At 34.3% G+C, this 142,343-nt stretch overlaps 13 protein-coding genes across 19 annotated transcripts in view; 5 read left to right on the top strand and 8 right to left on the bottom strand.

Annotated features, from left to right (window-relative positions):
- Nucleotides 1-5,289: 5,289 nt before the first annotated feature.
- On the top strand, nucleotides 5,290-10,780 carry LOC130644631 (maspardin-like). Its single transcript, XM_057450313.1, has 8 exons — nucleotides 5,290-6,058; nucleotides 6,204-6,371; nucleotides 6,607-6,687; nucleotides 7,794-7,939; nucleotides 8,502-8,610; nucleotides 8,868-8,975; nucleotides 9,811-9,951; nucleotides 10,143-10,780. Exons 1-8 carry the CDS (start codon nucleotides 5,978-5,980, stop codon nucleotides 10,332-10,334), a joined length of 1,026 nt encoding a protein of 341 aa, XP_057306296.1. The 5' UTR covers nucleotides 5,290-5,977; the 3' UTR covers nucleotides 10,335-10,780.
- Nucleotides 10,781-14,936: 4,156 nt separating this feature from the next.
- Nucleotides 14,937-16,804, bottom strand: LOC130644655 (F-box only protein 36-like). The gene is made up of 2 exons (XM_057450345.1): nucleotides 15,897-16,804; nucleotides 14,937-15,271 (listed from the first exon to the last, which is right to left on the bottom strand). Exons 1-2 carry the CDS (start codon nucleotides 16,326-16,328, stop codon nucleotides 15,095-15,097), a joined length of 609 nt encoding a protein of 202 aa, XP_057306328.1. The 5' UTR covers nucleotides 16,329-16,804; the 3' UTR covers nucleotides 14,937-15,094.
- Nucleotides 16,805-16,954: 150 nt separating this feature from the next.
- On the bottom strand, nucleotides 16,955-22,531 carry LOC130644640 (probable UDP-sugar transporter protein SLC35A4). 2 transcript variants are annotated; one of them, XM_057450325.1, is made up of 10 exons: nucleotides 22,384-22,531; nucleotides 22,121-22,226; nucleotides 21,201-21,368; nucleotides 20,748-20,806; nucleotides 20,077-20,139; nucleotides 19,684-19,805; nucleotides 19,397-19,422; nucleotides 18,952-19,042; nucleotides 18,645-18,694; nucleotides 16,955-18,298 (listed from the first exon to the last, which is right to left on the bottom strand). In XM_057450325.1, exons 1-10 carry the CDS (start codon nucleotides 22,437-22,439, stop codon nucleotides 18,077-18,079), a joined length of 963 nt encoding a protein of 320 aa, XP_057306308.1. In that variant the 5' UTR covers nucleotides 22,440-22,531; the 3' UTR covers nucleotides 16,955-18,076. The 2 variants fall into 2 exon arrangements, with proteins under 2 accessions (XP_057306308.1, XP_057306316.1); XM_057450333.1 differs by having other exon boundaries at nucleotides 22,174-22,226; nucleotides 22,384-22,440.
- A 992-nt stretch (nucleotides 22,532-23,523) lies between these two features.
- On the bottom strand, nucleotides 23,524-24,318 carry LOC130658000 (TIMELESS-interacting protein-like). The gene has a single exon (XM_057461057.1). The coding sequence runs from the start codon at nucleotides 24,316-24,318 to the stop codon at nucleotides 23,524-23,526; it is 795 nt and encodes a 264-aa protein (XP_057317040.1).
- A 2,140-nt stretch (nucleotides 24,319-26,458) lies between these two features.
- Nucleotides 26,459-29,948, bottom strand: LOC130644673 (putative aldolase class 2 protein PA3430). Its single transcript, XM_057450376.1, has 7 exons — nucleotides 29,792-29,948; nucleotides 28,703-29,064; nucleotides 28,285-28,415; nucleotides 28,023-28,177; nucleotides 27,474-27,575; nucleotides 26,924-27,093; nucleotides 26,459-26,794 (listed from the first exon to the last, which is right to left on the bottom strand). The coding sequence occupies exons 2-7, from the start codon at nucleotides 28,879-28,881 to the stop codon at nucleotides 26,662-26,664; spliced, it is 870 nt and encodes a 289-aa protein (XP_057306359.1). The 5' UTR covers nucleotides 28,882-29,064; nucleotides 29,792-29,948; the 3' UTR covers nucleotides 26,459-26,661.
- A 946-nt stretch (nucleotides 29,949-30,894) lies between these two features.
- On the bottom strand, nucleotides 30,895-37,021 carry LOC130644664 (cellular tumor antigen p53-like). 2 transcript variants are annotated; one of them, XM_057450358.1, is made up of 14 exons: nucleotides 36,860-37,021; nucleotides 36,482-36,513; nucleotides 35,902-35,957; nucleotides 35,687-35,752; nucleotides 35,506-35,556; nucleotides 34,875-35,005; nucleotides 34,294-34,538; nucleotides 33,780-33,996; nucleotides 33,310-33,397; nucleotides 32,980-33,067; nucleotides 32,156-32,220; nucleotides 31,379-31,479; nucleotides 31,159-31,186; nucleotides 30,895-31,078 (listed from the first exon to the last, which is right to left on the bottom strand). In XM_057450358.1, exons 1-14 carry the CDS (start codon nucleotides 36,913-36,915, stop codon nucleotides 30,914-30,916), a joined length of 1,389 nt encoding a protein of 462 aa, XP_057306341.1. In that variant the 5' UTR covers nucleotides 36,916-37,021; the 3' UTR covers nucleotides 30,895-30,913. The 2 variants fall into 2 exon arrangements, with proteins under 2 accessions (XP_057306341.1, XP_057306349.1); XM_057450366.1 differs by having other exon boundaries at nucleotides 35,889-35,957; nucleotides 36,860-36,921.
- Nucleotides 37,022-37,533: 512 nt separating this feature from the next.
- LOC130644681 (cellular tumor antigen p53-like) lies at nucleotides 37,534-56,791 on the bottom strand. The gene is made up of 16 exons (XM_057450387.1): nucleotides 56,675-56,791; nucleotides 53,032-53,120; nucleotides 51,193-51,230; nucleotides 50,142-50,194; nucleotides 49,752-49,826; nucleotides 48,864-48,926; nucleotides 48,716-48,772; nucleotides 47,203-47,318; nucleotides 46,588-46,832; nucleotides 46,192-46,408; nucleotides 46,024-46,105; nucleotides 45,771-45,915; nucleotides 45,436-45,506; nucleotides 44,861-44,961; nucleotides 40,122-40,149; nucleotides 37,534-38,608 (listed from the first exon to the last, which is right to left on the bottom strand). The coding sequence occupies exons 2-16, from the start codon at nucleotides 53,118-53,120 to the stop codon at nucleotides 38,459-38,461; spliced, it is 1,530 nt and encodes a 509-aa protein (XP_057306370.1). The 5' UTR covers nucleotides 56,675-56,791; the 3' UTR covers nucleotides 37,534-38,458.
- A 4,291-nt stretch (nucleotides 56,792-61,082) lies between these two features.
- Nucleotides 61,083-76,777, top strand: LOC130644691 (protein mono-ADP-ribosyltransferase PARP16-like). 5 transcript variants are annotated; one of them, XM_057450421.1, is made up of 5 exons: nucleotides 61,083-61,881; nucleotides 66,886-67,023; nucleotides 69,506-69,709; nucleotides 70,178-70,482; nucleotides 72,819-76,002. In XM_057450421.1, exons 2-5 carry the CDS (start codon nucleotides 66,892-66,894, stop codon nucleotides 73,024-73,026), a joined length of 849 nt encoding a protein of 282 aa, XP_057306404.1. In that variant the 5' UTR covers nucleotides 61,083-61,881; nucleotides 66,886-66,891; the 3' UTR covers nucleotides 73,027-76,002. The 5 variants fall into 5 exon arrangements, with proteins under 5 accessions (XP_057306404.1, XP_057306382.1, XP_057306412.1 ...); XM_057450399.1 differs by lacking the exon at nucleotides 61,083-61,881 and adding an exon at nucleotides 63,536-65,853; XM_057450429.1 differs by lacking the exons at nucleotides 61,083-61,881; nucleotides 72,819-76,002 and adding exons at nucleotides 65,588-65,853; nucleotides 76,117-76,218.
- A 590-nt stretch (nucleotides 76,778-77,367) lies between these two features.
- LOC130644727 (N-acetyl-beta-glucosaminyl-glycoprotein 4-beta-N-acetylgalactosaminyltransferase 1-like) lies at nucleotides 77,368-83,856 on the top strand. Its single transcript, XM_057450449.1, has 7 exons — nucleotides 77,368-78,150; nucleotides 79,010-79,685; nucleotides 81,153-81,367; nucleotides 81,599-81,759; nucleotides 81,846-81,986; nucleotides 82,464-82,608; nucleotides 82,755-83,856. The coding sequence occupies exons 1-7, from the start codon at nucleotides 77,562-77,564 to the stop codon at nucleotides 82,910-82,912; spliced, it is 2,085 nt and encodes a 694-aa protein (XP_057306432.1). The 5' UTR covers nucleotides 77,368-77,561; the 3' UTR covers nucleotides 82,913-83,856.
- A 9,010-nt stretch (nucleotides 83,857-92,866) lies between these two features.
- Nucleotides 92,867-98,071, top strand: LOC130644735 (cyclin-dependent kinases regulatory subunit-like). The gene is made up of 3 exons (XM_057450459.1): nucleotides 92,867-93,175; nucleotides 96,928-97,055; nucleotides 97,322-98,071. The coding sequence occupies exons 1-3, from the start codon at nucleotides 93,114-93,116 to the stop codon at nucleotides 97,378-97,380; spliced, it is 249 nt and encodes an 82-aa protein (XP_057306442.1). The 5' UTR covers nucleotides 92,867-93,113; the 3' UTR covers nucleotides 97,381-98,071.
- A 5,455-nt stretch (nucleotides 98,072-103,526) lies between these two features.
- Nucleotides 103,527-110,046, top strand: LOC130644745 (lectin L6-like). Its single transcript, XM_057450472.1, has 8 exons — nucleotides 103,527-103,628; nucleotides 104,446-104,502; nucleotides 105,190-105,372; nucleotides 105,773-105,853; nucleotides 106,019-106,174; nucleotides 107,992-108,117; nucleotides 108,638-108,739; nucleotides 109,814-110,046. Exons 2-8 carry the CDS (start codon nucleotides 104,457-104,459, stop codon nucleotides 109,957-109,959), a joined length of 840 nt encoding a protein of 279 aa, XP_057306455.1. The 5' UTR covers nucleotides 103,527-103,628; nucleotides 104,446-104,456; the 3' UTR covers nucleotides 109,960-110,046.
- A 15,606-nt stretch (nucleotides 110,047-125,652) lies between these two features.
- LOC130644755 (uncharacterized) lies at nucleotides 125,653-129,036 on the bottom strand. Its single transcript, XM_057450483.1, has 2 exons — nucleotides 128,557-129,036; nucleotides 125,653-128,220 (listed from the first exon to the last, which is right to left on the bottom strand). Exons 1-2 carry the CDS (start codon nucleotides 128,623-128,625, stop codon nucleotides 126,172-126,174), a joined length of 2,118 nt encoding a protein of 705 aa, XP_057306466.1. The 5' UTR covers nucleotides 128,626-129,036; the 3' UTR covers nucleotides 125,653-126,171.
- An 8,438-nt stretch (nucleotides 129,037-137,474) lies between these two features.
- Nucleotides 137,475-142,343, bottom strand: part of LOC130644764 (4-aminobutyrate aminotransferase, mitochondrial-like) — a 5,593-nt gene continuing 724 nt past the window's right edge. Inside the window, exons 4-15 of the mRNA XM_057450494.1 lie at nucleotides 142,065-142,182; nucleotides 141,927-141,976; nucleotides 141,087-141,167; nucleotides 140,367-140,456; nucleotides 140,089-140,218; nucleotides 139,857-140,005; nucleotides 139,644-139,781; nucleotides 139,342-139,403; nucleotides 139,126-139,231; nucleotides 138,786-138,932; nucleotides 138,351-138,462; nucleotides 137,475-138,003 (exon numbers count right to left, since the gene is read on the bottom strand). Of these exons, the coding sequence (XP_057306477.1) occupies nucleotides 137,861-138,003; nucleotides 138,351-138,462; nucleotides 138,786-138,932; nucleotides 139,126-139,231; nucleotides 139,342-139,403; nucleotides 139,644-139,781; nucleotides 139,857-140,005; nucleotides 140,089-140,218; nucleotides 140,367-140,456; nucleotides 141,087-141,167; nucleotides 141,927-141,976; nucleotides 142,065-142,182 (1,326 nt within the window). The 3' untranslated portion in view covers nucleotides 137,475-137,860. The remainder of the gene's footprint in view (nucleotides 138,004-138,350; nucleotides 138,463-138,785; nucleotides 138,933-139,125; nucleotides 139,232-139,341; nucleotides 139,404-139,643; nucleotides 139,782-139,856; nucleotides 140,006-140,088; nucleotides 140,219-140,366; nucleotides 140,457-141,086; nucleotides 141,168-141,926; nucleotides 141,977-142,064; nucleotides 142,183-142,343) is intronic.

Here is a 142,343-nt window from a genome sequence, read left to right on the forward strand (position 1 = left end):
AGATTATTTTTTTAAATATTCAGTCCAGGTTTTTCTTCACGAAAGTTTAAAAGTATCGTTTCAAACTCGGGACTGGACTTTACAGATAAACACACTGTAGGTGTGATGGAGGGTGTTTCCTCAATGATTGCTTTTTTATCTTCGAGTTCTACCCGTTTGTGTAAAATTGGAAGTGATCTTTTTCGGTAGTCGTACCTTAGTTTTCGAGAGTTTTCAGGTACCGCAAAACTGTTTCGCCACATCCTTTCTTTCAAGCTGTTTGATCCAGAATAATTATTTTCGAGATTTATATTATTTGGAGTAACGTAATATTTGTCTAGCGAGAGTTTTCGTGTCGACTTCACTGAGTTAGGATAAATATTTCCTTTCACCGCGGCTGTAGATTTATCTTCCTTTACTTTGTCAATGTTTTCGATCGATAAACTATTTTTACGAAAAGCAGCGTCCTTTTTTGGTTGTCCATGGCGGAATTCTAAGGAATTAACGTTTCTGCTGTATCGCGAGTACGAGAGATGATTCGTGCTGTCTTTCGCCAAACTTGGTAACTTCGTTCGCAATTTACTTGAAATGTAACTATTTGTAACCTCGTTACTTGTTGTGAAAAACTGTGAGGCCGGTAACGAAACTTTACGACTTCTATTCTCACGTTCTACTTGAATTTCTGTAAACGTTTTTGAGCGTTGCGATTCCATTATATGATTAAGGATCTTTTAAAAACTGCGATCAATTTTCACTAACCCAGAATGTCGTACGTAATAATTTGTTTTGAACAATTTATAACCCCAATGGGACAAGAAAAAATTTTGTTCTTAATAACTTGGCGAGTGCGTCATAGGCCCCCTGCGTTGAATGCTATTTTCTGTTTATTTAAAAATTTTTGAAACCGCGAGTCAAATATAACACACTTTAGCGTAGACGTATGTTATACCAAGAACCCACTGTAGTCTTTATTTCGTGAATTTCCGTCGTATTAAGAAGGAAGTGCAACAGTATCATTCATGACCCATCCCAATTAAAATAAAAAACTTTTTTAAGAACAGGCAGTGTAATTAGTCAATAAAATGTTATTTTTATTTCTCGTATGGCAACCTCGTCCCCAAGAGTCATTTTTTCCTTTTAATAATCTCGTCAGAAAGAGAAAAAGAGCCCTGGTGAGGAGGTTGTGTTGTATGGGACTTGCACCACCACCTACCATTTCGAAATTTAATCAGTGTAAAATTCTCTGTGATAAAAGTTAAAAATTATAGGGCTTTATAGAAATACGGATCGTGAGATAGTTTACTGTTTTTTAGCTAAAGCTGAAATAATAACTAGAATTGCCTCGTTTTCCTCCTTCTACAATGCAAAACTAAACAAAATGTTAAGACCTAGCAATGTGATGCACGGCGAAAAAAGAGCTTACTTGACGCGCTAGCAGCTTTAACATCAGGCTAAATATCTGGGGGCGAGGATGTAAAAATAAGTTCCTTGTAAGAGATATATAATAACTTAGTTTAAACCATATTTTTAGAAAATAAACTTAAAGGCTAATCTACACTACTAGGCAGAATATTTGATTTGAATGCGGTAGTAAAGCTGTTTTCCACTTCAGGAAAAAAGATTTTCCACAGAGAGGAACGGAACGAAAAGGAAACAGAAAAGCTTGCGTACTTAAAATATTTACACCACGTAAATGGAATTTTTTTTTACCGTTCTTTTCAAGAAAAAGTATAATTGAGTTCAATTTTTTCTTCGCGTTTTGCGTTTTGCGCGGACGACAGGTAGAAAATTAGTTAGCCAATCAGATTATTTTATTTTCTATGAATTGATGTGATGATGGCCGAAAAGAGAGCCACCGCATAGAAAGTCTGGAGTTTTGATTTTAAAATCAATTTTTTCATGAAAATGAATTATTTTGGCACTAGGTTGTTCCGAAAAACGACAGTCGATGCTGACAAAAAAAAAAAAAATAGACATAAATCTTGTCTTTTTTATAACACGGCGCAATATCGATGTTGACCTGATTCTGCATTTTTGATTTCAGGGCCGATCACCTGAATTTTTAAAAATGGCAGGTAAGTCGCAGGGAAATAAAAGGAGCAAGCGTTTAATAGAAACGAAACGAAAGTATGTCGTGCGCGTGTCCTTCCCCTTTTGAACCCCTCCTGTAACCAACATTTGACTTAATCTCTCCTGTAAGTTTCCCTTCAGAAGTTTCATCAATGGGCGTAACTAGCTATGCTTCCTATTTCCTATCTTCATTAATTTCTGTCAGGTTTTAGTGTTTAGATAGAGCTCCTAGTTAGTTGCCAGGTTGGAGATAGATTTTTAAACACAGCCTCGTGTGAGGATCTAACCCACGACCTCTTGGACAAATAAGTGAAAAGCGCTAGTGAATACTTTGAGAGCTCTATAGACCACCAGCATGACATAGTTGTTTTGATTTCATTTTAAGAATAATAATGGTCCATGCGGCATCCGCAGGCACTTTTGTGTATAGGTAAAAAAACTGGACTGACACAGGGTAAAATGGCTGCTGATGAAGATTAAAGATTTTTGGGGGGAGTAACTTTAGAATATTACCTACTGTGATAAAACTAACACAATAATGGTGCGTAAACACGACCTACAAATATGACATATGCCATAGATTATTTATCCAACGCAGCCTACAGACTCTAAGCGACCCACAAAGATGACGTCATATGCTATATATATAGATAACAACCCTAACCTAATCCCAACCCTAACCGTAACCGTAGGTTGCGTAGGCTGCATAGGCCGAGAAGATATATATTTCAATAATGAACAGGTGGTATTTTAAAGTTTAGCCTAATATGCTTAATAAAGAATCACAATAAATTAAGAACAAAAAACAAAAAAGTAAAATTGACAACCTACAGTACAACCATTTTTATATTTTTAAGCTCCACACAATCCTATGTTGTCTTAAATCAATACAGGGAAATATTGTTAACTTTTGAGTTATGATTATTTTTTTTTTGTTTGAAAAAGAAAACGCGACACTTATTTGGTAGGTTGAGTAAAACACTTTTGATAATACTTTAATATTCTCTATGATATAGAAAAAGTTTTTTGAGTAACCTTTAAGCGTCACAATAATGCCAACTTCCATTAGTTAGGGTCACTAACAATTTTAAGAAATATTGTAAAAAAATTGTCATCAAAAATATTTTATGGTTTCGGCCTAAAGTCCTTGCAAAGAATGAGCCAGTCGGTCCAGTGGGATGTGTCCCCAGGATTTTCTGATAGGCGAAAGTAAATTTGTTTCTAAGGCAACTCCAATTTAATTAGTTGTTCTACGGGCCCGACTGACCCTAATTTTAATGAAAACAAAAAAATAATATCAAGCAAAAAAGTTTTAAAGAAAAAAACATGAAAAAAAACAAACATTTTCTCATGAAAATATAATGAACATAGAAGATATCAATGATGTTATTTTTTGTTAGTTGAATGTCTATCTACAACTATACTAAACAAGGTGAATCAATAACGTTATACTTTATAATCACCATTGCTAAGGCCGCTGGAAGTTGATTCTTTGTTCATGGTAATTTGTTGCGATAAAACTAAAATTTTGTAATCACAAAAATAGTTACGTGGTTAAACAGAAGTTTAAATTTTTATGTGATTTATAACAAAAATTAGCTACGTTCAGTAAAATAGTTATAATACAAGTGAAAAACAAGACAGATTATTGTCACAACACTGTCCATTGTTATTATGATTATTATATTGTGTTTAAAATTACGCTAGCTAAACTGTAATACAGCAAGAGTTTGGTCGATACCCTTTAGGAAAAATAATTAAAACAAGATAGAATATGCTTGTCGTAACACCCTCCTCCATTATGAATTTAAAAAAAAATGATTTTAACGCTAAATATTCTCAACTAAACAACCATAGTCTGAAAAAGAATTTGCACTTAAATTTAGATTTTCCTATAAAACTGCGCAAAAAACATTAAAAAACACTAAAATTGTTTGTTTTATTATTTTTATTATTTTAAGTAGGAGAAGAATAACTTGCTGTATAAGTTTCCAAACAGCGCAAGTATAACCTGCTGTATTGGAGGAAATAAAGGGCATGGACATGTTCAAAAAATATAGGCAGGATTTTGGCCAATTGTAAACATTGGTAACCATGTGACATATCTGTAGCTGATCTGGTATTTCCAATAAAAATCTTGAATACATATTTAAAAAATAGAATAACAAAATTTTGTAACAGTGAAGTTCCCATCCTTGTAGTTTGTGTAAACTATGACATTAGCTTTACAAACTCAAACAAGAGAAATGATAAGAAAATAACAATTGTAGCTTTTAAAAATGATAAAAAGCTCTATAAATGTTTGAAACTTGGAAACTTGGTTCAGGCAAGCTGGGAAAATGATAAATCTGTAACAGAAAACATATTAAAGAGTTTTTATCTGAAGATTGCGATTGTTTTTTTTTTCATTTAGAACATAAATCAATAAAAAAAAAAAGTTTCAACATTTTGCTACAACATGAAATAAGTATATATGTAACTAAAATAAAGTTATTGTTCTATACCCTGCATTAAATATATGTTACTTTATTGATCAATAATTTAATGAAGAAATGGTTCTAGCAAATCATCCTTTTAAGAAATTAACTGGGTAAGCTTTAAAAAGGGTTTGTAAGAATAAATATTGGTGATAAACCTGTAACATTATGTGTACTTGATAAAAATGTAACCTTGATTGCATTCTCAGTTACTTATTATTACTGTATATTGATATAGAAGAAATTTAGGAAAAATCTTCTTTCTTACTACGTTGCTGAACCTAAACGACAATCTTGGGTGTTAATGGCCTTTATCATTTCCAAACTTGTGTGATAAAAAAGTAACATGACTAAGTCTACTTGCTTGTCAATTTTGTCTGTTGATGTTGACCACATTATAAGTTAGTTGGGATTTATTTTTTCAATTTAAAAAAATTTGGTAGCCCAAGGAAAAGAATTAAAATATGTTTTTACCTTTAATGACAAAAATTAATTTGTTAAAAATCCTAACAAATTTTACCATGCATATTATATTTTTATCCCTAATTTGAATGAAATTCACCTAAAATAATTATTACAATGTAGTTTTCCCATAAATTTCTAATCAAATTATGACTAATTATTAGATTATAACTACAAATTTTAGGTCCAAAAAGTAATACACTCATAATATTGCCCTTGTTACTTTGTTATCACATATCTTTCTGGGAATAGTGTTACTTTTCTTGTCTGATGTTATTTTTAGCTTCAAATAGGATAAAAAAAGCAGTGACTGCTGTTATGTATCTACCAATAATTTCAAAACAACAAAAGAGATATTTAAGTAACAAATTCACTTTTTTGTCAATTTCCTTGCGTTGCTTAGGTTTTGGAAAAAAAATATTTCATCAGATTTTTTACATGATTATCCTTTTTTATACAAAGTTTCATGGAAATCAAGGAAATAATTTTTAAGTTATAGCTGAAAGATCAAATTTGGCATTTTTTGAATGTTCACATCCCTGCCTATGTTTTTTGAACATGTCTACTTAACATATTTTATAGCGACTTAGCTACACAATGTTTAAATTAAAAATATAAAGTGAGTTTGTAGAAATTTGTTGACTATAGCAAAGAACCTCTCTGTATATAGCTTTTGTCTAGGCGCACTATAGACTACTTAGCATTGATCCCGTGTTAATAGTTATTTTAATTGCAACAGCCACTATGAAACAGGTGTTACAAAATATTGATGAAAATTTGGACTTTTTGAGGAATAACAGATTTTTTAGAAATATATAAAAAAGGAGTTCTCAACACATAGTTACTGGTAACACACATATCTGACCAGTCAAATAATTTGAAGGTTGCATTTAAAGTATTTTCAATAATGAGCATTAAAACTCTAGGCTATCTAAACACATTTGCATGCATACTGCAACCTTATGTTGTGACCATCTACGAATGAAATCATGTTTGCTCCAGATGTTGGCTCTGTAATTAGCCGGTCACAAGAGTATCAAAGCTTTCGCAGTACGGTACCACAGCAAAAGGTATTTTCCTGTGTTGTTTTTCTTGTTTTTGTTGTGCTCAAGCTATATGTCAGGAACATAGAATTTTGTCAAAAATATATACTTTACGTAAGCAGTGTTACATTTATTACAAGCCAATAATGTAAAGCCCTGTCTTTGTTAACAGGTTGTTGTTGATTGTGATGGGGAAGAAGATAAAGTATGGGTGGTATATGATGCAGGTCCAAAGACTGTTCGATGTCCTATAGTGTTTCTTCCACCAGCCAGTGGAACCGCAGATGTGTTTTTCAAGCAAATTTTAACTTTGTCAAGTATAGGATACCGTGTCATGTCTGTAAGTTATTTGTCCAATTTCTTTTTTTAAACTAAACTCACATCAGGCTACATAGGGAAGAAAAGGAAATACCTGCAGTTTATTTTGTGTACATACAAGTGAAACAAATTTTTTTATAATTAGGTCAGCCATCTTATTCAGAAGAAAAGAAAAGTTTAACTTCAACAGCACAATCAGCAAATCGTGTTTAAAATTTCAATTTTTGATGTTTTTTCCTTATTTTATACATATATAGATAGAATATCCAGTGTATTGGACATATCAAGAATGGGTCGAAGGATTTCGTCGTTTATTGGATCACTTTCGTCTGGACAAAGTAAGACTTTTAATGGTGTGATGTCTTGTTGTACTTATTTTAAACATATTTCTTGACCATCCAGTTAAAATATCTTTTTTCGACTCATCATAGCTATTGGTTTAGAAATATTCATACTATGTTTTTGTTAATTTAACATATATAAACCTGTATATGCATCATCATCATCTTTTTAGGCTTAATGTCCATTTTTCATGCTAGTATAATAATAACCCTCTTCTAATCAGATCTAGACTGTGTTAGATTTAAACTCAATTTCCTTTCCATCAAGTCTGCTTATTATCTCCTACCAAGTCTTTCTCGCTCTACCTCTGAGCTTTGCCCTTGAAACTATTAAGTCTCTACACTTTCTTACCCAAATATCCTCTTCCATTCTTTTTAGGTGTCCCAATTAACTCAGTCTTCTTATCTGGATAACATAGTTAATGCTACAGATACCCAGCCTGCTTCTTCGCTCATCTAAACATTTTCTGTCTCTCCAAATAGCGTTACACATCCACCTAACCAATCTTATATCATTCCTTTCTAAACGCGTCGCTTTGGGTAGCTAAGCTTGTTTCACATCATGCTTGTAGCAGTAGGAAAAGGTCTAACCAAAAAGTATTCCTACTTTCTGCTAATCTAACCAAGTAACAGGTGAGAAATTGTAAACAAACCTTTTTCTTAGGCGAATTTTTTTAATCGAATTAACTAAAATCAAATAAAAAAAAATCGTATTTGCCATCAGTATTGTTAAAACCAGCCGCCAATATTGATTCAAGTTCGTTCAATCCATCCAGGACTTTTCACGATTAAAGTTTTTTCACAACAAGAGAAGTTTAAAATCAAAATCTTTTTGCTGACTCGTAATATATATATCAAAAGATTTTGTAGAAGACACTAATAAGCACATCGGACGAAAAGACTAATGAGTAGCTAAAAAGATTGCTTCAAAAAAACGACCGTTTTCTGCATTTTGCGCTTCCTTGAGATTCGGCATAAATAATTTTTTTTTTATTGGTTTGTCACTAAAAAATATCCATGTTCTTGCATTGAGGAGATTATACCACATCAATGTATTTCTTTGTTTTAGCGTATCCACAGTTCATGTTTTTGTTTATTTTTAGGTTCATATTTTCGGTGCTTCGTTGGGCGGTTTCTTAGCTCAGAAATTTGCTGAACATACAGTAAAAAGTCCACGTATACACTCATTAGTATTATGCAACTCGTTCACCGACACTACTGTCTTTCAACAAACTAATGCTGTTGGATTGTAAGTGCTTTCTAGGCTTTTTTATAAGTACAATCGGGCTTGAAAAGGTTGGAAAATAAATATAAAATGAGAACAATGGCAAAGATAAAATTTAGCTGATATTCTTACAATAAAATGCGTAGTCAGAAACCGACTGTTGCGGATTTGTGAAACGTGCACTACTTAAATAAGTTGCATCGCAAATATTTGTCATGTATATACTGTAAAAGCGCTGTTTTAAAGTCGACTCTCCACGAAGATTTATAAATTATAGTAAATTATGTATTGGAAAATAAGCGCTTGTGAAAAGGGCAAGCAAGACAATACAGCGACGACGAGGAGGCAACTTATAAAACGTGTTTGCCATTTGGATAATTTATGCAATCAAAAACTATGCCAACATAGTGGAAATTCATTGAATAAACAAAATTTTGTTATTAAAGTGGATGTATAGATAAATGGAAAAAATGATACCTTCAGGAGGTTTCTGCATTTTCAAACTTGCAACCCTGAGTGGACCGAAAGTTTTAATGTGTAATATGAATTTAGAAAGAAATTAGTCCTGTGTCCACTTTACTTTCAGTTACTGGCTCCTACCAGGATTCTTGTTAAAAAAAATGATTATGGATAACCTTCAAATCAACGAAGTCGACCCTGACGTTGCGGATGCGATTGACTTTATGGTGGAAAGGGTACTTTATTCATTCATTCAGATTGTTTTAAATGATAGTTCATTCATTCAGTTCCCTCACTTATTTTTAATAAATTTTGATATGATGAAGAAGTAATCGTCTTCAGGCTTGAGCTAGCAGGATGTTCATCAATACTAATCCAGATTTTGCGATATGAATATTAACTATCAAGAGTTGTGATGCTCATTTTCATTCATTAAGCATGATTTTTAAGTTAAGTTAGATAATAATTGCTTGTTTTATTTTTCATGTTTTAGCTTGACGGTCTTGGCCGTGCAGAGATCGCTTCACGTTTGACGTTGAACTGTCGAGATTCGTACATCGAGCCTCAAAAATTGCATGGCATACCCATTACTATCCTCGATGTAAGTGTTGTTCTCGATGATGTTCTTTGTTGTGATGTACTTTGAGCATTCCATTGATGTTTAAAATAGGTTCTGTGTGTACCTTAACGAAACTAATTTTTGTGAGATTTTTCGCGAATTTACATTAATTTAAAGCTGCAAATTTCATGGCACTTAGTTCGCAAAGATAAACTTCCACGATTTATTTTTAGTCATAAATTTATGGATTTTGAGGATAATTCTCTGTGGCGCGTTTGAAAGAAAGTAGCCATTTACACTAAAAAATAAATATTATCTTTTACAAGCCCTCGACTTTCGCGGTTTCATCACAAAATTAATTTCTGATCAATCCGCGATTAAATTAATTCCCGCAAAGTCTTCCTTTTTACTACCGAAAATTATTTCCCACGGAAATTAAGGTACAGATGGATGCTTTCTTGTTTTCAACAGTTATAAACCGCTGCTGTATTTTCGTCTTCCCGCATGTGTTGGCTGACCACAACATCAAATTACACTCTTTTGTTAATGTATATACTTTTTCAGCCTCGTTATGCTTATAAAACTTGTTTCAGAGCACAATATTGACCTTTCCTGCTTGTGTTTGCACCCTTAAACTCTTACGAAAAGTTTTCGAACATTTAGTATGTGCATGTGTATGTGGAATATGTAAATATAGAATTCTATTCCCTTCTGTCTTTTAAGATACACTTTAGGTTTGATTGCTTTATGCTTTTTAAAATTTGGATTTTACTTCACTTGTGCCTGATTTTTACAAAGTACCCAGCTTCAGTGTGCTTATAAAAGCCATGCTTGTAAAAAAAGAGTGTATTCCTTAATGATCGGATTGTTACTTCAGGTGTTTGACGCATGTGCAATATCCGATCAAGTGAAAGAAGAAGTGTACAAATGCTACCCAAATGCAAAACGCGCCCATCTGAAAACGGGCGGGAATTTTCCGTACTTATGTCGCAGTGCTGAAGTCAATTTACATTTACAAGTAAGTAGTCAAACCCACAAAAAACAAAAATTTTTCTTCACCTTTTTACTCTTTTTGTCTTCAATACTTATGTTATACAATTTAAAAAGCGCGATGTACACAATTTCTTTGTATCGAAGACTTCAATCATAACCTAGCGCTGTAGAGAGATTTCAACTGTATAAATTCTGACGTTTTGTTTCATTTCTTAGCTTCACTTGCGTCAGTTCAATCACACGCGTTTCAGTGCGGTCGACCCGCGTTTCCTTCCGGACGAAAAGGAGGAATTAAAAGCAGCAAGTGAGTTACCTGAGCAACCACGTGACAACGAGATAATTGGGCAAGAAGAAGAGACTCATCTTGACACACAACAACTCGAGACCCCCGGAGAAAGCGAAAGTTGAATTTCCACACCAATTTTTTTTTGTACTAAATAATATTTTAAAAATCTTTAAGAGTTAAATGTCGCAGTAATGGGCGATATTATGTGACGTTGAATTTTAGCCAACGCTGATCCTTTTTGATAGTAACACGAGATAGTGTTTTACTCGTTTTTGTAATCATTTTGTCATCACACCTGTTGAATGATTTTAAAAAAAGAACATATTTTTTGAAAAACGCAAGTTTAAAACAATGTTGCTGAAAGAGGGAGTGATGAGAGCTTGTTAAACCCTGAAAGTAAAGGCGTTTTATGTAACGCATGCGCAACAGAATCCCCCTTCCATTATAATGTAAATATGCGAAACAATTTATAAAGTATTTCCGTTTTGTGACGTAATTTTTTGTTTTCTTTTTCGTACTTGTTTTGTAAACTGTTTTTGGCGGGAAAAAATTTGATTCGTCTTGTTTAGATTTTTGTTTGTTTTTGTTTTGAAAAATCTCTTTTCCATTCGAATCGAGACAAAAAACCTCTCATATTGCCAAATTGCGCATGCGCTAACTGCGTTTGATGGAAAAGGATGAATTATGTGATTTAAATTATTTTATTTCGACAAAATATAAATCGTAATTTTGTCTTAATCTAAAAATAGATGCTGAGCGTCAATCTGGATTTTGATTTCTTACATAATATGTATCATTAATTCGTGGAATCTCAAGAACGTGCGCTCCATTAACGTGTAGACGACAAATCAGTTCAAAATACCTTCTCTAATCAAATTAGTGTTTTTGCGGTATGAAAAATTCAAATTTTAACGGATTTATTTACACCGTCCCCCTCACTACCCAACAACACATTTTACGAAATTTAATTTATAGAACTAATAGATATATATTCCTAATAGATATAGCAAATATAAGCTTAATGTTCATTGGAAAGGATTCCAATGAACATTAAGCTTGCATTGAGGTATGATATTTCGTCAAAAATAAAATGGGTGTATGGAAAATCCAGGACTACGAGACGAGACGTAGTTAAGTCGATGCTCTCAAAACATTTCGGGTCAAGCTTTCGGGGAAGCTGCTGCATTCGAAGTAGCCTTGGCAGTGTTCAAAAAATGCAACATGTATCTAACATCTTGTTAAAACAATATAGACATGATACTGTGTTCCAAAAATTTGTAAAAGCGACTAAACTTGCTTTTTATCGAATTTTATTAAAAGATACATCTGGTTATTTCAGGTCCGGTTTTTTATTCTGTCACCAGTATTAATCCAGAAATAATTACGGTATACTCGACGATGAAAGAGATTCTGTTTCACTTTCCTATCCGTCGTCTATCTTCGTAAACAACAGCTGTCAATGTTGCCAATTTGTTATTGTTCGAACCAAGTGTGTCCTTCAAAAAGTAAACTAGGTTATCTAATTTATGTTCAGTACTTGCAATCATTAAAGAACCATTTTCACCAAAGGCATGAGAGTCTGTGTATATAACATTTCCGTCATCGTATATTAAGAAGGACGACGTACGACGTTTATGTATAAACAACACTACTTGTTTACGTTTCAAAAACACGAGTTGACGAAGTTGGTACAATATTGTCGCCGTCTTAACATCTGATTCAAAAGACACAGCTAACGACGGCATAACCGTAAGGATGTTTAACTTAGTACCCAGTCGTTCATTAACTTCTTCGATGCTCAGATCCAGAACGCCCAATTCTTCTACAATACTATCATACAGAATGTTCCCTTCTTTGATCGAAGCGTAGAATAAATTCATCCATGTATCCTCTAAATATCCCCGATTTTGAAACGGAATATCCGATCGGGAGAAGAACCTTCCGATTATTAGGGAGATAATGGTACAAGCATTACTACCATTCCTCCCATTAAAATAAGTTTGACTAATATTTCTTGGAAACAACCAAAATGAGATTTTTATACTTGAAATGTAAAAACACTGAACGAGTAAATATTCAAAAGATTTCTCCGTTTGCTCCAATCCATGTAAATTTGATCCTTTTTTAAGTAAATCCAAGGCTTCCTCGCGAGTCACTTCAACGTGAATAAATTCTTCCGTTGTCTCATCTAACTTTGATTTCGACACATTCTCGTTTTCTTTTAATTTTGATTGAGTAAGGCAATCTCGGATAATACGAATCGTAAGTAAACATCCGTACAACAATGGTAAAAAACTGCTGACGATGCATAACATAATAAAACGGTTTCTATTGTACCCTTCAAAATAAATTACAGAAGTACGCATTGACTTGTCTGTTAAAGAAACCGGTTTTAAAACGGTGTACACAGGTTCATAATAGTTTGTTACTGACATAATCACGTGGCACGACGCTCCAGCCATCGTCCAATGGAAGGAAGAGTAAATATGCAATGACTCTGCGGTGGAGTTAGCGTTGCTGATTAAACTACGTATATACGAAGGTGTGTCTCCTTTGAAACATAGAAAACATAATGGCGGGAACAAAATTGCCATGGAAATAAGAGAACGAAAGCTTATTGCGCTTTCTAAAATTGATCCAGTAAATATGGTCCCATACATATTACAAAATTCATTTTCCGGATCCGACAGAGCTAACCATGTTACGTATGTTACTATGGTAAACATTGAAGCAAATATGATATGTGACGAGGAATGTCGCTCTTGTAGTGTTGGAAAATACGATAAACAAAAGCAAATAAGACATAAACATATATTAATGCCAGCAAATAATAGGGTGTTGATGCAGTTTTGAATGTTATTAAAAAACACAAACGTCAAAAGCACATCCAGTGAGATAGCAAATAAAAATGATGTCAGTAAATGTAATATAAACAACCACGTACATAAATAACAAGTTGGTGTTTCCATGCTTTCCCGCGCTTTTCTCAGCCAAAATAGTTTGAACGCATGCGCGGAATCAACACCCAGTACAAACATGGCCACCATAAAGAATCCAGTGTAATATAAAAATATTTCGTACAGCTTTTCCAGTAGGAATCTTGAAAACGGGATTGAGAATGCGACCAAGTTGGTTAACACAAACAAAACAACCTTAAAAAACCAAAAACTGTGATGCACCCGTGAGGCTATCTTGGAATTGCAATTTATTGTTGTAACTGCCAGAAAGAGATAAAACATTACAATGGATGTTGTGAACCGATAGGCTCCTTCTATCCCCAAAAATCTATCGCACACATTGAAATTGAATTTCCAGACACATTTCGAATAAAAATAGTGTTTGACGTCCGGTAGTAGTACGATAAACGTGGATAGGGACCATACCGTCGAGCCAAGAAAATAAATTAAATTCGCTAACTTTGAACTCATTATTTCTCCACCTTCCTTAGCCCGCCTTATAAAACGTTAGATGTGCCATACTGCAATATATCAAAAGTGTGCATTCCGCATAAATTATCCTCATCATCGGCATTTATGCACGGTTGAGTTACTCTGTATTGAAACGCATTTTGCCCGCGTGAAAACATAATTTAAATTCTAGAATCAAACGATAGTTGATAGGCAAAACCGATGAACATCCTCGTCCCCAAGGTTCCTTGTTACCGAAATTAATCGAAGAAAAAAATGCATTGGGAACGAGGTTAATGGTTGAACTGCATATTTTGTTCACAAGAACGTCTAAACTTCAGCTGAAGCTGGATATTATGATTTACGTTTTTTTAATCTTGGCTGTTCTTATTTCAGTTCTTTTAAATATAAGGAAATATATGGTCAGATTTACAAATGGTGGTGAAGATTTTATAGAATTGAAAAAGATTGTTTTTAAATTCTTCTTGTATAAGGATTTAGTAAAAGAAAACTATCCGGTTTCTTAGAAATAATTCAATCTATGAAATTAAGACTGATTATGTTCTTAAAATGTTCCTAATTTTAGCCTTAACATTCTTAAAAAGTATGTTTTTCATAAAAAAAGGATTGTATGGCTTTTATCAACCTTGCCTCAGGGAAATTATAGGTTTTTTAAACACGGCGGCGTAACGTATAGATTCTTAGGGGTCTGTTGGTTGTAAATAACTTAGGGTGCGCCCCGAGAACAAGATTGTTTGATGCAAAATGATTCAACAACTATGCGGTACTTAGATAAATCACCTGCATCTGTAATTAACTTTATCTCTTTAATAATAGCCGTATTCCGTCTGTCTGTCTCTACCCGGAACCACCGCTGAGTTAGAAAATGTTACGGAAACACGAATATCGAATGCGATATATTTTTATCCACTTTGTTGCGAGGGGTAAATATAAAGGACGGGCGACCCCGTGGATTTTTCCACGGGCTACCGGCTAGTCTGTATTATAATACCCGTATACTTCTGTCTGTCTGTCACGCAAAATGGTAGCTTAGCTGCGCAATAGCGAGAAGCACGCAATGCGGTATAAAAAGGACGGGCGAACCCGTGGATTTTCCACGGGCTAACGACTAGTAATATATAATTGTCATCAAGAAGTGTTTCTTTTCCTGTTATTTCAAGTAGACAGCAAAAAACAAGCAATCTGGATTTATTCAGGGTCAGTAAAGCTATAAATGACTTACTTCACCTTACAGGGAACACAGGAAGAAAAGGTTGCAAGAGGAATTTTTAAATAAAATAAAAGAACGTATTTAAATCAGAGACCCTATGTTTTTGAAATTCCTTGTGCAAAAAAAACTGTCTGTTAAATAACAACATAAACAACCTCGTTCCCAGGGCATTTTGCCTTGTTGAAGTTGATAGCGGCGAAAAGGCTCAGGGGACCTGGGGACGAGGTTACAACACAAGCCAACGTCAAACATTATCCCAATCAATTTCATTCTCCTTCCTCCTTTTTAATTCTTGGATGTAATACTTTTTCACGCTTTTTTTTCGATCAGCAATTAAATCGGCGTCTATACCAAATTCGTCATGCAAATGAAATTTCCATATTTCATCTTTTCGATACCGCTTGCTGGCTACAGTCGACACCTAAGTTAAAAAAATTAAAATACAACAGTGAAAAAGTCTTTTTCTGTACAGCTTTAAAAAAACCTGAACAGTCCGTCAGCTCTCTCTAAAAGCAATAGCTCATGGCTTGACGAATTGATATTGAATGCAAAGCAGCCAATATAGTAACTAAGAAAGCCTAGCTGTTGTTGCGGGTGTCTTAATATTTTTTAAATTTGAGACTGCCAGATCAGCTATAACGCTATTCAAATTCTAAAGTTTTACAGTGTTGTTAGTTGGGGGAAAGGTTTAAGGTTGTTATACCGAAAAAATAGTGTTTTTGACGTCATCTCTGCGGAAAAAAAGGTACCTCCCCTCCAGATCTCCCCCTCATCACAAGTTTCACCGGTCCTGTAGCCGAGCCTTGCGTGAATTGTTTTGGCTGACTGAATTTTAATGAACACAAATTGTTTTCATTTTAAGAAACGATTGCATTCTCGTTTCAGAGTTCCTAGCCTCCAGCCGATAGGAATTAAGTGTTCTAGAAAGCGTGTAGTACGAAAAAAACATTTATCGTCTTAAAATAACCTCGTCATCATGCGTCTGATATGTTGAGTCATAGTACAGGCAAAAAAAGGTCTGGGATTGAGGTTGTAATGAAACTTACCTGCTGAAGGTTGCATATATCTTTCGGTTTCAAATGAGAAGTTATGTTAGCTAGTATATGAAGCGGTAACATAGCCAGCCATGACCCCGTCAAATAACCTAATGCCAAATGAATAACGTCATCACCAAGGTAACGTTCGACATCGCCCTGTACGACGTCGCTATCCAGAAATTTTTCTATCGTGTATTTTTCTTCAGATGGAATCACTTTTCCGTTTTTTGTATATCGTATACGCCATTTTCGCCAAACAACGCCATCATTGTAAACAACTATTTCAAAAAAATCTTTACTTGGTGCAGGAGCTTGTCCTGATGCGGAATAAAGTTTAATTCTCTGCTGGCTCACATGTTTTTTCGCGCTTTTTTTCTTCGATGTTCTATCAAGCGATGATGCATAGATCCCCTTTCGTGATATATTATTGTTGTAATTCATACTTTGTAGAGCTTTGTCGATAACTTAAGAAAATAAATCTTAACAGGTTATTTGAGATGACAAAAAAAAAGTTGTTCGAGTTAACCCTGGTTTCCACAAACTTAAAAACTCTTTTTAACAACAAGTTGCATGTATGCGTTCTTCTAAAAGAAACCAGGTGAGAGGTCTAATTCTAAAGTTACTTAATACGAGATTGGTTAAATATATAGTTTTTACAGATAGCATTATAAGAAACAAGTTTCTTGTAAAACGTGTTTATATTGAGAAGACGATTTGTGCGAACCAGCCTGGAGTTCTAAATGTTTAATGCATCATCTTACGAAAAAGGATTATAAAGGTAATCTTGATAATTTTGTTCAATAACGGCATGCTACACAAATTTCGACATGTTTTTACCACCCATTTCAAATTATCAACCCACCTATCCCCCCCTTTCATTAGAACCCCAGCAGTCAAAATTTTTTGTTGCAAAATTTCTTAATATGGTTCATTCGCAAACAATTATGTTCATAAAATGCAAAAATTTTCGCGAATTTTTCCAATAGCGAAGGTAAAGTCAGAAATAGTTTAAGGCGTTATGTTCGTTCGACAACGCAATTTGAACAAAAAGAAGAAAAAAAAATTACTCTCTATGTATTGCTGCGTCTTTTATTTTAGGCCCCAAAATAAAAATTCACCAACTTCAATTCATTAACACTATCACCAACTATCAATTTAAACGAAATCACCGACCCTTCTCTTCCTTAATAAGTTCCCCGTATAAAATCTGAGAATCTCTGAAACGTGCTTCCTTCGAGTTTATGTTCTTATAACTTTTCTAAAGAAAAAAATATTAACCCTCTTCTTGCCAGAAAGAGAAAAACAACCTTGAAGACACGATTTTGTTCTGGTTTTTGTCTGTTCCCATTATGTTGTGACCCCACAATCACATACACCCGCCATCTCCAACATCTCCGATCTTGAACAAATATTTTTCTTTCGCGAATTTTCCAGTGAGAGCAAGTTTGTCACCATACACACACGGGGTATTACGAAAAAAATAACCGTAATCTGCATCAGTTAAGGTTACAATACATAAGTGATGATTACCATATATCCATACATTCGCCATTATTAACAAACTCGCCTTCATGCTCCTTCACACTTACATACTTACAGTATAGACAATTGTAAGCTTAGCAAAACGTGTAAACTATATTTATCATAATTTTAAACTTTCACTTCGCAGCTAGTGTTTGCTTTTACAATGTATTTAAACATTAATTCCCTGTTGTAACAACCCATTAAGACTATATTGTCTGTAAGTGTTCTATGGAATACACGCAAGCTTTTACTGTTCAGCAAATTGTTTTGCTATCTGCTTGAATTAGATTCACTCTTTATTGCATTGGCGCTTATTATTTTCCCACCAGTTCGACATTTGATGTAACAAAAACATAAAGTTGAAGTGCGTACGTTATTATAAATACTTGATTAACGAATACAAAAACTCAATAAAAAGAAGATAAATTAAATTATATATTTAAAATCTTATTCTGATAGAACGTTCTTTCCTTGAAACGAATTCTCTTTAAAATACACACCGTTACAAATGAAGGTTCTGCCAATATAACTTCGACAAGAGCTTCAAAAGTTTCATTTTTTAAAACAAACAATATAAAAAAAATTTTAAACAAAAACATCTGCTCTCAAAAGTTTATCGCGTTGAACGTTCCCTCGACAATTTTAACAAATAATAATAAACTAAACTAAATATTCAATTTTCGTGTTACATCTACACGAAGTTCATGATAAAAATATAGCGCAATAATTACAATTAAAAATGAAATGAAAAAATAAATATGAATACTATAACCGAATATAAAGTACGCAAAGACGGACGTGAGGACCATAGATGCACCAATCATAAACAAGCGTGTGATGTTGCTGGAATGTTTTAACACGAGTGAAATTATTATACCATTCAATGCCTGCAGAAAAATAAAAACAAACTTCAGTTTTGACTGGCGTTGTTAGCATAAACGGTCAGCAAACTTGATTTATATTATAATACCTGCATACGTCTGTCTGTCACACACAATGGTAACCGCAGTAGCAAGACACGAAAGGAGTAAATAAAAAACGAGTGAACCCGTGGATTTATCCACGGGCTCGACTAGTTTTACTAAGATTGTTTGGTGTTCTGGTACGCTTTTAAGACAGAAATGCTAAATACACAGACGACGGAAGCTATCTTTAACAAAAGCGAATAATGTGAAAATACACACTGTATTAGCCTACGAATTTTCAACGCGGTTACTGTGAGAACAAACATACCTGCGTAACAACAATCGACCATGTCCAAATAGAGAATCCGTCAAGAAATCCTGCATGGAAAACACAACGCATATTATCCTGAAATACACACCCTTTAACAACTTCTTACTTTTACTGTACACGAATTCTTTATAGAAAGCCTGGGAGGCGTCCAGTGGTTTTCCTTGTCAATTTAATTATTTTTTTATCTTGCCAATTTAATTTGTCTATTCATCTCGAAAAAGAGTACGAGCATTTGAAAATTGTACGTGTCAATTCTATAAAAAAGATATTAAACGAGACCAAATGAACGAAACGAAATTCTTACCAGATGATGGCGTCGATGAGAAGAAGAAGGTTGCAGCATTTAATAAGATACCGAAAGCATATAAGATAATATTTTGAAGATGAATGGATGTCTAAAAAAATGGGATTTCTTTTATACATCATCATCACAGGTTTAACAATCATAAAAAAACTCGGATTGTTTTATGTGTTAAAAAGTTGATCTCGTCGGACGCAAATTTGCACCACCCTCGATACTTATCCATCGCGAAAACGTTCTTTCAATGCTCAAAACGATTGGAGGCATAACATTTGAAATTACCTTTTACTACATTAACATACATTTCCTATAAAAGCCTTTTTGGGGGATAGAAAAAATTTATATTGGTTTAAAAAAGTCAGCCTTTCCAAGCAATATGAAGTTATGGTTCGAAAATATGTTCGGTGGAAAAGGTCTATTAAATAAACTTGCAGTAAAATGAAATTACCGTTTTGTATCTTTTCAAAACAGCTTCTAAAAATAAATAGACAGAAACACAGCCGTTAAATTGTTCATAAAAAAGAATTTTTATTCTTGCGATTCTCATTTTCACAATTTTCTAAACACTTTTTTGTTCGTGACATTTAATTTCGCAAAAATGGTCAAAAATGGCTCAAATTCGTTACTATAAGATTATGTTCCATATTTTTAAATTTGTACTGTGCTGGTTCTAGATTAAATTTTTAATCCGGATTTGGGCAACTGTTTTAGATTCCAGCATATGACAAGCAGTACCTGTATAAACTCCAGCCAGTCCAGATATCCCACAGTAAATGATAACAAGATACAGTCCAGTGAAGGTTATGTACAGGGTGCTTTTTGTTTTAGTGTCATCATCAGAACGTAATCCACCAATACTAAAAATAATTAAAATTTAACAAAGATAGCTGACCTAATACATTCTTTAAAAATTAAAACACATGGTGGGATCTCCATGTTATACAACACGTACAAAATACACATTCTAATACATAAAATTTAACTGCCCTTATATTATCTTGTGCTACTTTCCCCATAATTGTTGTAAAATTAAATGTGTTCACATGCTTTACAGTTTATATTGTACTTTAGACAAACTCAAGTCACTGTCTGTGCGTTTTCTTCGATTTATACACTTAGTTCGCTTACCTGTTCACTACACCAGAGACAAACAGAAGAAAAACAGCAAACCACTTTCTTCTGGATATATGTCTGGAAAGATAAAGTATCTTACATGCTAGAAGACAAAATAACAAACCCGTTCTCATGTTGAACACATGTTTGTTAAGGGGGAAATAAAGAGGAAAACAGATACTATACTTTTTTTATACTTTCTTTTTCTAAGTTTCAAAATTGCAATACTAGTGGTCTTAAAAATATCTTTGTAGACAGCAGCTAGCATGAGAGAGAAGATGTTCATATTTTACATGGCTAGCCTCACAAATTTCGAGGGATATAGCCTGTCCATTATTTCCAGGAGGGGCCATGGCTTAGATGGGGAGTCCTCGAGTACAATTAGGGTCTGGCTCTACCAGAAAACTCCCTGCAACATCCAAAAGGCCCACACAATGTGCCGTCTCCCCAATTTCCCTCACTGGTCTTAAAATAAAATTAAAAAATATCTTTGTAGACAGCAGCTAGCATGAGAGATCACATGGCTTGGGCCAGAGTTACGTTCTCCTGTACAAAGTGCGAGAGTTATAACCATTAAGCTACGGTGCCATGATTCAGCTACGGCTGAGAAAGTAAATAAATGGCTAAGCAGAATACAAGGCATAAAAATATAAAGATATAAAGAGAAAATTGTTAAGTATATATACCTGTTTATTATGAAAAAGTAGCAGATTGCAGTGGCTGCTATTTTTAAATTATTCAGTAGCTAAAAAAAGGTATGCAGCAAAATACTAGTTTAGATGAATATAACAAGATTGACATTTCTAAATGTATACTCACCAGGCCTATCAATAAGGGGAGAGCGATCGCTCTTGTTCACGCAAAGACTCGACTAATTCTGAGATATGAGGAACTAGCGGAGCTATTAATAGCTCTCCCAATTCCACAAAAATTTTGTCTGGCTGAGCAATATCAATTCATCTAACATGGAAATCAATGTTATCTTTCTTATTATTTGCAGTGAAAGATCATGGAATAAAATATGCCTTTATAAACTTACTTTATTTATTCATGTTGCTCGCCCAGTCTAAATTATTGCACCCTTAGGTCAGCGATTTATTACTCGGGTGTTATTTTTTTTATTGATAGGCTTGACTCACCTGAAATGAAGATGGATCCATATATAATTGAATATGTGTGATGAGGTTGTTATTTACAGTATACAAGATAGCGGGCACAGAGTACAGCATGATGATACGTGGCGATGGAATGGTGAATTTTTCATATGTAAAAATGTCTTTCAGGACAAAACCAGCAGATATGAGAAGCTAAATGTGAAACAATAAGCAAATACTTTGTGTTTAGCTCAAACACACATACTTAAATAAAAACACCACCAAAACTATATAAATTTTTTTTAACGTATCAGCAGACACAAAGGATAATTTCGTAATGCAATGGAGTACTGTAAGAGAAGAAATAAATATTGTGAAAAAATTATAAAATTAATGTGCTGGAATTTGTCTACAGTCATGCTTTCATCTCTTATTTCGATTTTCACCATACTTCCTTTGCAATATCCCAGTAAGTTCAGTATAAAATTCACTTTGGAAAATAGCATTACATACATACAATAAACTTGCAATTATTGTCACAATTTAATTTGCTTAATGAGAATCCTTTAGTCCAGAATTGACACAACTTCTGAGGACCTATTCACAAATTTCATTCAAGTTTTTGCGAAAACTTCCCTCAAGGTGGAGATTCATATAAATTGTGGTGTGATTTAATTTGATATAAAAAAATAATTTAAATTTAGCTTGCAGTTTCTTTGATGTAAAACATAAAAACACATTGATGTGAACTTATTTTAGCGATTTTAGACTAAATCACTAATTTTGCCAAATAAATGCTGCACCAAAGTTTAATTATTTAAGGTATGTAATCTGGTACAACAGTATGGTCTAAAAACAATGTGTTAAAAATGTATCCCAATGTATTCTGTCCTTAAAACTTATTTGCAGATGTCACAGGTGTCAGAGAAAAGTATTAAATTCCTAGAAATAATGTATAATAATACCTTAAAGAATTCTACAAGAAGAGCCACAGAAGCAGAACTGAAAGGTATTTTACCATTTTGTTTGCCAAGATTTATAAAAACTGGATGCAGGCTTGAAATTATTACACTAAAAAATATATCAATGATGCACAGTGACACATAGCACTTAAATAAAAAAAAGAAATAAAAAAGTTAAATTATTTCAGGGTTCAATAATATTGTTATTATTCAGTTAAAATACAGGTTAAACATTAGAAAAAATGTACAGACAAAAGCAGTCTTACCCAACCGCCAGTAGTAACAGCCACAGCAGGTAAGGAAATGTTCCTAACGATGCCATGATTCTACCAAATCAACATATTTAAATGTTACTATATTTAAAACACTAAAAATTAATAATAAACAGTTAGGTCACTTTATCTAAAGTGACCTAACTGTTAGTACTCAACGCTGATGTGAATGCCAAAGTATCAGAGAGAAAGACAGGTAAAGGGAAACTGAACTGGAAAGGCAGTTATATGTCTTGGTGTATGTATAACAGGTTTTAAACTTTTTGTGAAAACTTGTTTTATTAAAACATCTGAATCCGTAAAATGTTTTGTATATATAATTATATAAATATAATTATATAAATATAATTACATAAATATAATTATATAAATATAATTATATAAATATAATTATATAAATAACTTATTTCTTAAAAAATTTTGCTGGGGGAGTTATCAAAATGTAGATTTAATGGGTGCATTTTTCATTTCGCATTGTTTTCTCCTTCTTTGAATTTCTTTTATATACTAAATGAAATACGCCAACCTTAAGATACTTTTTTTAAAAGTTCTCTTAATTTGGAGATATTTTAGATATATACTGAGTGTGTGTCAAAAGGGGGTTACCGTTTCCTTAAAAACTTTCAAGTTTAGGGTCCATCTGACAAAAGAGATGCAATTGGTACAAATTATAAGACTTTTTAAAAATCAAAACAATAATGTTGATAAACAAAAGGATATAAACTTTACTCTACCCTGTAAATGACCAAATTTCACTGACTCAATGCAAAAGTGCTTAATTATTATATATAAACAATAAAAGGTACATTACATATATTAAACACATGTTTTTTAAAAGTTACCGATTTTAGCAAAAATATGACATTGATGGTTTACCTTGAATATGCACCTAAGTTTCATAGGCATAATTTAGTAACTACACTCCATTCCATTATTGAATTTAGGTATGCATTTTATTCTAACAAATAAACCCCTTAGTAACAGGTCCATTAAAAAAGCAAAAACAGATTGTAGATATATATAGTTAATAACATTTTATTTAGTTCTGTATGTAGCTATATATATATAGTAGCTAGATATAAAAAAAGTTATTTCCTTGATGAATTATCATGGTGATGTTTAGGCTTAAGCATCTTAAGTTGTGGTGGTTTCCTCACTTTCATTGGTATTATGTGTTTCATCAGTCATTGATTCCTCCAACTTACGTTTACGCTTTGCAATAGCTTCCTCTCTTTTTCTTCTTATCATTTCCCTCATTTCCTCCGAAATTTTGGGACTCACTTGCTGCTCTGGAGGTTGTGCATGCAGAACATTTTGTGCAGTCACACCTGCATCAACTTCTTCATTGTTTTCTTTCAAAATATTGTTACCTGTGCTGTTACTATCACCAGCGAAAGGGTCAATGTTGTCATTTTCCATGTTGTTGGTACTGTCTTCATCATCGCCCCTGTTGTTGTTGTTGTTTTCCGTCAAATTATTACGAATTTCTTGTAAAGCATGCTTTATTTTTCTCTTACCACTTAGAAGCTCTACTTTATGAACAAAATCTGAAAAACACAACTTTGGATAACATTGGTGTGCCCAGTATTCATACCTTTGTAATATTATTTTTAAATTTTCCTGCTCTCTGCCTTTTCCTTTTTTGTATTTGAGACTTTCAAAATAATTGTTCACTTTATAAATTCCTTCCATTCTTGGGTTGGTCAGCCATTCGTCATTTAAGTTTGGTAAGCGGTTAATTTGTCTTCGTTTTTTCTGAGGCTCTGTTTTTTCGTTGTTTTCGTTATCATTATTTCCTTCAGAAGCAGCTCCTTCTAAGTCGTTAAGGGGAGAGAGAGGCGGCAGTAGCGGTTGATCAGCTTCTCCAAAAAGATCTTCAGCGTTCACAGGTTCATCTGCTAAAACTTCGTGGTCACTATTTCCCAGCATATTTCGTAGAAAATTAATCTATAGCTGGCTACTGTTGATTGTATTGTTGCAAATCCTTCACTTTTCCCCAACTTTTCGCTTTTGATTTCCCGCGTATTCCGCGTCTCGATAACCCAGTATCAACAACGTTTTCTTTTTCTAGAGCAATTTTTACAGACGGATGCTCTCCTTCAATGCTCTCCTTTGTTCACAAATAGAATTTTCACCGTTAAACCTTCACAGAAGAAATCTTAATTAAACAAAACTTACAAGCAAACACGCATTAAAATGTAACTAAATGGCACAGATTAAAATGTATCTGAAACATATTAAAGATTTGAAGATAGGAAAAAAAAGTCTTTATGAAGGCTTGACCACAAAAATGGCATGCTTACGACCATTTCACTTAATGTGAATACTGGCCCGTGATTGGTTTAACCAGTATCAACTTTTTGGCTGCAAGTTAATCAAGGAAACAGGAATACCATTCTCATCGGAGCAAAGATTTTGGGCCTAAAACCACAATGAAAATTTCTCTTGGTAATATTGTACCTGCCCTTTATATTGCCTAGACTCCGCTTCATTATGTTTTTTCAGTCCTTTATTAAAAACTGGTAAATTTCCAGATAAATGTAAAATTGCGCAAGTCACTTCTATTTTCAAAGCTGATGTGAATGCCAAATTATAAACTATAGGCTCATATTTGTACTTTGTAAAAAGTATCCCATCTACAAAACAATTTAAAATTGCATTAAGAAATCAGCAACCTCGTCCCCAGGGCATTTTGTATACGAACATGTTCGTATCGCCGTCCCGGGGTCAGCTGTTACGAAGTAATAAAGAACGAGTTTTCTTCAGAAGGAACGCTACGTGTGATAATTAAACGATTTTTTCAAACCTCCTTGATTTAACATAACATTCAATATTTTTATTATAAATTTTTAATTGTCAGATTTTATTTGGCCAGCTCTTTTAATGACGGCTACGTGAGGTGTAAGATGAGGTAAGACTGTATAGTCTTCTATGTTTACTCCTTCTGCCATTTTACTGCTACAATATATATCTGTATATCCAACTGTAAAAACTTATGTTTAGACTTAGGTGTATGTAGAACTTTTATTTGTATTTTTTAACGAAAAAACAAAACAAAAAACAACAACAACATGAAATTCTTGTTACACAACTCGAGTACTGTGACGTAAGAAATTAGCCTTATATTGAGCATAAATACACAAGGTACTCCAAAGATAATTTTGTTACCCAACTCAAAGATTAAGTGGCTATTCCATAAAAACTAGAATTTTAGACCATGAATTTGAAATGAAGGTTGTGAAGAACTTCATCCTTAAAACCTGTCTTACTCCAAGTTGAATCCGACAATGATTTAATTTATTTTTATTAAACCTTGTCTCAGTTTGATTTTATATTTTTACGTTTTTAACAAAATACACTGTTAATAGCTCAACTATTAGCGGGGCTTAATAATAAGACGAATTGCGTCTTCTACTTGCTCCGGCGAAATATATGCTACTTTAACAGCGAAATATATTTTCTATCTATGAACTGATTACAAACCAACAACAACAACCTTTACAGCCACTCCTGTTCCCAGGGATTTTTGGCTTTTTTAAATAAGAGAGAAGACGGTGAGAAATGTTTTCTCCTGGGGACAAGGGGGCTTTTGCAACCATAAGAATTGACAATTTGTTGGTGGCTAAAATTAATGCAGTTGCAACCTTTTTATAATTCTTTTAACCCAACAACATACAAATGGGTAAAGTCTAATCAATATGGAAACAAATCACGAGTCTGTGTGTGGTTCAGTCTAGTGTATGTCGTGTTAAAAACGTTCGGTGAAATAAAAAATGATCATTGCTGCCATCGACGGGCTACTTATTAGCTAAGAAGATAATTAGAAGATCGAAATCCACCAATCAGATCACAGCAATTACAGCAACTAACTTTGCAATATCACACACGTTTTTTATGGCTGGACGTGCTTAAATTGTTCTTAGTTCGTGGTTTTTCAAAAAATAGGAAAATATACTTTCAGATGGTCACGGTCGATGATAATGATTAATTCAACGATTGGATGATGTTAGAGTTATCTCATTGTAAAAACATAGCTGTATATAACACTAGTAAAAAGAATGAAAAACCATTCGGAAATAGACTTTTTTATAAAAGAACATCTGTGAATAAGAATATAAGAATAATGATTCTGTAGAACAACTCTCGACAAGAATGTGATGAGTTTTATCTCGTGTCACCATAACTGTTTATTCTTGGGATTTAGGGATAAGAAATATAGCTACACAATGTTTTCGCTGTTTCCTCTTTGTTTTATCAAACGCATTTCCCAATTTATTTTTTAATAAAATTTGGATCTTCTTTCATTAGCGTTTTCGTCATTCCTTCTAAATGTCCCTGAGCATAAAACAAACAGTTGTCTTCTATCACTTTTAGCACGGATTCCACTGCTTTTGGGGATAAAAGCCTAAAAATAAATTATGTGTTAATTATGAGTTATGGCTAGGACGATAAAATATGAAGTTACAGTAAAGAAATATTTATGGCCAAACTGGACAGCATACAAGTGAGAAAACATTCTCTATACAGACAGTACCTTATTGGTTTTTGTGTCATATATGCCAGCATTTGCACCTCTGCCGCTTTCTCGAAATAATAGTGAAGATCAAAGGCTTGTGCAACTGTTTTGCCTGCAGTTGCAAACCCATGGTTGCCCATCAGTAAGACATCTTTGTCGCCAATAGCTTGACCAAGACGCTCTGATTCCTGAAAGAAAAGCAAACTGATAATCAGAAAGTTGACGGATTTAAACTTTCGCTAAGACCTTGGAGAAATGAAAATAACTTTTAGCCTAATGTCTTCTGGTCAATCATATCTTTGTGTCACATATTAAGTAAAGAGGTCAGGCTAATAAAAATGCGAGAAACAAATAGAAGTATTTTGCTTATGAAAAAAAAAATTTATTCTGCTAATTTTTAGTTCACCTAATGTAAAGATGTACGATAAAGCATACGATGCTATGCTATACAAACAAATTTTTGTGTTGTAGCTTTACCTAAACATACTGCCCTAGTTAATTATAACTCTGAAAAAACCTTCGTTAAAACATAGAAGAAATAGAAATAAAAAAAAATCAAGGGACTAACGTCATTAGCGCCATCAAACGCTATACCATCATATTCAACATCGTATGCGACGTTCTTGACAAACCTTGCACTGTTCTGATGCACCATTTTGATTTCAGGATCCTAAAACATGTAAACTTTGTTTCTGAAATTTAGCAGCAAAAGAGATTGGAAAGGAACTGTTGAAACTAATGAAAAAATGGTGAAGCATTCATTAAATTTTAAGTGGTTTTTTCAACTGTTGGGGCTAGAAAACTGCGGTTTCTATTATGAGAGGAGTAATAAAGAATCCACTGAAAAAAACAAAACAAAAAAATTTGAGAAATTAAGGTGTACGTAAAGCGTCTATGTACCAACAAATAGATGAAAACAAATTTCTCTGTTTTATAAAAAACAACCACTGAATTATTTGGACAGTAAACCATTAAGCTTTATTAAAGGCGATTTTGATTTTCTTGCCAAGGAAAACATATTGTTGAATTCAATTTAAAGAAAAAATACGTGCCCTTGATTTTTTTTGTTTGTTGATAGAAAAAATAAGCAAGCTATGCAGAGCAATTTAGTACGTACCTGAAGTGTGGAAAGGGCGGTGGCGTATCTAGCATGAGTGTGCATCACGCTGTTTACATCTGGGCGGTGACGATAAATCCCTCTGTGTATACTATGTGCTGTGATATCAGGTAATTCGACTCCTTCTACCAACTCAGATGTGTCTATATTTATACCTATGTCATAAAAATAAACAACTGAAGCTCAAACTTTTTCCCGGTCATATAAAGTTTTTTTGGTTTTGAATAGATAAGTCATAGTGATAATAACATCTTATACTTACCTACTAAACATTCAGGCGTTACATCCGCCCAATACAAACCATAAGGAATAATTAATATAATCGGATCACTCTGGTGGAGAGAGGGAGCTTTGGCGGTCAGATGATTGCACACTCCTTCGTGCATGTTATATCTAATAACATAAGGACACCATTTGCGTTAAACAAAATGGTTGCTTCCACATCTTACAATTTATCTGTTTTAATCAGAACTGGTAAAATCTAGCTACTTAGAATGTTTTTTGAGTATTTTCTCGTCAAATTCTATAGTGCAGTTTTCACAGGGAAGTGAGTTCATACTTTCTAAAAATTGTAAAGAAATTATACCGCTTTTCGGAGCTTCTTTTAGTACTGGATAGGAGCAGAGCAAAAATAGAGGTTTTAAAAGAAATTTTTTGTACGTAGAAAAAAACCCACATACTTTTCAAATGCACGATAAGCCGTTGCTAATTCTACTCGCCGTTTCCAATTCTCTTTCACAATATCCTCTTCTTCTTGTGGACTTCGTTTGGCGTGTGTTGCAAACGTTCGACATAATTTAATGCCATGTTTTTGAGTTTTTAAACCACGAGACGTAACACGAAATGCAGAGAGCAGCATTACTGATCGTCTATTCTTCTTTCGTTCATAAATATAAGAACGTAGCTTCACAGAGAAAACGCACCAGTGTATTTAATCTATTGACAATATAATTGAAGAAAGCGAGCGTAATATGATTCTTGACGACCTTGTCGAAGCTCAAATTACACTCGAATGGTCTTGTTTTTTTTATCAACAAAAATTCTAAAATAAACAGATTTTTATTATTGCGAAAATTATTGAAATATAGACTAGAAGATGGCCTTATGTGGGATCGAACCACTATCTATTGGGCTTCTGCGAACGCTTTACTGACTGAGCTACCTATCTACAAATCATACAACATAAACGACCAATTAAGATCGTTTTTTAGATAGGACTTTACCAAATTATATAACAAGACTTAAATAAGCCCCCACTCTGAAATAAACATCCATGTTGTCGGCGGTAAAAAACATACTTTTCGTTCAAGTTAAAGTCTTTCAAGTTAAAGTATGGTAGGTTTTTAGACTGGCTTAATGAAATGGATCCAAAAACACAATTTGAGTTCCTAAATGCAGGCGATTTCATAGATGCCGATAAGTCATTATTGACAGCATGTCAATTTTGACAAAGGTACATGTGCAGAAAACATTAAAAGCAATTTCATGCTTGAAATAAGTCAATGGGTCTAATTAAAACTTGTTATACATTTAGGGCGGAATGATTTATCCTGTTCAGAGACATTAATTATACCAGTAAAAATGGGTTAAATATACCGCTAGGGACTTATTCAGTCATTTACAGTAACCGAACGAACTCGCTATGAACCTTAAAATACCACACAAATAACACACTCATAGTTTTAGATTTCGTAGCTAATTATAAAAAAAAAAAAAAAATTCATACTGAAAAAACTTTTATGAATGATCGTTTTGCAAGACAAACTTACTGGAGACGAGATTGATGTTGATCCTCTGTGAAACATTGAACACAGGGAATAGTTATGAATCTGTGCTTGGTCAAACAACTTCGTTTTCACTTATTCGTTTTCTTTCCTTCCCTCCATCAACCGACTCGAAACTTGAATAATCTTCGATTAAAAGCATGCATAATTAATGCATTAAATATTTTATTTTAACATTGAATTATAGCTTCCATCCCATATTTTAATTTTTAACATAATAATATATTCTAAACGTTCTAAAAGAAGTTTATGTGAAAATAAATACAGATTGTTTTTCGCGCCAAACTACCCACCTATCAACCTCATTCCCAGGGTTTGTCAAACATCGGCGCTGCCCTTATTGATATGCAACTTTTTACTTGTAAATGAAAACATTTCAAGTAATTTCATGGTTTATCTTTAATAGAAATGTATAAGCTAATATAAAAATATATTCAACATAAATCTCACTTGCTTTTAACGCCATGATAAAATATAGACAGTAGGGACAAAAATTCCTTTTGCCTCACAATTTTGTTCAAATTCAACTTTTAACAAATGCCGCTAAATCACAGGTCCACCCAAGGCACCCAAGTAAGTTTGAAATTATTCGCGAATACATAAAATTGATAAAATATCTCTCTGTGCGTATGTAACTAAAAACACAACTAAAAAAAACACCAGCCAACAACAAAATAAAAGTACAAATGAAATTTTAAACTGTGTTAAAAAAGAATATAAATATCTTCCTAAACTGATTATATACACGTTACTTTATGTAACGAACACTAGAAATTTCTCTTTCAACAGCCGCTACTAATAATCAGGAGTTATTACTACTTTAAAAAATGAAACAAAACAAAGAGATACGTAAACATTGATGCTGCTTCTGTTCCGCCAAAACTTATTACAGGAGGGTGGCAGTTATGAGAGGGCGGTTATGAGAGAGCGGCGTTAAAAATGAAAAACTTTTTCCTCAAAAATATCTTATTTATAAATGCAAAGATTTCTGAAAACAGTTTCTTTTTTAAAATACGCTTCTACACTACACTTTTTTTATATATATAATTATTTACAACAGTTACAAGTAAAAACGGGAAAAAAATGTTTCTTAGTGTGTGCACAGCATTAACTGCATGATTCTTCTTCTTCAACGTAATCCGATACTACAGCTAAGTTAAGTTTCTTGTAACGTTTACCCGATGGTAAAGAATAAGGTTCCGTGACACGTCTTTTTAAGTCGGTTGAATGCACGCCAGATTTTAGCTTTAGCTTTTCAAATTTCTCAACATGCTGAAATAAAATAATCAATCTAATTAAAACGAACACATGAAGCCATTTTGTTTTTCATGACGTTTGACATAACAACCTACCCTTGTCGCATTTTCCTTCGTATCATCACTAAGAGAAAAAAAAATTCGAAATATATTTGTGGGTATCTAGGCATATATAGTATAATTCCTTACTGACGTTTCTGAATAAAAGAACACAGACTAAAAAACGCGCAATAAAATGCTAGAAAAAAATACACAAACTCTTTATGAAAGGACTCACCAGAACCACTATAAAAGATTTAACTCAAACCACACTTACTTGGGAGGGAATACTTCCATTTTCACATGGTTGTACTGTTCTGCATTCATGGTATGTTTAACAAAATGGAGAAAGCATTTAGCGTTTCGAATGCCTCTTATCTGCAATAAAGATGAAAAATTTGGAATCCATGGATGAGGTTACACAGCCACGTAGTGGGCAGTATTATACAGATTCAAAACAATTTCAGAGGCGCCTTAAATGCATGCCTGTATCACCCCCTTTCTTCTCACCCTTAAAAAAAAAAAAAAGAAGCTTATACAGCACATAATTTTTAAAAAATACAACCCAAACGACAAACACGATTCACACAAGTTACTGAAAAAAAGTCCTGATTTTTCCTGACCAAGTGAGACGGAAATAATATCTTATTCTCTGACGAGCAGGCTTTATAATATATCATTTTCCCTGATTTCATGAAACTAGAATTTGGTATCTATATGCTGGCATCAATTTAATATCCGAACTAAACATGAATATCCCTTTTTCATCATTAGATAACTTTATATAACTTTATGACAAATTTATCGCTCGTCAATAACTTTAAAAAAAATATAAATCCATTCTCTAAATTTTCTCTGAACATTAAATACCAAAAAATGAAATTCCCTGACTACTTGGTCAAGGATATTTTACACTCACTATGAACCTTAAAAAACCACACAAATAGCACACATGCACAAATTCTCCTCCTCTTAGTAGTGTAAAGATATTTCGACAACCGCACAAGTGTCAAATAAAAATAAAAAAAACGTATAACATTCAATAGATGCTTACCAGTGGAAGCTCCACTAGATAGTATCTTTCATCTTCTGAAGAATCGGAAAACTGTATTCGTTTGACTAAAAATAATAATGCCAAGAAAATAAAACAGGAAAGAAATCATAATAAAAAGTTGGCATAAAAAATACGCATCTCCATTGCGCTACAATTAGCGCGGGTTAAAAAAACTTCGCGCACCAAAGGTGAACGCGCTTGTAGATTGGAAAGGTAAAATTGTTAAGAAAAATTAAAACAAATAAAAACCAAAAAAAAAACGTAGGGCGTAAACAAACATGGCTTCGAGGAAAATTAACGCCCTGGGGTGTAGTGTTTGTAGCAAGAGGAGTAAAGTATTTGAACTAGTTAATACGTAAAAAAAAACTGCAATGAAGAAAATCACTAATATCTCAAGAAATTAGAAAAATACGAGATAGAAGTTTCAAAAATAGACGTAGCATGCCACCAGTCGTGCGTCAAAATTTGATGGAAATTTGCCAATCAGATTTGAAATAGTAATTGCAAGTACTTTGACAATAAAACCATGGATATGATAATTCGACGTGAAAAAACTTTACAATGAAAATTCCTCAAAAGTGAAGTGTAAGTTGTGGAGAAATTTAGAAAGAGGATACAAACATTCTAGCGAGATAACTCATCTTCTCACTTCTACAACTTAGTTGATATAACCTCATCATGTACATGATCAAAATATATTCTTGGGAAGCGAGCGTGTGACGGAAAATGGCCAAACTAATCCGATTAAAATATTAAAAATGGACTGACTAAATTCATTTAGTTAAAACACAATACGTAAAAACTAAAATACTGATCAAACTTACCCAATTTTCTCTCCTTGGAAGAATCATCGCTTTCCGATTTGACGTTGTTTTCATCTGTGTGCAACACGACGGGCGGACATTTCTGCGTCTAAAAGCAAACATACTTTATCATGCGCAAAAAAGAAATCTTCTGGGACAATAACAGCGCTGTGGTATATGCAGTTTGACATCCTCTGTGACAAAAACAGCGCTGTGGTATATACAGTTTGACATCAGCGTTGTCTAACTTTTACATCTATAGTGTATCTCGTCGGACAGATTGTTGTGAATGTAAATTATTAATGAAAACAATAAATAACAATAACAATTCTGAATATGTTTTCATCATACTTCGGTACGCTTCTCTTCCTTTTTTCGGTCTCTCCCTGGACACGTGGAGATGTGCAGATGAAGCGGGATATACCCTTCGATGTTTCCACTAAATTAAAATAAATATATATATATATATATATAAAACACATAAATTCTTTTTTATACATTTCGCAACAAGACTAATAAAATTCATAGCAAACATGCATACGTGGTTAAGTACTAACATTTTCTTAGCAATTCCACAGTTTTAGTACCATGTTGTAACCACACAACTACTATACTTTTCTGATAAAAAATTAACATAGAAATCCACAGAATTTCTTTACATCTTGTCTGGTGAAATGCAATGTATATGACAGCCTACATTATTTAGGTTAGTCGCACAGGAGCTTAAATGAGCCTTGCAGAGACAGCATGCGAAATAAGTGGTTTATCATGAAAAGACAACTTATAACAAAAAAAATATATATATCGAAACAAAAGCTTACTTGATGTATAACACAAAGTTTGCAACTACGCTCCGCCGGTTGATGCCCCCTTTGCATGATGTGCGACAAACGAATTTTATAACTTCTTTGAATTCTTTAACGCGTGGCTGACGAGAGTTGGGTACGAACGAGAAATAATGTCGCCCTGACACTTGACACGTTTTGTAATTCGCGCCGCGACGGATAATTTGCATCACATGTTCAGAATGTTTTGAAGCTAAAAAGAGAATCAAAAAGTTAACGTTAAGCTGTTTATCAGGGAAAAATTTAGAACACAAAGATTGGTGTCCTTTTGCGGCCCTCTCGCCAATGAAATCAAATTTTTCTATTTTCAAAAAGGACTTATTACATAACATGAGCATCAATCGAGCAATAGTATTTTAAGGTCTCTTCTAATTCAGACCCTCCATAAAGGACAGATCGTTTATAGTATTAACTCACTTACTAGCTAAACTTTCTCTAAAAATTGACAAGCATTTTAGGTAGTAATTTTAAAAAATAAAACTACACGTACTTGAATCTTCTTGCAAGTGGTTAGGACATCTGTCAACGACTTCCGTTTTATGACGCTCCTCTTTAAATGTCAGAAAGGCACGGATTTCTGCTGATTTCACAGGTATGTCAGCAGAAGTGCGGAAGTTTAATGTGATCAGATCGTCAACATGTACAAACAATCGAGTCAACTGTGGTGAATACGTCATTTTGCACGATTTCGTGGGTGGCTTGTGTTCTGGCGGAAAAACCAATTCAAAATTATACCTAAAATAGCAATAGCTGACAGAACTTTGAGACACACAACACAGTCAAAACATTATATCTAGGGTCTAAAAATAGATCTACAATTGTAATTATAAATTGCGAGACAAAATCAGAATTTCAAGTCATGACAATGTTGTGACTTCAAAACATCTGTAAAGGCAAGTCTAGTCTTGCCCAATATTGAAAATCAAGGTGAGTTTTCAAGAAAAATATTTTGATTAGAAATGTCTCCATATTACGTTCAAGATTGTGACTCTGGGTGTGTCTAGGTATAAACAAGCATTTTCTTATCCACAATGTAATTTCTTACAGGACTTTTACAAAATGATTGCATACTTTCCTGCTCTTGGCAGATCGTTGAGGTTTTCAGGTAAGTCGGCCTTCGGTTTGCATGGAGGTTCAGCGTAGACTTGTGGTGGTTTGAGCTCCACAGGAGACAAGTTTTGCATGTTGGTTGTCGGGTAAGGCTATTTTTAAAACAAGAAGCAAAAAAATAATATAAACCGTTGTTGAAAACCAAGAAGGTAACATCAGAGCATTCGGTAATGATTTTCCGAAAATACGACACAGTCACAAACACACACAGAAATTTAGGAGGAGAAAGACGTGGCATTTATGCTGCGAAGAACACACATAATGCAAATATACGAGCAAAAGGTAGGTATTGTCTTCGTGCAATTAACTCGCATATCTAGAGTCTTTCATTTGAAAGAAAAAAAATTCAGTGTATTGTCAAGGTGATTTTACAGAGCTTTCTGAGTAGTCCGCAAAACGGGTCTAGTTAGTAAAACAAACATGGATGCTTTTCATCCTTGCAACAACTATAGCATGAAAAAAGTTAAAATTGCTGAAGATATAGAAAGCTGGTAGTTGAATTCGCTATGACATTTTACTAGATTTTTTTTAAAGGGAACTCACTATTTTGCAAAAAAGGAGTAAGAAGAAATGTTTTTTATTCATTACTTACCGCCTTCGGACGCACGACCAATTCCTGCCATGTATTTTCAACCTTATCAAACTATAACAAATTGACTGATATGTAAACAAGTACGAAATATTAAATAAACTTTGTGTGACTATTCAAGCATCCTGGCTATTTTTTACCACATTTTTTACCACAGAGGTCTATTTAAGCATTCGTCCCTTACCGGCAGAGCAAATTGGTTAACTTGCGAATATTCCATTTCATAGGGACTCCCAAACACCAGAGGTTCCTGTAACGAAAATGATGTTTTTTATAAAGATACTTTTAAAACTGAGATATGAGGTCAATATCATACTGTAAAATATATGATTGGTAATTCCATTCTCTGTACAATAAAAAAAGAATCATTCACGCAATGTTCCTACCTAAAGTACCTACCGACGTGTTTACATTCTCCACCATCCATTCCTTCATGACACAAGACGCTCTGTTTTCTGTCAGTAGAAAAAACAAATTAAGAATTTTAAAGAATACATACATCTACTGCTTAAAATTAACGATAGAAAATATATATGGCCCTTACCCCTCCCCCCCCCAAAAAAAAAAAAAAATGGTAAAATGTGGTCACACAGATGTCAAAATGTGGTCACACAGATGTCAAAATGTGGTCACACAGATGTTGACCACACAAATGTCAAAAGGTGGTCACACAAATGTCAAAATGTGGCCACATAAATGTAAAAATGTGGTCACACAGATGTTGATCACACAAATGTCAAAATGTGGTCACACAAATGTCAAAATGTGGCCACATAAATGTCAAAATGTGGCCACATAAATGTCAAAATGTGGCCACACAGATGTTGATCACACAAATGTCAAAATGTGGCCACACAGAGTCAAAATATAGTCACAGTGGTTATACAGATGCCAAATGCTCTACTATATGGGACGATAAAATATGCTGGATAGTATGTCAACAATAACAAAATCATAATAAAATAAATTAAGTAGTTACCCCCATTTCTAAGTTCTTGAAATTGCAAGTGACTAAAGAAAAAACAAAACAAAAATCTTACAGAAAATAAAAATGGTGAAACTATCTTTAAAAAAATTACAACAATTTCGATCATTTGCCTTCCAGGAAAGTGGATAACTTAATTGGCAGAGTACAGACTAGGTGCAAGGAAGAATCAAGCTATTAGTCGTTGGCCTGTAAAAGAATTCACAAGAATTCTCCTGTCAGTACTCACAGCTGCCTCACAGGCGAGCAATATAATATAGAAGCAAGTTATAAGAATCTTGATGTCTATACGAGCATTCATCTTGTAATGCGAACTACAGCATTAACAAATAACCTTATGGTTATCAACTTTAATGAAATATATTTACCTACCGTGGAGTAGAATAAAATTTGTTAGTCAAGAGATTGTTGAGATGTGTAAAATCCATCTTTACTTTTTAATATATCTAGTAGAGGTAGAGAGCGATATAGAAGATAATATTAGTATGAGCAGGTGGGTGTGTGGAGAATAATCTAGGAATCTTTCTTAATTAGTGATTTGCCATTTGATCGCATAAAAAAATTGCCAAAAATTGCTCGAAAATCCGTTTTTTTCTGATTTTTGGGTAAAATCTGACAAAATAGGGAAATCAATTTGATCAAATGTCCAAATTATGCAAAATGATTCTTCTTAATAAAATAAAGTTGTGTTGCAAGTTTGAGGTTCTAAAGATAATCCCAACAGGAGTTATTAAATTTTAACCATTATAAAGATTTCATAGAGATTTTTAGGGGTAGCTTGGAGTAATGGCTAATATCAAAGCCTCTGAAAGGTATCGGACCTAAATATTTGGCATGCAGAGGCCCCTCACCCCCCCCCCCCCCCCCGATCGAATAGGGTTAAACATGTACAATTTACTTATCAAATTTTTTAAAAGATATTCTTTCCCCTTTGTTTAGCACACAAAAACTACTGGCATAAAACAAGCATGCAAAGTATCGTCACACTTGTAATACAAAACCTAAACTGTGTTCCAAAGAACGGATTTTTTGGAAACAATACATACTTGGACAACACAAAGAAATTGTTTCCAAAAAATATTACAATATTGCATAAAAACAACGTTGAAAATATATACATTGACATGTGACAAGACATCCACAGTTTAAATAGCAGCTATAACAGGTTAATATCTAGTCAATTTTTAACCTATTCAAATACGTAATAAAATTATAAATCACACAGAAACTGCGAAACTTACTAAACTTAATTTTTTTTACCTAGACCTAAGGGAACTTAAACCAGTTTAAGTCACTTGGGTCCATGATGTATGTTTTAGGCTAATTTACATGAGAATCTTTATCACTTTTTGAAATGTGGTTGGCGTTTGGATAAATTAATGGAAGTAAACTTCGAGCTAGGAGTGAAATATGTTTTTTTTTCAGTGAGCATGGTGTAAAGTCATAAATACAGGTCACCCCAGAAATGAAACATTATGTAAAAAGTGGCATTCTTTATTGTTGTGTAAAATTTACTTTGCCTTAAATACACTCCAGTCTCATGTAAACATGTTGTATCTGCTACAAAATATGAAGATCTGCTAAAAGGTAACTGCATCACCGGTTACCATCATAAATACAAGTGTTAATTTTTTTTAAGCATATTTGAGCATATTTTCTTACTTTAATTTTAATTATAAATGAAAACTATGATTATGTTCTAAAAGAAATGCTAACGTCTTGATCAATAAACGTTTTCTAGTTAAATATATCTATATTTATATGTTACTATAAAACTATAATGTCACCCTACAAAGGTGAAAAATTTTTCAGATATGCAAATACTCATAATTATAAACAGATATTAAGACGTAAGAAAAGTTGAGATACAAACTTTTATAAAATACAAACACTAAATAAGGTATCACATAAAAATACTCTAAAATAAAAAAAAATCCAAATAATAAAACGAAAAAAATTAACTATTTAGTATCATATTTTATTCTGGAAATCTATGTTTGCCTCCACCGTAACTTCTTTATATTGTCTACCATAATGTAAAGGATCACTAAGACTTCTCTTAATTTGGTTTGTTATTACTGAAGATGTGCTGCGAAGTTCTTCAGTCTTTATAGTTGCAAACTGAAATAAACAGATCAAACAATGCAATATTTCACCATTTTATATCAAAACACTTCGTACCTGTGAGATCCTATTAAATAATACAGTAAGTTATGACAGGCATAGTTGATGTTTCCATTTCCCTACAAAGTCACAGAAATATGAATATCTCAAATGTTAATCGACAGATTAAATGTCACGTCAAAAATATTAATTTAAATGTCAATCCCTTAAATTAAATTTCCATGCACTTATGAAAGCCAAATAATTTTGAAACGAATGAATGGACCGTCCGTGGCGGCCAGGCCAATTTATCCAATTCTGAACAGACAGGTTAATGAAGTCGTTAAGAGCTAATAAACCTTACAATCTCTACAACCGCGCGTCAAAAGCACATATACATTCTCTTGATCAGCGTTTCAAGCTTTACATAATAGAGGTAACAGCTAACCAAATTTCTGGAAATTTTTTTTGTGTGTATCAACAGGTCGTTTATTCATCATCAAAATTCATAAGTATAATAACAACACATCGTCCATACGATGTGTTGTTATTATAAATAAAGATCTATAAAAGTGTAATTTTATTTTTAAATCAGCAAGAACATAACATTAGAAGTAATTCAACTAGAAGAAAATGTCTTTAAATGTGTTTAAATCATTACATTGTAAAGACGAAAAAAATAAGGAATTAAAAAAAAAATTCTTACTTTTGGACCTAATCACCCTTTTTTATAAGCATAGGGCTGATTTTAGCTTAGCCTCAATATAATTAGAATACTGTAAAGTTGAGCCTGAAATTATGCTGATTGGTATGCTAATATATTTTTGTCTTTTTTGATTTTGTATTGTAAAATAGTTGTATTGTAAAAAATTTCTTTTGGTCCAGGATTTCGTTGTTAACAGTGAAACTCATTTTGATAGTATTTGAAATTTAATGTATAGTCAATGTGCAACCATCTAACCTGTTCCTATAATTTGTTACTATTTCTCAATAATGAAGTTAATTTGCAAGTATTCATAAAACTTGTTCATGTGTATAATGTTAGGGTTTATTTTGTTGTTTATAAATAATAACACTGTTCTAGCATCTGATATTCTGATCTGATCTTATGTTGTTCCCTTTTGTAAAAATTACTTTTGGCATAAACATTGAGTAACCAGATAAGTTTTCCAGCTTCAAGGTAATGCTTGCTTGAGCTTGCATATGCCCTTTAATGTTATGCCTATAAAAAATAGTGTATACAGAAAACTAATTTGAAAAAAATGAAGGGAAAAAACTGTTTAGGTAACTTAAATATTTAGACATTATTCAGCCATTTTTCTTTTATGCACATGGTCTGATCTTCAAACTCAACGAACTGCATGTGTACCAGCAAAGAAAAATCCAAGATGGTCAGGAAAACTTAGGCCAACAAGGATGACATATTAGTGTGTGTCAATCATTTTGAACATTGTGTCAACAATTAATATAATTAATAAAAACTTCTGACAAGCACAAGAAAAAGAATAAACAAGAACACTAAAAAACGTACTTTTTCTTCTTTCTGACGTGAAGAAGAGCTATAAATATAAATCAGGTATTAATTAGTTATCACAATTTTTAATTGAAGAGGTACAAAACAAATTCAAAAATACTTGTATAGCAAAAAGCATGCAAAACACTTGGTGGAAAAATAAGAACAATTTTTCGTAAAGCTGTATTTGAGTGGCAAAGAATAAACATCATTGTCACATTTATGATCACGTTATACATGCTTTCTTTTGTCCACCATTGTTTTTGGTTTAATTTTTTGCATTAATTTTGACCAAAGTGTCAAACAGAAACTTTGATTACCCTGTCATAGAATGCTTTGTTTACTAAGTCAAGTTTTGTCATAGTAGTTTAATGTTGGGCCAAATTTGATCCCGTCATAGATTTTCAGGTGACAAAAAAGAACATCTAATCATAGTCGTTATTTCTCCACTATGTCAAATTTATCACAAAGAAAGCAAAATTCTTGAACTAATTTTAGTTTAAAAAAATAAGTAAACATAAATCAAACATTCTGAGCCACTGTCATGTTCAACATACTTTCTTGTTTACTATGCTAAATTTTGTTAAAAACAGTCACTTAGACCAAGAAACCACTCATGTAACAAGGAAACTGTGCCTAAACAAGGCTCACAAGAGACAACGAAATGTTCTTATCATGACCCAAAGAGTCTATTTCAATAAATCGCTCAATTTCATGACTTATTTATGAAGGAAGTTAATATGGCGATGTTTATTATGCGAGAAGAAAATGGCGATATTTATTATGCGAGAAGAGAATAAAGACGTTTGAAATAAAACTAGGCCTCTAAAGGTTTATATGGAAAGAATTTAAAAGTTTTTTTTTGGATTTACGTATGCCATATAAGAGATTTTAGGGGGGTCGTGCTCTATTTGTGGCTATCGACGAAGGTTGCGACTCTTGTACATTCCGAAGTAATTTTATTGCTTATGCAGAGATTATTTTGGATTGGTTGGTTTATATGCAGAAAATTTGAACGTTTTTGGGTATTACACGTCCCGGCAAATTGCAACAATTTGCAAAACTTCTTATCAACACTCTATATCACCATGGTAACCACAATGTCTTATGCCGTAATATTAATAACATCACTAATTACTTTATGTATTGATTTTAACGATAGCATTGAGACCATTGAAATAAATGGAACGATTGTAAAAGGTGACAGAAGCTATAGTTACGTTATTAAAAGAGGTAAAGCAAGAGTCTCCTATTATAACAATACGTGTGCTACATTTAATATTATTTTGCAAAGTGGCGACGTGGAAACCAACCCAGGGCCCAAACCCCAAGCAACTAAGTGCATTAAATGTAGAGCAACTATCAGACGAAATCAAAAGCAGCTCGCCTGTGAAATGTGTTTTAATCGAACTCATGCAAAATGTGCCGATACCAACTTGACACATTCCATAATGAATTGTATTCCGGTAAAGTGGACATGTACTGACTGTACACACTTATTAATGCCGTTTGCGCGAGAGAATGATTTGAATTCAACTATTTCATCAACTATTTCAGGTGCAACATACAGCAGTCATCAACACGCATTGCATGAACATTATCAAAAATTGAGAGTACTGCACATAAACACACAATCGATGACATCTAATTTTAACGATTTACTGGTATTATTGGATGACCACCCATTTGACATTGTTTGCTTATCCGAAACATGGCTAAAAAATAATGCTAATTTATTGGAATACGTCCGTATACCTGGTTACTCAATGGAATATGTGAATAGAGACCAAATTCGAGGAGGGGGTGTTGGAATTTATGTGAACAGTTTGATCAAATATCGCATTCGAAAGGATATTAATGATATGTACGAAAATTTAGAGCATATATGGATCGAGGTAGATGGCCGAAACAAGCATAGTAAACTACTTCTTGGGGTCATATACCGCTCGGAAAGAATCATCTCCTTTTCTGACTGGTTAACTAAATTTGAAGATTTGATAACTTATATCCAAACAACATGGGATGGCCTGCTACTTATAACAGGGGACATAAACATAAATCTTCTCAAACCAGAATGTTGCCAAGTAAGACAGTACAACAATATTTTATTTGCATTCAACCTTAAACAGATAGTATCAAAGCCAACCAGGACGACTCCTTTAAGCGCAACATTGATCGATCATATGATAATTAACAATAATACCAAAATTGCACATACTGATGTATTACCATGCGAAACTATTAGTGACCATGATGGACCTTACGCTATCATCAACATTAAATACGATAAGTTTAAACCTCGATATAAAATGATAAGAGATGAAAGGCAGTTTGATAGGGAATCTTTTGTGTCGGATTTCTCGAACCTACCGACATCAGTTATATACGCTATAGATGATCCAGAAGAAAAAGTGGAGATACTTCACAAGTTCATGCAAGATTGCATTGATAGACATGCCCCGTTAAGAAGAACAAAAATAACAAGACCACCATCTCCATGGATTCATAATTTAAACATAAAAAGTGACCAAACGAAGCGAAATAAACTTCGAAAACTTGCTCATGAAACTAACGATCAAATGATATGGAACGAATTTCGACAACTTAAAAACTCTGTTAAGAAAAAGATCAAGAAAGCTAAAGTTTCCTTTTATAGAAAAGCACTTAGTTCTAAAAACTCGAAAGAAGTGTGGAACACTATCAATCGAATTTTACATCCTCCTTCGAAGCCTCTTCATTTTGACGCTGATAGTGTAAACACTTTTTTTGCCGGAACAGCTGAGCGAGTTACTGGATCAATTCCAAAATCTGAAATTGATTTAAAGGAAGTACTCCAAACATTACCACCATCGACTTCCAAAATGTTTCAACTCAGACATGTTAAGTATGAGGAGGTACTTAAAGAACTTAAAGGACTACGTAACGATATATCAACTGGGTTTGATGATATACCAGTGAAATATGTTAAATTACTAGCAAATGAAATTTCTTCTGTTCTAACACATATTATAAATACGTGCATTGAGAAAAAATGCTTCCCGTGTCAATGGAAAGTGGCAAGAGTCGCACCTATTCCAAAAGTGAATGTTCCTACATCAATAAAAGAACTACGACCGATCTCCATCCTTCCTATTTTATCCAAAGTATTTGAACGTCTTATCCTTACACAAATGATAATCTTTATCGATGAGAAATCTTTATATTCCGAAACGATGTCCGGGTACCGAAAAGGACACTCCTCGACTACTTTGTTGATGAAACTTAGAACGGATATCAAAGAAGCAATGAGTAAAAACGAAATCAGTCTTGTAGTATTAGCTGACTTTTCGAAAGCCTTTGATACTGTTCAATATGAAACTACAATGAGGAAACTCAACCAAATCGGTTTTTCCAAAGAGTTTGTTGAACTAATTTTGAGTTACTTGTGTGGCAGAAAACAAATTGTGCGAATTAATGATAAGACCTCTGAATTTTGTAACATCACATCTGGTGTGCCGCAAGGGTCAATATTAGGCCCTGTTATTTTCAATTTATACGTCACTGACCTGGAAATGCATTTGACAACGAGTACGTTACAGTATGCTGACGACACCACTTTGTTTACGTCCACAAAATTAAATAATCTTGCGAAGGCAAAGGAACAAATAAACGGAGATATAATTCAACTTCAAAGATGGTCTACAAATAACAATCTTGTTCTGAACAAGGAAAAAACAAAGTTAATGGTGTTTTCAACATCACAAATGTCAAAACGACACAATCTCAACGACCTCGATTGTACTGATATCAAACTGGATGACTTCCAGATTGAAAGAGTTCCAACATGGTCTGTATTGGGTGTTAAATTAGATGAACACCTAAGTTGGAATGATCATGTACAGAGTGTAGTATCGTGTTGTCATGGCATCTTATCTATATTACGTAAACTAAAACGCATGGCACCATTTAAGTTACGAAAACAATTAGCTGAAATGCTAGTCTTGTCAAAATTAGACTTTAACGACACTGTTTATATTCCATTAACAGCCATCCAAATTCGAAAGCTGCATAAAGTGATGATATGTGCAGCCAGCTTTGTATGGAATAAGTACAGCCATACTAAAGATATAACACGTTTAGGTTGGTTACCTATTAAACAAAGACGAGAATGGCATTTGATGATCACAGCCTTTAAAAGTGTACATCAGAATAATTGGCCAAAGTATTTGAAAAATGAAATTGTTGTTCACAAAAGAACTCTTCGAAATGCTGACGAAATTCGATTAAAGACATCACTTCGCAAAAACACTTTCGAAGATGTAACAACTACGTCTTTCAATCGACTTCCTAAAGACATTCGCTCGATTAAAAAGCTGATAACATTTAAAAGAGAGACAAAATTATTTTTACTGAAAGAAATTTAAGTAAATTTTTGTGGATCATTCTGTTGTTATGCGTTAATTGACTTTTCCTTACTCAAATCGCGCACTTTCTCTTCTGTGTTTTTGTTTTTGTTTTTGTTTTCTCGTCCGTTTCTTTTAACAATATTATCATTAGTATTTTTTTTAATATATATTAGTAATTTCTTTTAGTGTAAGCATAATGTATATATATACATATATTTTAAATTTTATTAATCTCCTTGTTTAAAATTTTCTGGATGAAGAGCTATGTATATTTGTATATGGATATGCCAGAATATAGTCTTTTAATAATAATAATAATTAATAATTTCAGGAATGATTTCATAAAATACAGTTCACACCCAAATAACTTACCCTTGTTCGGCATAAGGTCCCTTAGCTATGCTAATTTCACCTGAGGTTGCCATTAATGATGCCATGTGTAACAGACACTGTGCATTTGCTAAACCTTTAACCTAAAAACAAAAACAGTGATATTAATTGTAACACTCTAACATGTATATTTCTGTTTGTTAAGGCTAGACCTAAATATATTGTTAACTAACAAGATACTTCTTATGTCGGTTTTACATTAGTGTTCACAGGAAGCAAGTAAAGAATGCCAAAAAGGACAAGGTTTTTTCCAACAAAAGTAAAATGGAAACATTCTAACTGAAAACAACAAAAACATTAATGGATCTACCTAGATATAAACGTCAGAAAAGTTTAAAAATCTGTATTTTTGAACCGTTTCCACTTATTTTGCCCACAAATCCACTATTATAGGGCTGGAAGAAAATTCTTTAAAAAACAGACTTCGTAACATTTAAGGCTTGATTGTTCTCATCTTTGTGCAAAAAATAAGAAAAAAACTAATGATCTAATTGTAAGAAAAGCTGGTCATTTATGAACTGCACCTGTACATGTAGTAGCTCCTACAAAAGCCTTACCAAAGGTAGTTTGATACGATAATAGTTTTCATCATCTTCTCCAACATCATCAAAAATTGTTAATAGTTTTCCTAGAGTAAAAGCGAAAAAAAATGTTTAGATAGTGAGTGTATCACTAAGAAAATCTTCATCTACAGTAAAATATAGTTGAAATAAAGCTGTGAAAAAAGACAGATATAATTTTACTAAGGTCATACTACTTCTGAGTTGAAATATCACTATATCAATAAATGGACTGTATGATACAGGGTATTCAATTGGTCTGCATGTAATTGTTTAGCAGTAAAATGTTTTGTTCCCAAATGATAAAAAAAAGACAATTTTCAAATGTATACCTTTGGGTTTATGTTTAGCATGCAGGCTACTAGAGCTAGGTTTTTCTATCATTTCTTTGTTTGTTTTACTTTGTTGATCCCTTTGTTGAGGTGGAGCTAAATTAGCATCATTGCACATTGATTCAGCAGAAGTCGAAGCTTGCATCTATACAAAAAAAAGCTTATTAAATTTCTCTGAAAGAAACATAAAAGTCGCCATAATATTAACACCTGATATCCCATTGACAATTGCTTTCGACAATCCTATACGTACTTTAGATTCAGCAGTTTTTCTGTCTCTGCCAGGGCTTGAGCTGATCCGTATATCTACTGAATCATGACCCTGCACTTGATCTCTAAACAAAGTGTTGAGTTTACCAATTTATGAGTAGATAATAATCAAATTCAACTCACGCTAGACACAACTGCTTTTAATTCTTACTTGACATAAAGCAGGAAGTATAACACAACTGATCTTCGGTTAATTCCACCTTTACATGAGGTGGAACAGGTCAGTTTAAAATTTTCCCAAAATTTATTGCAACGCAATTTTCCACTATCTGGGCGAAACGAGACAACATAGTGTCCTGTGAGATCACACTTTTCATAAGAGGTGTCACCTTGAACTACTTGCAAAAGATGTTCAGAGTGCGTATTGCCTGCAAAAGAAGATTTTAGATATATCATAACACAAATATTATAAAAGTAATTCAAACAACATCCCAATACCTTCTTATTACAGAAGCATACGGATGTAAGAACAAAATCAACACAATCCACTAAAAACCTCTTTTTGCAAGCATTAAAATACCATGTTTCCAAAAACAAATTTAATTACCTTCATCTTGCATTAAATGCCACGGACATTTTTGTACAACATCATGCTTAAGACTTTCCTCTTTGTATTTTAGAAATGCTCGTATTTTAGTATCTTTTACAGGAAGGTCAATCTTTGTGTGAAAATGAATAGGAACAGGACAACCATGACGAACGAATAACTTTTTTAATAATTTGGAGTAAGTGAAAGCACAGCTTTTGGTTGGTGGTTTTAAAGTGTCCTCAAACTCAATACCAAAGTTGTACCTACAATGTGTAATAAAAATATACGAAGTCTTCTATCTTTTTATTAAACCTAAGAAATAAACACTACAAAAATGATTTTACCAATTGAAATAGTACACAATGAACATAAAGAATTAGTAAATACCAAAACTTAATGCTTTTCCTTAGCTTACATTTTCTTGCAGTATCTAACCCGTATACGTCTGTCTCACAAAATGATACTAATAGCCAGATGCACATAATGCGGTATAAAAAAGACAGGTGACCCTGTTGGTTACCAAGGTTAATGACTAATCTTGGAATAAACAGAAGTATAGTAAGTATGAATTTATAAAAAAAAGAGATCATGTGGATAAAAAGAAATCATATAGGAAAAGACAATTTGTCATACTTTCCAGTTTTTGGTATAGTTCCTAAATCCGGCACTTTGGGATGAGCTGCCACATAAGAATCATAGACCACAGACATTGGTGTTTGAAGCGTACGATTAGTGTAACTTGCCATTACCTATACAAGAAAAAATTTCTTTAGCCAATAAAACTACATGTTAACCTGCCTCACATCAAATAGTTTTTTTCTACAATCTATCTCACCTTGATCTAGAAAAAAAGGTGCTACAAATTAAACCAATGCCCCTTGGCAGGAGTGATTCAAATTTTAAATTTGTTTGAAAATAGTATTGTCACATGGATGATGACGATGATGATGATCATGATGAGGAGGAAACAAATACATATGCTAACAAATGAGGTAAATTTGTAAGACACAGTGGATATACAATTTGCAGTGGGTAATATTGTGCATACCAGCAAATTTTACAGTGCTTATTTTAGGATGTAAAGCAAGAAATAGATCAAAAGAATGTCTAAAAAAGTAAAGCTCTAGACAAAAAGTGTTACAAGTTGGAAATAAGTGAACTACATCCTTTGATGTCATGCAGAACACTCAATTTACATACTCCTATGTACAAAAATTTGGCTGTCCAATACACAATACAACTTTTGTGTTCTTGGGGTATTTTAGCAGGCTCACTGTATATAAATCTTTCTCTTAAAAAGTTGTTTAATATTTTCAGAGATTGTTTATTTTTTTACTTACTTTCCACCAGGAGACCCTAATTTTTCCTACCACGGTGAAATCGAAATAGCTGAGGTGTAAAAATTATGCTGGGTCGCTAAAATACTGACCCTGCTTTTTTATTGGTTACTTCTATTATTCTTTACTCACATGATCATTTTTGGGAAATCCTTTGTTTTGAATGCAAATGGCCTCACACACTTACACAAATATAGTTAACAGGGTAAGACATGACCACGCTGGCTTTGTGCTCATTTTTTATTTTAATTTGGGATTTGCTCTGAGAAATTATTTTGTGTTAATTGGTGGATTTGAATTTTAGAGATTTGATCTGATATATTCGTTTGCGTCTAAGCTTTTGCTGACATGTAATCGAGGCTGCCATCTATATTTTTTTGTGGCAGGTAATATATCTACCAAATCACAAAGATAGTGATTCAAAAGACGTTTTTTACCATTTTAATAAGAAGCTTATTCCTCGTCAATGCTCAAAAAATTTTTACTGACACTCAAAATTATCCAGAATACTTGATAAAATGCAAAAAGAAAGCTTAACAACAGTTTTAAGTTTGAAGAAGTAAGCACATCAAGATAGTTAAAAACTATGAGAGCAGATGTTAAATTTACAAATCTAAATTTGCATGACACACTAACCTGAAGATCAACTTCTTTGACCTGAGTCAGATTTGGAAAAAGCATAAATGATATGAAAATTTTTAGAGTTTACATCACTGTAATTTTTCTCGATGACATGTCTAATATAATAATTACATTTAAAGCAAAACAACTAACAATTTTTTTATCAAAAACAGTGAAGGTATACATACTAATTGGTTGTAGGTATTGCTACTGTTGGCAGGACGTACTTGTGTATAATTCTGCTCCTAAAATTTTAAAATTTAGTGCATTAAGCAACATAACTTATGATCAATAGGTTAAAAAATTTTTCATAGCAAGTAAGTTTTAAAAATATACCTGATTTGAAGTGAATTTTTGTTTTTTTCTCTGAGGTTCGCTTGTAACATCTTCATTGGACACCTAATCAAACATTCATACATACGATTAAACAGGAAATACAAAGTCATTAGAATTCCTTAGTAAACAACACATATAGTTGTGATACTAGAGATAACGTTCCAAATGTTGTTTACACAGTATATATTAAATTTAAGTTTGCCAATACTTTATTTTTTCTATGACAAAATGAATAGGTGGTAAGGATGTCTGCAGTAAGAAATATTGTTTTAGTTCCCCAAGTTATAACATCATTATCATCATCAACATTTAGGCTTCTAATAATAAAAAGGTGAATATGTGAGGAAATAAAGCCTGCCTTGCATAAATAAATGATTACAAGTTGAATTAAAATGAAATAGCGATATACAATATCTTTTGTAAAAATTCTATAAGTTTTTCATATTTATGTCACCTCTGGTAATTGTCTGCTAATTAAGCATTTAATTAATTCCTCTTTATAGCCCCTGGAGGGCTTATTAAATTCTAGAGGTTTTAGACAGAGGGCTAAATAAAAGGAGGGGTTCTAAATAACTTTTTGAGTCGCTGAGGGTGGGGGCTTATTAGAAGGGAGGGCTGAATAAAAGGAGGGGCTAAAAAAGGGGAATTACGTTGTTTTGCACAAGAAAGTATAAAATATGTGTTATGCTTTTGCTGTGAAATATTTGTTGTTTCAATAAATACTTGTACATTGCTCTGTCATAAAAAGAAACATTTATCATAAAAAACAGTTAGCAGGAAATTATTTTTTATAGCCTAAAGTTGACAATTTTTTTTTATGGTCAGTGTTCACAGCTCATACAGACGTTGGTAGAAATGTGAAAGGCAATGGTTCAGCATATTAAATACCTCTGTATATGAAGTTATAGCTGAATTCTGCTGTGTAGTGGAATAACTAAGTCCAGGCATTATCATAACTGGACTCTAAAAAAAAATTCACGGGTAATTAATTTAGCATGTGTCTATTGTCTACTGTTATATGAAAAACATATTGGTTTTATTTATTCCCGCTTTAATTGAATTAACAACAAAACGTTTTGACGAAAAGAACAAAGAATTTTATGGGTAATTTTGCTCACTATTTCGCTGTTTTTTATTCGGTATCTATAGTGAATTTTTCCACAGGACCAAATACTAGTTTTGGAATATTAAGAAAACATCCAAACACGTAAAAAGGTATAGTAATAAAAATGTATTAGTACTAAGAAGTTAATAAAAAGTAACTAAGATTTAACATACTTTAACTTCTTGTTTCACCAAGAATTCCTGATTTCGCACATTGGCAAACACATCTGTTAAAAAAAAATTTTATTATTACAATGAAAAACAAAGAAAAACACACAATTAGAAAAATAATAAATCCTGATGAAGGAGTTGTTTAATTTCCGCTGATGAAGATTTTCTCACTTTAAAGTCATGATTCCCATTGTGAATAAAATAAAATATATTGATGTAATTTTTCATGTCCTAGCAATGATTGTTAAGAAATTATTTCTTTTCAATTTGAATGCTATTCTAATCAATTTATATATATCATTTTAATCACATGCTGCACACTGCTTGTTTGTTTTAAGGAGTGGTCTAGTGGGTTTTTAAATCTAAAATTTGGATTCAGTGACATTAAATTAGCTAAAATAGTTTGTTCTTTTATTTTAATTTACTTAGTTGCTTCAAATATTAGAAGATCCAATGAGAAAAATCTGGTATTTTTAAAGTATTTTGATGTCATGACCATTAGAAATTTAATGTGATGTAACTACAGAAACACAATGATTCTTGGTGTATGTGTATGTAGAAAATTTTGTTGTCAGAAATATAGAAGAGGGATTTGTTATTGCTTAAAAGTTATAGTTTACTGTTTAGATGGTCAATTAGTTTTTTTTAAGTTTTTGACAGTGTTGTTTATCGTTGAGGTGATTTACTCTACTGCAATGAAGAAAAGCGTAATATCTTATTCCCTTGGTTTTTTTATATGCGTAAAATTTTCAGTAGCTACGTGATAAACAATGTTGTGTTTATGGAAATAAATAAAAAGCTTACAAATTTTTAGTTATTGTCCATTCACTACAAGATTTTAAATATTTCATTAGAAATGCTTTGTTTGCCTACTGCTGCACAATAAATATTACAAGTATATGTCACAATTTTTTTTCTCTTCATATCGTTGGCCATTTACACTTTGAAAAAAAGCATCTACCTTGGTACATATATTTTTGATTTGTGTATTGTCAAAATCTTTGATCTCTTAACACTATTTTTTCAAGTAATAATTTTAAATTAAATGACTTACCACCATCAGGAACATCATCCTCCAACAAGTATTTGAATCTAAAGGTAAGTAAAAAACATCAGATAAATCAAGCTTGGAAGAACTTATAAGTGATTACTCTATTAACGGAAATCAATGATTAGTAATTGGCAAGAACAAAAATAAGATTAATGCATTTTCAATTGGACTATAAATTATACACGACTACTGCAGGTTAAGTTTGAGAAAAATTAAAAAGTTTATCAACTTTATTCAAACACCTGCTTCTGGTTTTCCACTGGTTAAAAAGTTTCATTGAGAGGCATACCGATTAAGCGCCCAGCATTTTTTAAGCACCTCCCTTTAATAAGCGTCCAGGTAATTCCCTCAAAGTTTAATAAGCGTCCAGCACTTATTAAGCGCCCTCTTGAATAAGCGCCACCTGATAAAAGGGGGTGCTTAATCAAAAACTACCTTGAGAAACTGGGCGCTTATTTGAAAATATTAATTTCTTATATTGAGAATGAAAAAACACAAATTTGTTATACAATTTCCTATACAATTTTTCTAAAAAACCCTAAAAAAACCAAACTTCATTTTGTTACATTTTTTCTTCAGTTTTATTGTTCAAAAAAAAAAAAAAAAAAAAAAATTGAAAATTACTATAAGGAAAAAGCGCCCATGATTAAGAGCCCATGCAAAATATCCAAAAATTTTATAACCGCCCAGGGCGCTTGTTCGGATCATTACGGTATATATATTTTCATTATAACAAATATAATATAAAAGCTTTAATAGTTTTAAAGTTCTGATTGCGCTTTCATGGTTTTAGGACAAAATAAAACATTAATTAAGCACACATGTACGCATTTCAATTGTTTAAGAACACCATACAGTGTTTTTTAAGCTGGGAGATGTTCAACAAGTACAGTACCGCTTGAATGTAACTTTATAAGTACGCGAGTTTTACGACCTCATGTAATGATCTCATGCCTACATAAAGAACCTTCACATATCTTCTGTATATTTTGTGTGTGAAATATAACATTTAGCTTTGTGTGAAATAAAATAAAATTGCACGCACGCATTCGTAAAACATGAGCATCAGCGAAAAGCATTAATAAACGAATGGTTTGACATTGCTGCCCGTGAGTAAAAACAATAAATACTTAAATCCTTGTTAAATTATATTTTCTTCCGTTGATCTCTTGACGACTATATTATAATACCTGTATACGTCTGTCCATCTGTTTGTCACACAAAATGGTAGCTTAGCCGCGGAAAATGCGAGGCGCACGTAATGCAGTATAAAAAGGATGGGCAAACCCGTGGATTTTTACACGGGCTAAAAACAAACGCAGTTCACATGAGCTAATTAAATTTCGCAAACAAGACATGAACTCTATTGTTTTCATTTTAGCATTCTCACCTTATATTGAATGAAATGCTGAGTGCCGATGCAAATTACAAAGGCTGGCATATTTAGAAAGTAAAGCTAATTAAAATAAAGCGCAACAACATGCTTTTAATTCACAATTTACGTTGTTATCTTTACTTTAAGTAGTTAAAATGCTACATATAAATGGAAATATGAAGAAAGTCTAAATAGAGGAACTTTTGTAACTGCCTGCATTAACATGAGCGTGCGTTCATCATTGTTTCCCAAGAATAGGGTGTTGTTTTTCAGGTCCCTCCAGTATATCCCCATTTTTCTTTCAAAATGACAGGCTTGCACTCAATACATGAACACCACCCCATAGGAAGGGCTATTAAAATTCTTATTAAATATTATAACAGACATTCATACAGCACAAGTATATATTCTTCAATGTAAATTTTTAGAATCTTGTCTAAATGTATGAAAAGCATAACAACACTTACTCTTGGCTCATGCCAGGTTGTAATTCCCTAATGAGCTCATGCTCACCCTGGCTGAGGGGCATTTCTGTCTCAGTATCTTCATCATCCATCTAAATAAAAACATATTACTTTAGGCCAAAACGGTTTTACAAAGTTAGATAGAGAATTCACTATTTTTTAAAAGAAAGATTTTATAAGAACAAAAGATTCATACTTTGCAATAAAATGATAACAAAATTAGATCACTAGAAAAAAAAAACAGTCTAATTTTTTGCATAATATAAATGGAGCTAAATGAATATTTAGTCAATAAATACATGACACATGGGTCAGTCCAATTTTAGCCATAAAGAACTGAGGTTGTTAGACCTCCACAAGAACTTCTCCCACATGTTTCAATTGTGGTCAGCAAGGACATTTTGCTACAAATTGCCCCTGGTCTTCCAGTGCAGGTGGGTTAGGCCCCGCGTTTCGGAATGCTTCCCAGCATCTTACCGCAAGCAACTTCCACCAGGTCAGATTTCCATTAACTCCCAGGGTGTTCTGGCAGTTCAATAGAGGCATGTCATGTTCCAATACATGTCCCTTTCCAAGTGCCCCCATTGCTCTGAAAACCACCCAGGGCATCGTTGCTCATTTAGGCTCTCTCAGCCAAGTACCCAATAACTTTTTTCCGATTAAGTCCTTTGTTTACACCCCTGTAAATGTCTTATTATTGGACAAATTATTAGTTTCACATCCCAATCAGGTCTTAGTCAACTTTATCCTTTCTGGCTTTAGCCATGAGTTTAAACTTGGGTACCAACATGGACAACTTTTTCCATCAACGTCTAACAACAAATCCTCTATGGAACATGCAAGCAAAGTCAATGAGGCTATTTTAAAAGAGTTAAATAGAGGGCATACAGTTTGCCCTTTTGATCGCCCTCCTCTTCCTAGTTTTCATTGCTCCCCATTGGGTGCAGCGCCTAAAAAAGATGGTTCCATCCGGGTAATTTTAGACCTCTCATCACCACAAGGATTCTCGGTTAACGATGGCATTTCTAAGGACACTTATACTGTTACATAATTCTCATTTGACGATGCCATTGATATGGTACGTGAACTTGGCTGAGACTGCTTTCTGGATTCTTCAGTACCTTGCTGCCATTCGGCAGCTACTTCATTATTTAGATGACTTTATTACAGGTAATTCCTCAAAAGCTGCCGCCAAAATATCATCAATTTAATTCAACAGGTCTTTAACTGCCTTGGAGTTCCTTTAGCCCCGAAAAAAATTGTTGGTCCATCCCGTGTCCTGACCTATTTAGGCATTGAAATTGATACCACTGAATTCGTTATACGTTTACCTGAAGACAAATTTGATGCTATTTTGTCCTTGCTAAGAGTGTGGAAAGGGAAGAAAAAATGCACAAAAAAGGAGCTACTATCACTCATAGGATTGTTGTCCTTTGCATGCAAAGTTGTCAAATGTGGTCGCATTTTTTTGCGCAGGTTCATTGACCTTTCTACTACTGTAAGTAGCCTTTACTATCACATCTCCGTTACATCGGAATCCCGCAAGGACATTTAGTGGTGGCTGAATTTTTTACCCAGTTGGAACGGAATGGCGGTCATCCAAACAACATTCTTCAAATCAAAAAGTTTAAACATGTTTATGGATGCTTCCATGAGTGGTTTAGGCGGTTTTTACAATGGGAAATGGTTTCCCATCCCTTTTCACAACACCAACAATTACAGCATTACCTTTCTTGAATTGCTTGCGGTTGTTATAGCAGTGCATTCGTGGGGCGAGAAGTGGTCTGATACCCAGGTTATCATTTTTATAGACAAGAGGCCATTGTCCGCATATGGAGTACTGGTTCGTGCAAATGTGAGCAAATCATGAAACTAGTTCGCTTGTTGTTTTATTTTACAGCAAATCACAACATAAATGTGCTAATGCGCCATATTTGTGGCACTTCTAATATTTATACCTACGACCTACTCTTGCGTTTACAGGTCGAAAAGTTCAAGGAGCAGTGCCCATACGCCGAAGAGCTTCCTACTCCTATCCCCTCGTCAATCCCCGTATGCTTAGTGTGACAATGAATTACCTCTTCGATGCTGCTCTATCGCCAAACAGGCGACTTACCTACCGTTCTGGACATCCTACAGAATGTTTTGCCACTACGCCTCTATCCGGATTTTCCGCTGATTGAATCCAACCTTCAGCTCTATGTCACTTTTATGTCAACGCGAGTCAAATATGCAACTATTAAGGTGTACTTGTGAGGGATACAGTACCAAAGTCTAATCTGTGGATTTTCCAAAAGGATATCTGACATGGGAAAATTGTACTATGTAATAAGGGGTATTCGGCAAACTGAGAATGTCATAAGCCGCCAGAGACTGCCAATCACGCCCTCTCACCTACACAACATGCTTAGATTTATCAACAATTCATGTTTTTTATTTTGTGACAAAGTTTAACTTTTCACCTTGCAACAATACTCTTTACATGACTATCAAAAGTTCTAAAACAGATCCCTTTAGGAAAACATTTTAAATTAGGTTTGGGAGGATTAATGGTGATTTGTGTCTTGTCAAAGCTTTCTCGCAATTTCTTGCGTACCGAGGTACTCCTCAGGGTCCTTGGTTTGTTCTCTCCAACGGCGAATTTGTTACTAGGAAGTTAGTTTCTGCCTTTGTAAAAATTAGTGTAAATGGGCCTGATCTCAATACGCATAGCTTTAGGATTGGTGGGGCCTCTGCCGCAGCATCTTGCGGTATTCCAGACTCTGCCATTAAGATCTTAGGCAGGTGGTCCAACGACTGTTATCGCCGATATATCCATCTTCCCAATAAAGTGTTAACACAGTGGTGTTCTAAAATGGCCAACCTCAATGACGTGCCTAAGTTGTGGGACATTTAATCCATTTAAATTTACAGAGTGATCTTTGTTATTTATTGTAATTATAATTGCTAGACTAGGTCCTGTGGTTACGTACACAATTCATGTCGTAATATGGACTTTATATATGTCATGTATTATGACTTTGTGTTATTTTGGCTATAGACTGTTATTTGCTTTCTATAGCTATTGTAAAGTTTTACTGTATCTAGCCTCCTTTGTATGTATGTCGTTGACGCATATAAGCCGGTACTCTTAATGACTGACTTTTTCCTACAAATACCCACACTAATTTGGGGAAAATTGGGATGTCGGGCTTCCTACATCAGCCATATAACATTTGGACAGATGCATGTGTGAGGCTTGTGTATCTTATTATTACTTGATGTTATTAACACTTATTATCATTACAGTGAGGCACACCCTTTTATGAATCCTGATATTATTATTATGTGGTAACACACGCTGGGCCAATACTGGACCAGCTTGTGCATTCCACCTTTAGCTCATGATTATTGATAACACACGTTTATTGGGTGCAGAAGACACCATATGTGATTATCGATTTATAGTGAAGTGCAGTGTACCTTCATGATTAAAGTGGAAGAGAAACAAATATCCTTCATGCATAAGAATAAATTATTAAATAAGTATATAATTAATAAACTAAATAATTAAATTTTGCCCTGGGCAAGCATTTTGGTGTGATTACCTTGTTATGATTACTAGCAGCATACGTTATCTGTCCCGCCTTACTAATTATTTTCTTACCCGGCATCCCGATCCATTCCCCAAATTTACAAATTGTGTTCCATGCGTATGATGTTGTATACCAAAAATGTGCCATAATACAATATTCTCGATAGACTTTACTATTAACAACAAAATAAGGACAAATTATCAGTTTGGGGCCTCATACTTGGAAACGGGTAAAAATAACTGATGTCATCTCCTGCGCGGTAATTGATTTACTTATACTTTGGTTCTCAAAATTATTGAAAATATAATCGTCAGGACAACAAGATATTCAAATGTCCATATGGCTAACGCAAAGCTATGTCTCTTTACACAGTGAATCAGTTATTAAATTGGGTAATAAACTGAAACTATATACTAAAAGCATATTACAAAAGCATATTACACCTTCTTAAGAAGGGAGAACCAGCGCAATGAGGTATTCAAGATAGCAAAGCAAATGAAGAAGACTAATCAAGATATTGTAGGTGAGAAGTGTATACGTAATGATGAAGGTGTTTTGGCTATCACAGATGAGGAGAAAAGGGTAGGTTGGAAGAATCATTATCAGAGGTTGCTTAACACTGAGTTTGATTGGGACGAGGATAATTTGTCTGATGATGATGTCGTAGAAGGGCCAGCTATGCAGATCAAGACAGAATGGGTAGTGGAGGCTATTAGGAAATTGAAGATTGGCAAGGCTGCAGGAGTATCAGGTATTGTTGCAGAGATGGTAAAAGCATCTGGATATATTGGAGTTGAGCTTATTACAAGTCCTGCTAACCAGATAATAAAGGATGGTGCTATTCCGAGTGAGTGGCAGTCGAGTGTAATAGTGAATTGTTTCAAGGGCAAGGGTGATGCATTAGAAAGGGGTAACTATAGAGGTTTGAAGTTGGTTGATCAAGTAATGAAAGTTATTGAAAGAGTGATTGATAAGTTACTTAGAGAAAGAATTAGATAGATAGATAGATGTGCATATTTTACATGGCTAGCCTCACAAATATCGAGGGATATACCCTGTCTATTATTTCCAGGAGGGGCCATGGCGTAGATGGAGAGTCCTAGAGTATTTAATGCTCATTTTGAGCTACGCAGACCCAATTAGAGCCCGCGCTCTACTAGACAACTCCCGGCAACATCCAACGGCCCACACAGTGTGCCATCTTCCCAATTTCCCTCACATGGCTTGGGTTAACCCGGGGCTATGGTAACATTCACTCGCCCATGTTGAATCGCCGTCAAGAGGAATCGAACCCCGGTCTCCCGCACAGAGTACGAGAGCTATAACCACTAATCTACGGCGCCATAATTGGCGTAGAATTGATATAGATAAGATGCAATTTGGTTTTGTTCCAGGGCGTGGCACTACAGATGCAATATTTTTACTCAGACAGCTTCAGGAAAAGTATTTAGGAAAGGGAAAGAATCTCTATTTTGCCTTTGTAGATTTAGAGAAAGCTTTTGATAGAGTGCCACGTAAAGTTATTTGGTGGGCTATGAGAAAATTAGGTGTGGATGAGTGGCTAGTTACGATGGTTCAGTCTATGTACAGCAATGCTAGAAGTCGTGTCAGGATTAACGATTCACTTAGTGATGAATTTAGTGTAAATGTTGGTGTACATCAGGGTTCTGTACTTAGTCCTTTGTTGTTTATTCTAGTCTTAGAAGCGCTGTCGATGGAGTTCAGAACAGGTTGTCCATGGGAGTTATTGTATGCAGATGATTTGGTTCTCATAGCAGAGTCGATGGAAGAATTAGTTGAAAAGTTTGAGAAGTGGAAGAAAGGACTAGAAGAGAAAGGGCTGAAGGTAAACACAGCAAAGTCTAAAGTCATGAGAAGTAGCATTGCAGCCAAGTGTGACCTTGTAGTTGGAAAGTGGCCTTGTGGAGTTTGCAGGAAAGGGGTTGGTAGTAACTCAATTTTTTGTCAGACTTGCAAGCATTGGGTACATAAGAAGTGCAGTAGTATTAGTGGAAGGTTAAGAGCTGGCATACAGTTTGTATGCAAGCGTTGCAAAGGTGAGATTATAGAGAATGAAGTATTTCCAGCTTTAATGATGTACAACAGTGGCTCGTTAGAGATAGTTAAGAACTTCTGTTACTTAGGTGATATGTTGGGTAGTGAAGGGGTGTTGGAAGAAGTGTTACTTGCAGGATAGGTTCTGCTTGGAAAAAGTTTAGAGAGTTGCTTCCTTTATTGACTAGCAGAGTCCTGTCAATTGAGGTAAAAGGTAGGTTGTATGAGGCCTGTGTAAGAAGTGTTATGTTGTACGGTAGTGAGACATGGGCAGTGAAGCAGGAAGATCTTGACCGTTTAAAAAGGAATGATATGAGAATGGTTAGGTGGATGTGTAATGCCAGTCTGAGAGACAGAAAGAGTTCAGATGAGCTAAGAAGCAGGCTAAGTCTCCGTAGAATTAAAGATGTTATCCAGATAAGAAGATTGAATTAGCTGGGGCACTTGGAAAGAATGGAGGAGGATAATTGGGTAAGAAAGTGTAAAGACTTAATAGTTCCTGGGGCAAAGCCCAGAGGCAGACCGAGAAAGACTTGGCAGGAGGTTATAAGGACAGACTTGATAGAGAGGAAGTTGAGTTTCTAACACAGTCTAGATCAGATTGGAAGAGGGTCGTTAATATACCCCGTCCAACCCATGCTAGCATGGAAAACGGACGTTAAGCCGGGAATGATGATGATGATGATGACACCGCAGAGTACAATTATTCACTTGCGAATATAGGAGACATGTCCCTGCTCAGCAACCCCTATTGATGGCAAGTTATGCAAAACATTTCTTAGCCTTAATATGATGCTTTATTTACCCACATTGGGTAATAAGCTAGACCAATGGGCTATCTTTCTTTCTTGTCTGGAATATAAATTTAGGGTTTCATATGAAAATTAAAAATAAAATTTTCCCACCCTGAATTTTCAATATTGCCGTTTTTAACACTGCCTACTTCTAATTTTTTGTCACACACTAAATTTGGAGGGCAAAACTTGGTGTCGTACAAAATCATAGAGAAAGCCCAATCGTTTTACTATACTTTGGTTCTGAGGTTATTTAGAATATAATCGATTCTCACTCTCTCCAGACACTCCAACGTCCTTATGGCTAACGCAAAACAATAGCTATGTTTCTTTACACCGTAACTCGGTTATTTACTGGGGAATATACTAAAGCTATATGCTAAAGCATAATAGCTAGGCTAGCTAGCTACTTACAATAAAAAGGACAGTACAGCCACGCGCTCTTCTGAGAAGTTGAAATTAGGCCTGCCTAGGCCTGGCATGCACAAGTGAAAGGGGTCACGTGATTATAATTCAGGTTCGTATGCCCACACAGGGTATAACTTTGCATGGCGCTGTGTCTACTCCGAGTAGGCGGATATAATAAAAAACGCGCAGGTTAAATCCACCTTTATATTCACTTTTCTTGTTAGTGAAAGAGGAGGAAGTTGTTATTCATATCCACGAGTGATCCTTCCCTTCTTGAAGTCTTATAAAACTGTAAATGATGGAATAACCGCCCATGGTGCTTACTACTTATTTTGGCCATCCAATACACACAGGGGACGCTTGACATCTTCTAATTACGGGGGCATTCACTACATTTTTCTCTCTAAGCAAGTAATATACTAAGTTTTGGTTGAGGGAAGATGTAGCGACGATCGGAGGGTGCGAATGATGTCCTAAAAATTTAAAAAAATATAAAACAAAATAGTCTCAAATTAATCCTTCCAAAGAGGGAAAAATAATATGAAACTTTCAGGGGCGGATCCAGACTTTTTCAAGACTTAGTCAAGACTGAGTCTTGAATTTAGCAGCTGGGGGCTAAATTTTAAGCTTTGCGGGTACAAAAATCGCCGAAAAATTGTCTTCCGATTTATCTAGTTATTAATAAAATTGACCAAAAGAAACGCTAAGCTATAACAAAATCTGCTAAGAACATCTTCGCTTGGCTAACATTTTTCGTCAAATTTACACTTAGTCACGCGACTTATCTGACTAACCCTGGATCCGCACCTGACTTTTGGGGGAACTAGAATTACTGTGCGACAAAATAAGCGCCTTCTCTTATGCTCAAGAGGGTGCGTTTATTCGGCAGGAAAGTAATATACTTTCGCGAAAATGGCCAATAAAAGCAAAAAACGCGTTTCTGCCCCCTCAAAATTATTGTTGAATTATGCGTATTTTTTATAGACTTTCCATGCTTTATAAAAAAACTGCCTATTTATTTTTATATATTGCAATATGCTCGGCATACTCCGTATAACTAAACCAAACGCTGTATGGCACGACTCTGTACATTACAGAAGCTTTGATCGAAACGGTACGTTCCAAGATAAAAAGTTCCGTGTCTTTTTTACATAAAAACAAAACAGTGAAATTCGAACCTGTATACAGCAGGATCAGCGCTACAGTTTTTAGTCTATTACCAGTGACGAGCATCATAAACATTGCTAGCCAAGTTCTACAATCTCAGTTCTTCTCTTTTTTTCCCTTTACAACTTTACAATTTACTTTCAAGTTTTTAACAATAATTTGACCTTTTTTTATTGGCAGTTAATTTTTTAGATTTTTTTGATAATATATATGTGCCAGAATCCTGTCAAAACAAAAAATATTTTAAAGTATATATAAAAAAAGAAAAATTAAACGTTTTGTAGAAGAATACTACTAAGACATTCACAGCATTTGTGACTGGTTTTTAATATGAAGTCAAAAAAACAAGTATTCCTTATATACAATGTTTTCTATTTTTTATTTGTCAGGTGTACAAAAACCTTCTTGTTTCAGAAATATTTTTAAAAAAGGTTACAGTTCATTGTTTTTAAATACTTACACAGATTAAAACAATACAATTCTGTATATATATCATAATTTTTTTAAAAATACACCCTTTTTACACAAGAAATAAAAATTTATACAATATATAAAAAACCTTTTATACAATAAAAAACAACAAAAATTACTGACCATAGAAAAATAACTAATAGGCCAAAGATATGTAAAAAATAGTAAAAAATAAATAAATCAGTAACACACTTTAAAAATACCTCTAATGCAATGCGTAACTATAAGCTATTGCCCAGACACTAAACAAAGCGATATACATGGTACAAAGTAACAGTTTAGTCATGCACTTTACCTGAAGTACACAAAATTGCTTGGAAAGAAACTACTAAAAGAAATCAAGGAGGAGTCATGCTGGTACACTCCTTTCATTAAGTCCAACTGTAAGGAACGTTTTAGGTTTGTTCTGCCAAAAGGACTGTCTCAGTTGACATACCTATCAATGATTTCGAAACTCCAATCTGACATGCCGTTATGGCCATCCTGTACAAAGTGTGAAAACAAACCTGCCCAAGGAACAACTTTTTCTTTATTAAATGTAAAGTGTACCAGCAGCACATCTTTCACAGAAAGATCTAAAGTTCTTATTACTGTTAAAGCTGTCTTTGTACTACCTACATATTGCATGTTACATGTTTTGCAAACAAACCAAATTCAAGTCACAATTAAAATTACCTTAAAGAAATTTTCACTCTTAAGTGAAATACCGCAGACTTGGCACCTAGGCTTATTGTAGCTTTGGTAAAAACCCATTTCTCCCTCACTTAGGTAACTTAGACTTTACTAAAAATATCTTTAAAAGTCTTAGCCTGACAACACCTCCTTACCTAAACTCCCATCTGTCCCTGAACTTGCCAGTAAAATCTTATTTCACTCCAATGTAAATGCTCTACTAACTTGGGAATCTACAAGTTTTTTCTCATATCCTACAGTAAAGCCATTTGAAACTCAATTTTTAAAAAACTCATTAAAAAAATTTGGCTTAACCTAAGAGCCTGACTAAAAGGTATTCCTTTTTAGGATGAAATAGATGACAGCTAGAAAAATGCAAAAACTGGTGCGTATCAGTTACCTTAACAAAAAGAAAGAGGTTTTGTTCCTCTGCAATAACTAAAACATCTAAAAATTCTATTAAGTTCCTATCCTATCGGTGAACTTAATTGTAGGTTAAAGCTATTGAAATATTAAATAAACTCCTCCATTTGTTCTTTGCCATGTTCCCAAATAAAAGATTTCACCAATGTAGTGCCACTAAACTCACAGCTTAAAATGGTAATTTTTTTAAGCCTTTTCTTCTAAATCCTCCATAAAAAGATCAGTGTATGGAGGAGCATATTTAGTCCCAGTAGCTGTACCTTGTTTTTTGTCTAAAAGTATTATTATATTATTGTGCTCAAAAATATTGTTTTGTAAAAACAATATCAGCTAGATTGACTAGAGTCAGCACTGACAGATTTGTCATCTCTGACATGTAATGCCTTCCTCGTGACCTTCAAACCATTCTCATAAGAAGTACTGGTGTTCTAGTGTTCTCTTCCATACCCCGAGCGTCAGGTGTATGTGAGATGCCCTGAGTGTCAGGGGCTTCAACATGCCCTGAGCGTAAGGCGCATGTTTCCTATTCACATAATGACTACACTAGAGATGCCCTGAGCTGGAAGAGAACACCATAATTAGCATGTGCCTAATGCTCAGAACATGTCAATGCATCTGACGCTCAGTGCATCTCATCTCTGTCATGCACCTGACGCTCAGGGCATGAAAACGCCTATACCGCATATCCTGACGTGCAGGTTATGCATTATATATTTGTGCATATGACGAAGCATGAAGGAGGCACCTTCATTCCTACCCATTCCCCAAAAATTTCCATAAATAGTCTACGCATACTGAATGTGTTGTATCTAGTCATTCCAACAGAAATACATTGTTTCTATCAATTTGTGTTATTATTCTAAGACCCAAAGCAATTAACGCTTGCATACAAACTGAATGTCAGCTCTTGACCTTCCACCAATACTACTGCACTTCTTATACCCAATGCTTGCAAGTCTGACAAAAAATTGAGTTACTACCAACTCCTTTCCTGCAAACTCCACAAGGCCACTTTCCAACTACAAGGTCACACTTGGCTGCAATGCTACTAATCATGACTTTAGACTTTGCTGTGTTCACCCTTAGCCCTTTCTCTTCTAGTCCTTTCTTCCACTTATCAAACTTTTCAACTAATTCTTCCATCGACTCTGCTATGAGAATCAAATCATCTGTATACAATAACTCCCATGAACAACCTGTCCATAGACAGCGCTTCTAAGGCTAGAACAAACAAGAAAGGATGAAGTACAGAACCCTGATGTACACCAACATTTACACTAAATTCATCACTAAGTGAATCGTTAATCCTGACACGACTTTTAGCATTGCTGTACATTGACTGTACCATCGTAACTAGCCACTCATCCACACTTAAATTTTCTCATAGCCCACCAAATAACTTTACGTGGCACTCTATAAAAAGCTTTCTCTAAATCTACAAAGGCAAAATAGAGATTCTTTCTCTTTCCTAAATACTTTTCCTGAAGCTGTCTGAGTGAAAATATTGCATCTGTAGTGCCACGCCCTGGAACAAAACCAAATTGCATCTTATCTATATCAATTCTTTCTCTAAGTATATATTGATAAGTATTAATCACTCTTTCAATAACTTTCATTACTTGATCAACCAACTTCAAACCTCTATAGTTACCTGTTATCAGCCAGTTATGTTATCAGCCTACTCAGTCTCTTACTGAATGATGTGTTGCAAACCACCATGTCCGTTGCCATTCCAAACTCAAGCAATCTCTCCCCTTCCTTATTTCTGCTTCCAAATCCATAGCCTCCATGCGCACCTCTATAACCTTCAGATGACTTCAAACATGACCATTAAAGTTGCCGTCCACCATGACAAGTTTAGTGTCTCCAAACTTTGATGTGACTGCTATTAACTCATCATAGAACTTATCTTTATCTTCCTCACTGAGTCCACACTGTAGAGCATAAACTGACAGAAAAGTGACAATCCTATTACCTATCAAAAACTTTATCACTATAATACGACTATTAACATGCGTAACATCTATTACTTTTTCTACCCACTTCTCTGCAACGAATATGCCAACTCCTCCATATCAATCACTATTACCAGTCCAAAAAAGCTTATACCTTGCCCTCCTACCTTCCACAAATCTCACTGAAGCTCCTCTCCACCTGACTTCCTGAACACAACACATATCAACAGATCTACGTTGTAACATTTCAACTACTTCACCTGCTCTACCTCTCAGAGTACCAACATTTACACTACCCATCCTCAACTTAGTGTTATCTACCTTGTGATGTGATATCTGGGTAATGGTCTGACGATGCTCACACCTGACATCTGACCTACCGTGCGCGACACCTTCACTCCTTAGAGTTCCAGCCCCGTTTACGCGATTTGTCTGATCAACTGTCTCTTACGGCCATTAATAAAGAGTTTTGGCATTGTTTTACAGCTGGATGCCCTTCCTAACGCCAACTGTTCACAGACCGGACTTGGTGTTTTTTTAAAGTGACACCATCACTGTGTGGCATTTCATGGGACTTCCACAATCATCCCTTTAAACTAAGGTATGGTGGAGGAAGTTCAACTCTTCTCTTGTCTCTTAAAGAGACCCTTCACCCTTGTCCACTGATTAATTATACTTCAATCACTCTGGAGTTTAGGGGTGTCCATAAAACCGTTAATCTTTTTTAGTATATATATGTTTAATTTATCTGCAAAGCCTTTTCCTCAAAAGTAGATGTAGTATGTGCTGAGACATTTTGACCAAAACATATATAGGAACTTCAATTTTTTAAGATGAGGGTTATATAAATTAAGTTGGAAGAGAAGAAATCGATATCCTTTACCATAAGGATATCTTAGATTAAAAGGAAATTTGCAAAAGAGGCTGCAAAAAGTGTGTGTGACTTCACATTTTGTTGTTGTGTAAGGCAAACAAAATGTGTGTATTAAATGCCCAATGTACCCACTCCACAAATCACTTGAAGGGTCCCCCTAAATTTTTTTAAAAAATAAATGTTTTTTAAGGACATTGCAAACAAAGATATGCAATTAAAAAAGGAATTTGTAGATGTAAACAGAGATGAGCAATAGCTATTGTGAAGCTGTTTTAAAAGCCATCGAAGAAGATGCCTTGGGATCAGAGTTCCAAATTGCACTTTTTTCAGCAGCTCTTTTAAGCTACCGAAAAGATTCCTGCTTGAGACCATTTCCAGAATTTTTGCAAGAAGGAAGTGCTTCTAATTCCGTGAAGAACATGGAAAAACTGGTAAGCAAAGGAGGAAAGTTTTGTCGGTAGAATTTATAAAGATTATTCTTGTAATATATAAAAGTTTAAGAAAGAACTATGTATAACTTTAATTTTAAAACTATAGTTGCTATTTGGAAACAAAGCCAACCAACAAAAATCATTTTACTATCATCATGTGCCTATTTTTTTATTCGGGTATATATACTTAGTTTGTTTAACACTAGTTGATAAGCTCAAGAAAAAATCCACTTAGGCAGAAGAACATAAAAAAGATCCAGTCATTTATGTTGATGACGTGAGAAATGACCGGTCAATACACAAAAATAAATTTTATTAGAAATTTATTTACCTGTTGCCTATTGTGTAGAGCTTGAAACGCTGTATAAAAGATCATGTACTTTTGATGAACGATTGAAGAGATATTGGGATTTAAAGGTATTTTGATCATGTCATCAACCTGACTGCTCTTATTTCCTCTTGTTTTTAAGTTATTTAGCCTCAAACTTACTGTGTAATTACATATACGTTATGTTTAGATAGCCTTATAAACACATATGTTTATTTTTTAAATTTAGGCATTTTTTGGAGGACAAAACGTCTATTTTAAAAAGTTGATTTTTGCCTGGTTTGGTATTTTCAGTATAACGTATATATATGTATATATATACAAATTACCTATTACAGACGCTATGGCATTTAATTTTGATTTTCTTCGTTTGTAAAATATAGAATATATTTTGCAAATATCTTGAAAAAATTGGGGAAAACAGATTCAAAAGTTAGTTAAAACATGTGAAATTGAATTAAGAATGTTAACTCCCTGCAAAACATTTTACGCTCATACGATACTTACATCAAAATTTATGCAGCATTTATTCATTTTAGTGGCTTTTCTAGTCATAATTTGTGACCTCTTCAACAGGTAAAGACAAAATTTTCAAAAAAGATGCAAGTCATAAAATGTTATTGAGATGAAAATTTTTGTAATAATTGAGTTATTTCACAATAATATCAAAGTTTAAGGATTAAGTTTGTTTTTTTTGTTTTTAGGAATCAATGATAAATTCCATTCCACCTTTAAACGAACTAAAGAAGGGAAACATTGTGCTTAGTGAAGAAATATGGCAGCTACTTCATTGGATCCTGAAGAATCGGTTATTTTCAGCAAAAACCTGTGATAGGGAAGTGGTAAGGTAAAATATTTTTTAAGAGAAAATTTTCTATTTAAGTAGCCGACATTGATTGGTAAATAGGAAATTACTTTTTTCTTTATGAAATAGAAATAGAAAAGCTGTGTACATAGTATCAAATACTTTTAAAATAAAATGTCTTTGTGCCACCATGACATTTGTCATGCATTTTGTCAAGTATTGATCAGTTTTTATTTTTAAGAATTTTCGAAAAATTGTATTATGCATCAAATAATTAAAATGGTGCATACTTTTTTATCTAATGTTTTGTTTTTTTTCAAAAACGGAGCAGGTATATTTATTTATGGTAAAATTGAGCAATTTATCTGTGGTACCAGAAACAGAGCAATGTGAAGTCTCATGATAAAAAAACTTTACAGGAAAACAGGCATTATAAAATGATATTCTATATATTTTAAAAAAGCTTTTCATATACACATATACAGTGAATCGTCCGTTCTTAAATGCCATTCTAAAAAACTAAAACCATATATTTATGCTATAAAGTAATAAAGTTTTAAAAGGTTTGAAAGAAACTAAATATATTGCTTATGTAATGCTATGTTTGAAGAGAACTAAAAATTTGATATCAAGTATATCATTCAAACTTGGTATAAATTTGCGTATATAAAATGCATTTTTATTTTTAATTTCTTGAGTATTCTAAACATTTTCCAAATGATATCATACCTAGGATTGTTTATCAAGCTGTTGTTAACTTGATTTTCCTTTATGCAATGTTATGTTCATTCCAGCGTTATTAGCGTTTAGTGTACACCAACGAAACGAAGCCCTTTATTACATATTTATTTGTAGTACAAGAAACATTAATGAGAAGTTTAAAACATCAGATCTATCCCCATCTATTTTAAGAGGCAGTCACTGACATTGAACTGACTTGCTTAAACATTTTTGGAAGAGGACTACAAAAGAGAAAAACTAGCTGGGATTGGTTAGTTGATTTAAAATTTGGCCTTATTTGGGGGTGGACTGGAAATTTCAAAAAATAAGGAAGAGAAATTAAACACAATTACGTCTGGTGTATATCACACGAGGATCTCGGTATAGGTAACTGGAAATAGCATGACAAAATTTGTTTGTTTAATGGAGTCATTCGTGAAGAGTGAGCCTTTGACACAAATTTTTTAGAATTAATGAACAGGGTACTTTGCTTGGATTCATATGCACAAAGATTGCATACATAAAATTTATAAAGAAATACTGTACTTTATGCAGAAATCAGTGAACGTTTACATAAAGAGGACAACCTTGGTGTGTTCCTAAACAGGGAGCTTAACAAGCTTATCCTCCTAAATTCTCCTAATATCTCCTAAAATTCTACGTCTTTAAATCTGTGTTCACCTTGTTTTAGAATAATCATTTATAATTATTTATTATCCGCAGGAATTATAATAAAAAATCTCCCAATTAAAATCTATAATCGTTAAGAATTCACTTTTAATCTTAAAATCAAATTATGGATGTGATTAATTATCTTATAATTGATCGCATTACTGAAAGTAAATCTGTTTATATCTTTGGGATAATTTGCCTACTCGATTGTCCTGCTTGACTCTTTTTAATTGCCACCATACACAGATAAAACCTAATTTTGTAGGAGAAAACATAATCTTCTTTTATGGTGGTTACTCATTGCATTTTGGAACACTTATCTATAAAATGCGAAAGTCTAAGAACTTCAAGGCTTTCCTTAAATTCAGTGTTTACTTGCCCTTTTTGGATAACTATTTACACTGCCTTTTAATTTAAAATAAGGGTGCATTATTTCTAAGAATCAAGAAAAAGACGTATTTTGAATATTTCAGATTTAGTCAGCCAAAGGTCACTCATAATCACTCTGTCATAATCAACACAAATGTTGACATTAGGAGTCGCATCAGGATTATTTGCTTTGAGAGTTTGGGCGTGTGCACCCATCTACTGATATTGCTGATAACATCTTTGATAGTTGAATGTCAGTTAGGTTAAGCTATCCGACGATGAGAAAATTGCTCATAGACACTCTTCCCTTTTATTTTTTTTTCCTTTTGACATCGTAAAAAGTTTTTGTCAAAGAGAATACAATTTAGTCATTGCGAGAAAACACTGTTTTTATATGTTTGTTTGTTTCTATTTTGTTCGTTTGTTCGTCTGTCTCCTAACACACTTTTACAAGAAATTTATTATAAGCAACATGCTTCTCAAATCTTTCAAGAAGAAAAAACTTGTAACTAACAGCCACGAAATAAATAAAAGGAGAAGAAAAGGTAATAAAAACAGAGCAAGAAAAGTCATGTGAGTTTCATACGATGACAACCATGAATAAACCTAAAGTTTGATTTAGATTGACACGCAAGCAAACACGTGAATTTAGATTCTTCAAGAAGATATCAACAAGCAACAGTACAGCCTGTAGCATATAGAAACATCGAGGTTCAAAAAGTAATTGTTTAGGTGTTTATTTTTTTCTCTGTTTCTAGCTAAAAGATTTGCAGGAAAAAACAGGGCAGTCGAGCTTTTCACTGCAACCTGATTACATCTTCGAAGTATGTTATACGACCAATGCATCTCAAACGTTCGAGCAACAGTCACGCCATTATGGTGTCAAATACGGTTACCATGGCAGTCGAATGGATAATTTTTACTCGATCACATCAAACGGATTACAAGTACATATGATGAAGGTGTGATTCTGTCTTATGTCTTGTTTATTTTCTTGATTAACGTTACGTTGCGTTACGTTACGTTGCGTTGCGTTACGTTACGTTACGTTGCGTTATAAGTTGTTACTGAGTGTTGATGCTTTTATTTACTTTTTTTTATTTGGACACAAAATTTTAAACACCAATACAATCAATACAATCAAATCAATGCATGTGCTCTTCTACCAATCCAATCCATGCATGTACTCTTTTACCAATCAAATCAATGCTTGTACTCTTCTACCAATCAAATCAAAGCATGTACTCTTCTACCAATTAAATCAATGCATGTACTTTTTTTATTTTGAAATGTATTATCAAGACCTCCTGCTTGGAAACAACTGAAAATCAACATTTTTTAGTACTGTCTGTGTGTGATGAACCAGGTGTTGCCTGACCCTATAAACCTAAAAATAAGCTTTTTAAAACCTTTTTTTTTCTGTTTATTAGAATGGCTTGTTCGGTGACGGTGTCTATCTTTGTGAAGACTTAGCCGTAACAATGCCTTACGTCAGCCGTGGCACATTGTGGAAGCATTCCAAGCTGGGGCAACAAGCCTCTTGTGTGGCCGTTTGCGAAATTCTCGATCATCCAGGGGTAAAATATCAGGAAAAGACAGCAAAAAATAGAAAGCGGTGTGCGGCGAAGAACACGGAATTGGGTGAAGTACCTGAGAAATATTTCGTAGTGACAAGCAGTGATCTAGTGCGAATAAAATATTTGCTACTCTTCATGGATAAACCGACGAAAACTAGGTACCGAATTTTTATTTTATCTTTTGTTTAAAACCAACTACAGCAACACGAAGTTTACCGGGGTTTTTTTTTCTTGAAGGTACCCTTGTCGTAATCTCTCAAGTCTCTCAACATCTCCTGTACACTCCTTTCGTATCAGAACCAGTAAAATCCGACCTAGCTGTTCTTATTTTTTGAGACTTTTAAGCCTAATTTGTTCTTATTTTGTTCTTAAATAATAAAAACACAACTTCGGTATTTAGCGGCATTTCTTCCCATTTACATTTTTTTTCTCAAATATCTCTCACATTAATGCGTTTATGGGGGGAAATGGGTGTTTTTGTTATTAATGGACTTCTTTACTTGTGTTCATGATCAATCGAGCCGAGATGAGTACCTTTACGCAGTTACTGTGGAAAAAAAACCATCATTATTAGCTTGAGAGAGAATTGGAAGGGAATTTACAAAATTTATACCCAGGCTTTTTGTAATTTCTTAAAAACAATGATTTAAGCCTAAAGCTGGTTCTATTTTGTTCTTATTATTTTCTTATCATGTTCGTATTGTTATGAAATTGTTCTTATAAAGAAAAACGCGTGTATTCTTGCTTAAATAATAATAATTTCGATTTTACTGTGATCATATCAGCTTGGGCAAACTTTCATATTAACATAAACTCCTTCTTGTATGAACTTTGAAAATGAGTTAAGAACAGGATGATAAAGTGATCAATTTTCTATTGAGAACTTATAATAGGATATGTGAAGAAAATTTTTCGCTGCTATGGAATTTAATGTACGCCAGTGGAAACAGCCAGGAAAAAGAAGAAATTCGATAACGCGAAAGGCATTATTCAACTTATTTTGATTCACACTTTTTTATAAGCACAAGGAAATTTGTCTTCAACCTGAGGTGTTCTTATTTTTTTTTATATGTTCAGCCTGAAACTGTTCTTAATTTTGCACGATTTATCGTAGTGCATTACAGTCGCCAAATAACAAATATTTGCGATGCAGAATCTAAGTATCAGTTGCACAATTGATTTTGCAAGCTTGATAAATGTATTCCCTCACATTTTTTGTGTTTTTTTTTCAGGTAAAATAAATATAATTAGTGAAATTTCAGCTTTGCCATTTTTCTTATTTTTTTCTTAGTTTTCAGCCATTCTTAGCCACACGGAAACACACTGAAAGGCTTTTATCTTTCGCCTATCTTGTCTTAGATTGTGAAATGGAAGAAATCTTACCTAAAATTAGTCATATGTAGATATAGCGTGTGGTCAATTAATTTAGAAGATGTAATTAGTGATTTGGATGTTAATACGTATTGTTACTTGAAAAAAACTTCGCAACTCTTAAATTGGTCTTACAGTATGACAATACCACACGCATGCTTTGAATTACGAAACACGAACATTTCGGCACGAATTACGGTATTTTATTCGCCACAGAAAAGTAAATCTGGTTTGTAGTATTAAAGTGTTGATTTAGGATAGGCGACGTAATCAAAAATGGTGTAAATAGATATTTTTGTTATTGTTGTTGTTATAATGAATAATACAAGAGTCTTATTATATTTTATCTGCCATAACCATCAAGACAACAAAAACAATTTGATAAGGTAAATCTTAGCCGCCTTTTTAATCAATATAGAATAATTTTCTTAGGATGCTTAACTCCTTTAACATCAACCTGTTAACTCGAATATCGTACTGTCGTCAGCTTGAACAATTTCCTGTTTTCTATTTAAATTTGTGTTAAGTCGTGGCTTTCGTATATTGGCGAATAATTTTCTTTTAAAAGCATAAAAATTGTGTATTTAAGCCGAATCTCCACTGGACGATATTCGCGACGATTTTGTGACAAAAAGTAGAAACAAATTCAACTTTTCGTCGTGACGAGAATCGCGACCAATCAAATTCGAGTATTGATGACGATCGTCGTAAAAATCGTCTCTTGGAGATTTGCCTTTACACTGTGGGCGCCTAACCTTAATCTTGGTATTCGTCAAACCATCCAAAATGTTCGCTCTAGTGATGACATAACTGTTGTCGTAGTGATGTCACTTAAAATGTTCGCCCTAGTGGTGACCTGTAAACACAGCGTTATCTGTCCGAAATATCTTACTCGATTCCTATATGAAACACTAATTCTGTATTTCTTCAAAGAAACGCCCCTCTCCGAAAAAGGCGTGTTAGAATGTTATATTTTTAATTTTTAATTGACCATACTGATTTTTAACGCTGTGATCAGCACTTTTTTCATCGCATTAAAGCCATCTGTGAAGAGATTTGTATCCAAGATATGCTTCTGTCAAAAGTTTCTTTTACGTCGTCAATTTTGTATCTTACTTAACAGAATGAAGATGACATCTGGAAACAATGCGTGCGTCACTTGTTGCAATATTACTTGCGTTTATATGGCAGCTGAATTAGAAAAAACATGGCGACGCTGGCCAGCAGTTTGTATTTGTCATTTCTTAATCTATTTAAGTCCGTGTGACGTCTGTTGCTCAGATGACGTTCGTTGTATAGTTATCTTCTCAAAAGACTTTGTTGCGATTTAAAAGAAATAAATTTGTCTCTTTATTATATTTTCCTGTTTCTTATTTTGTTGAAATTTTGGATTGTCATTTTGGTGACGAATATTTTTTTATGAAGGTCATTCATTTTGAGGACAGGAAATTGTTCCTATTAGCTTCGCCTGACTACAATGTCTGGAATTTCTTTTACAATTCTCAACAGTTATCAACATGACGAATTTTGTTGTCGACTGCTGACTTGAAACTTTATCATTAAACGTGGAAGCGAACAATTACCTTCAGGATATATGGATTCCTGAACTTCTGTGTAATTTTAGTTCTCGGTAAGGCATCGAAAATTGTCGGAATTTTCGATGCCTTACCGAGAATTTGCAATAACTTTCCGACATTTTTCGATAGCTGCCGGCAATTTGCGATCACTTTCCGACAATTTTTAAAAGCTTTACCGACAATTATCTATTTATGTAATATGTCAAAATGGCAAAACTAGCAGCAGAAAAGCAGCGCATGCGCTATAGGTTATGCTCCATTTAATCTACCATTTGCAAATATTACGTCTTATTTTTTTTATTTATTACGCTATGGAAAAACTCAAAAAATTGTAAATTCGGCATCCGGTATTTTTTTTGTAGCTACAATGAAGTTGATGTTTGCAGACATGTTGCGAAGACAGCTGTTTCAAAGTGACTTTTGAAATGTCTTAAGCTGTTAAAGTTTTTTTCAACGTTCTTGAAATTGGTGTAGCTCTTAAATTTTCTTAATTCATGGGGGATTGCACGCTTTTTATAAAAAAAAAAACAATTTTATAAGAACACTAGCCTCAGATGTTATTGACAAATAAGAACAAAAAAGAACAGCTTCAAATTATTGTTTTCATAACTAAAACTCGAGTCTGAATTTTAGCAGAAAAAGGAGAACACTCCAGGAAGCAAATATTTTTGAATTCTCTCTCAAGCTAACGACTTTTGGTGATCGTTTCTTTCCTCTGACTCAGTTGTTCATGAACACAATTACAATCTCTAATCATGCTGAAATATCTTTAGTTGTTTAAACCTCCTTTTAGTTTCCTGGTAACTTTCAATTTCCAAATTTTTTCAATTCGCTTAATAAGTAAATCTCTTTCGGTTTTTATCTGAATCTATATTAAAAAAAGTAATTACATTAAGAACTAAAATTTTCGGCGGAAAAACGTTCAGACACAATTTTTTATTTCAGCGGAAAAATTTTCGGACAGTCTTTAAAACGACATTTAACCAAATTCAAAAAGTAATACTCTCGGAAAATGACACAAAAAGAATGCTAAAATTCTTTAAAGTGTAATATATTCAATCAACATCCAAAAAAGGGTTTTCAGGATCCAACTTTATAGATAGAGCTTCAGCCAAATGTGAAAATAACAAAAATAATAAGTTTAAAAACTGCCGTTTTATTGATTTTCTGATTACTCTATACCGTAATGATTCGAACAAGCGCCCTGGGCGCTTATTAAATCTTTGGATTTTTTGTGTGGGCGCTTAATCGAGGGAGGGAGGCGCTTAAAAAATGCTGGGCGCTTATAAATTTTTCCTAATTTGTACAAATTAAAGACAACGGTAATTTTCAATTTTGTTTTCCACTTTGGAGTTAAAACATAGAAAGAAAGGATTGCATAGGAAATTTCCTATTTACGTAATATAGAAAAGATGTTCTAAACAAAAAGAAAATGTGTTTTTTTATTCTCAATATAAGAAAGTAAAATTTTTGAAATAAGCGCCAAGTTTCTCAAGGTAGTTTTCGATTAAGCGCCCCCTTTTATCAGATGGCGCTTATTCGAGGGGGGCGCTTAATAAGTGCTGGGCGCTTATTGAACTTTGAGTAAATTACCTGGGCGCTTATTCCAGGGGCGCCTAAAAAATGCTGAGCACTTAATCGGATCATTACGGTATATAATTTCTATGCACTGGTCCTTTTTAAAAAAAATTAGAAACAACCAAATTTTCGGACAACGAAATTTCTGCTCAAAAATTTTCTTTTCTAATGTATATAAAAAATTTAATTAGAGAGGTTTCAGTAATTAAAAATGTTTAATTCCTTCCTCGTTTATTGGTTGGTGCGTGTTTGTTAGTTTTATATTACAGAACGATATAAGTTCATCCTACTCGAAAGATCGAAGAAAAAATGAAACAACATCCTTTTTTTGTTGACTTATGTTTCGGAAATTTTATCATTTCATATATTAACTTTTTAATCATTGCGTCATTCTTTCCATGTTACCATGAATGACCATAGAAACAAAATATCTAGATTAACTGCCTCTATTTTATTATTACATGCCCACGAACGACAAAATCATGAAATTAATAAAGTGGGTTTGATTCCATTAAAATACAATGATAATACATATTGGTATTGTATTTTTAATGGATACGTAGAACGCGCTTACACATCAATTTTCTGATTGCTTTTGTTTCGAATTTTCCATTAGTTTGAAATAAATGATCCCGTTTCGATCAATTGTTTGTCTCTTTAGCCAACTCGCCTCGATAATCTCCGTCGTACACATTTCAAAATTATTTTAACACTCGAAAATTCTAAGAATAATCCTAATGATTGTAGAATTGTTTTTGCGAAAGGATTCCTCTCAACGAAATAAAGTTGTGTTGTGAAGTTCTAAAAGTAATTCTTATAAATTTCCCCATTATAAGGATTTCATAAGAATTTTTTCCAGGTGTATTTTCAGGAAATGGCCATAGGCTCTCAGAGGAAAGGGACCTAAAAATTTCACATGCAAGTGTCTAATACATAAATATAAAATATCAGAAAGTATCATAGCCATGCATCATATCCCTCACACCAGGAACAGCAGTAAATCAATTTTTAGGTTTTATGAAATGACCCTGTTAATATTATTTAAAATATTTTGTTACAATGATGTGTAATTGACATTGACATGCGAGATAGTATATGCAGCCCCTGCATCTTGCTTCTAACTGCGACAACCTCGATTCCAATCTCCAGGTCTTTCATGTTGAAACTAAAGATAAGTCTTAGGAAAACAATATAATATTCGTAGAGCAATCGATATGGTAAAAAAAAAATGAACATTCCTTCTCAAAAAAATATTCTTCCTACTAGGGCGATAATATGATTTCGGATAAAAATCCAGATACTGATTGGAAAACGTGTGGTAGACAAGACAAGAAAATCTATAGCAAACATCTAAAGTTATAGAACTTATAGGAACTTTTTAAGATTTCTTAGACGGTTATAAAGTATGTGGTTTTAAAATTGATTACCCGATAAAAAAGTTGCTGCTGTTGTTGTTGTTGTTGTTTTAAATTTGTTTATTCTGTCATATTTTCTTTATATCAGGAAAAAGGGACAGAGCAGTTGGATTTGCTTCAGACATCCTGTGGCATGCGTGTTAATTCTATATTTATTGTTATTATTACTAATTGGTCTATGGAAGAGTAGAACAGTGCAACTGTATTTAAAGAGACACTTTAAAAGTAAAAGTTTTGACGATGATTAAGCCTTTTTTTAATCTATTTCGTTAGTTTTTTATTTGCTTTTTCTCGACACTTATTTTATAAGAAGCGTTTGGCCTGAGGTAGGCCAGTTTTATCATTTCTTATATTTTGTGCGTTATTATTTTTTTTTTCGGTAATTTCAAACATTTGCGATACAATTAATCTATCTAACTTGCGCAAAATCTCAAAGTTGATTCTGCGAAATTTTCGCGTTAAGAGGTGTATTTTCGTTATTTTTTCCAGGAAAAAGAAAGATATCAATAATATTTCAGCTTCTTCTTTTTTCAGCCATTTCCAGCCATTTCCAACCCGTTGTTCTTATATAATTTTTCCACTGTAAAAAGCGTCAGAAATGTACAAAAATAGATCTCGGACAATTTCCACGCTCGAAGTATTTCCAAGCGTTGGGAATTTTTGATGATGATGATATAAAAATGTGTTGTTTTTTGACATGTGAGACACGAGGTAAACAAAAGAAGTATTTGTCATTGTTAGTTACTGCGTCGTTTTATCGATTTTTGCAACCCAACTTTTTTTGCCGTTTTTAGGGTATTTTGAACACTCATGTAGCGAAAATACTTTAGCCGTGCGCACAAAACGTCATATTATATTCGTGATGAATATTAAAATTAACGTTATGTTTTTTCTTTGATTGTTTTGGGGAGCTGTGTTAAAAGCCAATAGTTTGTACACGTTTCAAATGCTTGTATAATCCTTCCCATGTTAAAAAAAAAACTATTTATTGTTATTGGTGCTTAGCAACGCCAAAAGTTTTTCAATGATTTTCATTGTGTTCTAATTGAGTTAATATAATGCACGTAATATGACCTATTATAAATATCTATTCGACCATTGATTGAGATCCAATTGGATGACATAGTAAGTGTTGATCGAGTCGTGGATTTGTTACTCATCCGCTCGATTGATTCAAGGAAACAATTTTTAATGCTTTTAACATGGTGTAACGAGGTGGAAATAAATAACTTATACAGAGCTCATTACTTACAAGGATTGTTTTTAACACAACAAGAAGATTTGTATACTTAGTTTATGAATATTTTTTCTCACTTAAAAGAATTGTTCGAACAGTTCGCAGCGATGATTCGTATATTCAACGTTCGGTTGAGTCAATCCTTTCAGAAGTTGTTTATATTCGTCGTTGGTGTTTTTGTAATGTTGATTCTGGTTGTACGTGTCGTAGATGATAGATACAGGATCGCGATGAGCGTAACGCAGAAAAATACACTCCTGACTGGTAGCCAATCAAAACAGTCGTCAGAGAATTCTCTTTTAAAAACAAAACGTCATATATTAAGTATTGTAAGAAATAGGTCGGACCAACATTTAAAATATGCTGCTAATGTACATTTTTGGGATTATGTATGTGGTTACAACGTGGAAGACTTGCGGAGTCATCCGTTATTCCCGTATTCGCCTTTTCGGAGGGATGTTACTGAGTCTTTGTTTATCAAATTATCTGACACACAATTCGGAGCACGTGTTTTTGGGTATATAACACCACCTGCTGATGGCTTTTATAAGTTTGCCGTTAGTTCCGATGATTGTTCTGAGTTATGGCTTAGCACCAATGCAGATCCTTTAAATTCACAATTAATTGCTTCGGTCACCGGAAAAACAGGTTGGTCATTTTTTTTCTGTCATTATATCAAACACAGTATTTAGTATTCTTATTTATAATAAGAATACTAAACTTGCAAAAAGCCTTGCTACTCTCTCGTTTTTTCATTTTTTCCTTTTTTTAAAGCCTTAAAATTTCTTATTTAACTGCCAATGCTAAGAGTTGCCTTCTCACCTACCCCCCTAACAAAAAAAAACGCCTTTGTCCCAGTGTTTCTCTTTTCTGAACGAAGCTGTCAGGGTGAATATCAACGAAAGGAAGGTGGCGTTGTCAATTCTACTCATCGTAAATCTTTACTAAAGGATGTTTTTATTATAAGTTTGATTGTGAGACATTCTTACGCAAAAACACTAACTACACAGAATGATAATTTAATAACACTCAATTATGATAATTGCTTCTTACGAAATGGGAGGTGGATGTGCTTTTGTTGAATATGTTGTTAAGTAACACGTACCCAACACACATAAAACTTCTATAGCAACCCACTCCAAAATTGAATAGTTAGCTTAACAATTTTCAACTTAAATTATATTCTACTGAATAAAGGGGATAAAAAAATACATATTTTTCAAGATCAGAAATTTGATTAACAAAGATTGATGTTTTAAATTAAATTTCTATGCCATAAGATTACTCATCCAATTATGTTCAAAACCCACTCGTGCGAGGGTTAAAAAACTTTGACTTTTTTGTTCAAATTATACAACAATAGAATTGCGTAGCTTAAGGTTTTTGATGAAAATTTAAGTATATTAATTTGTTTATTTATTAGTAGCTACCCACCTTTTTGTGGTGTTTTGACGTTAACTAGACATTAACTCGACGTTAACTCGACTTTACCTCTTATTATTTCTAGGCAAAGAATGGTCTTACGAGAATCAATTCGACAAATATCCGCAGCAAAGTTCCCTAGAAATCAAACTGGTAGGAGGTCGGAAATATTTTTTCGATGTGTTGTGGAAGCAAGAGCGAGCACGAGGCCATCTGCAAATAGTGTGGCGAAAGCCGTTCAGCAGTCGTTACGAAGAGATCACAAAGCAGTATCTTACTCGTTACTATGACGACAGCTTTATCGAGAACGGTCTCGTTTACCTTGATCACCTAAAAAGCGACCTTAGATTGCCTGATTTACCAAGTCACGTCAAGGAGTTTACCAAGCAGCAGGAGAAATTACTCAAGGCGAGAAAAACGCCGTATCAAAGAGACAGTGCCGAGTTTTTATCTTTGCCACATATCGATTTTAAAGAAATATCAGACGTGGTCTCCTTTTGCGATTACAGTCCGAGCTGGTTAATACCAGCCAACAGTGAAAAGGCTAAAAATTTGGGACAATACGAAGGAGTGCACTTGCCACATTATTACAACATTTCAACAAAAGTCTTTCCTATGGATCAAACTTGGAATCATACTAAAGATTGCGTAGGAGTGTCTCTAAAACCTATGCATTGTCAAGGAAATGACGCGTTGGACGACACTCCTGCAGCATGGGTAACAAATAAGTTCATGAGTGCTCTGAAAAGATTTTATCCCAAGTGAGTAGCTGCCCGATTGTTTTTTTCACTTCACGTCCTGTTTTGTTTCTGTATTTAGCCTGTCGGACATGCTTTTCATGTTTGCTTTTTTAAAGGTCGAAAGTTTAATCGTTCTGTTTTGTATAATAAGAACGATTCAACCATGATTTAAACTTCCATTTTAACTGTCACGTTTCACGGTCCAACCTGCGGAGATAAAAGGATTCCTGCAAAGACCTTTTCCAAGCTCTTAGAGAATGATAATTGATCACGTTTTAAAACTCTTAACTAGCGTATAGCTGATCGCAGTCGATTATGAAACAAATTTTCAAGACTTTCTTAATTCGATATGACCTCAGAGTTATCGACTACTTAAAAATCCATCAATCATATCTCGACACTGTCACGTGAATACAAAACCAAGGCAACATTATTTTGTATTCGCAGATAAATACCGAATTATTGTCTCGTTGCGCAGCAATTATTTAGCTTCTATTTCATAGGTTTGTTCTGTCCGTTTTTATCACCGTTGTTATCCAAAAGGAAGTCTTTTTATATATCATCTTTTTATGTCGTCGACATGACAACCTTGCCGTACTAATATGAAAATTGGATTTCTTACATAACCTAACTAAACATGTGCTATTGCCTGTCGAAAACAAACCGCTGTTTGTTTGTCCCTGCTTTTTCTTTAGCAGGATTCCAGAATGTATAACCAAACTTCTTTTAGGTTCAAACTTAATTCTCTGTCAAATTCATCACGTTTTTCTCTGTAGGAGGTTGTTAAATGATAAAAATATATCCTACTGTGGAGGAAAAAATTTCTTTTATCTTTGCTTGATAAGTTGCTTTATTTTTTGACCTAATTGTAAAAAAACATCCACTAAGCATTATTTTGTTTTAAAATGCATAAAATTTTAATGCGCAATGTCCATATAAATTAAGTTCTTGCAACAATTCTTGCAATGAAATATGAGCCTTGTCATAACATCTTTTTGGCCAAATTAAATGTATTCATTTTCTGTTCTATTCGTCTTCAATGAATCCTGTCGTTGAACAGCATTAATTGTCAATTAATTGAGAAATCCATTAGTTTTCTTATTAAAACAATCGCTAAATAACCTAAACTTTGGACCAGAAATATTGATTTGCTAGAGAAGGCTTGATTATTTGTGGCAGCCCATTAGCTGTTCGTTTCTTTTTTAAATTTTGTTAAAATCTGAAATATGTTGTTATAGGTTTTTAGTATTCCTAAATTCTCCTAAAAACTCCAAAAAATGCGAAATTTTAAATTGGCTAACCTGTGAAAAGAGTGTACAGCTCTTTATATGTCTGTCACATCGCATTTTTTTTTGTAACTTCTTTAACTTGAAGGTTAATGTAGTTCTAAAAAGCAATGCTGACTTTATGGTTGTAGGTTGATACAAAAATGCAGCTTGTATAAATTTTCACCATAATGCAAAAGAAAAATCTCATCTCTCTTTTTAGCCGCTTCGATTTGCACACGGTGGTAAATGTGGAAGAAGCGAAAGACGAAGGAAAGGGTGATCGCTACTTATTTGAAGCAGCAATTGAGGACTTTCAAACAAAAAGCATTCGTAGACTCTCTGTGTATTTATTCAAGCCATATGGAACAAATAGGTTATGTTACCCAAGGAATTTCCAATGGAAAAAAGATGTAATGGTACATTTCATACTAACAGGTAACATTTTATTGTTGTTGTTGTTGTTGTTGTTATGTTGTTGTTGTTGTTGTTTGTTGTTGTTATGTTGTTGTTGTTATGCTTGCCATTATATATAACGAATATATATATATATAACTTTCCTTTAAAGCCATAGCTTTAAATTTAAAAAATGGTTAATTAGTTCGATTTAGGCACGGCCCAAATTGAACCTTTTTTTGTTATCAAGCAGTGTGTTTGTTTTTTTTTCAGTGAAAAACCAAGGCTCCTGGGTTCAACAGTATATCGAATCTTTATCGAGGATCTACGTTAAAACGCGAGATAACCGCTTTAATTTAATCATCACCGATTTTGAGAGTTTCGATATCAACCTCGAAGAAACATTGAAGAAAAGTCCGATACCACATTGGCAGGTAGGCTGGGAAATATATTACCTGTGGTTGTGGTGGAGAAAATTTTATAATTATTCCGTGAGATAAATAACTCGTTTTTTGCGTAGGTAATTCGTAAGACAGGAAGATTCCATAAAACTTCTGCCATTCAAGAAGCTGTTGATTCGATCAAAGATCCAAACAGTATAGCGCTTCAAACAGATCTTCATTTAGAGTTTCCTCTTAATTTTATTGATGATACGAGAAAGGTAAGAACACAAGGTTAAACATATTTTTCTACTGCTATTTTGATAGGACGGGAAGTAACGTGTAGCTCTTTTGCAAAACACTTTGTTTTATACACATCAAAAAAGCATAAAAATATGACACACGATTTTTTTTTGGCACAGGCAGAAAAAAGAGGTAAAACCCCGAAAACAGTTTGGGCCGATGCTAGGCTTGTGCACGTTTCGAAATTTAATTTTTTCTTTTTTACAGACTTATTGCAAAATTTTTATAAAGTCCAACCGTCAATCCCTTTTTTCTTACAACCTGCCGAATTTCACATTGCTTAATCCCTTTGCACGAGTTACGGCCAATAAATCGCAATTTAAGAAACCCAAAACTGTGAACCACCAAGTGTATGAAAAACCTATTGATTTAATTTACATAAAATAGGCTAACAATAACAGCCGCAGCATCAGTTTTTTACCTGTGTTATTTGAGCACGATTTGATTGCTTTTAGCACTGTGTTCAAGGTAAAATGGGTTACACACCGCTGTTGATGCGTCTTGCTTGTGGTCGATACAGCCATAAACCCGCTGGCTTCTGGGAGGCTTTCGGATACGGTATATTTGGTATTTACAAAAGTGATTGGGATGACATGGGAGGTAAGTCAAATCGCTCACCACTTGTAATAGTCCACCCACCAGGGATATGTACTTATTCTCATGTGGTATATTAAGTTACGATTTCTTCTACTTTTATTTCTTGGTTTCATGCTGATTATCACCTGAAACTTACTTTTTTTCTGCAGGTATGGATATGGAAAAGTTTAAAAACGCGTGGGGCGGCGAAGATTGGGATTTTGCCGATCGAGTCATTAAGAGTGGGATAGAAATTGAACGACTGCGTGTGCCCTACTTCTTCCACTATTTTCACACGAAGAAGGGGATGTGGGATAACAAGTATTAACTAAGTAAGAGAAAAAAAGAAAATGAAAAGAGGAGTGTCTAGCTCAATGCTGTACAAAGAGGGACACATCGAGCCGTGTATGGCGGATGTTAGAAAAAAAGGAGCTGATGCATTCGATGTATCACTGAAGCGATAGCAAGCTTTGCCTGTTCTTTCCATGTTGGTTCCACTACGGCAGTTTTTATCGGCGTTTCATGTGTCGAAGATGGCGTCGACATTGTGATAAGAAGTAGCTGCAAGGCGCAAATAAAAATAAAATTTCTAATTTTTAGTGCGCCCTGGGTGCTTTTTTAATTTTGCGATCTTGAGGCGCCTAATGGAATACTGGGCGCTTATTAAGAATAGTTGGTTTATTTATTTATTTATTTGTTTCTATTTCTATAACGTATATTACAAACACTAAGCCATTACGCCCAACTGGTCATCATTTTGTTTTCACTGTCATCGAGGAGTATAAAAATCTAGCGATGTCTTTATCGCTTCTTCTATGACAAACAAAAGATGAAATAATAGAGATTTTGTTACAGCTACAATAGAATTCAATTCATTTTAGATTCCACTAACTAGTTTAAAAAGGGCGCTCGTTCGGACTGAGTGGTTATTTAAGCACTGGGCGCTTAGGTCATTTACGGTGAAAGCCACCCCCCCCCCCCCTCCTGTTTAATTTCTAAGTCTTTTTAACTATTTATAGGATATTATGATATTATATATAAAAATAATATTAGTACGTTTCCTATTGTTTTTTTTTTGTTGTTGCTTTAGTATTTGCTCGTCTCCTTATTTTTGGAAGGGAATTTTTTTGCCGATCTTGTTCATGAGTGTTTCACGAGAGAGTTAAACAAGTGCATGTATTTTTTATATTATTTTTGACAAATATGTTTTTCTTTATATTTATTTAATATTTTTTAAGGGACTGAAATATTTGAAGATGCCTATATATATTTTTCATTTTGTATTTATTGTTTGTTTCGTGAAAATGGAAAATTTTGTGTCAGTTAATTTCCAAATTAAATAATTAACTCATCTCTGGTTTAAAAGTTATATCTGATCTCTGGTTTTACATGATCAGATAAGCTTTAGATGTTAGTACTTGGAAAGAGGGCTGGTAACTAGTATAATAACTAAAAGTTATTTCTTGCAAATTGAGTATCTACCATGTTTTGTTATTTTGATCCACGCATTTTTAAAAATTACGACAATTTAAAAAATGGCGTGTAGGAATGCATTTCTCAATTTTGTATCTTATCAAGTAGCTATTGGTAAACTCGTGACTGTGGACTTTTTTCCGATTTTATCAATGAAGAGGATTCTATGTCCAAAATTTGTCAATGAAATGCTATACATAGGTTTATAGGTATCCAAAACGTCGGAGATAAAACCTTGAATTACGACTCAGTCGATTCTGGGAAACCTGATTGATGTTTGGTTACAAGGAGTTATGATTGAGTCGATATCCTGTTTTTATTAAGAAGTCAAACAACAGAATTTCCTATCATGACTTCGTTAAAACGCGAAAAAAATACAGAACTTGGTCCGTTATCATGCGCTCTGGCTCAACCTCACAGCCGCAACCGTGATATGAATTAGTGAAAAGGAGAGTAGAATTCAAAGCATCAAAATCACAAACATTTAGGAACGCAGTTTCTATGTAAAGTAACGCACTGCGAACTTCTCAAGCTTTTCTTATAATCGACCACAAAAGACTCAGTTAGATCCAAAACCTTAATCGCTACGCCCCAAATTTCCGATTTTTTGACCTTTTCGGGTTGTGGAGCGGATTGACCAATAACGCAGGCATTATGGAGCACATTTTTTACGCTCTTTACTTGCCTTCTATCCCTGGCAAAATACAACCTTTACAGCCTATTGGTTGCAATGGTCAAGTTATTCTGTCTGGTCGTTTTGCGAAATAGTTAAAGGAAGTAAATTTTCATGTCGAGGGTTGTATCAGCTCGAATAAAACAAAAAAAACAAAAACAAAGTTTATTTTCGACAATCTCTAATGAACACTCTGGCCCACACAAAGTCTGGTGAGAATATAACTATGTTATTGTAGTTGGCTATATAAATTACTCTAATTTAGGTATCCAATAAACAATCTTTTGAAAGCTATTTTTTTTTTTGCAGTAATATTTAATAACATATTTTAATACGTGGCATAAAATTTGAACTTATTAAAAAAAAATCTTGATAAAATCTCTTTCCTTTGATACTTCATCCCACTTGTGGTGGAAGAATACTATCCTTAATGAAATGAAAAATTAAAATGTAATCCTTTAATTAAGCGTAGAATTTAAAAATGGCTCACAACTTTTGTAGTGAGACTTTCGAGGTTGTTTTGTAGCTTGTTGGAAAAAGGAGGAAAAAATAACTGATAACGTTTAAAATATCTTAGGCTTCACAATGCAATCAACCACTTTCAGTTTCTTTGTAACGACATCTCAGAAACAAAACACGTAATTTGTAATTTAATTTCACCAATTTCTGTCGACAATATCCTATCTACGAAATAAAAGCTTAGTCTGTCGCCTTTTTAAGTAAATTAATTAAAAAGAAGAAACCGTCGCTCAAAGTGTTTTTCTCTTGAAAGTATAAGAGACAAAAAGTGGCTATTATTACAGGACTAGCTGGGCGTTAAGCACCAGGCAGAACACATTAGTACAGGCCGTATACGGTCTGTTGCAAACCCAGTGAAATCTTTACAGCATTTCGGGTGTAATGTATTTTTCAAAAAAAAATAGAATATTTCCTCATCTCGTCATTCTCGTCAATTTTTTCTCATGTCGTCATTCTCTCATATTAACAAACAGTTGGCCAGCGGCGATAAGTTCCTGTAGAAGTTCATCAAACATTAATCTTTTGTGAAACCAGGACGATTTATTACATGCAAACCAAAGAATAATTCTCGTATAAAAATTTTTAAAATTTTACTCAACATAAAATAAAAACCATCTGTATTTGACTGCTTTCACCTTTAAGCTACAGCTATCCTAAACCCAAAAAACACCCGGGATTTTTTTACTTTTTTTTCATCGTTATGGATCTCACGCTGACAAAAAGACAATTTGTATTATTATAGAGATTGAGAAAAGGCGCCAAGCAAAAAAGATGCGTAGGGAGATATCGAAAGGTATTTCTGGGGAATGAGCGAAAGTTAGGATAATACAGTCAAGAAAGAGTTAGATATTTTTTTTCTGTTTTTAAAATCCGGTAGGGTGCCACATTGTGCATGTGATCGGCAACGTCACAAAAAAGTAACAAATACTTTCGCCTACTGTGTAAAGTGAAGTACGCTGATTTCGCACCACGTGTCAACAGTCCAAAAAAAACAGGAGACAAACACTTCCCGGTCGAGATTAAACAAAACTAGTCGTTAGCCCGTGGAAAAATCCACGGGTCCGCCCGTCCTTTTTATACCACATTGCGTGCGTCTCGCTACCTGCGCAGCTAAGCTATCATTTTGCGTGACAGACAGACAGACGGATGGACAAACGGACGTATACGGGTATTATAATATAGATAAGCTTCCAACCGCAAAAGGGATTACTATCTAAAAGATCCGTATTATAAGTTTAATAAGCTTCCTATCCAATTACAAAAACTTTCACACATCTATCGCTTTCGAAAGCAGTAGTTTGTATAAGCTGAAGGAAGTAAGAAATTAGTCAGTAAAGTTTCGTTATTCTTACTTCGATAATTTTAAAAACTAGCAAAGCATCTTATGTGTGTGAAATCTTTACTACCAAATTCTCATTAAGAGGAACGTTCCGAGTGAAATAAATATCTTCCGCCAATCGAAGGTAGATTTGATTTCTAAGTTTATCGCCGCATCACCCAATCATATTTTTTTTATATTCAGCCTAAGATATGAGATATGCTAGTTGCTGTAACTATTTGGTGATTCGGTGTCCGACACTAGTTGTGGAAACCAAATTATGTACACTTGTAATCAGAGATCGTGTTGTTAATGTGCAGTTAAAATGACAGATGAAAAGAACCGTGTGCAATCTTGTCAGCAACAATAGAGCGGAATAAAATTTTGTAGAGAAAAGCGTACTATCCTTTTAAAGCCTACCTGTCACTGCCATTAAGTTAATCTCAAATACAATCGTAAGAATAAGAATGCATTTTTTCTCTACTTTAGTCACTTCTCCTCCACCATATTAAAAATGATTATTACTCTTAACTTATTTCGCGATTTGATATCATCGACGTTAGTCAGGGCTTCTTATGTAAATGGGACGAATTATAGTGGTTTTATGGTCACTGTACCCTATAGTGTATGGTCCCATCAACAAATACAACATTAAAACCCCAACATTTTACCGACGTTGTTAATATAAACAAAAAATTCCCTTGTAGTCCCCTATTAAAATTTTGACCATTTTGCTGATCATTCAATATGTCGATTGAATTTGAATGAAAATCGCTTGTTTAACTTTGTTTATTTACCCTAAGTACTCACTTATAAATGCAAATCAGGAAAGGTAGTTGTATTTTCGAAAATATTAATATATATGAGTAATTCAAGATAAGTTTTTTCAAAGTGGGAGGTGAGTTTTAAGTTAATAAAAAGATTTTCAGCTGAGAGTTTCTTAATTAAAAAAACAATTATCTCAACACTACTATTCTTTCTTCGTTTTATAAAAGCCTTAAAATGGTGTAAAATCGAGTTCTGCTTTCAAAATACCTTGGTGAAAATAAAACAACAAAAACAATCTTTTTTATCTTTTAAATGATGTGTATTCCAAATTTTGAAATCTACACTAACAACATTCTGTTGTACAAAAGTAGGTTCTCGCGAATTTCTGTCAATTCAGTCATTCGCGATATTCATGTTGTAAAAACCTTGTTTTGAGAGAAAATAAAAGAAAATCAGTCAATATGTTTGCGTAAATTTTTGACCTCGCCTGACTTTGTTTATATAACGTCACATAAATAATTTTTTTTTCGCCGACATTGTGCCAGTTGTGGAAGTAAAGAGGCAATAGTCAGTGACCGTTTACACAGGGTCTGAGAATCTTTACGTTAATGATGACGATTTCTCCGATGAATCTGATTGAGACTAAAGAATTTGGTGTTAATGAAGGACGAAATGTCTTCCAACATGTGGTAGTACAGAAATTGTGCTGAAAAAAAATCAAACATGTAAGTTTTGTATTTTTTGAAGTAGTTGCCATTCGCAAAATTAAATTCTCGCGAAATCTAAAAAAATGCAAAAATTATAATTCGCGGAATTGCTCATTAAATTCTTGCCAAAATTAATTCTCGCGAAAATTTATTCCACTGACGCAGTGTGTGCAATTGTTATCGGTGATGCGAATGCTACAGTCAGTTTTATTGAACTTTTTCTTTCCAATGAACTTTCCTTTTTATCAAAGTCTATTAGCTTTTTCATTATTCAATCAAGATATTACCGAATCATACGAGCAGAGACTTTCCTGTTTTTGTTATTTTCTTTTTATTTTTACGCGTAAGTTAGTTCCAACTATTTTTTCAATTAAAAAAATGGGAAAGTATTTTTACTCAAAAAGTAAGGATTTTCCTCACAACGTTTTCCACTTAAGAAATGAAGAACGTAGCATCAGTCATAACTGAGAACTTTGTGACTGTTATCACTGGTAATACAGTACATTAAAAATTTTAAATTTTCAGGATGATTTTCAGCCTTATTTTGGCTTCTATTTTTGTTTATTAAGTTATGACTACTTTCCGCGTGACGTGTTTTGATTTCATTTTGAGAACATTGGGCATGTGCGCACTTTTGTTTAGCTAAAAAAAAGACTTACACAGGGTAAAATATCCACTATTGAGGATTAAGGATTTATTGTGGTAGCATAAGATCCAAAAAGAACTGGAATTAAATTTTAACAATACCCGTATACCTCTGTCCGTCCGTCCGTCCGTCCGTCCGTCTGTCTGTCACGCAAAATGGTAGCTTAGCTGCGCAGGTAGCGAGACGCACACAATGCGGTATAAAAAGGACAGGCGAACCTGTGGATTTTTCCACGGGCTAACGAGTAGTATTCTTCTAATTCTTCTTAAAAATTTTAAATTTAAGCAAATATTTCTTTTTTTAGATGGAATACTTTGATTACTGTGGTCTGTTGCTTATATTTTCTACCTACAGAAATGCTAGCACAAAAAAACCGCAAACTTTTTAACTAAACATAGGCAAGTCATCTATAGACCCTCTTGCAGCAGCACCAACTTTAATATCAGCAAAATAGACATGCAAGTGATAAGAAGTTAAGTTACTTCTCCACAGTCAGTGAAAAAAAAATGCAATAAATTCAAATAATCGGAAGAAGATGTTACATCATCGGCAAAACGTGAAGACATAACTACTGTTAGGGATAATTCCCAACCTTTTCTATTTTGAAGCAAAGCAGAAATATAAGAAGAATCGGGTAGAAAATCAAAAACAGAGCTTGACCATTCAAAAAGCATACTCAATTACTCACAAAGAACTGACAAGCCGCCTATGAAGTCATATGACTGCTAAAATCCGATTCGACAAATTGTCGGGTTGATCATTTTTCTTGTGTGATTAAACAATATTCATCGAATGGATAGTAGTCATTTTGTTGACTAATTTTTCGAGTCATCGAGATGGTTTGTTATGTGATCGAGTCTCGAATGTCTTGTTGAGTCGTCTATGGATTTCTTAAGTCGTTGAATGGTTTGTAGAATCGTCAAATGGTTGGACAGTCATACCTAGCAAGTCAGTAATTAAGCATACGAATAAATTACAGTGGTACCTCTATTAACGGTCAACTCCATACATCGGTCACCTCCTGATAAGCGGCCAAAAAAGAAAATCCCTGCCGAATTCATGGTCAAACTCTTATAAAAACCCCTCCATACATCGGTCACCTCCAATCAAAGGCCAAACGACCACTTTCTATTGTCCCAATGTCTAATTTCACCTCTATTAACGGTTAAATAAAATCTTTATGCAAGCAAATGAAAGGAAAAATAAAAACAATTGTTTTTTTTATTTACAATAGGTATATTTCTTCACAATATATCATGTTTGAAATTTTCTACTGAGGTCAGTAGCATGTGAAAGGATATTTTTTCGTAACTTGCTCTAGCCACTTTAATGCTTTCACATGTCCCCTTGCTTGATATGTTACGGGTATTTCAAGTCCTAAACCAGCCCCACGATTTACTTTCATTCCAGTAACAGTACATAATATGGTAGATCCAGGCAGTAAAAGGAAGTTTGAAAAAGCCTTGCTCAAACCCAGAGGAGCATGCCCTACAACATATGAATTACGCATGATGGAAACATCGTAAGTATCATGAGGATTGTCAGTTTTTCGCGTACAAACCAAAACTTCTCCATCAAATGGATTCCAGATGTTCATATATACGTGGTAACTCCTTGCATGAGAATTGAAGGAAAAAAAATTTGCTTCGTCAATGACAACCGGCAAAGGTTCGTCGCTATTGTCAGTCATTTGTTTATTTCTTCTTTGGTCATAACAGCAGCAGCAGTGATATGAAGTAAACCAGTTCTTCAATATGTTTGTATCAAGAAAGTATTTTGCAACATGTTTATTCGAACTTTCGAATCAGAATAGAAACACCACGAGAAGTCGAGGATGATTTTGATATTAAACGACCAGAGTTAAAAATAAAGTCAAGTCAAGCAGCCTTATCTATTGTAGATGATTTGAACAACTTTTGTGAAACAATAGGCGATGCTGACTTAATAAGTGCTTTGAATCTTGTCACACTACGAACTGAAGCATTTAGGCTAAAAATTGTTTCACAAAAAAAGTAACAGATTATTTTAGTAAAAAGTTGTAACATGATTGTAGATTGTACTGATAAGATCATGTATTTACATGTGTTTATCTTAATCATGAATCATTCTTTGAGCCCCTCCCACGACCAGACTTTTTGATAAAATAAAGGATGTTCATATAAAACCTCCATACATCGGTCACTTCTAATGCAACAGCCACTCAGCTGGGTCCCCCAAAATGGCCGCTATTAGAGGTTCCACTGTATAACCATTACACGAAATCAATCAATTCACAACCCCTGACATATAAAACCAACAAATTATAGACGAATTTTTGAAAGTCATACAACCTTGTTCTCAGCTCCTACACTCTTGGTTAATAGGCGAATCAATTGTTATCCTGTTTTTGTATTTTGAGTATATTTTTTAGCGTTATGACCACTGCCACTTACACTAGCAGTATTTATCCTGCAGAAACATCTAAATAATATCAGGGCGTGAAAAGCGTTAAAAGAAATCTACTTCGTATGTAAAAAAAAAAAAATCAAAAAAAAGAAAACGATTGTACACAAAAACAACTCTCCCCCTTAACCCTATTCTCGACTCCAAGATCCGTTGAATATTTTTTGTCATCGCAAGCCAATTCCTGTGTGTGTTTTTATAACTCGTGTTAAATTCACACGAATATAGCATTTCCATGTAAATATCAGGAAGATGACCGAGGGCATTTTTTAAACGATTTTTAGACAAACAATTTGCCAATTTTACCATCATTTAACGACAAAACATTCGAAAACTCGACAAATCATACGACGATTCGACGAAATGACCACCATTTAACAAATATTGCTAAATTGCAGGAAAAGACTTCTAGATAGACCTGAAGACTTGTAGAATCGAATATTGGCAACGACCTAACTTCATACCATATTTTACCTTGATGTGACCCTGATGCTGTGGTGCAACAATACCTGCTTGCATTGAGTGGTGGATTATCAATACCAGCAAATACAACAGCAAAAGGTCTTATCAAATAATATCCTCATATTGTAGGTGGCGTCCATGTTGCGTCTTTATGTTGGATAAAGTTTGCAAAAATTTGACATTCTAGACGGTGCTTGATACATTTCTTCTTTCATGACATCGTATCTAAAGTTAAACAACATACCACCTGTCATCAATATCGATCAGACGCAGTTAAAATATATGCCTGGTTGGTAAGAAAACACCTACAACAAAAAAAGGAGACTGCAGAGTGAATTAAAGAAGTTCGGACAAACGATCACCAACTAAAGCATTTGGCATTTCATTGAACAGAAGATTTCTTCAAACTAATTTATGGTTGTAAGAACAATCAAAGTTGTCAGAGATTTTAATTTCAAAAGGGGTGTTAATGCGAAGTATCTTTCAAATGCTACTGTATTCGGAGTTTTTTGTCCTTTGTCGTCCTCGCCTTCTATTGCCTTTTAAAAAGTTCGGTATTAAAATGTTTTACCGTCGAATCGCTAGATTTCTCTTAAAACTCGGAAATAAATTGTATAGAGATAGAATATTAGAAAATATAAAATAGAAGTGGTTACATTGCTTATTTATGAAACGATGATAACAAGAAAAAAAAGGTAATCCTCTGCAGGATATTAGTTTCAAAGTTTAAAACGAATTTCTTTCTCAGCGAGCAACAAAAGCGAATCGTGAAAGTTTATTTTGAAAAAATCTACCAATTTCAGTTAATCGCGAAAGCTTTTCTCGCAAAAGTTTTTAAAAGTTTATCTACTCGCGAAAGTTTCTTCTGTTAAAGATTTTGTAAGATGTCTTTAAATCATATGCGTATGCGATCGTATAAAGCAAAGGGAAATGCTGAGCTGATTATCATAATTTAACATATGTTCCTGTTTTAACATAATTCGTATAAAAATAGCAAAAAATCGCCCTACAATCTGATTTTGCCTAATTTTCAAATAGGTTTAATACGTATCCAAACATAATAATTTCCCTAGCGGCTTTGACCACATAGGCAACAGACCATATGGGGACGAGGATGAAAAAATTACCCTGTGCCCTTGGTCTCGGGTCCAATGCCTAGGGTCCTTGGTCCCGGCTTCCGCGCCAAAACTAAGCACTCTCCTACTTGGTGGATATATTAAATTACTCATGTCTTTTTTTAATTTAAAATAATTGGAAGGTGAAAAGTTAAAACTAGGAAATCACAACGTTTAAAGTAAATTTAAATCAAAAAATGTGTAAATTTTCAAAAAATTACATTAAAGATTGTTTTTTGTTTGCTATTTGAAGGTTAATATTGTAGGAGGAGAGCAAACCAATCGATGATTCCGGCGCCATCAGTTTGAAATTCCTCAAACAGTGTTTAGACGTGTTACGTTTAGGTTGCGTTGAACAGACTCATTTCCTTCGTTTGTTTTATTACTTATTTACTGCACTTACAATATGACTACTTACAAAAATATATACTACTCAGAACGTTACAAAGACGAAAGTAATGAATACAGGTAATAACTTTATTTTTTTATTTGTTTAGCTAACTAGATTAACTCGCTACCTAGCTCTAGCTACTTTTTGCCAACAAAAAGAGCTTAGTTTTATATTACTGAAGTCTGACCTTGTCTTTAAGGTTAAATTTTCGTGATATATATTTTCACAACATGAAGAGGAACAGCACCCATATTTTCACTTGGCGTCGATTTGTGGCGCCCATAGTTTAGTGGTTATCATTCTTGTACTTTGTGCAGGAGACCGGGATTCGATTCCCCTTGGCGGCGATTTAATATAGGCAATTGAATATTACCATGTAAGAGAAATTAGGGAGATGGCGCACTGTATGGGCCGTTGGATGTTGCAGGGAGTTGTCTGGCAGAGCGCTGACCCTAAATGAGTTTGCGTAGCTCAAAGAGCATTAAATACTCCAGGACTCCCCATCAAAGCCATGGCCCCTTCTGGAAATAATAGACAAGGTATATCCCTCTATTTGTGAGGCTAGCCATGTAAAATATGCACATCTATCTACCTTTGACACCGCTAGGGTGATAACTCACTTGGAAATAGATAAATTCTGGTGTGACGTTATTATTTCTTTCGGCAGTAAGCTCTTAGGCTCTGACATTGGCGCGGCAGGACAAAAGATGATAGGTTTTAATGAAGAGAGGTCTGTGGATTTCTTCTCACTGCTGTAAATGTAAACAGAGGAATTTATCTATGGCACAAAAATTACAGGGGCTTTTAGGGCAAGTTAAGTGTTTTAAAGCACCAATGTTTTATCTTAGAACTTTACAGAAACTGTCAGAAAAAACAGAGTTTATGTGGGATAAACATGCCTTTTCTAGTGCAGTGCTTAAAATAACAGTCAGTCAATTTGACATTTGATCTTCAGTATACAAAGACAAACAGTCATGTTGACTGGTAACTCATGCAATCATGCATTCTACAAGCAAAACAATCCAGGAATTCACACATAAAGAAATTCATTGTTTATCAATAGTGCAGCTAGCTAGCAAACCTCCAAAACTCTGAGACAATGAGTAATCAATATCAACCTTGAACTAGATCTTTTAAAACAGTTTCATATCACCGCACATCATCATCATCATTCTCGGCTTAACGGTTGTTTTCCATGCTAGCATGGGTTTGACAGGGTATATTGATGACCCTCTTCCAATCTGATCTAGACTGTGTTAGATCTAAACCCAACTTCCTCTGTATCAAGTCTGTCCTTTTAACCCCCTTCCAAGTCTTTCTCGGTCTGCCTATGAGTTTTTTGCCCCAGGAACTATCAAGTCTCTACACTTTCTTATCCAATTATCCCTCTCCATTCTTTCCAAGTGCCCCAGCCAATTCAATCTTCTTATCTGGATCTGGATCTTTAATTCTACGGATACTTAGCCTGCTTCTTAGCTCATCTGAACTCTTTCTGTCTCTCAGATTGGCGTTACACATCCACCTAACCATTCTCATATCATTCCTTTCTAAACGGTCAATATCTTCCTGCTTCACTGCCCATGTCTCACTACCATACAACATAACACTTCTTACACAGATCTCATACAACCTACCTTTTACCTCAATTGACAAGTCTCTGCTAGTCAACAAAGGAAGTAACTTTCTGAACTTTTTCCAAGCAGAACCTATCCTGCAAGTAACACTTCTTCCAACACTCCCTTCACTGCCCACCTTATCACCTAAGTAACAGAAGTTCTCAACTATCTCTAACAAGCCACTGTTGTACATCATTGAAGCTGGATATACTTCATTCTCTATAATCTCACCTTTGCAACACTTGCATACAAACAGAATGTCAGCTCTTAACCTTCCACCAATACTACTGCACTTCTTATGTACCCAATGCTTGCAAGTCTGACAAAAAATTGATTTGCTACCAACCCCTTTCCTGCAAACTTCACAAGACCACTTTGCAACTACAAGGTCACACTTCACTGCAATGCTACTAATCATGACTTTAGTCTTTGCTGTGTTCAACCTTAGCCCTTTCTCTTCTAGTCCTTTCTTCCACTTCTCAAACTTTTCAACTAATTTTTCCATTGAATCTGCTATGAGAACTAAATCATCTGCATACAATAACTCCCATGCAGAATTAATAAGACGTGCAATAAATCGATCGCCTACCTAAAATTTCACCAAGTGACCTGTAAGTAGTTACCTTAGGAGTACTAATTTTCACGGGTATTTATTTTCGCGAGTCAAAAAAGTGTACTTCACAGGTATTAATTTTCGCAAATCGAAGAAATTTTGATTTTTAGCAAGTATTAATTTTTATGAATTGTTCAACTAAACTCAACATTTTACTTTACGAATAAAGAATGTTCTAAACAAAAATAGCCTTCTATGTTCCATCATTTCACAAACGTTTGAATGTTCCTATTGTTTACTTTGTCACAAACGTTTGAAAAATGAATGGGACTCTTGATATCCTACTTCAGAAAGAAAAAAATGTTCGAAAGATGACTTGTATCAGAACTCCTCCGACAGGATTAAAAATGTGTCTATGAAACAACATTTATCTCTTGCCATTTCAAATTATGACGCAGAAAAGCATAGTTTTCAGTGCAGCAGTAAGAGGATTTCACGTATACAAGATGAGCTGGAAACCCGTGGAAGGAGAAATACTTGAATGTGTCCACGAGGAAAACAATCTCTATGATGTTTTTTCTATTAAAGCATGCAAATCAAATAATGCACAACGTGTGGTGGGACATCTTCCAATGGAGATATCAAGAATTACCAAATTCATACAAGCAACGGTAACTGAATTCATTATCGACGTAGCCCTCTTATTCAAGGTGGACTCGAGGTTCCTTGTCTTGCCAGCGTCACAATGTTCAGCAGCATAACAAACCATTCATGGATTGCCGGTATGAACAGTTTTTAGGAGAACTCTATCTGGAACCAAAAGATTAAGAGATAATGGGGACGTTCTTATCCGTCATCCATGAGAACAATTTGTACGCTGTGTGTGGCTTCGGGAAGGACAAGAAATAAAAAGGTTAAAGTTCGGTCAAGAGACATTCGAGACATGTTTGGGAAGAAAACAAACAATGTGATAAAGTTGTAGTCAATTAGGATTTGGGAAAATATGCGTGGTAAAGTTGGTGGTGGTGATAAAGTTGTAGTCGATTAGGTTTTGGGAATATATGCATGGTATTTTTAAGGTTGTCTTGTTTATCATCTCTACCTGATATATTTAGCTTTTTTCGCGGGTATTAATTTTCGCAAAATTCAATTGAAAAAGAAATCCGCGGGTATTATTTTCGCAAATTTAAAAATGTACCCACGAAAATTAGTACTCCTAAGGTACAAGGTTTAATTTAAGACTCCTACTTTTCGACACAATCAATTAAAATGAGTGGGCACCTTGGAAATTAATTACTAAAGTATATGTTAGTGGATGAAAAAAAGAAAATTCTTTAAAGTTACTTATAAACAATATCTTACACTTAAACGATTCAATCCTTCCAATAGATACGCTGTGGGTGGCCACACCCCAAAACTCTTTAAATTTTTAATTTCGAAAAGTCTTCTCAAATCTCATTAAACAATAGATAGTTAAAAATTTCTACTAAATATCTTCAATTTCAGCCTTAAAACTATCATATCTAAGGGCATAGCATCTGAAAACATTCGTACTGTACCATAGTGTGAAAATAAATGTCCATACTGTCTCATTGATTACTTAGAAAGTTGTGTACGATGAAGGTTCAGGAAATTTTGAAAGCAATTTCTTTTTCTTTAGGCATGTGATTATTCCAAAAGAACTAGCTAAGAAACTTCCGAAAGATCGTTTACTTACTGAACAAGAATGGCGTGGAATGGGAGTACAACAGTCTCAAGGATGGATACATTATATGCTACACAAACCAGGTGAATATTTACCCACGTTTTGTAAAATTTTTCTTGCTAATTTAGTGGACTGTTTGCGTCTGTGTCTCACAAAGACGTATAATTCATTACTTTGCGTCCTTTTCTTATCAACAAGAGGGCCCTTGGCAGAGTGATTTTAGGGTTCGCTATGTCGCATACAATTTAGGTGCAGTCATTCAGTTTTTATTACAATCTAATTTTCATGCGCCTGCGTGGCGCGTAAACCAAGCTGTGCGAAGTATTTTAACATGCCTCGTTTCTTTTAGAACCTCACGTGCTTATGTTTAAAAGACCTCGAGATGACAAAGAAGTTGATATGTCTTGATAGAAAATGTCAAGATTAGCTACCTGTGAAATATTTCTATATACAGCAAACTGCAATTTTATTATCTTTATATACATATAAAAATATCAGTAGATTTCATTTTATTAAGCTTTTACATATGGTGTTGTATTTATTTAGACCTTTTTTAGTCAAGGTCTAGTTTTGCACGATTTTGCCTTCAAAATTTTAACTAGATTGAATGGCAAAAAGACAGCGCTGTCATGCTGTTGTGTTTTCTCCCATTTTTTTTCTTTTTTGTACATATTTTTTAGAAAGGAATTTTTATATTTTACAGTTTTAAGAGTTTACGAAAGCGAAAATTTTACGTTCACGCGTACTAAACAACTTCGATTAATGTTTGACTTCTTTTAACAAGAATTTCTTTCGTGTATCATGTAAAAATTACTGTGTCAGATTTAACTCTTATTTGCTCGTGGTAAACTAATTGTAAGTGGAGGCTTGTTGAGGAGAGGGTGTTGGGAGAAGCTGTTAATAGCTTGAAACATTTTCCAAAATTTGATGTTATTCTCCCTAATGTTAGGTTACCAAGAGTACTTGCAAAAATTAAGAGACATGTTTAAATTTCTGGAATGTCGAAGTAGACTCACTTAGAAGCTAATCTTGCGTAATCTAACCATGTATATATGCTAGTTCAAATTCCAAGAATACGAAGATATAATTGATACGTCGGTTTTGATTTCTTGATAGTGTTTTATAAACAAGAAGCAGGTTGTCCAGGTGTTTATTTCCTATAGCTGATTTACACAATCTGCTGAAATTTTCTGTAAGGGGTTTAATTTACCTTAACCCTTGTGGTGCGGTCCGTTTGTCAAAAAGCCCAATTTTGACACAACTTTTATTCCAACTTCAATTAACCATAACTCATAACAAAAAAGAACTAGAAGCTCCATTCAAGCTCATTTGATAGAAAAAGAACTAAACTTTCCTTTTGACATGAAGAAATTTGCGTTGGGCAACCAACTCGGCTTTTGACTTGAGTTTAGCAAGGATTGCAAGCATTATATGTGTCGCAAATGCATTGGACGCAGGCTAAGTAGGTGCGCGATGACAACCGTGTTTGGGTGATTTTGCGTTAGTGGCGCGTAACATGATCAACAATCTTGGAGTTGAAAAAATTTGCAAAGAGATTTTTTGAACGAATTATTACTGTAGATTTTCACCAAAAAGCGCTTTTAAACTTTGGTTTTTTTTAAAAAGGCAGTGTTTTGGTCCTTGGTACTAGATCTGAGCAGTTGTTAAAATTGCTTGTGACGCAGTTGGGCGGGCCTGTAAAACGCCCGTGGTAATCCCGTATATATACAGGACCAGCACTAGCAGGGTTAAGGGAAGAAATTGTTTGCGGAAAAAAAAGATTTAAGTTTGCGAACAAGATGTGGAAGTTAAAATTGTGAATGTCCGCATTTTCATTATAACTGTGAAATACAGAAATATACTCTCGGTATAACGAATCGGGAAGGAAAACGAAGAAAAGTTCGTTATATCGATAATGCTAAGACTCTGGATTTTTTAACCCTACAAAAAGTTATAATGTAACTGTAATTGTGACTTTTCCCCTCAAAAGAAACTCGCAATCCACAAAAGAAGCAAAATTAATATTTCATTGTCGTTTTTGTGCACGAGAAGATAATGCGATAATGCATAATCTTATTTTAATTTTTCTATCATCAATTTTATTTAGTCGAATATTAAGGCTAACCATCCTCTGATGATGGAACCTGTGGATCTCGCAGTTTTCATCAGAGAGTTGGTTTTTATTTGTTAGTAATTGTATATACATTGACGTTAAATAAATGCTGCTATTCTATTCTATAGTGTTGCTCTAAAAAAGTTCAAAGCAACATGAATTTTTGTTTACATTACACAATGCAACGTCTCCAAAAAAACCTAGCAAACTATTTCATTGCGTGAACATTTCCTATATAAAAATATGGGTGATAAAAATGTTATTGACAAGTAATATATAAAAGTTCAAAATTTGGTTTGTATATGTTTCGACGATATCAACTATTTGATTTTGATGGCATTGAACTGCTACGTTTGTGAAACATAATTGTTACCGAATAGTCGATAAAGCGCGTGGAAAATTCCACTAAAGGAGCGTTCACATATTACGTAATCAAATACGCCATCATCTACCTACCCTAGTCGATAAAGCGCGTGGAAAAATCCACTAAGGTATAAAAACTATGGAAAAATATAGATTAGGAGTTTGATGACGTCAGCTGTGCATGGACAAAAAAATCATTTTTTAAGAAATTTGGTTAGTCATCGTCTCTAATGTATATCTATATGGAAATTTATTACAATCATGTGTTTTAACGAACCGTTGAGAAGATATAAGGGTTTAAAACTTTTGCTGACGTCAGCAAAGGCCCGTCAAAGTACATTTATAGACCATCAACCTCATTCGCAGGACTATTTGCTTCTTAATGGCGCTGCGCTGGCTGGGGTCTAAGAGCTCTGGGTTCGAGAATGCTTTGACGTAAGTCTTTGTAATTGCGTAATGTTTAAATAGGCGATAAAAAAAATTCTTTAACAGGAAAATACATCTCCTTTGGAAAGTCGAATTTTGTCCTGGTTCGGAATTTTCAGTCATAAAAGCTTTTCGTATTAGTATAAGAGACAGGTCGATAAGGTCCGCGGAGAAATCCACTTAGGCAGGAGAACAATGGGAAAGAGATCCGTCAGTCGAATTTTGATGACGTCAGCAAAGACCCACCAAAATATAATTTTTTATTTTAGAAATTTGTATAACAGTCAATAACTTAAAATTAAATGAATGAACCATTACAAGGTGTCTCTTGGACCTTAAGAAATATCAACAACAATATTTTTTTCATGTTTTAATTCCCTTTTCCACAACACAACAATAAACGTATAAACTTAAAGGGTATAAAGAAGCCAAAGGATGCGAATTTCCATAAACCATAGGCTAGCTACTTAGCTATTAATTTGCGCCAGACCGCTTTTGGTTGCTAGAAAGCCTTCAGTCGCCATAGGTTCGCTTCTTTAACTGCACAAGCAAAGCAAACAGCTATTTCAGAAATGGGTCACGGTCAGCACCAGAGTTAATTCTTTTGCGCTAGCCACATATCAGAGAGCGATAAAAAAAGCTAGGTGAACGATACCCCCTCTTGTATGTCTAATGTATTTCTCTGAAAACAAAGTCCATTTTTAACAAGCAAGTTTAACAAGTGGAAAATAGTCGTTTAGGTTGTACATGAAGGTGAAACAGTTGTGTGCAAATTTGAATCTATTTTTTCTCATTAAATCCTATCTATCCTCATCATTTACATCTCACGCTGACCTTCTAAAGTCTTTTACCAAAGTTATTTGAACTACGAAGATGATTTGCAGGGAATAGTTTTTTTCAGTCGCATTGATTCTTGAAAAAAATATGCAACAGGAGATCGTTTAATCAACAAGATATGAAATTACAAAGTTCGAACAGAAGAAACGTGTTTTCAACTCTATGATAATATGATATTTTAGTGTTCAGTTGTCTGGTGAAAAGTGATAGTACATTGGTAAAACGTAAATCATTCGAAGAATCAAGCGCTAGAATAACCTTTGAGTACTATAACAATCGGATTTCAAACTATTTAAGGTAAGATAAAACTCATTGGTAAATTAAAGTATCGTTAAGTTATTGGAAACACGGTTTCTTTTAAGAAACACCTTGACAACCTAGTTTCCAGTGGTGGGAATGTAATACTTTTGTGTTAATTTTAAAAATTCGATATACATTGTAAGTAACAAGTAAATAAAAAGTGCCTGTGATCTGAACGGCTACACTTCTTGCAGTATAAGATAGATAGAGTTTCGAAATCGTAATTGCAGGCTTTGGGTTGGAGGAGAAAAATTGTAAATTTATGGATCTTTTGTCGTACTACGTGGCTAAGGGGAAAGGGGCGGTGGTTGGGGCGTGCTAAGCAAGGGAGGGAGATGTTGGTGCCCTTGTTGTCAACTCAGAGTATAAACTTAATAATAAAAAAGATATTAATGTTTCACTGAGGAGATATACATCTCTTTTATAAGATAAGGATGATCATGTGATAGGTCAATGTGATAGGTCATGTGATAAATCATGTGATAGGTCACGTGATTGTAAAAAGATGTTTTACCATTGAAAGATCTTTTTCCACCGTTGGACAGTTTTATTAGAAGGGGAATAGTCTATTTCAAAACAAGGATTGTTACTATACGCGAGAAAATATTTTCTCTATGAGAATAGCTGTTGAATGTCCCTGTGCAATTTCATACTGGTGCTGCGGACACACCAAATAACACATGCTATATATTTTGTTGCTTGCACGCGTTTGAAAATATTTTAGGCAATATATGTTGTTGATTAGAAACAGAGACTGTACTTACACAACACAAGATCATGATCCAATTTTGCGCGTAGTTATTTTTTAATACACACGCTTTTTTTTAAACAACTTACTTTTGTGTGAGGTTCATAGTTGTTTTAAACCCCTTTCGGTCTAGGGTATACTATGGCCTTCCTCCCCATTCATAACTTTTAATAGACTTGTCCACGTTGAATTAAGCTTGGCACACTTATAGTACGCCATATAAGGAACAAAATGGCAGCAACAAAAAATTTGCCCAAAATACTACTACCTTTTTAAAATTCAATTACCATCTAGAGCAAATTTTAACATACTGTTCAATATAGCTAAAAAGACTTATTTAAAAACTGACAAACATTAAACTCTATTATACACAAAAAACTTGTTCAGGTTGAGTATCCCTTGCCATCTGTTTCGTTTTAGGGAGTTTAGTCTAGTTGCTTTAATAAAATGTTGTTCATAACAATTTTTAGCAAGGTTGCCAATAGCAAGCCAAGATTTTTGAAACAAGATCTGAATCTCTTTAATAACAGCCGTCGTCTGTCTGTGTGTACGCGAAAGCGGCGTCCCGTAACAGAAACATGAAATATTGAAAATGCGCACGAATATCAAATGCGATATATTTTTATCCACTTTGTTGCAACTGGTAAATTTAAAGGACGAGCGAACGCGACAGGCGACCCTGTGGATTTTTCCACGGGTTAACGACTAGTCTCTTTAATAATAGCCGTCGTCTGTCTGTCTGTCCGCAAAGACGCGTTCTGTAACGAAAAGAAAAAATGCGATATATAAAGGACGGGCGACTCCGTGGATTTTTCCACGGGTTAACAACGACTTTATTATATACTATTATATCCACGAGTTCGCCCGTCCTTTTTATACCGCATTGCGGGCGTCTCGCTACCTGCGTAGCTAAGCTACCATTTTGCGTGACAGACAGACGGACGGACGGACAGACGTATACGGGTATTATAATATAGACTAGTCGTTGCCCGTGGAAACATCCACGGGTTCGCCCGTCCATTGTATTTACCCGTCGCAACAAAGTGGATAAAAATATGTCGCATTTGATATTCGTGCTTCCGTAACATGATTTTCTAACTCAGCGGGGGGTCCGCGCAGAGACAGACAGACGACGGCTATTATTATAGAGATTCGCCCGTCCTTTATATTTACCCGTCGCAACAAAGTGGATAAAAGTATATCGCATTTGATATTCGTGTTTCCGTAACATCATTTTCTAACTCAGCGGGGGGTCCGCGCAGAGACAGACAGACGGAATACGGCTATTATAATAGAGACTATACAAGGCGAAAATTCTAAAATATTTTGGGTTTTAAAATATGTCCTTTTATATTTCGTATATGTATATGAAATTGCATTTCTACTATCCCGCCTATACACTGAAATAACTTAGCTATTTTAAAAGTTCTTCTCTCGCAAGAAATTATGTACGCTGTTTCTGTAACATGTTTATATAATTTAAACTTGGTTACAATTTTCACTTGTCACATGTTTAAATCAGGCCTTAGGTTATTTGGTTAGATCTGAACTTCTAAAACGTCCTTACTGTTCATAATGAAAACTTCTTCGTGATTTTGACTTGAATATTCGGGGTTAATGTTTACTGTAGTAAATAAAAAAGCAATGGGAAGGAGATTGTCCTCTCCTTGGCAACAATACTAGAAGTTTGTGGGAATGTAATACTGTGGTACCAATTCAGGACGTTTAATTTATGAATGGACATGACAAGTAAATAATAACGAAGCTTGGTGTATTTAAATCATGTGCAAATTCAAATTATATCCAGAGGAGAGAGCAGACACAGTTGGGTGCACAATTTAATCGGAAAAGAAAAGTGATCGGATTAAGGTAATTTGATTCATTTTTTTTTTTACTTTTATAAATAAGTTGAAATGTCTGTTTTCTTTGTATGTTGAATTTTTTTGAAGTTTATGAAAATATAATTTCATTGTCGCCCTCTACTAAGCTTTGTAATAGCGAATTTCGTGTGCAGTCAAGCGTCACATTTCTTTTAATTGTTAGGGTAGTAATGAGGTATCATAAAAACTTGAGTTTCCCTCAAATAAGTCTAACTGCAGAATTCGTGTTTAAAAATGCACTGCACAAGCGCTTTTTATCAGTTTCTTCACATAATTTGTCATAGCAACTGAACTTCCATTATAAATAATTTTAGGACTACTGGGTTAAGTACCTTTGCATAGCACTCAGGTGGCTTATTGCGCGACCCTATATAGTTCGTGTAGAAAATTATGACATCGTCATCCCACCTTTAGGTTGTGGTGTGTTAAAGTTTATTACATTAAGAAAGTTGCAAGACGCAGAAAAATCTTGTTGCGTTTTATGTACTGCAAAATTGCCAAAACGCGCTTTTCCCGCGCTTTTTCAAATTAAACTTTTATCACTACGGGCACTAACTATATTTTTAATGATGTCATGAGTGACGCAGCCATTTTCAAATCACTATATAACACTTTTTTTTTGATTGAAGTAAGACATAAGTCCTTTGAGCAAAACTTTCATTGTGAGGGTTGACAATTTCAAAAAGCAACTTCAACTGACCATCGGCTTTGCAATCATTTATTTGTAATGTCACGTCATAACTGTATTGCAAAGAATTTATAGTATAGTATTTTAAATTTAGACTGACAGTTCTTCTTTACTTTAGAATAAACGAAAATGAAAATTTTTATTTTATTGTTGGGGATCTCCCTCGTGATGGCAGGTATGATACACATAAAGTCAATAACAGTGTCTTGTGCGAATAATCTTGTCGCAAATTATGTTTTGAATGTCATCCTTAGGTACAGCAACTTTCTGACTGACCAAAATTAAATGCCCTGGAAAATATTTCGTTGTGGTAGTAGGAAAAAATGTTAATAACTATTTTTGATTGGTGAAAGGAACGATGTCCACCTCCAAGAATCTAGTAGGGAATGAGCACAAACTGATAAATAGAATAGTCGCAAAATTTGGTTTCATAAAGTTTTTCATTTTTTGGAAATTGCCCTATTAATTTTTGGTCTGTATTTTACCAAGTAACGACTTTCATTCACAATTACAATTGTGGTGTCTTGTGGTAATCTCTATTTTTTTAATACATCACCTAATAATCCGTTTCAATGCAAAAAGTTTGTTTGGAACTGAATTATATAGGAATTCTACAAGCTGTGTTTTTATCTGTCTTTAAAATGAGGACCTACAAAAACATGTGCTGCTTGCGGCTTCACTTTTAACTCTGTTTTTTCATCAGCTTTTTAGTTTTTTAAAATGCTTTTAAAAAGGCTCTATAATAAGAATAATATGTAACACATACGAATGCTTTACATAATGTAAATAACATTCTCGATCTCGAGGACCTCTGGGGATGAGAATGCTGTAATATGTACAAGTATTTTCTTTTTTCAAAAAGGGCAAAATCCGGACGAAGGTTGCAGCTGGAAACAAGTTCCTGGAGGTTTGAAAGTGGTCTCAACTGGACAGGCAGGAGTGTGGGGTGTGAACCGTCATGATAACATATACTATAAATCAGGAACATATTTGGGAGATTTTGTTCAACAACCAGCACCTTTGGGATCTGACTGGAAACAAATTGGTAATTTAAAATTAATGTATAAAAATATGGAATACTACGCGGGTTTTTCAATACCGCTGGAATCAATAAATCAAGAAATTGCCATCAAAACTTTAAACCGAGTTATTCAGAGGTCAAAATTAGTAAAAATAATGTCGAGAATATTGTAGTAAAAGTGATTTAACTTCATTCAGTCGTATAAACTAATTTTCTGTGCTGAACGTTGGGCATGTCAAGCACATCTTTGTTATTTCTGCCAAAATAACAGAAAATCTCTTGGACCGTGATTTTATTATTTGAAACAATGAACCCAATAAGTATTCGTGCATATTTGTATATTTTTGCGCGCATGATGGAGTTATTCTGTTTATAATACACATTTGTTCAATCTTTTTCAAATATTTTTTTTATCTCGTTTAAGCTGGCGGACTAAAAGAAATCAGTTCGGGACACAATGTTGTTTGGGGAGCAAATGCTCATGATAATATTTACGTCAGGAAGGGTAAGTGTTTATCATTTTTCATCTACTTTCTTATTTGTCGTATGATGAGACCAACATTACATAAACAGAAACATGACATATCTTCTCTACTTTTCTTACTGATACTGTTTTCGTTTCCTGCAAAAATGAATGCAGTGTATCATATCTATTAACATGAACATCTAGGTATCTCTGAAAGCCAGCCTTCTGGGACGCATTGGAAGAAAATTTCGGGAGGATTGAAACAAGTGAGCGTCAGCCCGCAAACTAACAGCGTTTGGGGTGTTAACAGGAACGATGATATATTCTTTCGAAAGGGTGCTTCTCTATCCAATCCAGAAGGTTAGTTCTTTATGTTCAAATATTGAGAGAAGTATTATTATACTAGTCGATAAGGCCCTTGGAGAACAGAAACTTACTTAAATTGGTCCCAGGTGGTCCCTAGTTACCCGCGCAGTGAAAAGCCATTGACGTCAGCACCTCGTTTCCAAGTTGAGGCCAAATCAAAATTTTAAGTGCACTGTAATGGCTTCATTAATTTAATATAGGATATTGACGTTAAAGTAGTGTTATTGACGTCGCGCCGTAACGTCAGAAAATTTAGCGTTTCAGACATACTTTTTTCAGCGACTGAAAAGAAAATTTCGGCAACTTCAAAAGAAAACGAACACATCCACTATGAACGTCACATACACTTCGTATTATTATATAAGAACTAGCCGGAAAGCCCGGCGTCAAAATGCCGGGGTAAGCCACAAGTCAAGGTGCGACCATGCGTTAAACGCCCTGAGGAGTGCTTAATAAGAGTCGTAAACTGTGCCACACGGTCAGGTGGGTGCTTTAGTACAGGTATGCAGTATGCCGTAAATCAAGTAAAGCGCATACACCGTTACAAACCGTTGTTACTCCGTCATAGCAAAAACAAATAGTCAATATTATTTTATTTTGCGGAATAAGTTTTAGTAAATGTTAAAAAATTAAACGTGACATCATGCTAAGCGTTTAGTACAGTTAAACAGAGTTGAAGAGGCGTGTAGGGACAATACCCTTTTGAACGAACTTTCTCGCAGACTCTGTTTAAAAAAAAACACAAGAAACAGTCTATTACCAACACGGGGTCGAGCGGTTAGTCCAGGTAAACAGTGTTGCACACCCGTACAGACGTGATTCCCGAGAAAGTTTAAAAAGTAATTGTCACAGTGGGCTGACCCCTTAGTACAGGTAAACCACATCGCACATGCTCTAGGCGTAAACAGCCTTTTCCGAAAAAGCAGTTTATTGTTAACACTGAGCTTAGCACTTAGTACAGTTAAAATATGTCGCACATACCTATAAGCTTAATAGCCTTTTCCAAAATACTTCAGTTTAAATAAAAACACAGGAAACAGACCGTCGTTTAACAACACGGGATAGGCACATAGCACAAGTACTCTGTGTCTCATTAATAGACTTTTGACTTTTGCTAAATTTTATATTACAGTAAAGTGGTAGCTAACTACTTAATTGCATTTAGTATGAAAAAGATTACTTAAAAATTCTGTTGCAGCCAACTGTATTTGGTTACTTTGACATTTTAGCTAGAGGTAGCTAACCCCAGTTCACAACCAAGTAAAAATCAGATTGGCAAAGTTAATACAAAAATCAGAAATGTTAGCTAACATCTACGTTGGTAGCCAGAATCTTAAAATTGATTTTGTTTAAGATTAATATATGGCTAGAGAACGTGACAGTAAGAGGCAAATAAAACTAATACAAATCTTTAGGTAGCTGAATAGGTAGCTTAGCTAGCTAGCTAGCTAACTATAAAGTATAGGTGAATAAACATGTAAACAAATAAAAAAAAATACCCTATAGTAAAAGAAACTGCAATCTTGTTAGAATACAAATAGAAGTATCAGAAAGAAAAATTAAAGGTTACCTCCCGCTAAAAATCAAGTTGATCTCATATGAAAGAACTTTGAAAGCACCAAAAAAAAAACACAACGTTAAGTTGTGTTTTTTTTGGTGCTTCGATACTGGTCTTTTTCGATATCGTAAAATTAAGTGGCTATAAGTTATGGCTAATAGATTCCGTCTTTCCCGCTTTATTTTAATGCCAACGTGCTCTTTTGAAGTCTGAGAATCACAGAAGTCCTTATTTTAATTTCTTTTGAGCGTAGGTACAGGATGGCAGCACATTCCTGGAAAATTGAAATATGTATCTGTTGGTGGCTCTGGTGTTTGGGGCGTCAATAAACATGATCAGATATATTACAGAAAGGGAACCTTTGGTGGATATGGAGCTGGTAAGTTCTCTTTTATAATGTCCAAAATTTTGTTTTGTGCAGCGCAATCACGCAGATATGTATATGAATTGCACCTCGTTTTATAATCGCCACATTAAAGTAAACACAACCCATTTTAGAACCTTAGTAAGAAGTTTCAAAACAATAATAAGAAAAAAATTCAGGCGCATATTAAATTAAATTTGAAAAGTGGAAAATGAATGAAATATATCAGTTTCAATTTAAGCGTTCTTGACAGCACCTCTGTAAATTCAATCTTTGAGCATGCACATTAGAGATTTATTTTCTAGCCGCAACGTCTGATTTTGACAACTTTCAAAGTTGAGACCAGTTAACTTCAAAGCATTTGGTAAACAACCACAAAAAATTTGGAAAACGCTACCATCTTTGATGAAATAAAAATTAAGCATATTGGGCGCCGACGTTCCAGCCCTGGCCTTAAACGCCTAAAAGTAGTCTTTGGATGAATGTTCTGGATTGAACATTTACCTGTCAACAAACAACACTTTCTTTTTTAAAGGAACCGACTGGCAAAATATACCTGGCGGTCTTATGCAGATTCACAGCGGTCTAAACATTGTCTGGGGTGTCAACAAACATCATAACATATACATCAGAGAAGGTAAGGTAGATTCAAAGTTACTTAACGCTATGTGTGCTTTGTTGTTTGCAACAACTCTAATCAGACCGAAAGGGCGACCAAGAAAGTCCCACCCCTTCCAATTATTTTATGATGATTTCTGAAGCATATCCTTGTTGACACTTCTAAAGTCATATTTTAACCCTTGGACGCTTTTATCAAGTCATTTTACACATCTCAAATGTTTATAATGTTCTTTATTCCAAAGCTTAGGTTCTATCGTTTTCAAGTCATTCAAATTTTTTATCTCCTTCTTTCTCCCACTGTGCAAACAAACTTCTATGCTATGTTTTGCTGCAATAGATCTCTCCTTTACCACTTTCGGAGAGGTGAAAGGAAAAGCTTTTTAGTGCACGCCCCCGGCCTTTTAGAACCATCAGAAATTCTGACTTAAAAGGGGTTAATATTCCTGCTGTTTTTCCAAAAGGGGGGTTATTCTGGGGTTATTCTGATATTTAAACGAAATCATTCATCAAGTCACATAGCGATTAAGCTAAATTGTCTTGTGGAGACCTCAAAATGGTCATCTGAAATCACAGCGACTTTTTATCTTGATAACAGTGCCAAAAGGAATTGAAAAGGCAATTCTGGAAAAATAATCTAATTTCGACTTATACGATCAAATGTGTATAGACCCCTGTGTGCTTTAAAGGCGTATTTATTTTTCAACTCAATAATATATATGTTTTGTGATGTTTAGGGAGAACTCCTTTCCGAGTGGGTATTTCATGAAATCGTATCGCGTGAATACAATGCGTATTTTCCCTGATATCTATTGATATTTGCCTACTAAAAAAAAAGTTTGCATTATTGTATTCATTATAAGTAATCCATCAAGTAACACATAGATGTTTTGACCAATCATGTCACATTGTCGTACGAATTCCTTTAATTGTCATCGAAAATTATGTCAACTTTAGTTGATAACATTATTAAAACAGCATTGATAAAACAGAAGAAGCAATTCTGCATAAAAATACTCTTAATAAATTAACACAGTAAATATATTACCATACTCCAATTTAGGTCATCTCACATAATATATGTTTTTTGTAGGTATTAGTCACTTAAACCCTACTGGTACTGGCTGGCGTCAAGTCGATGGTGGTTTAAAATACGTTTCTGTAAACAGTGCAGATAACGGTGTGTGGGGAGTCAACAAGAATGGAAACATCTACTATCGAAAAGGCGCTGGGCTCTAAATAGCACCGAATAAAAAGATGGTAGAGTGCTATGACTTCTGAGTACAGTTAATTTGCTAATAAGAGAATATAAAATGCTTGTTTAGATATATTTGTTTTTTTATTTTGAAAGGAAAGCGTGAATGCATTTGAATTTGTGTGTGCAAAATAATAATAATATTAATAATACAAAAAAAAAAAGTATGCGTGTATTGTGAGCGTGCACCGTCTTGAATTATTTTGTAGCTCTCAGTTCTGGTGACCGTGCGCCCAGTCACGAGTCGGTTACTGCTCAACAATACGTCAACGATTCAAAAGGGATTACTGTTAACTCTTAACAGTTAACCTGGAAATTATATATAGATGGAGTTTTGCAAGGTCAGCCTTAAATTGTGGTTTATTTTGTCCTTTTGGAAAAATGCTTTAGACGATTTCAAAAAACGGAATGAAAATATAGCTTCAAAGAGAAGAAGAGTTACAAAGTTTGAGGCGTAAGCTATCATTAACAAGACATCTCATGCCCGCGCCTCTTTTGCGCGTTGCATTGCGTTATACCCAAAGCCTCAAATTGTAGGACAAGTCTATATTTATACCCCTACATAATTGTACTCGGAACCTAACCGTGAGCGAGAATCTGGTCAAATTAATAATTTAAAAAAAGTTCCCTGCTACGCGGTATTAAAAGGTTTTCCAAGATCCATTAATTAAGACATATTTCTGTCAACATCTATATTATAATGCCCGTATACGTCTGTCCGTCCGTCCGTCTGTCTGTCACGCAAAATGGTAGCTTAGCTGCGACGGGCGAACCCGTGGATTCTTCCACGGGCTAACGACTAGTGTTTTTAAAAATACTAAAAGTCAATATTACTTAAATGATTTAATGTTCTAACTATTACCCATAATTCACCAGTTTATTGACGCACTAATTAGACAAAAGATCCGAAAGAGTTGACACTGGGGTGGAGCGTTCCTTTATTTAGTTTTTTGGTAGAAAATATAGCATTTTTTCTTTTTCCAAGATAAATTGGCGCCAAGTCTAAAACAGACAGAAAAATAGAAAAAGCTTTATACACAAATGGTTTACGCTCAGAAAAAAATTCGACTTACGGCGTAAAAGGGTGTTGGTAGCAAAGAGAGTAAACAGTTTGAACTGCTTCGTGACATAAAAACTACAATTTTTACATCAAAAAATTTTGTGAAATATGAAATAGTGCTTTTATACATATTAACATTTCACTTCTTTATACATATTAACATTTCACTTCTTTATACATATTAACATTTCACCAATTTCTTTATCATTACCTATCAAAAGTTTCAATGGCACGCGATTCAACGATTTAATGTTTTTAACGAGAATGTTTATAATTAACAGGCAAAACGGGACCAAAGTAATAGAGAGATTAATCTTCAATTTTATTTTCTGGATCAAGGTAACACGAACCAGAGTGTAGACAGTAGCCTTGATACTTCGCTCGGAAAAAATTTACTCAACTATTAAAATAATTTTTTACCAAACCGTCGTTTATATTGGAAATATTAATATAACATACAAAGTGTGCATGAAAGGTGGAGTAATTGTGAAAAGTTCTAAAACTGAAAACATCAGTACCTTGTGGTTTTTAATATTCAAAGTCGTCGTCGTCTAAAATAAAAGAACAGAACCAAGAAAACAAAAATATAAAAATTTTTTGCGATAGGGCAGAATAAATAATAACAGGTGGACATACTCTCTATATCTGTTATGGCAATTGTGATGAATTCAGAAATTATGCATATTGATCAGTTATTATGCATAATAGCATTAGCCCTAACTCTAACCATTATGCATAATACCTGGGGAATACGCATAATTTCTAATTGAGTTATATTCTCTGTAACATATGTATTTATAAAAAGACACAAGCAGATTAAATTGTAAAAGTTTTTATTGAAGGAAGAAAGCTGAAAAATATTTATCATAACTTACGTCTTGGCTTGCAGTTGCAAGTTTTGCATCCATTTTTGTCAAGTACATTTCCATAAGGACAAAATATTCTGCAAACGGGTGGACAAGATGCTAAAGTTAAAAAAAAAATATTTCGGTTAAAAGTCGCCATATTCCTACTAAAAAAAAAGCTGAAAAATATTTATCATAACTTACGTCTTGGCTTGCACTTGCAAGTTTTGCATCAATTTTGGTCTAGTACATTTCCATAAGGACAGAGTATTCTGCAAACGGGTGGACAAGATGCTAAAGTTAAAAAAGATATGTCGGTTAAAAGTCACAATGCTTCTACTAAAAGAAAAAAGTTGAAAATTATTTATTATAACTTACGTCTTGGCTTGCACTTGCAAGTTTTGCATCCGTTTTGGCCAAGTACATTTCCATAAGGACAAAATATTCTGCAAACGGGTGGACAAGATGCTAAAGTTGAAAAAAAGATATTTCGGTTAAAAGTCGCCATATTCCTACTAAAAAAAAAGCTGAAAAATATTTATCATAACTTACGTCTTGGCTTGCACTTGCAAGTTTTGCATCCATTTTGGTCTAGTACATTTCCATAAGGACAGAGTATTCTGCAAACGGGTGGACAAGATGCTAAAGTTAAAAAAAAAGATATAACGAAATATCACATACTTTATTTACATTTGGAGTTAAGGTCAGTCTTTTCTTGCGAGCTTTATATTAAAGATGATGTTGTTGCTACATCTACCTTCAGTTTGAGAGTATGCTTCATCAACGTTTATCACAAACATACACAGCATCAACAAATAAATCAAATTTGTCAAATACATTTTCCACTCTCCTTCAACACACTTCTTTACTTCATTCAATTCTACTGTCGCGTCTCTGTTTATAAGTCAGATGACTTAATTTGTACGTCCTTTCTATACCTTTTTTGGGGTAATAATGGAAATTTAATCCTCCTTAATACTAAGGAAATAATTCAGACACTGCAATCTTCCAAAACTAATTAATAATAATCAGATGGCAGTGATTTTTATTAATTATTTTTAGCCTTTAATACTTGTTTTTAGAGTTCAACAAGAAGCCCTGGGGGCTCTAAGAATTTCCGCGCGCTACCAAAATATTTGATGAAAACCTGCTAATTCGTTGTGTTATTGTGCCAAACATTCGAAGGGGCTTGGTGCATGAACCTCTGAAGATAAAGCCCATCAGTGACATTATATCTTACAACAAACGCAAACAAAACGAAACGTGTCATAATAAACTCACATTTTAAAAGAAATTGCTAACAAAAAATACAGCCTATCATTCATGGTTGAAAGTCTTGCGATTGAGACGTTTATGGTCTTAAACGGCATTAGTTGACAAAAAATCAAAATTTTGATGTCACCATCGTGTTCACCATACTTTTTTTGTTAATTGTGCCAAAATTTGTCAAAAATAAAGTAGTTTTAATTTTTGGCAAATGACATTTAGGTGACAAAAAATCAAACTTTTGTACCATCATCATTTTCAGCATACTTTATTTGTTAACCGTGCCAGATTTAGCCGAAAATGAAGTGGTTTTAATTTTTGGACCAATTTTGGTCTAAAATGGCATTTAGGTGACAAAAAACCGAAATTTTGATGTCACCATCGTGTTCACCATACTTTTTTTGTTAATTGTGCCAAAATTTGTCAAAAATAAAGTAGTTTTAATTTTTGGACCAATTTTGGCCTAAAATGACATTTAGGTAACAAGAAATCAAAATTTTGATGTCACCATCATGTTCAGCATACTTTATTTGTTAACTGTTCCAAATTTTGTTGAAAATAAAGTAGTTCTAATTTTTGGACCAATTTTGGCCTAAAATGACATTTAGGCGACAAAACTCAAAATTAATATGCCACCATTATGTTCAGCATACTTTTTTTGTTAACTGTGCCAAATTTTGTCGAAAACAAATACCAATTTTGGCCTGAGGCGTCAATACTAGACTTCCCAGTAGTTAAGGAGCTTGGGTACGAAGTTTACATCTGTGACGGACCAACGTGAAATCCCAGGGTCGATTTTTTCTCAAAAAATGCTCCGAAAGAAAAAAACGACGGTTTTAAAGAATTTCCTACGCCTTCGGGCGCGGAAATTCAATTATTTACTAGATTATTGGAATGAAAACGAGACACTTCTTAGTAACCTTTGTAAACATATAAATTCACCTGATGACTGGCCTGTTTTTGTGTGTTGTGAAAGGTCTTATTGTTTGTTTTTCTAAGGAATTGCAGTATTTTCGTAACAAAACTACATCTTTTGTAGCTACAAACGTCATAATCCTATACATTTTCTTCATCAGTCTTTGAAGCTCTACAGATAGAGGCACGGGCTAAACCAAATTTCTAAATAATCTTTTTTTTGTACGTTTGTGAGACTTTGTCGATGTCATAGAAATTCAAGTGTTCTCTTTTACATTGTTACTCTGCCTAAGTGGATATATCCATGGGCCTTGTCGACTAGTCTCTTATAAAAATACGGAGAGTGTGTCTGTCTGTAATAGGCAAAGTGGATGTGTTTATTTTCCTTTTATGTAAACAAAAAAGTTATGTCTCAAATGTTAAATTTTTTGACGTTACGCGCGACGTCAATATTACTACTTTAACGTCAAATAATGAAGATCTTAAAGTGCACTTAAAAATTTGAGGCCAACCAACTTGGAAACGAAGTGATGATGCGCGTTGGTAACTAGGGACCACCTGAGACCAAATTGGATAAGTTTCCAAAACCTGGGTCACCTAATCCGTTTCGAAATGAACGGGTTTATGATGTCATCAAAAACCTTTGAACCATAATACTTCTGAAACTGTTTGTCAGTAGCACATGATACTATACATTTTTTTCATGACCGTTTCAAGATCTGCATATTACAGGAAACGGATGAATAAGTTCGCCAATTTTTTTTGTTTATGCACTAAAGACGTCTGCAAAAAACCTAAAACAACCTATTTTTCTACCAAAGTGGATTTTCCACGGGACATATTGACTAGTATATAAACACTCTATGTATGCTTATTTATGTAAAAGAATTTCTTAATCATACCCTCAATTTATATTTTCCTATTTAAAATAAAATACAAATAGAACGGAAGTGGGTGAATGATTATTATAAAAAGATGACCTTACGAGAAGCAAGGATGTGATGTGTAAACATGTAAATCTTTTTCTTTAACTCTATCACGATCGGACCGAAAATTATAACGACGTACTTTTTCCTCTCAACTATCTTTTCAGGCGTTATTAAAATGTTGTTGCTGATTCACGCCCAGCAAAATGAGCTTGAGCTTGCGAGGTCATATAAACACGCCCTATCAATTTTAGCTAGCTATGAACAATTTCTAGCAACAGCATCTCTGAGCAATTTGGCAGGTGACAGTAGCCAAATTCGACAACAGGGTTAAGTAAAGTCTCTCAACGGACAACTAGGTGATTGAATAACAACAACATTACGTACTAGCCCTGTAAACAAAAAATAACCTGCACATTTTATCAACACATATAGAAACTAAACAAATCAATTATTTTAGCAACAACAACACATTTTTTTATTTTAACAGCTGCTAATGAAGGATCTTAGCGCAATACTAAGCCAAGCGAAACTGATTTCACATGTATAAACCTGAATCTCACAAAGTGACCAGACAGAATACCTTGCCAAGACACCGCAGTTTGCAGACTAGGAATGCTTTGTTTTACAGACAACATTTACCATGCACTACTGGTCATTTTTTCTATGTCTACATTACGGGATAATCCAGGCGAAGGCATGCTGAGGTCAGAAACTATCGGAGAAGCAAGGCATGCTGTCAACACTGTAACAACTGAGCAACACTCTAACATTCTAGAACAGATCTTAAACTCTTGAAAGGTAAACATACAAAGTTAGAATACAAATTTCAGAAATAAAAATCTTAAAGATTTCATTAAAAGCTCGTACTATCTTCTGCATCAAGTAATGTTGAAAAGGAAAATACAAGTTTGCTTGTGAAAATATATTTTTAGTAAATCATTCACATAAACAGTCTACAGAATAGCAAGAAACTTCTAAAGCCAACGACATCAATCCTGTTATTGCAACTTTGGTTGGTGTTTACGCTATGTATTGGTCAATGTTTTCGTCACCTATAATTACAGTATGAAATTATTCAAACATGAAGGATAATGTTTGATCTACAAAGTTTTTGTAAAAGTGACAGAACATTTAGACACGTTATCAAATCTTACGTTCTGGCTTGCACTTGCAAATTTTGCATCCATTCCTATCTACTTCATTACCAAAAGGACAATGTATTCTGCAAAGTGGTGGGCAAGACCCTAAAGTAGAAAATGAGAAAAAACTATGAACGATTTTATTTAAAGTCGACTGGTAACATATTATTTCAAATCTAATATGTTTTTCAAAATAAAGAAAATTTATGGTTTCTTTCACTCACTTTCACAGCAAAAAGTGAAAGAAACCACAAATATTATAAACAGAAATTTCATATCAATAGCAGTTCCTATCAACTTCCAGAATTATGGTTACCCAGCGAATATTTAGTAAAAGTGCGAAAATGGTTCAGAACAAACGTCACAAAAAGCAAACTTTTAGAAAAAAGAAGCATTTTAATCAACCTAATCTGGTTCCTTGAAAGTTAATTACTTTAATTGCTGTGATCTGATTGGTTAATTTCGATCCTCTAATTATATTTTCAAATAAAAAATAGTCAAAGATAATGACGATCATTGGCCATTGATGACAGCTGTAGCTGTCGAACCGTAGCCTAGAATAAACTCGCCTGTTTATGACATGCTCAAAAGGTATACCGTCACCTTAAAGCGAAAACTCTATATACAGAAATCATTATTTTTTCAGAAAAGCTAATAATTTGCTTTGGATCATATATTTTAAATGGGTACAGAACATTGTTTTGGAATGGCAAATATAATTTAATTTTTCTTGTTAGATGCCGCTCTTTCTATGTGTATGTATTTGAAAGCATATTTTAAGAAATCAAAAAATGTGCTATCCACGGTACAGTTATTTTGCTGATCAAATACGAAACAATTGCTATTCTATTTAACAAGCCAATCACACATTCTCTCCCCTTTTTTGTTCTCAAATTTGAAAGCGTTACTTACTTAAACATTTGCAAGTCCTGCATCCATTCCGATCATAGAAATTGCCGTATCGACACCGTGGGCATATCTGGAAAGGACACACTAAGGACAAAAATATAAAATTATTAATGTAATACGTCTATTATGACGTGGAGCGACAGTATGTAAAATCATGTTAATTGTTGGAAATTTTACCAGGGTCATAAGACAATAGAGTATAAAAGCCAGGTGCTAAATAATATCGTGTGGCACACTTACAACAAATTCCACCGGAGCAACGCATTCCTCTATTGCATTTCAATCCACCACCGCATTTCTGTTGTTTCCCCTGATCTTCATACATTACATCTGAAATAGAACAATACCAACACAATCCGTTAACTGTAAAACGCAAAATGGTTGCAAAGTTAGCAAATGATTACATATTTTTTACCTTTGGAGGAAAGGTCCTTAACAAAAAAAAATGCTTTTGACATTATTCTCACACATAACAGCCAATAAGGAGAAGACATCGGCCATAATTCAACTTTTGTTTATACGATGCAAAATAAGCCTAATTTTTATAGTCACCTCTTCGTTGACAACTCCCTTCATCAATGTTTAACGCCACTACGTACAGCACCAGCAAACCAAACAAAGTTGTCGTATACATTTTAAAAGGTCTTCACTACTTCCCTGTCTGGTAAAGTGTGTTCCATTTTAACTAAAGCATCGCTATTTATAGACCAGATAGATTAATTTAATTAATTTAATTATGTGCATTTATCTGACAGGCGCATATTGGAATACGTTTGACTAGGTCCGACAATCTGCATGAGAATTAAGTACCCTATACCATGATGCATTATAACACCTGCAAAGGAGAAATACACCCTCCATTTCATCCTAACAGCATAGCTGACATTTTAGCGTTAATGTTTTAAATTAATTTAGCGGAAAATTTGTTCTTAAACGTAATTGACGTCAACGATGCGACATTTGCGGTAAAAAATTTTCTTGCTTTTTAAAAAGAAGCATTTATGAAAAGTTTAAAGAGTTCCAAGGAATGCAATGCAGATCAAAAATTCCAATCAAAAAGAGGAGAGGAGGGAAAATTTTAAGGTCTGGTTTGTTAGGTCTCCTAACCGCTTCTTCGCCATAAGTTTAACCGGTTTACAGTAAAATCTCCTTATAGCGGACATTCTTTGCAATGAACACCACAATAACGGACACTTTCTTTTTGGAACGGATGAAATGACGGCAAACTCTCATAACAAAACCTTTACGTAGCAGACGCTTAAGAGCGAATGTTTCAATGCCCAAATTCACGTTACTTCGATCTCCCTGTCGTAAACACGCACAATAATGGCTCGCTTAAAATAAATCTTGTCTATAATTTTACTTAAGACACGGAATAGCCTAACATAACAAAAAGTTTTTTGTAGTCTTGAAAATGTTTTCTTACAATATATTGTCTGTAGGTTCTTTTTTGGAAAACGAGGTTCTTCACAATTTGTGGTCAATTTGACTATACCGCCACAGAGCTGCTATCTAAAATAGTATAAGTTAGTTTGGAAAGAACTTCTATGTAGAGGACACCTGTCAATAGCTGACACCTTCTAAAGTCCCAATTTTGTCCGCTATTAAGAATTTTCCCACAGTCACTTTTGCGCCCACCATGTTTTGAGCTGGTTAAAAAAATGCAAGATTTACGTCTGTCTAAAGCCTAAAAAGAATATTGTACTTGTTATTAAACTGGTTTAATTGCTTAGAAATATTTAAGTATGGATTTATTTGATCAAGCATGAACATGCTGTGGTTGCATATACAATTTAAATAAGTGCTTTGGAATCATCAACATATTAAATTTCTTTTCATGATCTTCCCACTGTGCTATCAGATCAGCTTTCTCAAGCTGCACTAAATAACAAATCCAATTAGGTCTCTAAAAACGATAAGTCAAATTAAAAACGGCTACTTTACAAACACTGGGGTAATCAAGTCGCAAAAATAGCACATATAGTGGGGTATTTTTATCACATGACCAGACATATCCAGAGCTATTCTTGATGTTTTCTTTTATCTCAGAGAGACGTAGGGACGTAGAGATGAGAATGTACGCCTCCATGAGTATAGATAAAAGTAAAAACGCCTTCCTTTCCACGTCTTTTTTATATAAACACACTAATATTTCTGTTCAGACTGAATTAGTATCCAAACACTAATTTCTTGTTCTGTTTATTATTTTCAAACTCAAGCTGTTTTCTGTTTAATCCATTGCTCATGGCAATAATCCAAAAATAGAACTTGCTTTTATATTTAAAACGATTAAAAATTTGTGATTGCAAACTACAGCCACAGTTCTATTGTTCTATGTTATTTGTAAAGTCTTACGTGTATATTTCATTTAAACATGTAGATTTTTTGGTGTATTTCACAGGTCACACAGGTCGCAGGTCACAGGTCAAAATATATACCATATATTTTTTGCTTGCTTTCTAGCTATATTTTTCAATGTTCAACATGCGCAATTATTTTCGCAGCCCTTTTCGGTGATGCTGCGCCATAAACACAGAAATTCGTGCTGCGCTTACGTTAAACTAAAAAGACACTGGGACGAGGTTGGTATTTCATCCGAAATTATCCATAGGCGCATTATGATATGAGAAAATAAATTAAAAACAACTGCCAGTTTATCAGATACTTTTTCCACCTATCAGGGGCGTAGGCAGCGTTAGTCGAGATCTGCGATCGACTGATCTATTTATTCCGTCCCAACACGTCGCTTTTTCCACCGTCCCGCCAACACGCGGATGGGAGTTCGCGGATTTTGCATTCCCGCAAGAAAATCTTCTCCCGGGTAGCACACAGGGTTCGCGCTTTGTACGTCGTTTTCGCAGGATTTATTAGCATCTGCTTTGTTTTGCAGGTAGGAAGCGTTGAATCTTTATTTATTTATTTATTTAAAAATATTTATACAGGATGAGGACTTCAGTAATTTGCAAATATATACATAAATACAAAAAAACTGCTATCAATGTCCGTCCTGTTTGAGAATTTGAGAGAGCTAAATAAGACATAGGCATAGTTCAAAACATTAATCCCACTTAGCTAAACTTGAAGCAGACTGGACGGCACAGTAACAAAATAGCCGCTGAGAGTACACATCGCCCAATAGCTGGTATCGTCTATTAAGAGAAGTACCCTCTGAACGCCTTCATAAAAAGAGATATTATTACATTATTATCGATTTTTCGAATTTCAATTGAGCAGTGAATTATATTTTATTTACCCCCTGCAAAATAGAAACTCAGCTGGGCGATTTCTAGTTTGACCCGAGGTAACCTGACAATGCAGCCGTTATTTCGTGTGTTATTGTCATGTTGTTGGCTGACAAAATAATTGTCAAAATGCTCAGATGTTAGTTCATTTAGAAGACACTTTATAACGAGTACACAAATATTACAGTTGACGAGTCCTGTGATGGATGGAATATTATCACTCCGAACAATCGATCTAGAACGGTTCTCAAGCGATTTTAATTTGTTGAGGTGTGTATTTGTGAAAGGTATTCTCAATGCACTACTATAAGTGATTAAAGGTACAATCATCATCGAGAAAACATTGTGTGCAGCTTCAGCGGCAAGGTACAGTCGTAATCTTTGTAGTAGGCATAAACGGCTGCTGGCGCTTTTATACGATCGGTCGAGGTTGTCATTAAGCATTAACTTGCTGTCGATTACTGTTCTCAGATACTTATACTGAGAAACGAAGTTTATCGGATTTTCTTGATATACAACTTGTAGAGCCTTGCCATGTGCTTTCAAGCGTTTAGCCGTTGCGAACAACATGACTTCTGTTTTCCCTTTTTTTTAGATTTATAATTAACTCATTTTCACGGAAATATACTGATAGTCTCTCAAGGTCTTGATTGAGAAGTTGTTCAATTCTAGTAACATCTTTATGAGCAACGTATATGACGGTGACATCTGCGTACATCATAACTTTAGAATTTGAGATATGGTCTACAAAATCATCATAAAAAATTATAAAAAGCAGTGGTCCCAAAATGGAACCTTGTGGAACACCGCAGTGAATTGGCTCGTAGCTAGATCGAATATTGTTAATGTCTACTAACTGACTTCGATTAAATAAGTAGTCGGTAAACCATGCAAGCTCCTTGCCTTTAATTCCGTTTGTTTCGCAGATAGCCTATTACGGCATCGACTCCAGTTAACACTAGCTCCACTGCACCCGACACACAACCTACAACATAAAGTAATACCGCTTGATATCTGTACCGACATGAAACGTCCAACAACCGTCCACTGAATTACCCCAACCAAATGGACCCGACACATGAACCCTCATTATCCGACATCCTCACAACACAAACATATTTCTCTGTAGATAGACCATAACCAACATAGTATTCCACCTGACGCTAACAATGCTCTTTATCGCTACATAACAGATGCATATTTTCCCTATAAATAAGCCATAACCAACGTAATATCGCATAATACTCCACATAACAGTAGAACAGTTTAATGAAAGATTATCCACTAAACACGCTGTAATGTTCTATAGCCCTTCATACAGCAATATAAATCGTATTTTGTACAATTACTCTCCCACGATATAAAATAATAAAAGTCCTAAAGTAAGGGGGAACATGTTGATCTTTAGCCTAATTATTAAGACCGGAGTCCCCAGAGTCAACCAGCGTGGTAACATCTTGTCCTCTTAAATTGATTATCTTTGTTTTTGTTGAGTGAGGTAGCGCTCAAAACAAAAGGTTTCCCGACTTTGATCACGTGAGTCAAGAACAATAGAAGTACCCAATCGTACAACGCGGTCAGTTTTTTGACCGTTTGCGACCCAGCGTAATTTTCTCCACATCAAGTATTTAAATTTCCTGGTGGTAAAAAAAGCACAGATTCGGTTTTGCCAGAAAGAAAGTACTGGGAAACAAGTTTGAAATCAATTATAAAATCAATATAACCGTTTACCTTGCTTTATAGTCAAGCTTTCTGGTAAAAGAAATTTGAAAGATTTTTGACCTAGCTATCTAGTTATTTTCTTTGTAATTCTAAACGGAAACTTTTCAAATTGTTGCATATGGCTTTGAGGCAACAACGATAACTTTAAAATATTTTTTTAAGGCTATCTAGTATTGCATCTACATTATAATGCCCGTATACGTCTGTCCGTCCGTCCGTCTGTCTGTCACGCAAAATGGTAGCTTAGCTGCGACGGGCGAACCCGTGAATTTTTCCACGGGCTAACGACTAGTTTTTAACAAATACAGTCCCTAGTGTTGTCTTTGCTTCTCCGTAAAAACAAACTTTCGATTTCACTGTTATTTATTATATTTCTAAAAAGGAAAACTGAAAAATATATACACAATATGTGTGATTTTTTATTAACAGGTTGTCTATATTGCTGCAATAAAGCGAGTATAATTTCTTACAGCTTGACTTTCTGAGTGGTCTGGGTATTACATAATTTTATTCACAATGTGAAACACCAACGGTATAGATTTACTTATCCTGTTTCGCAGGTCCTTTAAAATGTTTAAGTTAGCTAGCCTACTCGAATGTATAAATTCAGAGTAACTTTTTAACTCGGGTCGGTTTGCCCCGGGCTTCAGAAAGTTTGCTTGTTAGCTATATCTTTTTCTTGACTGATTTCAGTCATTTCCTACACCCAGGGGAGTAGGGAATGACTCACACAATCAAAAAGAGTACGCTGGACATCAACCGGACGTTTAGTTTAGCCGGAAAATGACTTCAAAGGAAATCTATATTATTGCGCCCCACTGAAGGATCGCACATTTAGCGGACCGCGGGTATACAGTATTTCGCAACCTTAAGCAAAGACGGCAGCAGTATTCCGGGACGGTGCTGGGAGCAAAAAACATCTAATACACATGCCCAACTGAGAGGATTCCCCCATCAAAAGCCGAAGCTGCAAAACCCACGACCTCAAAACTCACAAGTTCGTGTTGTCTGGAAAACGTGGTAAAAAATGGCTGCTGAAAAAGTAAAACGAAAGTTATAACATGTATAAGTTACTCATATTTCAACTTCTGCCCATTTCGTAGCTACAAAAATACAACCTTTTTTATTTTTGATAGACCACCAATGATTTTGAGTTTAATAAATGAAGAATTGTTGTATAGAGAAATTTTAATCTACGAGCCCTTGAATTAAAAAGCCAGCTCAACTCAAAGAGAAGAAGCGTGGAAACTCATAGCTGAATCATTAAATTCATTACAACACCCAAAATTTACTGTAACCCATAGATCAGTGAGGGGAAAAATATTCTCTACTTGAGAAAAACTATAAACAAAAAAATAGAAAGAAAAAAATGCAACTGGAATAGATTCAGATAAACCCACGGAGTTGGAAAACGCATTGGAGGAAATAATAGCAAAATTTAAGGATATTGAGTTAAATCATAGTCTATAGAAGAAAAACCTTCTTCTATAGACTATGGTTAAATGTTGCGCAAGAAAAGGAGGAAAACAAAAATATAGTTGGAAAGAAAAGGTGACAGAAGTGAAAAGCGAATGCAGTGTACGGAAACGTTTTCTAAAAGTAAAAAAGAAGGGTTGGTGAGTAAGCTACCTGTTCAAACAAACAGATTAGAAGGTCTGGTGATGACACAATTGCTTATCTTCGAGAAAAAATGGAAGTTGACAAGAAATTTAGGGATAGAGAGCTGAAGGTAGCTGAAAAAAGGGAAGAAACGATGCAATAGATGCTTCTTCAACAACAACAACAGAATTAAGCAATGCTGGCAATATTAATGGGTCAGAACAAAAAGTAAACACTAGCTAAGTATGAACCAACTTTAGAGTGTTGTTTCTTTACATAAAATTAATCTTTTTTATGTCTCAAAATACTCCACATTCAGCATGATGGGAAGAAGTTCAACATCTTTTCTCAAAAATACAGAAGATAAGAATAATGAAAGAGATTTTGAAAGATTTGGATTGAAATTTCTTGTTCATTTTGTTATGCTATAGTTTTGTACGATGGCCCTCAGGTGTCACTTCACTTCTTGGCTTTTTATTACTTCTCTTCTGCATTTTGTGAATTCCCTTCACCAGTTTTCTATTTCTCTTCTGCATTTTGTGAATTCCCTTCACCAGTTTTCTAATTCTCTTCAGCCTTTTAGTTCTTATTTTCACCGATTTTCTATTTCACTTCAGAGCTTTTTTTGTATTTATCTACACCATATTTAAATATTTCCAGCGTTTTTTAATGTGTTAAATTTCAGTATATTTGTGTTCTCTTCAGTATATTTTTTTTGTGAAGAGAAATAAAAAAATTTTTGAAGGAAATAACGGAGAGACATTTCACACGCAGCCTTGCTGTTGATATGGCATTGTCATTGCCAAGTTTACCTTGTATTAGTGATGATACTGGTAATCTTACTTTAGATGAATTAATATCCAAGTACTTTGAAAAGGGATTCACTTACTTAGAAATCAAAGAATTTATAAATACTCGGCATGGAAAAAAAGTTAGCTTATCTACAATTAAAAGGCACTTGAAAAAACTGAAGCTTTTTCGACGACCTTTGCTTAATCGACGAGTAGACGATGATATATTGCATAATGCAGTGAGAGATGAAATCGCTGGGAGCGGATCGAACATCGGTTATAGGCGATTATGGGCTCATTTGCGGACTGAAGGTATTCTAGTTCGGCGAGAAGACGTAAGAAAAGCCGTTTTGAGCATTAACCCAGAAGGAGTGCTGCAAAGAAGAAGACGAAAATTACGAAGGAGGAAATATTGTAGTCCCGGACCAAACTACGTCTGGCATATAGATGGTCACGACAAACTTAAGCCGTACGGATTTTGTATACACGGGTGCATAGACGGATTCTCCAGACGGATTATTTGGCTCGAAGTATCTTCGTCCAACAAAAAGCCTGAACTGATTGCGCAGTTTTATTTAGACGCCATCAAAAATTTAAAAGGTGTGCCGAAAAAGATCAAAGCTGATGATGGAACAGAACACTCGTTAATTCAACCAGTGCATATATTACTTCGGGACTTGATCGGTGACCAAAATGCTTTAACTTCGTTCTCTATCGTTCGATCACCACACAATCAACGTATCGAGGCTTATTGGTCCAAGTTACGTCAAGGAAGAATGGGTTGGTGGCAAGCATTCTTCAAAGATATGATCGACCTCGATATATTAGATCCAGCTGACCCTGTTCTAATCGATTGTCTTCGCTTCTGTTTTATTGGTATTTTACGCCGTGAAATGCGAGATATTAGTAATGAGTGGAACCAACATCTTATTTCAAAGAGCGTAAATGCAGGACCATCAGGTCGACCTGATACAATGTATTTTTTACCGCATCTTTACGAATGTGAAGATCACATCCAAAATATATCAAATGATGATGTAGATGAGTTCTCAATCGACGCTGATCAAATTCCACGCGATTTCTCCTCGGAATTTGAAGAATTCGCTCAAACAATTATGACAGATGAGGGACTTACTATCCCAGGAACTATAAGAGAAGGATTTGATTTGTATTTGCGTCTGTTTGAGAAAATTGCCGAACATAGTTAGTATTTCCGACATAGTATTTTTCAGTATATCTTTATTTTGTTCTAAGTCCGGGTTTTTTGTGTCATTATATGTTTTTTATTCAACAGTTAATCACAGCAAGTGGAGTTCTTTCTGAGGATATCTACTGAAAAGAGATTTTTCATACCTTTCAAAGAAAAATTCAATGTTCTTCAATGTTACAAAGCATTTTTTCAACACAACTATCGATCCTCTGAAAATAACAAAATACAAACAAAAAGTGCCATACTATCAAGCAACATATAGAACATAACATATTATATCAGATGTATCCTGCTATATAAATCCTCTTTTTAACTGTATACATAGCTGTGAACATCAGTATACCTCAGTTTGAAATGCAAAAAAAAAAACAGGTTAACCAGTAACCAGGTGAACTAGAGCCTACTGTATGTCAACATTATTTTAGGAGAGAACATATGCTAAAAATTTTCAATGCTCATCTATCGGTTTACGTTTGATCATGAAATATAAACAAAATAAAAAACTTATATTCAAGTTATTTCACACATATAATGATAACAAAAAATCTCAAAGTCCATATGTTTTGTATTCATATAATGTCCATGCTCCAACTAGATGCAGATAAGATGTTATGCATTTCTGCCCTGAATTCACAGAAATTAGAATACGAGGAAGGCATTTCCAACATAGGTGCACATGTGTGTGCAATCGGGCGCCTAGCTGCTGTTGAACACGGTACAAATTCTACTCTTAATTTTTCTACCAACAATACATCTGAACCTGTACAAAATCTTAGGAACGTTTTAAGTCCGATTTCATCCAACCCACGGATAAACTGCTTCAGGTAATCAAAACATTCCCTCTCAGCTGCATTTTTTGGTTCAGCGTTGAGTATTTTAACAACTTCACGATTAGTTGGAAGTATTTTTTTGTAAAACAAATTGATGTCATTGAAAGTGCTAAATTCCTGAAAATCTCTTAAAACATTCATTGACTTTGTCCAAGAGCAAACCATAAGATATGGTCGTTGTATCAATTCTTGACGTGCGATCTCTAATATCACACCATACACATTCATTATGGTAACACGGCTTTTACAATTAAATCGATCCAAAATATCCAGGAATTCTTCATCTTCAAATAAACCATTGTTTTTTCCATGGAGGGCATCATCAACAATCTTCGACTCCATTGGAGTCAAATAATTCAAAAAAGATTGAATTAGATTGTCATTTTGAACATTACCAAACAAACAATACATAATAAAAGCCTTGCATAGTTGCATAGGAAAATACTTTGTGTCATAATACCCTTTCACCAATATCGTAGCAATAGAACTCCATTCATCTAAATAAAAATCATGTCGTACAAATGGAACACGCTCTGTATGTCCTACACACAATCCATCTAATATGTCCTGCCAAACAGAAGAATATATATCACGATCAACCCCTATGCCAATACCAGTTTCTTTTTCTCCTCGTGCATCTATAACAACAAACTTGATTTTTTGAGGTACTGTTATTGTTTTGAATGCTTCCACCATATCAGCTCGAATATTTGTACGGTGAACAATAACTTCCTTTTCTATGTCACTCTCTGTGAGGTCAATGGTTGGTGCATGTACGGCTTGTGTTTCTGTGGTTGATGCATGTACGACTGGTGTTTCTGTGGTTGATGCATGTACAACTGGTGCTTCTGTAGTCGATGCATGTACGACTGGTGTTTCTGTGGTTGATGCATGTGCGGCTGGTGCTTCTGTGGTTGATGTTGATGCATGTACGGCTGGCACTTCTGTAACTGGTGCTTCGTTAGTTGGTGTAGGTGCGGTTGGTTCATGCTGCGAAGTGCCAGAATCTGTATTCAAAAGATCATCTTGTTGGTGATCAGAATTTTGAAAGAGATCATTTGAACTACCAAAATAACCTTGGTGGTCAGATGAAGGTTCATGATCAGCTTCAATTATTGAACTTTGTTCTACAGACGATGAAAATACTATGTCATTGGATGAGGGAATTGAGGTTGATGCTGCTAATGGATCAATGTTTCTTATTGTCTGATATACAGAAGGATAACAGATTCTACATATCCCACCAACCATTTGACAAAAACATACAGAACACACATCTGTTTCGAATACGGTTGAATCAAAATAACCATATTTTGTGTGTAAAACAAAGTAAAATTTACTTATATAGACACCTCGATTTTTCAAGCAGTCCTTGAGGGTTAGTGATTCGTCAATCGCAACACCAGATGCATCTCTAATGGTAATTTCACAATCATTTCGACTTTCACCAAAGAAGTTTGTTCCTTCAGGAAAATAATGGTTGATGGCTTTTTCCTTGATTGATTCAACAGTATCGAAATCATTAACAACAACAAAGCGGTGGCCACCACCGTGTTTTTGCGTTACAGTTGTGTGTGTACCTTTTAACAAATCTACACGTTTCCACTTGACATTAACATGCTTCTCCTTACCTTCCTTTTTAACATCATCAGCAGAGTTTGAGGTACGAATACGTTTCAACAGGCTGCCAAGTCGAGTCTCTGTTTGTTTGTTTTTTATTTTATTTGGAGGGTCATCTTTATTCTGCATTTCGTCCCTCACGATTCTTTTGACCAGATTTTCCATATCCTAAAAAATGGTAAAAATTGTAAAACATATCACCAATGTTTTATTCAATCATTGAACTTTTACTGTAATTATTCACCAAGCTGTATATTAGCTATAAACCATGTTTGTTTATATCGCTTTGATATTGTTTGTTTGTTTTTTTTTGTTTTTTTTCAATGACGACACTTGTAAAAGTTTTTATGTGTCTGGTCTGTGTGTACACTGTGTGCCATAACTAACAATATCTATCTTAGAAAAGACATGTGTTATCCTTGATTTATAATATTTTTGCCATATGTCCCAACTTTTTTGTTTCCATTTATTTTGCTCTGACCACTCTAGATAGCAAAAAATTACCAAAAAGCTGTCAAGGCTGTTGTCTGAACTTTCGCTTTCGCTCCTAACACACAGCAAATAGGTAGCCATATTTGATTCCTAGCTTCAATTATTGCTGATGCAAACAAAAAACTTTTTCGACTCCTCCCCAGAGAGGTGTAGATTTTCGAAATGAAATTAACAAAGACAAAAAACAGTAGGTGTAAAAATTTGATGACTCACCGAACAACACTTCGTCAACAACGTGTCACACAGATAGAGACCTCTGGTACGCTAATCAAAAATTTCCCTTCACTGTTTTTTCAAATAGCGAAGGTCAACTAAAAAAATTCCCTTCACCACTTTTTAAATATGCAGAAGGTCACAAAATGTGTGCCATAGAAAAACCCTGAAGGGAAAATCCCAAAAATCCTGAAGGGAAATGGCAAAATTATTGAAAAATTCAGAAGGGAACTGAAAAACGATGAAGGGTAATAAAAAAATATACAGAAGTGAAGTGACACCTGAGGGCCATCGTAGTTTTGTTATAAAAATTTTGAGACGAGTTTTTTTCAAATTGTTTTGATTTCTTTAAAATATTAACAAGCATTGGAGTTTAGCCAATAAATATATTGTTTTATAACGTACAGAATGTTGAGTATGTACAGACAATTATAGGCTTGCTTGAATTCACCACTGTAGTTTTCTTTTTACAGGAAATAAGCAAACAACTTCACCTGATTATATTGGGTTTGTTGACAGTTTTTTAACATGTATATAATCTATACAAGTAAGATAAATTCTTTGTATTTCTCAAAGTTTACTTGTGTAGGCACATTTTTATTTTATAATGTATTTATACTTTATAAGAGCAATATATTTATAGAAAACAATTGTTATAAAAAAATAAGCACAATGACGAATGTGTTGGAGGCTCTAATTCAAAAAAATTGTATACTTGGTTTCCATACATGCATGTTTTACAATTTTGCATTAGTGCACACACAAGATACATCTTTCCAACAGAACTCAAATGGACTTTCAGGTTTTTTATATGAGACCGGGAAACTCGGTCCACCGAGATATTCCGCATGACCGAGATCTTGGATATTTGCGGAAGAACGCTGAAAATTAAAAACGTGTTTATATAGTGCATATTCACCTCGCCCCGGTTCAACCTCGTTCCAATAAGGACTTGATCAGACGCACAGGGCTTGTTTCTTATACTGCTTTCTCTGTTGGCGCATTAAAATTGATAAAATCAAAGCTACCCAACCTGTCGTTAGAGGTCAGTTATTATGGCGGGTCTGTTTATAACAAAAAGGTTACCTCAATATAATTCTTTCTCGATTTGTTTGCTGGCCATGCTTAACAGATTTGGTACACGAACAATAACAAATATTTGGGGTGATTAGCGAGGTTAAAAAGAAAAGAGAGACAAATGTGTTTCTTCAGTCACGTGACTGTATTGGTAATTGTAATTGGTAGGTGAATTGCACCTGTAATGGTGGGATGCCGATCGGTTGAGAGAACCACTGCGCCTCTAGTGAGTGACGTAATGTATAGTTTGTGAATAGCGAATGCCAGAGACGTCGAACACGCGCGCCTAGGAAGAAACTGGATAACTCCAAAATTAGGCTGACTACAAACAGTCGATCAAATGTACACACGAGGATAAAAGTTTAAGGTCAAGTAAAGGTACTAAGAGACTCTGCCCCCTCGTGTACACGCATTATTGAGACTCGGCCAACCAAAGTGACCTTGCAGGAGTAAAAGATGTACAAAGACACTTATATCAATGAAGAGGGTGATTCAAATTCCATTTTGTCGAAAATCCAATTTGCAAAATTTGACAAATTGGATTTTGACAAATATGCTATGGTAGATATAGGTCACTCTTTTGTTTTTAGCGAGCGACAAACGTAAATAATAGTCTTATTTGTATATTTGTAAGAAATAAAGAAATCGTGAAGATGATGGTTTTCAGCGATTACCGTTGTCGTAACAATCGGGGAGATTTTAGAACATGAAAAAGTTTACTAACTTTCCCCTGCCATTTTTCCCGCATGCCTTAACAAATTATAATTACAACTTAATTTTTATGGTACAAATTCTATCAGAATTAGTATCACATGGTGTAATTTGTTTTATTTCTGGCTGTCCACCAAATAACAGTGAATAAAAACTAAACTATGACCAAAAACATTAGTTTAATTTCTACTATATCTTTCTGCGTTTTTCTTACCGACTTTCAGTTTTTATATTCATGCTCAGGGCATTTTTAATTCACGCTAAGCATACATCATGGTTAAGCCTCTTTTAATATTTTCATTGAATGACTTTTACACAAGAAACGAAAAACAATATACCACATCAAATTGTCGACAACATCTTTCAGTTTGGAGTTTCTCATATCAAGATTTGTCCCATCTCAACCTTCGGATTGTCTATTTTAACAATTCACCAAAGTTTCTGGCATGTATATTACGCGAGTTTTGACAAAAGAACGAAAGAAGCGAGAGCATTAAATCATCGTTAACTTTCTTTGTTCGAGTAAACAGGTAAGAACGCGACGATTACTCTCTGATCGTCAATAATCGCAAGAGTTGAAATAGCATTGCTGTATTTTAAAATAACGAAAATCGAGGACTTTAAAGAATGTTAGAAGAGAAATAGGAAATTTCCTTTGTTAAAAACTGTGCATTTATTGTTGGAGATGCAAGATAACACTATTATAGACCTGCGAACAAAGATTGACCTGAAGATATCAGTCAGGGAACGTGAACACTGCTGATTGGATGTACTGCTCATCAATAGCAGATTATTTGAGCTTTATTTGAAGGCGACAACTAATAAAGCTACACGCAAAAGAAAATCATTAATTAAACAAAGATAATTGGAACCACACGCTTCTCGACTGTTGTGCGGGTGGGTGTCACAAGTCACAAAATTCTGCCGGGTTAAAAGTATCTTTATTTAGCGAATTGCGTTATTTTTTTTCAGCCATTTTGAAAGCGAACGAAGCTTAATCAAAAAGAAAGCCTAAAGGTTAATTTCGTTTAAGCGAAGGGAATTAAGTTATTACAACTTCACATCATATTTCCAAAGGTCTGACGAGACAATGCGCATTGTAATATTTTTCTTTTTCTTCATCTTTTTTCACGCAATAAGTTTTAAAGCTGCTTTAATGTCAATTAAAGATCTGAACCAAATGTTCCCCACTAGCACTAAATTTATATCCCGTCGGAGAAAACTGCTACATTGAGTGGTTTGAGTCACTTCAAAATTTTAAAAAAATTTGAAATTTTAAAAAAAGAAGAAAGAAATCGTGTTGGACGATGTTGGATGGAGTCTGATCGCCGTCAAACATGATCAAAAGAATTGTCTATGTTAGTTGCGTGAATTTTTTTGTTGGATTGGTTTGGTGGGATATTTCATTAAGGAGATAATCGAAATCCCCCACATCCATCCAAAACATTTTCCTAAATCCGAATCTGTCTGCGATCTTCAATTTTTAATGATATTACTAAAATATCTATTTTGTTCCCTTCTCTTTATCCACTCTCTTGTTTTTCCGCGGGTTGGTTCTTCATCGTCTGAATTGAAACGTTCAGCAATATAAGCAGCACTGCACAATTCCTTCCGTCCGCCATTTTGTTTTTTAATGAACTCTTTATCGTTTGAATGTTTTTAAAACAGTCCAACAAACCTAAAATTTTGATTCACCCAACATGCATTTTTTCATCCAACATGGGAAAAAATGTTGGATGAAATGTTGGATTTTGGTTTGCCCCCGCCTTTATTCTTGGGAAGAAAAGAAATCCGAACATGAATCATAAACTCTATTCACGTTTACAGAGCCAAAACAATGTAAAAAAACTGCTTGTATCATTAAAGTTCTACATACATGTTGTGAGGTCCGAGTTACAGAGAGGAAATACCCGAAGAGACCAAAAAACGTTCGAGTCCAACATTTCATCCAACATCACAAAAATTGCATGTTGGATGAAATGTTGGACTGGTTTGCCCCCGTTTTAAATCGTTGAGATAAAATATTTTCTATTTTTTATTTCTTTAGTCCGTTCTTAGCCTACAAGGTCGAGATTTTATCCTGTACAAAAAAAGATTTCGTCCCGATTCCATATAAGGAATCTGTACGCTGATTGGACAGAATATGGTGTGTTGTGGTTGCCGATTCTCCGGACGGTTGAGATGTGAATCTTTGTGATTGGAAATGGTTTGACATGGGTAGCGACGAGGACATTAGTTGAGTGTGCATAGGGCTGAAACGTGAAGGGTGGAAGAACTTTGGCTTTATTTTTGCTTTCATTTTTGCCAGCGCTTTTGACTCGATTTTATCCGTTTTTCGTCATCTGAATCCCCTGCTAATTCATCAGATAAGTACTCTTCTACAGTAGGCCATCCTACTGGTGATCTATCTGTCATTTTTATTAGCTTATTTCACTTCGTGATTTCGAGTTTTATTCCTGCTAAACGTTTTGTTGATCTTGATATAGAGCCTTCTTTGATAATGTCGATAACGTCTCCCAAAGCTCCTGCTATTTTTTGGTTAAATTTAAATTGGATGTGATTACCTCTTAACCCTATTCGGTCCGGGGGGGGAGGCGGATTCCGCCCCCCCTGACGGTTTTTTTTTAATAACTCCTGATTGCTTTCTTATATGGCTATGATACTTACTGAGTTTCAGCATTTATCTATTAGACACCTGCATGCTAAATTTTTAGGTCCTATACCTTTCAGAGGCTTTGATATTGGCCATTACTCGAAACTACCCCTAAAATCTCTATGAAGTCCTTATAATGGGGAAAATATAATAACTCCTGTTAGGATTATCCTTAGAACTTGAAACTTGCAACACAACTTTGTTTCATCAAGAAAAATCATTTTGAATAATTTTGACACGTGACTAATCCGATTTCCCGATTTTGTCAGATTTTACCCGAAAATCGGAAAAAACGGATTTTCGGGCAATTTTTGGCAATTTTTTATCCGATCCATGTAAAAACCGGAAGATATGTTAAAAAAATTTTATTTAGCTTTCAGAAACTTCAAACAGAATGTAAAAATTCGCTCTAGAACAAAAGTAATTATATTTTAAGCAGATAGTGGCATTTTTAACAATTTTCAAGCTTCTGATGACGTCACAGAAAATGTGCTGACGCAAGCAAAAATTTATTGGCGCCATTTTGTTCCTTTTATGACGTACTATAAGTGTGTCAGGTTTGATTCAATTTGAACAATCCTATGAAAAGTTATTGAGGGGGGGGCGGAATCCGCCCCCCACCCCCCCGGTCATAGTATGTTCGAAAAACCCCGGACCGAATAGGGTTAAATAGTGCTTTCATGTTTTTCGATGTACTTTGTTGTTGCAGTTTTGTTTCGAATTCATGTTTCTGTTCGATAAATATTTTGTCCAGGTAGCTTCTGATTAGGTCAAACTGTTCCATTCCGTTTAATGTTAGTGGGACAGATTGGCTGTTGATAACAGTTACTTCCATGTTATTATCAGCAGTTTTGACCATTTTTAATGCAATTGCATGACCTTGAATACTTGAAAGCTAATCAATGTGTGATTAAATTTCTAAAAAATCCGCCCTTTTGCTTAAAAATCACGTGATAACGTCATGCTGTCTACACTGAAAATAAATTCTAAGAAACCTGCTGATTTGCACATCTTTTTTTTGATAAGAAAGGTGATGGTTCAACAGTCAAACTTAAAAGTTTCTCTTATAAAAAACAGCGTATATTTTAGCTATGTTTGGAAACATTCATGTGTATACATTTTTATCTTGTACATATAAACAAGTTGTGCTTGGTTACATCTGCATTTTTGCGCTCCCCCGAATTGCTTTTTTATAGATTTTCCCCATGCAAATTTCTAGAATTTATGCTATGTTAAAAAGTTCATTCATTCTCACATTTTCTACGTTGCCTTTCGAAACTTTACATGGTTTCTAGATCTCTAAGTTTTTGTCGTTTGTTTATTTCTAATATAAAATGCATAGTTATAGCTAGCAAGAATAAAATATTGTATTTATCGTGTATTATTTTTCATTTTATGAAGTCTGTTTCATATTTTTGTACAATCGTTTTTTTGTATGACAAATTTTTATAAACATGCTTTGGTCGATTTATAAGATTTGATTGCGTGTTCAAATAGACGTGTTTTCTTGTTTTTTTAATGGTTAATTTTCCCCCACTTTCAAAACTTTTAATTCCTGATATATGTTGAAATAAATTCATTCTCACTTGATTCTGATTCGCTACGACTTTTAATAGTTACGGAACTTTATTCCTATCTACCTGGTTTATGATAGTGTAGCGTAAGTGTGTAGAATTTTCTTTAAGCAATAATGTTTATTCCATCACTCAAACGCAAAACTGGATGTGTTGGATTGGGGATGGGGTGAGGGTCGGTGACTAGTAACGATTTCAATTATTCAAGAACTGGTATAAAATAAAAAACATAAAATTTAACTGCTACAGTTTGTTTACTTCCAATCTACAATTCTGTTTAAAAATTATTGAAATAAATACTTATAATCAAATATAATACCGACAAGCAATGATTTAGGATTTTTCAGATTAGACCTATGTACTTTAAACCTGTCAAAATTCACTTGTTAATGTTCACAAGAAAATATTTAGTCAGATCCGAAACTGCAATCTGTGATAATCCTTGCTAAAGTTAGCATGGCTCATTTTCTACTTTTTCTTGACCTATGTGGGTCGTTGCGTTAATTGTTTCATAAAATGGACATCACTGAAACTCGCCCTATACAAAGCAGAAATCTCGCAGACTTTCAGTTGCTTTCGTCAGGTGATGTGGTTTTTCCATTTCAAGAAATGGTCAAAAATCTGCCATTTTTTAAAAAATTATCGACTAAAACCACATAATAATCTCTAAAAAAAACGAATTTTTGGAACTCAACAAGATAATTCATTTTGTCTCAGTATGCAAGTAATGCAGGGAAGTTTTACGACGGGTGAAGCCGTGAATATTATAAAAGCCAACGAGTAGTTTCAGTAATATTTTGTCTGTTCGGTCGTTAAATTTGGTAAAAAAATGAGGGGCATACCTTCCGGCCCAGGAAGGATCTACAGAATCATGTCTATCACATCTGGTGTCCTAGCTAGTAGAATATACCAGGAGGAAAGTCTTATTAACCGGTGCCTTACACTCTCAGGTTTTTAGTACGCTTCTATGAGGACAAGATATTATGCGGAAGATGGCAAATGCTAGATCTGAATAATTTTCACGAAGCGAATTGAACCGCGAATTCGATGGCAAATTCGCTTTTTAATTTTCACGACAAAATAAATTATGTGCCAAATTCATTGTTTACATTAGTTAACTGCGTTCTGATTGGTCAAAAACTAGCAGTGAAACCTTTAGCCGTGAAAAAGTAGGAACTATTTCCACTTTTCAGCGAAGCGAATAGCTATTTCGATGCAAAATCAAAACAAACAAAACCGCGCATGCTCAGATACAATTCGCTCTTCAATTCGCTTCGTTAAAATCCCCCTTAATGGAACCATATAGACAATTTGAAGCATGATTTTTGTGAAGATCTAAAAATAAATAACAGTTACTATTTCGCAAAAATCCATTCCACCGCGAATCTTGTTAGATTCTTTGTTTTATTTCATTGCTTTTTAAAAGTTTGTAATATATGCGTTTTTAAAAGATGTCCGCAACTTAGGTTTGAGAGGATAAAGGGATCCTCATATGTACACAAAACATACCCATTAGAAGCACAAGCATGCTGTTGAATCTGTATGAGCAGACCAGATCTTGCTAATTAACATACTGTCATACCTTTTCCCTTTTATGGAACGATATAAATTAGAGACTAAGCCATTTGGTGTATTTACAGACTGAACTTTGATTGCCTAAACTTTTTTGTGCCCATTGTAAGGAACATGCTGGTTTCTTCCATCCCGCATACCTTTGGACTGTGCCATGCACAAATCTCCAACAGTTTAAGGGTAGCATTTCCCCCAGTAACAAGATTACGCTTTGATTTGTTTTTATATATGCTCCCACAGTGTTTAAATGTTGCGCTGCTGTGGAGATGATAATACAGAATATGCAAAGATATATTAGTCAGATACTTTTGGCTGGTTAAATTCCGTGCCTTCATGCGAGGAATAAAAACGAAGTATGTTAGTGCGAGAAAAATATGTCATATTGTAAGAGGCGTTAGTGCAATAACTAGTTTATCATTAGTGCGAAAAATCTCAAATTGATTTCAAAATGAAACGAGATATGATACACATGCATAAATTAACGGGAAAAGTTTAAGAATAAAATGGATCTAAAACATGCTAGAAATCAAGTTATATTTCAACGTTTAAAAGACGCAACGACGTTTAAAGAGCATTCACTGGAAGATGTCTGTCAAACGGCTTAACAAAGAGTTATAACGTCTAAAGCACGTCTATTTTATCATCATTTATTTAAATGTCTACACCACTTCAATTACAAGACGTTTAAAAACGTTCAAACAAGATCTCTAAAAATCGTCCTTTCCTAGACATCTGACATGCATTGTGAAAGATGTCTTAACAGCGGACAAAATAGACCAAATATAGACGTCTTTTGGAGGTATAATTTAGGTTTCAAAAAGATTTAGTTAACCACACATAAGATGAAGACAGTTATTTTCTGTCTGCTTAGCCTGTTATAAAGCAGCTATCACATTGTAATATAGACGTGTTCATTCTTTCAGAGAAAGGAAAAGGGTATGAAAATAGGTTCCTAAACGTTGTCGTTTTGGCCTTTTCTAATGACCCCCCCCCCTATCCCATATAATTGTTGTTTATGCTAAAGTTCCAAATCAGGACACAAGATTTAGGGGCAGCGCCACAATTTCGAAAGTGAGGGGGGGGGGGGGGGGGGGCTAGGCATAGTAAGATTGTTAAGAAAAACACAAGGATTTATGAATGTATACATATAATACTAAAATAACAGTTAGCCACATATACAAAGTATTTACAAAGAACATACATGGTTACAAATATATATATATTTATTTCAGCATAAAAGTTATTTTCACAAAAGAAAAAGGTGGAAGTTGTAATTATTATTTCTAAATATGGACGTGCTGTAACAATAGTAGTAAAACGCTCCATCCTACTCGCTGTGTAGATTATGAACTCATGAAAATGAACTACAGAACGATTTTGCCGTTATTCGTAGGTTAAATTATTTCAATTTTAAAATATTTAAATTATTTGCTTAATAATAAAATTATAAAACATATAATGAAATATAAGAGAAAAATAAAATTTACATAAGATAATAACCCTAAATTTTGATAATTTAGACCTTTGAGCGCATTTTTTGCCGTAGTGTCGATAACGCTGTATCAAAGATGTCTGCGCTCAATGCAGCATGTTTTTCAGTAAAAATTAATGCTGGACGGAAACGCACTGCAAAATCACCACAACCATGGATTTGTAAACCTAACATGAAATGCGTAATGTAGTTAAACTTTTTTAAAAAATACTCTCCTTAGTCAAACTACCTTTCAAATTTCATGTGAGATGCAACACTGCATTCAGGGTAGTAATTTAAATTTTACAGGTTTTCGTCAATTTCGTAAAAATTAGTTGCAAATTATTGCAAATTCGTTTTTTGCAAAATTCACGATAATTCTCGCGAAATTTAGAGGACTTATATTAGAGGACTAATATTAATGCCAATAGTGAAAAGTGAAGTAGAAGAAGTTCCTTTATATAAAATTGCATCAGTAAGACAATGAAAAATTATCTTGGGTCAACATTGACTAATTGCAACTCAGATTGCATACCTAGACCACGAAGATGCGCCACTAGATTGTTTCTAATCTCTGTGTTTTCGCATGAAACTGCACACAAGTTACCAACACCTCTTGCATCGAAGATAAGATCAGGGTAAAGTTTCTAAAAATAATTTACACAAAAAATGCGGAGTTGAGCTGTGTTCAAAAGTACAAAGGGGTGCTGTGAATGGCAAAAACGGAATCTATTTTTAGTTTGTGTATGTTACAGGCATCTATATTATAATACTAGCTGTAGGAGGGACGAAATTAAAATGCGGGAAACATATTTCGATTACCAGACGGCTAGTAGAAAAAAAGTGTTTGAGCGTTCGTGCTAATATACAAACTGAGAGCGGGTGTGTGTCAAAATTGCATTTAAAAAAGAACCAATCGGCGAAGAGTTATAGTATAAGAGTTTTAACGTTTTAATGAAAAAATCCTCACCTGTAGCTCATATAAATTTTGCAGGATAGCTGCCCCTGATTTTTGTGTCCTTTGTAATAAGCCATCACTCTCCACCACATTTATTACGGTTTCCAACATGGCGGCGCGTACCGGATCTCCTATCCAGGTGTTAAATATCCTCATAGTCTATAAAAAAGAATGTATTAAGAGCAGGATATGATATAAAACTCGACCAGCGTTGATCCACACAAAGTAAGAAGAAATCGTAAGTGTAAAGCCGCCTTAGGCTTACATTATGATGCTTAGCTCATTTCAAACAAGGTGTGATACTTGGCACTAATCATACAGATATAAATTGTTTTGTATAATAAGTACGTACATGTTTTGGCATAAATTCTTCGGAGAAGTAAAATCCACCAATGAGCATTTTCTTTGCGAATGTTACCATGTCAGGAGGTGAAGGGAGATTCCACGTTTCATGCATCCTGCGTTAAGAGAGACACCAAAATTGAGAAGATCACTGAGAAGACCACATTTTCAACAACCAAAACAAAACGATACAAACAAAAGATGGGAATAGAGAATAAGCACTTACCACCACTTCCCACTGCAACCACCACCAGTTTGTACTTCGTCCACGATGAATGCAGCATTGTACTGAAATCGAGCAACAAATAGATCAAAATTTACTCAAATCAAAATTCGACACAGAATTCCTTCTTATTGGTTGGATTTGTCCTTGTTTGTGTTGATGTTTTTAATTCGTTCTGCCGATCTGATGCAATAAAAAAGCAATATGTTCGTACAAAAAATTTGGAAATAAAATAGTGTGTTCGCTAAAGTTATTTTATTCCTAAGAATAACTAAGAAAACGACTTTACAGCGATGGTTCTTTACCTGTTTCGCGATAGCTTGTACGCCAGCAAAAAAATTAGCGCTTGCATGATTGTCGCCTCCTTCAGATTGGAGTGGCTCAACTATAACTCCTGCTACATACAGTCCTCTTTCGTTGGATTCTTTTATAACTCGATTCATCTAAACATACAGATCAAGCTATTATAACGACAAGTATTGAAAACAGCAGAGAAGAAGATTTCTATTACAACGTACTTGATCAAGACATCTCATTTCTTCTTCTTGATTTTCTTCCACATGCTCTTCTAGCGGATACTTCAACTTAGGAAACGGTGCAACAGGCCAGGGCCAAGCAGGCATATCAAACTTGTGAAGTGCTTTGGAGTGAGAGACAGCTAGAGTGCCTGATTTAAGGATAGATTTTTATAATTTAAGAATAGAAAATGTCACTGAAGGTTATTTTAAAGAAAAATATTGAGCGACTTACCTAAGGTGCGTCCATGAAATCCTGAGGTAAAAGACAATATGCATAAGTCTTCAGGAGATCCTGGACCTTTGCCCTGCATGCAAGTTTCCAGTTCTAATTCAGTGGGTTCATAACATCCTCGTCGAATAGCCTAATAAGTAACAATGAAAACTTCATTTATGGAACTGCTGTTTAGGAAGAAGAATATTAAACACAGTTCATACCTATGTTAAAGTTCAAAACAAACGCTTTGCATAAAGAAGAGTAAGGATAAATGTGCACAGGCTAGAACGACTTACGTTGTATCTCATAAAGGCGGCCTTAAGCGCGTTTTCATTTGCACATGAGCCACACATCATCTGTTGTGCTATGGTGCCTTTAGGCGCTACCTGATAAATAAAATAGGTAAGAAGTTACGGGAAGTTTTAACGTCCTTGGGGATTCCATCCTAACGGTTGGCTCTTCCTCCCCTCCGACTGTAACTATGTTACATTGCCGTCAGAGATACGCATAGCAATGCCCTAACTTGCTTGCTTACCACACAAGCCAGTTAGCGGTCAGCAGATTGCACTAAATGGACTGACAACACTGCATTTAAAGTGCGCCGGAGTGGGGACTTGAACCTGAAATTCGAACCTAGAGAAGGGGGAAAGATAACAAGAAAAAAAAATTATTTGCCCGAGACTTAATTTTAGACGGGAAAAGAGACTAATTCCACGCATTGACTCATGCCCCTCAATAAAGTATATACTTTAACCTAAAACCTTATTTTTGCAAATATTTTTTCTTTATTTACAGCAAAATGACAAAGCGTACGCTGGTAATGCTTACAAAACCACAACTTATCCGCCCCCGTTTAATATTTTCTGAAGTATAGTAATGATTTAGGTCATTATAAGGTGATGCTTTTTTTCTCAACAACAAGTGTAATGGCATGTGTAAAAAACTATGCAGTATAGAAGCAAAGCATTGCTGATTTTATTTGCAAATAAAAGTTCTTTAATACGTCTGGGTTTTACCTTCATTAAAGTATTCTCCATTCTTTCTAACATGTCTTTATCGGGGCAAAAGCCTTGTGCAGATCGATTCAAAAGTCCATTCTAGAAAAAATAATAAAAATAAAAATATATGTCCAGAATTTTAATTATCTTTACACCTATTCTGGAATGGCGTTACAACTTGTAATATGGCGTTAAGCTGGTTGTCTATTAGAGTCCAACCATGGATTTAAAAATAATGTCATAAATGGCTGACGCTAACCCAGGCGCGGTTTGGTTTCGTCATAAAAACTTGTATATGAAAAAGCCCACAGTTTCTGCAGGGCTTAAAAGCCGTTTCGTGTAACTACAAATTCGATATTTTTGAGGGTGGTCTCAACTACATGCTAACATATTTAAGCTTAGAAAGTAGATTTATCCTAAACAAGTGTTAAGAAATATGCAGGTGATCAAGAATTTGGTTTAAAAAAAGATGTGACAATAAAAACAAACAACAAATGTCAAATTATTTAAATATGACGTCATAACTCAAAGCGGGCATTGTTTACAGGGGTTCAATGAGCAAAACGCAGCAATTAACATTTGTCAACTGATTTTTATGCACAGATAGACGGAGTACGCGTGCCGCAACATCCTTAACACCGCTAGACCGACTTGAAAAAGAAAGAATATAACATTGAGAAAAATTTGAATCGAAGCATCATAAAAAAACTTTTGAATTATAGCCAAATTTAAGTCTATCTAGCATCAGCACCTGTTTTGCGCTATCTATCTTCTTTTGAAGCCAGGATAGCAAAAATTTCTAGCAAGTTTAATTTTAAAATTAAGTTTAAAAGTCATTATAAAGGAAATTTATTTTACCTGAACTGCAGGACTTTTCGCTGTCTCTGCAAGCGCATGATGATTGTATCCTAAAAAAAAATTTGTATTAAAAAAAGCTGTTTAAAAAATGGTTTATAGTTGTCGGTTTAAAGTTGTTGTTTATAGTTACCGAATTACCTAAAGGCAAAGATGATATTTGTTGGAACACATCCAGGTAAACGTTGCCATCCACGTCAACGAAATAATTTCCTTTGCTTTTTTCAAAATCTCCAATCATGTGCATCTGCTCAGTTCTCTAAAATCAGAAATTAAACGATTTTGGTATATAAAAAAAACATTTCATAAACCGTGCTAAAGTTTAAGAAGAAACGAGGTAACGGAAATTTATTTTAAATAACAAACATGCTGCTCTTAAGTTTGATGGAAAATAAACCCAAACATTATATTTGTACCGAT

The sequence above is a fragment of the Hydractinia symbiolongicarpus genome, chromosome 1 (genome assembly GCF_029227915.1).
Source record: "Hydractinia symbiolongicarpus strain clone_291-10 chromosome 1, HSymV2.1, whole genome shotgun sequence".
NCBI classification, from domain to species: Eukaryota; Metazoa; Cnidaria; class Hydrozoa; order Anthoathecata; family Hydractiniidae; genus Hydractinia; species Hydractinia symbiolongicarpus.

Bases quoted from the DNA above. Each gene is read 5' to 3' on its own strand.
- LOC130644727 (XM_057450449.1), top strand. From the start codon at position 77,562: ATGAATATTTTTTCTCACTTAAAAGAATTGTTCGAACAGTTCGCAGCG. The intron at 78,151-79,009 runs GTTGGTCATTTT...TATTATTTCTAG, and splicing joins TTCGGTCACCGGAAAAACAG to GCAAAGAATGGTCTTACGAG. The intron at 81,987-82,463 runs GTAAGAACACAA...GATTGCTTTTAG, and splicing joins TTATTGATGATACGAGAAAG to CACTGTGTTCAAGGTAAAAT.
- LOC130644673 (XM_057450376.1), bottom strand. From the start codon at position 28,881: ATGCTGCTCTCTGCATTTCGTGTTACGTCTCGTGGTTTAAAAACTCAA. The intron at 28,416-28,702 runs GTATGTGGGTTT...TTATGTTATTAG, and splicing joins GCTTATCGTGCATTTGAAAA to ATATAACATGCACGAAGGAG. The intron at 27,576-28,022 runs GTACGTACTAAA...TACATGTTTTAG, and splicing joins CCGCCCTTTCCACACTTCAG to GATCCTGAAATCAAAATGGT.
- LOC130644655 (XM_057450345.1), bottom strand. From the start codon at position 16,328: ATGAATTACAACAATAATATATCACGAAAGGGGATCTATGCATCATCG. The intron at 15,272-15,896 runs GTAAGTTTCATT...TTTTTAACTTAG, and splicing joins ATATATGCAACCTTCAGCAG to GTGTCGACTGTAGCCAGCAA.
- LOC130644755 (XM_057450483.1), bottom strand. From the start codon at position 128,625: ATGGCTACCTATTTGCTGTGTGTTAGGAGCGAAAGCGAAAGTTCAGAC. The intron at 128,221-128,556 runs GTAATTTTTTGC...ACCATTTTTTAG, and splicing joins ACAGCCTTGACAGCTTTTTG to GATATGGAAAATCTGGTCAA.
- LOC130644681 (XM_057450387.1), bottom strand. From the start codon at position 53,120: ATGGATGATGAAGATACTGAGACAGAAATGCCCCTCAGCCAGGGTGAG. The intron at 48,773-48,863 runs GTATATTTTTAA...TTAAAATTTTAG, and splicing joins AAAAATTCACTTCAAATCAG to GAGCAGAATTATACACAAGT. The intron at 46,409-46,587 runs GTAATTAAATTT...CTTCTTTTGCAG, and splicing joins GCATTTAATGCAAGATGAAG to GCAATACGCACTCTGAACAT.
- LOC130644640 (XM_057450325.1), bottom strand. From the start codon at position 22,439: ATGGCATCGTTAGGAACATTTCCTTACCTGCTGTGGCTGTTACTACTG. The intron at 22,227-22,383 runs GTAAGACTGCTT...TATATTTTTTAG, and splicing joins CTGTTACTACTGGCGGTTGG to TGTAATAATTTCAAGCCTGC. The intron at 20,807-21,200 runs GTGAGTCAAGCC...ACCTTTTTTTAG, and splicing joins TGGATCCATCTTCATTTCAG to CTACTGAATAATTTAAAAAT.
- LOC130658000 (XM_057461057.1), bottom strand. From the start codon at position 24,318: ATGCTGGGAAATAGTGACCACGAAGTTTTAGCAGATGAACCTGTGAAC.
- LOC130644691 (XM_057450399.1), top strand. From the start codon at position 65,668: ATGAGCAATAGCTATTGTGAAGCTGTTTTAAAAGCCATCGAAGAAGAT. The intron at 65,854-66,885 runs GTAAGCAAAGGA...TTTTGTTTTTAG, and splicing joins TGAAGAACATGGAAAAACTG to GAATCAATGATAAATTCCAT. The intron at 70,483-72,818 runs GTACCGAATTTT...CTTACTTAACAG, and splicing joins GATAAACCGACGAAAACTAG to AATGAAGATGACATCTGGAA.
- LOC130644631 (XM_057450313.1), top strand. From the start codon at position 5,978: ATGTTTGCTCCAGATGTTGGCTCTGTAATTAGCCGGTCACAAGAGTAT. The intron at 6,059-6,203 runs GTATTTTCCTGT...CTTTGTTAACAG, and splicing joins GTACGGTACCACAGCAAAAG to GTTGTTGTTGATTGTGATGG. The intron at 8,611-8,867 runs GTACTTTATTCA...TTCATGTTTTAG, and splicing joins TTGACTTTATGGTGGAAAGG to CTTGACGGTCTTGGCCGTGC.
- LOC130644745 (XM_057450472.1), top strand. From the start codon at position 104,457: ATGAAAATTTTTATTTTATTGTTGGGGATCTCCCTCGTGATGGCAG. The intron at 105,854-106,018 runs GTAAGTGTTTAT...ATGAACATCTAG, and splicing joins TAATATTTACGTCAGGAAGG to GTATCTCTGAAAGCCAGCCT. The intron at 108,118-108,637 runs GTAAGTTCTCTT...TCTTTTTTAAAG, and splicing joins CTTTGGTGGATATGGAGCTG to GAACCGACTGGCAAAATATA.
- LOC130644735 (XM_057450459.1), top strand. From the start codon at position 93,114: ATGACTACTTACAAAAATATATACTACTCAGAACGTTACAAAGACGAA. The intron at 93,176-96,927 runs GTAATAACTTTA...CTTTTTCTTTAG, and splicing joins GACGAAAGTAATGAATACAG to GCATGTGATTATTCCAAAAG. The intron at 97,056-97,321 runs GTGAATATTTAC...CGTTTCTTTTAG, and splicing joins TTATATGCTACACAAACCAG to AACCTCACGTGCTTATGTTT.
- LOC130644664 (XM_057450358.1), bottom strand. From the start codon at position 36,915: ATGGATTTTACACATCTCAACAATCTCTTGACTAACAAATTTTATTCT. The intron at 36,514-36,859 runs GTAGGTAAATAT...TTTTTTCTTTAG, and splicing joins AAATTTTATTCTACTCCACG to TCACTTGCAATTTCAAGAAC. The intron at 35,753-35,901 runs GTAGGTACTTTA...TTTTCGTTACAG, and splicing joins TGGAGAATGTAAACACGTCG to GAACCTCTGGTGTTTGGGAG.